Source organism: Barbus barbus, assembly GCF_936440315.1.
Source record: "Barbus barbus genome assembly, chromosome: 15".
Lineage (NCBI taxonomy): Eukaryota > Metazoa > Chordata > Actinopteri > Cypriniformes > Cyprinidae > Barbus > Barbus barbus.
Genome location: NC_136743.1, coordinates 25,733,793 through 25,842,908, shown reverse-complemented (window position 1 = coordinate 25,842,908; position 109,116 = coordinate 25,733,793). Strand labels below are relative to the sequence as shown.

The window sequence follows — 109,116 nt, the reverse complement described above, 5'->3', positions numbered from 1 at the left end:
CAGTATTACATGGTTACTTGGTTATGGCTGTCAGTGAAAAAAGTTTTTTTTTTTGCTAGCACAATCATGTAGTTACAGCATCTTCAAGCAGGGCTTAAGGTCATATATATATAGCTGCAAAACCACCAATCATACTTTTCAATGTTTATAATACAAATAAATCTACCATGTCTTCATTATTCCATTATATTATCATTCCTTTGTAATATGTCATAGAAATTTGTTACACATATTTCTAAGGAAATATCCCCAGGATTTCCTTTTTCAGAATGTCAGGCCTGTTTGTTTAGGGGAAGATCAGTTGGAAATTGGGCTGAGTTTTACTAGAAATCCTCAAGGGCTGCGTCAGTGATCCCATCTCTTCCGGAGCCTGTGGACACAGACAGTGCTTCCCTGAGATCCGTTGGGTAACTCCCCCTAGGGGAAAACCATTCTTTACCCATTTTCAAACAGCCTAAGGCTCCCAGTTCTTCGTTCTGAGACCTCCTCCATGTTTACTCTGGCACAGGGTGGACTTTCAACTCCACCCCAGAGAGGAGAGGGTGACACTGACCCTTTTACTCACTGTCCAAATACAGATTCAGTGCTGGACATCAGAGGCGGTGGAACTAAAGCAAAACTCAGTGTTAATTTAAAAGGAAACGTGTGTGTGTTAGAATTATATTTTGCACACCTGCAGTGAAAATTGGTTGATTTAAAGTGCAATAGACAATGTAATTTTCAGCTTTGAATGAAGTTTAAATTGGATTGCCCAGATGAAGCTCTGCAAGATCAGATGAAAAGATGAATGTCTCTTAAAGCATTGACCACATATTTTTAGTCAGTTCCTTATCCTTCTGAATAAGTATGACTGATTACAGTCTCAGTTGTGTGTTTTGTGTCTTTTTTATTAACGCTAGTGTATGTATTTTTAGGAATACAGTGTGTCTTGTCCCAAACTTAAACAAACCAGTAGACAAGTTCACAGACAAAGAAATATTCAGAGCATGTTTGTGAAGATCTTGTCCTCCGCTGTGGGTTGAAATAAAAAATATTCTTTGGTGTTGACATATTGAAAGCCATATTTACAATAAAAACAGTAGCTGTGGGTGCTAGAATTTTACAGTAAAAAAAATTTGAGCAACATTTTATGTTGTAAAAATGTACAGTAATAAAAAAATTTATACTTCTTTGTGGAAATAATGTTAAAATAAAAAATTACTAAAATGCATTTTTACCTTTATAATGATAAAACCTTAAAAACACAGGTGGTAGTGAAAACGCAATGTGATGAATCCACAAGATGAGGATAAATACCAATATATAGAAGATGCATATGGTCATACACATAAATACAAAACACCATCATGGTAACACACATGACACTGATATAATGCATTAAACATGAATTTAACAACAAGATGTAATATAAATCCTTAATGTGCATAACTGATAAATAAAAACTAAGCTAATATAGTTATTTTAAAACCATCATGTCAATTAAAAGTTTTCTTTTTCTGTTTCAAAAAAACTGTATTTAGTGCTATTTAACCTCTGTATTTACTGAAAATTCCATGAAATGTCCAATTAGATCTATATAGTTCATCGTCCAATATTAAGGGAGCTTACTATTAACCAATTAACATTTTTACTGTACACTGGAAAAAAAGATATTTTAAATTTGTAAATAAAACAAAGATTATTGCAACATATTTTACAAGAAAATCATCTTTCAGTCTTTCTACTTCAAAATTTCACATTTAATTCAACGTCTTGCCATTTCTTTGCAATTATTTGTAAAATGTACAACGCATTTTTTTTTTAAGTCTAGGATTTTTATAGTCTTTTAAAGCTAAAATCATGATCTTTTTTTTTCACAGTGAACAAAATTCAAATTTTTACCAATACAGAAATCTTTAGCCTAGACTTAAACTGCTGGTTTTGTCTGGCCAGAGGAGATGACACTATTTCAACAAACTTTCTCCGTCTAAATACTGTAAAGCTGATATAAAGCCGATGTAAAGCTGCTTTGACACAATTTGCATTGTTAAAAGCACTATACAAATAATACTGACTTGACTTGACAAATACCATATCAGGACAATCCCCAGATTATTTCTCTAATTATATTAAAAAAAAAAAAAATTAAGTATATAACACTCTCTCGCTCAAGAATGAATCAACTGTAAATAAATAACCCCACTAAATGTCTCAAGCGTCATCCCATGGCTAAAAAAAAATTGAGCACTGGACTGCAAAAAACCAGTAAATATATCTAAAAATATTCAAAACATGTTCAATTTACTTGAGAAGTAGCGTTGCTTTTTACATTAGTTTTTATAATGCATTTTTACTGTTTGTTTTGTCTATCTACTACCTGTTTTTACTTGTTTACACATAAAACAAGTAAATAAAAATCTTCCAGCAAGACAAAATATAGCTTTGTATTAGATGTTTCTGAAAACAGGTCTTTAGCAATGTTTCTTCTCCACTAAATGTCTCTTTTTAGATATTTACATTTGACACTTTAGATAAAAATGGACAAAAATTGAGACATACACTGTCATATGCTCACTGAGGCAAAATACTCATAGGATTTGTTTTGCAGTGCGTTGTCCTGGTTTTGCAGATCCTACACCTACAAGTAGTCGGATATGCAATACCAATTTGTACCTCTAGAACCGCGCTTGCGTGGAGCGTCTTGGCACAGATTGCCACTCCCAGCCCACAATCACAAAGAGAAGAATTTACTGAAATCCTTCACAGATCCCAACCCCCAATAAACCTTGCAGCAATCTGTCATACACCCTGGGCAGATAACCAGAATGCATAAAAATAAATCTTAATCAACGCTGGAGCAGTAGGTGACTGGAGAGGGGAGCTGGAATGTAATGTGACGTTAGTGCAGTCTAAGTGAATTCTGTCGGGCTGTGCCAAAGCTGTTATTAATGGAGTGTGTTTCTGAGTTATTGAGCTTTATGTTGTGGCTGGTACTTCTCTCTGAAGCAAAGAGGGCAAATGTAGTTCAAAAGGGCAGCAGGGAGCAACTTTTGCTCTGTGGAAATACTAGTCTGGCCTGGTGTTACGGTGTTGCAACCAACAAACAGACAAAGGGATTTACGATTCTAGACAAAACCGAAACATTAGTATAATTTGAAACAATGTAAAGAAAGATTTGAAACAAATGGGATGAGCATTTATACTGGATGTACTGCACAAAAAAGAGCTTATGACAAAGAAACAATACAACTGGGTCTCTGTTCTTTCCGCATAGATTCCTTTCAGTGGTCGCGAGCAAAAGAAATGTTGCCAGCATGGTGTACCAGTGCATCAAAGCATGCTGTGTCTATTGGTTTGATTCACCAGAATCACAAACAGCACAAGAAATGACATCAGAGAGCTGCAATCTATTGGAGCCGAGACGTCATCAGTCAGTCGTAAATCAAAGTGCAACCCTGAGGCAAAGATCAGCACATTCAAATGTCAAGAGTTCACATAAACCAATAACTCATTTGGGCTGGGCTTTGGCTTAAGAAGTCTTCAGATGCACTAGAAACATGTCACGCAATATTTCATTTTAACATTGATAATGTTCATTACTGACCCAAATTCAAATCTGGCCATTTTAGGTCAATATTGCGATAATGTGTAGGCTATCATTCATGAACTAAACTAATGTGATTATAATAAAAGAAACAAAAGAAATAAAATATGTATATATCTGAAAAGGGACTATTATTGAAATACAAATTTCAAGTTTTTAATTTGCGTCAATGTACCAACAAAAAACCAACAATCTGATCCATGAGCAAACAGCTGGGCCATGAGTGGTAAAACATGACTTGAAAATCAAATTAACAATATTGATTTATACTTGATTAAAATAAAACAACTTGAATACAACAAAAATAACGGATGGGAAAAACAACCGCTGTAGTCATGGCTCTTATTTATTGTTCCAGTGTTAATGAACTAATCTGATAAAAAAAAAAAAAAAAAAATCCAACAATGACATCCTTCTTAATACTCTGTTCACTGGAAAACAATCGGGAGAGTCAATGGTTTTAGAACATTTTTACCATAAAAATGTGCTTCATGACTGGTGATGACTATGAAAACAGAAAATCATTTTGATTAAATTATCATAAGTATAAATTATGTGGTTCCAGTGGTTAATGTAATGAATACGAAGAACCTTTCACAAGAAATGAAAGGTTTGAACCTTAAAATCTACAAAAAGAAGGAAAACACACTTTGCAATTCAACATATAATTTGAATCATTTCCAGACAAAACCATAACAAATAAATCTGTTAAACCCAGATGCAATAACTGAAATAATTTGGAACTGAAATTATGCCAAAAAAAAAAAACACAACCGTAAAATACAAATACATTAATTCAAATAAAATAAACAAATACCTCTAACAAACACACTACATTGCAGAAATAAATAATTCTAGATGTTATAAGGGTGGAGAATCACAATGATAGCAAAATGTTTCTTGTGTTGTTCACACATTGTCTCTGTGACACAAAAAGCTTGTCCAAAAATGTTATGGAATTACTCTGCTGCTCTAAGGAGTAATCGTTTGAAGAAGGCTCTTCTGGTGCTCCTTTAATCCTCAGTTTCAAAGCCATAAGATGAAACTTGTAGTTGGGTAACTGTTTAACAGATCAGAGGCAGTAAATCATGGACACCAGAACCTCTTGAGACTGACTCTACTCTTTAGATAGCTCATTAATTACTGTCATTGTGCATTATGTTTGTGCTTTAGATAGTAACTCACAAGAAACTTTCCCTACTGATTGATTCTGGCACACATTACTCTCTCTAAAACATTCAACACATTGTGAAAGCGAGATCCAGATTTAACATTGTCCCTTCATCAGCTAAAGAATTGTATCACTCTGAAAGTAAAAAAACTCAAATAAACAGCAATATGCATTGATATTCACACATCAATGTCATACGTTAGGTAGTATTACATCCAAAATCATTTCAGCGAAACTTTTTTGCAGTTTTATATTGTAACAAAAAATGCATCAGAAAAGAAATCCTGAGCGCCGTTTGTTCTTACAGAGATATAAAGGTCATTTTATTTATGCTTTATGCTTTGCTTATGATTTAGTCCAGCTGGATATCTCCACATAGGTTGGAAAAAACTAATTTTCTTTACTATGAATTTTGATTGGACCATTTTCATTTGATAGTGATCTCTAGGAAAATGTGTAATCGAATAAAACACTACAAGTCTCATGTGAGTTCCTGTGATCTTTGATACCCTGTGTTAAACCATCACAAAACAGCTCAGTCTTCTAAAGAGCTTTTTTTCCTCATTTTCTTCAGATTAAAGAAGATGTGCAGATTAGTGAGCAACATCCACTGCAACAACGTCATGCTTGAAACGAAAGATATCAAAGGAAGGCGTCAGTCCTACTCTATTTGGCATTCTCTTTATTGACAAATATATGCATTATTTGAACAACCGTAGCTTCATAAATATGTTTGCATTCATTAATAAGAACACCTTGACACTTTATCTTCAATTCCAGTTTCAGACAGATCAACCATTTTCTCTTCAGATCACCACAATCCAATCAACAACCTCGTCTTTCCAGATAGGCGAAGTATCCGTCAGAATTAATATGTACAACTCTACTTTGAAAAAAAAATCATTTTTGATCCACTCACTCCTCCGAGCAACATTCACGGTGCAGGGTGTCACTGAAAGTACCAAAGGCGTGTTAAAGCAGATGCTCTCAAGCGTCGTCCTCTAGTGCAGAGAGATAATCTCCATCGTGGATGTCCAGTATTCCACGGGTCAAACAAAAACTGGAGTATTTGGAACAGATTGAGCCTCTGCTCAAGATCACTAACACAGACCAAAAATAGATGACACCCCACACCCTGCCAGATTTTACGGGACGTTCTGGAGAGCTGAAGGACAGCAAATGGCTTCCAGCCTATAATGCCAGGGTTTAAGCCAAGGCCATGGGGCACCAAGTGTCCCCTCTCACGGAGGTTGCCACGTCAGCTGTGGACGTCAGGCCTACATTCGTGTACAGACTCTCCTGGCCGGGGTATTTCACCATGGAGCCCGTCGTGCCTGGAACATCGACTTGGCCCACCAGCGTCGAAGAGTTGACCTGGATCAAACCAGAGAATGTGAGTATGACAAATAAAAAGCAAATCAGTTGATGTAATGAAATGGTCTATTTGTAAGATGCCTTAAAATTACAAAGTGTTGCAAGTTTCATGAGTAATGCAGAAAAATTATTTATCAAGCACTAGCAACTTTTTTAGCTGTACGCTGTTGATTAATTTTAATGAAGCAAAAAAATAAGGGTATATAAACTTACTGATGTGACAGGCACCTGCGTTGATGAAGGACTATTCTTTGTGCACTCCTCTGAATTAGAAGAAGATGAAGAAGTTGGAGTCATGGGGACAGAACTACTTCCTGTGAATAATTTGAACCAGTTAGTTAACTCGCAGTTAACCTTGGTGGGATTATTACTGAAAGATTTTAACTTGTCTGATTGAGTTTTATTGTTATTATTATTTAACATACCAGATGATCCCTTTGTTTTGTTCAAGGTTTTTGGTTTTCTTTTCCTTGTCTGAATACCTTCTTTCTTCATGGCAAGGGGTCTGGGCACCTAAAAAACATGAAATCAGATTCTAAAATACTGTAATGACACCTGTGGCTTTCCTCCGTTTATTTTAATTGTAGCCTATACATTTTTTTTGTTCGTTTTTTTCAGTTGTATCAAATCTTGTTTTCATGAAACATGTAATATAACCTACCCCGTGTAATTTTGTGTAAAGTCCACACGCGTTGCACACGGGTTCTCCATCTGCGTTTCTGCGCCACAATGTTGTAGTGCTGGTCTGGCAGTTCGCGCATGACAGGCCAATCCGCCTTGAAGACGACTGGAGACAAAAGCAATTAACATTGTCATTAATTAATCATGATAATGCTAAAGTTTCTTATAGTCATGAATCTAACGTGGTAGAATTAAATGTGGGCAGATTAAATATATGTTTAATTAATTTATTTTTTACTTGTTTAAAGCAAAGTGAATTTCATAATCATAAACAATAAAATTAAAAGGGGCTTCGATTTCACATTTTTTTTTTTTTTTTTTGCATAAAAAAATTATCAAATATATGCATGCACTGTCTTTTTTTTTTTTTTTTTTTTTACCGTAACAATTAATGTTCAATGCATGCAAACTTGTCTCGCCAATAAAAATAGCGTTTATTATGGGAGTAGACCTATGAAGATGTTCCCAGATAACCTCTGGCTATTGTTTGAAATAAATAGGCAGGAAATTGAGTGGTTAAGTAGCTCATCGAGTCGGTGCTCACCATACGCTTCTGAGGTTTAATTAATGGTCGGCTGAGTCCATTCATTTTGCTGTACAGACCGCAGGCGTTACAGAGAAAGTGACCCGTGCCGTCGCGTCTCCACAGCGGGGTGGAAATGGAGCCGCAGTTGACGCACTCGCGGCTCTCCATCATGTCCTCCAGCAAATCTGAGACACAGACAGTTCCCCGTCAGTCAACATCACATTCACCATCAACTTCAATGTGCGCCAAATGAATTGCGCAGACATGACACATTGTAACAGACTAATAGCATTAATGACAGATGTGATTACTGGTTTTCTCTGCAACACTTTTCTCTTAATTAAATTTACACTGAAATATCCACTTTGTCATTTTGTGTACTGTTATTTGCAGCTCTTAATTACCAAGCCAACCTATTTTTATTTTAATCGCAATTAATTATATAAACATGTAGCCTAATGCATATAGGCAATAATCAGAAACTTTAGCTATAGCATAGTAAAAGATATAATTGGCTGCAACAGGACTTCGTTGATAGCCTCAGATTTATGTTTTGTTCAAATAATTTCAAACTTGTAAATAGGGCTATCATTACACAGCTGTCTGTCACTGTTGTTGTAAAAAAAAATCTTTGTGATTTGAATTTTGAACTTTAGTTTGAAACGATAGAATTAATTAAATTAATTCCTTTTAATTTCTTAAAAATGGCTAAATAGATAACACAGCAATATATTTAGCTGTTATTTTTTCATAAAAGGTCCCACCTGTTGTTTCTGTAACGATGCAAGTTAGGCCAAGTAAAAAAAAAAATTAATAAAAAAAAAATTGTCCGCTGCATGCTGCATGCTAACAGAAATCATATACCGAAGAAGGTCAACATAACAATTTCTGGCGGTACATTAGGCCTATAAGACATTTGTATTAAAAATAAATCACACAACTTTAATGTCTTGTTTTACAAAACTTTCTGACATTGTTCTGTGTGTGAGAATGGCGCCATATTAAAACGATTGCACCCCGAAAATTACCTGTGCCTTAACATTTAATCATTTAGCAGCCATTTAACAATCAAACAAATAGGCTACATACATAGATGTATTACAAATGTATTATAAATATAGGCTAATAATAATAATAGCCTGATAATAATTGAATTATTCACACGCTGTCCAAAATGTGAGAGAAACATGGGCTTTGAAATTCCCAGTCAAAAAAGACTTTTAACATGATGAATAGCCGTGGCTTACCTCCGTTTGGTCCCCTGATAGACAGCGGTGCGCTTCTGGACTGCAGGGAATGCAGCATGGAGTTCTCGAAGGGCCCCGCGGGCCACGCCGCCGGTAACTGCGATAACTGCGGTGCAACATACGGAGGATACGGGCTTGTGTAAGATCCACTTATCGGCCGTGAAAGGTACTGGTCTCGACTGTTTACATTCAGAGGATTAGTATAGCTGGCATCCCTCGATGTGCCGTTATTCATAGGCGGACTGGGGGAGTAGTGGAAACGGTTGGAGGTATGTGGGCTTCCGGTGCTGTAGGATGGGCTCTCTGGGGCGGACTGTGACCAGACCGAGTGACCGCTGACCGCATGGCTCGGCTGCGATGACACGGTGGGCTGTAGGTACGATAAACTCGGTATCATCGTTCCAACGCGAGACGTCGGCACATAAACGGGAGAATTAGGGTTGGAGTGCATGTAACCGGCCGATGGCGTGTCATTATAACCGGCCTGACTCTGGGCCGCGGCGATGGCCAGGGTCTGATACATGTCGGTAGGGTCCACAATTAAGCCTCCCTTATGTGTCTCCCTGGTGTGCCCACCTGAGATGATGAGTTTGTTGCCCTGGTCTAAATCCGTGAATAGTGTAACGTCGTCAGAATTGGGCAGGGCGTTGTTGGGATGCCCAAAGTGGACGTAGGAGTGTAGGGGCCTGCCCTCGGCACGACGCGTTCCCACCGCGTCCAGGTGCGTCGGCGCCGGTGATCTCAGCCGGTCCCTGCGGTCAGTGTTCAGGTAGCTCTGCTCAGCCGGAGACCCTGGGCTGCTGCTGGACACTTCGCGCTTGACCATGGACCAGCTGTTATCACCCAGGTCCATCCAGGATCCCTTTTATTTCTCACAGTATGTGGAAAATACAGAGGCAGAGCGCACTGAAAATGAGAACATAAAAATATGAGAAACGTTGGGGAGAAGAGAATAATAAATGTGAAGAAAAAAAAGAAACGAGAGAACGACACTATTTTACTTTTAGACACTAAATGTCATAAGATCTCAAATCATTAAGCAAATAAAACAAGTTTCTCTGAATGCTTACTGAGTTTTAAAATTTGCGTAAATATCCATTGAAACATGGTCACTTTTTCTTTTATAGCAGAGGAACAGTTTCAATTCAGAAAGAGCGCAAGAGTCGAATAAAAACTTACTCAAATAATTCATAATTGTTGTGCCATTTGTAATATTCTAAATTTGACAGACGAGCTTCATGACGTGACTGACTGAACACAAGTGCACATACACACCCCATACAGGGCTTTACACTGAAGATCTGAATCCATCCGTGTCATGAGTCCTCCCTCTTGATGTAGCCTCATCATAATTACCAAAAAAACTCACACAACGTAACAGATAGGAAACAAAACGTAATATGTCTTTGCAGAAAAGAGATAACCACTTGATAAGACCCACAAAAGATAAGAGAGAGAGAGGCAGGGTAAAGAAGAAAAAAAAACAATACCCGAAATGATTTAGGCTTTCCTCAGCTGGCACCGAACCCAGCACCAAGACAAGAAGTTTGACAAAAGCTGTAGAAGACATTTATAATCAAGACAAGAGCATGCGAGAAGAAAAAACTCTTCACTGACCTATTGGTGGTTTGCCATAAGTTGGTGTTCGCAGGATCCAGCGGTTATGTGGTTTCAGGACTTGGAGAACTATTAGGAATGAAAGTTCTCTGTTCACTCGTGACGAGGTTTAAGAGAGGAGGTGCCTCCTGTGCTCCGAGCCTCTGATTGGATTCCAGCTTGAGCAAACACATCTGCTCGATAGGGGTGCTGCTCTTCGCCTTCCACCTTACTTAGTTTTGATGTCCTTGACGTCGAATGGAAAATGCGAGTCTTATTTATGAATCTAACTATATTTTCTCAAAGGGACGGAACAAATTTATTTGCTTTATAGCCTATATATTTTTCTCTGAAGGACAAGTGCAAGTTGGTTGAAATTGTAAATTAAAGCAATAATTAATAAGCCGTTCATAAGTGGTGCCAGGCTAATTTGCCGGCATAAAATGTCGGTTTAATTTATAGCAGTTCTTAAAAAAAATAAAAAAATAGCCTACTGCCAAAAATAGGTATGCCTACATGTTACAGTTTGAAAAATTAAGCGAGAAAAAAAAGTCTTTTCGATGACTAATCTCCAAATATGAAAGATATTAAGCTCTTAATAATATTTCATATTGCATTTTTAATTGTGTAAAATTGTTTAATGTGAGGATAATCACGAAAACAGAATAATGAAATCACTTACTCTTATATTTGTTTTGATGTTGAACTTTGTCTGTGCTATGCAAATTAGGGTCGTTGCTAATTAGTTCATCTAAGACGATGGGGCATCGTTTAGGATTGCAAGAGATTACTGAGTGCTTCGCTTTGAACAGCAGATAATTAATTCAAGCAGAATATACATTGTATTGTGATTAAGTATTGGAGGTTGCCAATTAGATTAATTATTTGAAAGCCGTGAGGGTCTGTGACTCTTTTGTTGTTCAGTTTATTCGATAACACTGAATTATTGTATTATTTGAGTTGTTATTGCACAATTGAGCTAAACACCCATGCTTGTCATAATTTAAAAAATATCATATTTATGTATATGTTATAGCCTATTATTAACGATAGTTATAATAATACATTGATAAATAATTTCAGAACAGTTTGTGTCAAAAACAGGTATCTGAAGCCATTGTAAAAAGACAGTATGCAAAGGGGGGTATTATTTAAATAAATATCTCTCTTGTCACTATATGAGAAAAAAATTACTGTGCAATATGAAACGATAAATATAAAGCTTTTTTTTATTTTTTATTTTTTTCATAGTCACTTGCAACTGGAGTATTTTTCAGTAGTTTAGTTCGGGCAGTTTCGGAGAACCGGGGGTCAGTCTGCTGTCTGTCCTGCAGTTATCTGACAGATGAGTGTGTCTCATATTAATAATCAAAGACGCAGTGAAATAAAATCGTTTAGAGAAATCAAATAACAATTTATTTTTAGGACGAAAACGGAACTTGTTTAGAATTAAAATACATTTATATAAAATAAATATGCATCTGTGGTAATTAGGAACTAATCGCACTAATTCCACTAATTAAAACTGTTAAAACAAATACAATAAACAAGTCGCATTGTTGTTAATAAATAAATAGCGTGTAGGCATTATCATCATCATCGTCGTCATCATCAACAATAACGATAATGTTTTTTTGTTTTGTTTTTTAAAGTAAGACGCAAAATCACATAAAAGGCCAGAAGCCCTAAAGTGGACTAAAGCGAGATCATAAAGCCTCTCTTTGCTTATATGAAATATTGCGAGCGATATGTATTTCAGTGTGTTGAGCATGTTGTCACACACATTAGGCATATATCACTATCACTGCTGTTCATTGAAATAAGGAAAGAAAATTTAAATAAACAGGTGAAAAAAAAAAAAAACTGTACATACATATCGAAACCACAGCCTTACAATTAATTACGGGAATAAATACTTTCCTACAGTATATTTGAAATATCTTATACTAGCCTATTTATTGCATGCAGGCCACTACAAAGAGAGTCTTTATCAGGCTGCCTCCGTGTACTTTGACCCCACAGCGTAAAACGAATTCAACGAACACAATAGGGACACAATGTCTGTGCAAATGTGGTCTCATAAGCCAACAGCAGTGATAAATGATTTTAGCGACAGAATTATCATTTTAATTACATAATTATTATTATAATTATTATAATTATTATTTTTATTCCTTTGTGTTTTGTTGTTGGTGTTCCTGTTCCTGTTGTTGGTTTTCTTGCATTTTTATTTAAAAAATAATAATAAGAGTTGACATACCCATATATTATTGGATAATTACAACTACAGAATAATTTAACTGGGTTGCTCTCTATCTAAAAAAAAGCTCAGAATTCAATGGTGCCATCAGATTATCTCTATTTGATTAGACAGCTTCAGCAGAGTGAAGGAAAAATGTGTGCCATTGGTCGTTTTAGATATTTGCTCAAGGCTCATCAGGTTGCTTCCAATCATTGCTAGATTCATTTGCTTTGTGTTGTACATAACTAAAGTTGTTGCAGCATGAATGATGATGAAGTGATCAAATACTCATTACCTTTGGTGACATATTGTAAGGCAGGGTGTTGGCCGTTCCCCGGAAGACCAGTCATTGTGAACATTAAGTCACCAGAGTGCTTACATTTTTAAAAAAAATATTAATCTCCCAATCAATTTATGTTCTTATGTAGGCTATGAATTACATATTAAAAGCTAGTTGGTTTTAAATAAAATTTCTTTTTTTCCCCACTACAAAACAGAACACTTTTGTTGCATCTTACATTTGTGTAATTCACTCTCCTTCCCATTATATTAAAACATGACCTTACGGTTTACAATAAATGTTATGGTTTTATGCCTGGCACTGTCTTCTCCAGTTGAACTAAAAGTCAGAGACTGTCATCTATTGCGAGGGACAGTCAGAGGCATATATGTTGCTGTTTGCAATAGTAGATGATTAAACGAGAAGGTGTAAAAGCAACCTTTGTGTGTGTGTGTGTGTGTGAGTTTATATATGGGGGCGAGTGGGAGAGGCCTTGATAGTAAACGTATTAACAACCTTCTCACAGATCTTCGGTCACACCCTGCTGGAGTCATGCAATCCACTACTGTCTGGGACAACTGCATTTCTCTTGCTCTCAAAATGAGAGTAATTCAGTAGAAATGCAGAAGCATTGTGGGGGAAGTTCAAAAGAACAATGTTGTATGTCTTTTTTTTTAGTATACAGTAATAGTGGATGTAAATCATTTTAAATCGCATTCAATTATTTTAAATGATTGTAATATAATTTTCTGTTTTATAAAAAAAAAAATTTACACACCCACATGGTTTTTAAATCGTATTGCTACTATGTCTAATATGCTATAAAAATGAAACGGTTGTCACATTATTTTGTTGCTACATTGTATGAAAATGTAGTTATTAACCAGGCAAATTTACAGGCTCTCTGTGAGATGCGTCACTCCTTTAAAACATAAATAATAATAATAATAACAAACATTGTATGTAAATAATGTAAGAGCATAGTTACAGTAGATATACAAAATTAATGATTAACAGTAGCACAGAGAGAGAGAGAGAGAGAGAGAATCAGAATCCAAACAGTTTCACATGGGCTGTTAGGCAGTGAAGAGCCAAGAGCAGTCAAGCACAATAGATGACCTATGAAAGATGAGCTAGGATTACAGATAAGAGTCCCGGTCATTAGTCGTTTGATTCAAGTGTTTAAGAAACTATTAGAGCTGCACGTGATAGTTGATAGAGCCTGTCTATTCTCTATATACACCAGATTTAATGATGACTGTTTTCAGAACGAGGTCTGCTGATTAATTAAAAATAAACGACCAATTCTACTAATAGAATTTAACATAATAAAATATTATTAAGAGAAGTACCCTACATGCATTTTATAAGGACCAGCAATAAAATATAGAAATATTATTGCATATTGTTAATAATATCAATAGTAGCATCCCCAGCATCCTCACAAGCCATTTGTAGAATGGATGAATGGATAGAGCTGCGCAGGTCTATTATAAACACCAGATTTAATGGTGACTGTTTTGGTAGAGGTCTACTGTTTAAAGTTTCAAATTAATTTCGAATTAATAAAGATAATAATAATAATAAAATCATATTTAAATTATGAATATAGTAATAAATCCAATTAAAAAGGCTAATCAAATATTATGTAAAAGAAAAAATAAATAAATAAAATAAAAATATCGGGAATCATAACAAACACTATTAAACAATAAAATAAAATAAACAATAAAATAATTGGTGTTGAATGCATGAATATCACAATAATGACAAAAAATAGATACGTTTTTTTATTAAAAAAATTTGACACTGGTACAATATCAGTTATTTACATAAATATTCAAGTTTAGTGTCACGGCAAACACTGACATTATTAAGTTTATTGCGGTATTGCTTTTGATTCTAGGCTTTGAAAACTGATTACTTGGATTCACTTGAAACCAAACTGACGGGTTCGGGGGCATCTTGCCCATTTGTATGAACAGTATGAGCAAGATGTTCTCACACTACCCTGTGCTACATTTCAGTGTGTGCTTGACCATTGAACTCTTCAAGAGGACCTCAGAGTGAAATCGATATCTTTCAGCCAATGTGTGTCTGTGTGTCTATACCCACTACTACCGCTGCCCTCCAAAAATAAAACGCGATGAAGCTAATGTTCTTTGGGCCATGTTGTTTTTTTCATACACCTTCCAATCAGCCTCCATCCTGTTGGGCTGTGGCTGTGTTTTGTCTAAGGGGGAAGGTCAGCTTTGTGGTACAGACTGTGGCTTTCCCTGAATCAGCTGTTTTAGTGGCAGTGTCTATTCTGCCTTGTGCTACATCCCTTGGGCCTGAGATCTGGGCAGTGAAGCCTGTTTGTGTGACTGAGTGACGGCAATGAGATGTAACTTCATTATGTTCTCACACACTTCACTTTCATTTTAATATCATTAAAGGAATAGTTCCTTCAGAATCCAAACCCATGTAGTTTTATCTGCATAAAGCAAAAAGATCAATTTTGAATAATGACCTACCGGTTACTCTTTTCCATGCAATCCAAAAATGGACACTTTAAATATGACAAAAATCACCATAGAAGGATCTAAAAAATAAAAAAAGAAAGAAAAAGGTCCATATATCTTATGCATCCTATTTAAATTCCTCTGAAGCTTTTTTTGATGGAAAGACCCAAATTATATTTATTATTCATAGATAATCTACCTAGACTGATCAATTAATGAATCATTCAAAGCATGTTAGTGAACTGAATCAATAATTTACCGCAAATACTATTTTTTTTTTTTCAGTCATTGCATACCTGCAAAAGATTGCCCACCGATATTTTCAGGGAAATATCTACTTTTTCTTTGTCACCTAGAGCTAGAAGAGTTTGAATATAGCACTTTTGTATGTTTATTTTTTATGCAAAATGTTCTGTTGCACTGAAGAAAGCAAGTCATAGGTTAGAAATGATAATGATGACATGATAATGAATTAATAAATGATAATAGAATAGGAGCTAACCCTTCAATAACTTGTTAAAGAGAATTGCTTTGCCCTTCACCTCTACACTGTAAAAATGTGGTAACCTGCAAGGCTATTTATATCTGATTTAGCCAATAAAAATGTTTTTTTGTTGGTATAAATGAACATATTTGGGTTGATTCAACAACACTGAATAATATTTTTTATATTTGAATGAAACCAGTTCATTTCGATTTTTTCAGTGTACATGGGAAAATGTTGTCACGCCTCAGACAGACCTCTTTCCATTTCTTTGTCTGGCAAACAAAGCTGTGCACTTTAGTTACGATAAGATCTTCCTCTGCTCCAATGGAGTGAGGTCCCGAGAAACATGGCCACCATGATATGGCACGGTTTCTCCTGTACAAATTCATCTTGTCCTCATGACCTCCATGCACACACAATCCTGGTGTTGTCGAGCCGTCAACTTAAACATGCTCCTCGTGCTTGAAAACGTACACACAATACATTTGTTGAGCCTAGTTTCTTTGGTATGACCAGGGTTTGTTTAGGCAGAAAATACATAAGCATCCTACATTCTCAATTATGCTTTTATCAGGGCATCAAACAGTCAAATGGAGATTATTCTTTCAGAATCAACGTCTGGATCTGCTTCGGAAAAACTGAAAGAGAGAATGAAAGATGTAATACTCTATAACACTAAAAATGATGTGTCACTCCCTCTCATATCTCCCAGACTGATTGTTTTTTTTCCCCTCAGCTCTTTTTGTGCCCTATTTAAAAAAGTGCCCAGGCTGCGGTGCTGCTGGGTTTTGTTGTGCTTGTTTTTGCAAAGGAATCCAAGGTCTTGAAGAAGCGGAACTTCAGAAAGGGAGTTGTATCAGGCAGATCTGCTGTGTATAATGCTAACATTGTGAAGTGGTTTTGAGAGGCGTGGGAGATCAGAGTTCTGTGCTGCAGACAGATATACAGCACTTCCATGTAATGTCTCCACAGCACGTATGCAGACTGTAAGAACTCACACTTTAAAACACTTTAAATACCTTGATTTTAGCACGTACACAGCCTGAAGAAGGGGAGAATATAAAAGTGAAAACATTTTCACACAACACAAAAGGAAAAGTTGAACAGAACGTTCTTTTCCACACAATGCATGCAGTTACCTTGGGCTGCTAAAGTTCTTAAATGCAGAACAAAAGTAAAACTTGTCCATATCAGTTGTGCACAGTGTTGGGGAGTACATGTAACGGAATTACGTAATTTAATTACAAAATAAAAGTAATTGTAATCAGTTACAGTTACTAAGAAAATGTTAATGATTACAAAGGGGGTTACATCTGATTTTTTAAAGTAAGTCTGATTTTGTGGTGGCTATGCTTCAAAGGGGACATCGGATGCCCATTTTCCACAACTTGGTATGATTTTTTAGGGTATTCTTGAAATGGTCTCAGTGGTCTTGTAAAACAACACTCTTTTTACCTTGTCAAAAACAGCTCTGTTCACAGCGTCTTGTTTCGGTGCATATCTCTTTACATGCTAATGAGCTCTGCTCACCCCGCCCCTCTCTTCTGTGGAAGAGCAAATGCGATTTGCAAATAATCATCAAAAATAAAAAGTGAGACTTGCTTCTTCTGGAGGAGCAGCTGGATCATGAACAATGGGGTGCTGATCCATCCTTGAGTTTGAACTTTTTAACAAAACCTGCCTTGAATTGTGCTTCATTCAGAAAGCATGATTTGCGCAGCCAGACATAAACGAATTTAGTGAGAGTGACATGAAGTGACGTGTGGCCAAGTATGTTGACCCATACTCAGAATTTGTGCTCTGTATTTCACCCATCCAAGTGCACACACACAGCAGTGAACACACACCCGGAGCAGTGGGCAGTCATATTGCATATACCCAGGGAACAGTTGGGAGTTTGATGAGTTTGGTGCCTTGCTCAAGGATCTCACCTCAGTCATGGTATTGAAGGTGGAAGAGAGTGCTGGTATAAAACCAGAATGGCTTGATAATTGAGAAAAAAAAGGAGTGAATTTTTCTCCTTGTAGGGTGGTTGTGTCCACACACTGCTAAGACACATTTATATGCAAATGAAGATATTTAGCATCCAATGGCTCCTTTAAAATTCAAATATTATAATCTTAATTCAAGTGATGAAGGAATTCAAAGTCTGAAAGTAATTAGTGTTGAGCACTACTGTAAGGTTAACCCTGCCTGGTTAGCATGTTTGAAAATGATTAACAGTTGAAAACATTACAAATTTAGAAGTTAATCAAACATTAATTAAGCATCTCGTTTTGTTGGGGAATTGTTAGGAAAAATCTGGGGCTCCAAGTTCATGGACGTGAACATGTTTTGATGTTAAGTTCTTCATTCATCTAAACATTGCTCCCAGTAACATAAGCGGCGTTGGGTGTGTTCACCAACAGAATACCATTGCTCAGGTGTTTACCCCTGAACAAAGAACTGCAGGAGTCTTGAATAATTCCCATATAGTAGTACAACTATTAATCATTAAATTAAAATTCCAATGTTTCAGGAAAAAATATTTCTTATAATAATACTAATTATATTTTGTACAGCAGTGGTGACTTTCCTATATGATCAGCATCATGATAGCTGTCAGTCAAAGTCTCTAAAGAGTGCGGAAGAGTTAACGAGGAACCAGCATGATCTACTCCTCCCACCCCATCAATGACCCCCTGATGCCCTAAACCTCCTCTCTCCAGCCTCTAAACTCTCTCCATTACTCCCCCTCGTCAGCCTTTGAGGCCTATTTGTTTTGATAGGCTGAGGCCTGGTCCCATTGGAGATTCATGTTTGGGGAGAACAACAAGATGCAGACTGAATAAGAAGTCTGAAGAAAGAAGCAGGGGTTCTCTAAACCTCAGATAAGGAGATTTCAAAAACAAGATATGCACTGAGAAAATAGGAGACGGCTATAGGTGTCTTATCTGCTTTGTAGTGACCTACTCTGGCCTTGATCATTCAAACTGAGATGCTTAGATGATGTATGATGTATTAGATTGGACGTTCTCATACGTCATCTTTGACACTATCTAATCATAAGTGGAAATGCTCTGATATGACTTTTACTTTTTAAATGAGGATACAATAAGGCACACTGGGCAAAGCCACTGTGCTAAGCAACAGCTCCAGCATATTTAACAGTTCTATATTTGCATGCATGCACAATCTTTGGTATGAACCATAGTTAAGAATTCTTTCAAAGTTTTGTCATAGGAACCAAAATGAAACATGAATTGGAACTCTAATTTCACAATGTTTCCATGTCTCCATGTTTTCTCATTCTTTATAAGATGGATCATATTATCCTGTTCTCCCTTACCTTTAGAAGTTGATAGAGAGATCCTGAGCTGTTGACAAAAAACAGCATTGACCAGACATTCTCACCTTGCTCACTTCAAACACCATCTCTAGGAATACAATTGGCCTGCTTGTAGTGAGCAGCAGTTCCGCGTACCTGTGTTTACCTTTGGTCTGCAAGCCAAGCCAACAGTGGAATTCAAGGGGCACGAGCTGTAGAGTGCTCACTCTCCCTGTTACCATTGTGTAAAGCACCCCCCCCCCCCCAACACCATTAAAAGACAAAGGGCTCACTGGATAAGCAAATGTAACGTTCACCCCAAGCAACCTGAGAAAACAATATGTGATGCTGCCATAGCCTTTCAGTACATATGTTGAAACCAGTCCTATTTGAAAGATCATCAGTCAAATACATTTATGGAATTGGAACACAAATCTCTTAGTTAGTATCACTATTACTTATGCTCATTTTTTGGTGAGAGGCTTATACCCTAAACTTATTAAAAAATGTTAAATGTAATTTTTCTAAAATACTGTCAAACTTAACGTGTGTGTGTCTGTGTGTAAAAACACAAATTACCTTATTATTTATGGTGATAAGCAGTAAATGGACATTCCCAGAAATCCTTGTGTGACATTACATATGATTATATTTTATATAGTATATTTATTCTCAGTTTTGTTATCAGTAATGAAATTTGGGGTGTGTTGTTTGACATTATTTAATGAATGTTTATTATTTATGAGATATCATGTGGTTTTCTATTTTACCTCCTGCATTTTTATGGTGATTATCGTTTAAGGTAAAAAGCAGATTTTGATCTATTAACATTAATAAATTATATGGTTTTACAATATAAAATATACAGGCAGTCTGTAATACCTGAAATATTGTCAACATATTTTTATGATGAAATTCTGACAACCACAGCAATTTTTTTATGTATATATATATATATATATATATATATATATATATATATATATATATATATATATATTATAATATACAGTATATTTTTTTTTTTTTTTTTTTTTTTTTTTTATTTTGGCCTGTCAGTAACACAGATAACACATGACAGTACGTATGTGTAGTTATGCTATCATCATTCACAGCCTTTTTATTTTTTTTTTTATATAATTGTTTTTTTTTATTAATTAATTAATTAAATTTTATATACCCTTTTATTTAACCATACTATGACCGACAAGACCAGGGGACAGAGAAAACAAGAGAGAGAAAAAAAATAAAAAAAAAAATAATAATAATAATAATAATAATAAAAAAATAATAATTATAATTATAATGATAATAATAAAAATAATAATAATAATAAAAAAAAAAAAAAATGGTGGATAAAGTCAACAGAGAAGGGGGGGAGAGAGAGAGAGGAAAAAAAAAGAGAATGGGGGATAGAGAGAGAGAGGAAAAAAACAAAACAAAAAAGAAAACAGACAATTTGCTTCGATACCTGCTGACAAAAAGAGAAAACAACAGAAGACACAACAGAAGACACAACATCAGAGAAACTGCAGCAACAACCAACATCTGTATGAATCACAATAAATTCTAAATGTTAAATGTTATTGAGCAACACGCATAACTAATATTACAAAATAAGTTTTGAAGCAACAGCAGATCAGAACAATGTGTGTCTGTGAGCACCCGTTCTTACACCAATGTGAATGCTTGAGTGTACACCTGTGTGTGTGAGCGCGCTTGTGTTCATAAGGTTCCTCCATGTAAATGTTTAATAGTGTGTGTGTGGGGAACAACAGCCCCATCCCGCAAGGCATGAAGCAGGCATGGAAGAGACCCAGGCCCCAAACATCCGGAGGCCCCCCAGGGCACGGGACCCCCAGGGGAACCACCGCAGGGACAACTGCGGCCCCCACCCAGAAAAGGGCAGAGGAGAGCCCGAAGGTGGGACATCCGACAGCCACAGTGTAGACACCCCAGGGTGCCGTGGCGGCAAGCCCGCAGGCTCCGCCGGCAGCCGACCACACCAGGGCAGACCGAGCCCTGGGCCCGGAGATCCAAGGGCCCCCCACCCCCCAACCGGGGCCCAGCAAGGCCAGTAGGGCCAGGCCCCGCCAAGCGACCGCCGAGAGTGGGCCAGCGCTCACCCGAGCATCCTGCCCCGGCGCGAGAAACCACCAATGCACCGGCGGCATCCTCCACCGGCAGGGCATGGTGGTGGGGTGGGGGTCGACTGAGATGATGAGTGAGGTGGAGTCTAAGGCCCGACCTGACACATAGACGTAGACGAACAAGCACACATATACACAAGCATACGTTCCCACCCTCATGCACGCAACGAATATTCTCACCCTCGCCCCACATGTAGACACACAAAAATGGACATGGTACCCACACTCACACTCCCTATATGCACTCTATACTCCTAGATCCAGGCACCACCACCCCCAGAGGGGTAATCAGCGCCCGATCCCGGAGCTGAACCCCCTTCGCTCTGGCGTGGGGACAGGAAGACCACCCCGGTCCCCGCAGCAGCAGAGAAGACCACCAGCCCAGACCCCGACCGGGCGGCCAGCTCATCCTCGCAGCCCCCGGCCCCGGACAGAGAACAGAGAACAGGGGTGTGAGATAAAAAAAAAAAAAAAAAAAAAAAAAAAAAAAAAGAGACCCCATGCTTCACCTCACCCGCTCAAATGTAGTGTTGGTGTGTGTTGTTCTAAGGTGCTTTAAAACAGGGGTGCTTTAAAACAGGGGAGGGGCACCCTCCACAAGCTTGTGTCAGCTCGTCCCCTCCCTAGAGCCCTCAATGTCTATGTGCAACTTAAAATTGAGAAGTGGGCACTGGCACCAGAGGGAAGGCTGAATGAACAGACCGCCCTCCGGATGCCATTCAGTGTGCCCACCCCCAAGGCCCTATATGTATGTGTCATGTGACAGTAAGTAATGAGAATGTCTAAGCTGTAATGTGTGATTGAGATGCAGGTGGCCACGAGGAGACAGAGGAGTACCACCTCCCCCGCATCCCAGCGACACACCCGCACCTCAAAACCCTACCTATGTGTTGGTGTGATGGAGCGGGAGAAGTGAAGCCTTAGGGATGGGGAGGAAAGCATCAGAGGGGGCAAAATACCCCCCCCTTCGGAGCCAGCTCCCCCGCTGACCCCCATAGGCACCCCCGTTACCCCAAATCTGCCCAGGGCGGGGGGCCCAGGCCCATCCAGACCAGGGCCCATGGCAGCCCGGGGCGGCCCACCAGACCCCACAGCAGAGGAAAAACTACCCCACCCCATCACTCATTCAACTCCCAGACTACATAAGACAATAAGACACCCAGGTTAGGCCCGTTTTCCCTGCCTCTATTGGATCCCCCCCGCGGAGGCACCGATGCATCGAAGACCCCCACACCAGGGCCGGGCCCAAGCGCATGCACCAACCCATGCTCCCGGCGGCACACCAACCAGGACCCAAGCCCCCCAGGCCCAGCCGTAACCCCAACCGGGAGGCAGAGCGCCCCCAGAACCCCAAGCCCCCCCCGGACCAACCCTGGAATAGTGCAGCCGCCAGGCCGGCAACCTACGTCCGCCGGCACAGGCATCCCCAGTAGCGCCGCATGCAGCCGCCAGAAAAACAGCACCCAAGAGTCACCAATACCCCATCCAGACCAAGATCGCAGCCCCAGCGCCGAACCCCCCAAGAAATTATATTTTGTTAATATATAATATAACATATGTGTGCATTGTGCTATATTTATTATATATGTACACTCATACAGTATATATTTTGAAAATATTTACATGTATTTTCATGTATAGATTTATATTCATACAAGTTATATTACATATAAATATTTTTATATATAAGCATGTTTTTTAAAATATATATATGAATGTATGTAAATACAGTATATATATATATATAATAAATAGACACAGTACACACACATATATTATGTAAACAAAAACGTATTAATTATTTTTCCATGATTAATCATTAATTAATCATGATTAATCATTTGACAGCACTAGTTTAAATGTCAACATCATATTTATGTTTATGATAAAATGGGTTAAAAAAATTATTCTTTCTCTTAAAAAAAAAAAAAAATCTAAATAGAATCCAATGGCACATTACACTTGTAGTGCAAACGCTTTTTTAGGCCATGAGAGAGAAGCTGTGAAGAGGCTGAGCCAGGTCAGGGGCTTGAAGAAGCTACAATGGATGGCAGTATGTTCTCAAGACATTTGAAAAATTGTCTACGGATAAGACAACACCTGCAGAGGACAAGGCCCAGGTCGCCATGCATCTTTCAAGAACATGAGGTGTCAATAAGTAACGTGGTTATATGGGCTTGTTAATATTTAACCGGACCCCAGATTTGCGGCCCCCTAACAAAGTTGAACTGACACGGGCATGCTGGTGCTGATCGCAGAGTGGTCCATGAGAAACCAAAAAAGTGTATAGGCTACATGAAGGTAAACACATAAACGTCAAGTGAATCTGAGTCTGTTGAGGGTGGGTTGTTTGTCTACGACGCATATGGAATTTTCAGACGGGGAGTGGAGATTTTATTGGTATAAATAAGGCTTTTATGAGCATTCAGGTGCAACTGTTGCTCATTTAGCCAAAAGGTAAGGAGTTATGGCACTCCTGCAACTCCAAAACGCATTCGCTCTCTCAAAACGCTAACACGCCTCCCTTGCCAGGGTCAGGGGAACACGATTAAGGACTATCTATCTCCCCCGCTCCCCCATAATGGCCTTGTGGCTCCAGGCGGAGGGTGAGCAGCACCATCCTTGACAGACACCTTCAGTAAGCTCTTCCACCCCCCCACCAACAGCCCCGTGTCCCGCTACTTGCCTGTCTGCGTGACTCCTGCCTCGGTGCTTTGATAAACACTGCCAGCAGGGCTCAAACATGGGTCAGGATAACCTCCTGATGACCCAAAGGCTCCATCTCCTGTTGTGACACACACACACACACACACACCGCTGACCAGGTCATCTCTACCCGACGAGCCACTTCACTGTTCTTATCAATGTTCGCAATTCAACAGTGGAGCTCTTTGCTTGAATATACTGCTGTGTGATTGTTAATTGGTGGAAGATGACTTCTACTAGCAGTTGATTTGCGGGCTTGACTTAGAACTGGTTTTTAAAGAGATGGTTCACTAAGAAATGAACCTGTTTAACTAGTTTTCTGCTTTGGAGCACATATTTATCCATATTCAACAGCCTCCAAACCAGCACTAAACCCCACTGATTTTCATTTTAGGAATGAACACAGTTGAAAAATTCTTCAAAATATCTTTATCCGTGTTCTGCAGAAGAGAGAAAGTCAAACAGGTTTGGAATGGCACGAGGGTGAGTGAATGATGACAGAATTGACATTTTTGTGTGAACCGCCAAAAGCTGAATATGTACTGAATATGATCCCAATAAGAAAACTGTACAGGATTCTATCAGATTATATGGTCCCACTTTATATTAGGTGGCCTTAACTACTATGTACTTACATAAAAAAATAAGTACAATGTACTTATTGTGGTCATATTGTATTGCAAAACACATTTGCTGCTATTGAGGTGGGATACGGGTAAGGTTATGGACAGGTTTGGTGGTATGGGTAGGTTTAAGGGTGGGTTACGGTGTAAGGGATTGGTCAACAGTGTAAATATAAATGTAATTACAGAAATTAATTACAGATGTAATTACATATAGGTATTTTCAAAAATATAAGTACAATGTAAAAACACGCATGTACACAATAAGTACATAGTAGTTAAGGCCACCTAATATAAAGTGGGACCGATTATATTTTATCATAAAATTGATAACATGTATTTTATCATATTTTGGAGCCATTCCTATAAGATTCCCATTTAGGACTCTCTGTACAAAGGATTTTGTCTTGGCTTCTGTGTTAAAGGCCTAGTCTATATTACTATTCCAAGGGCTTTTTAATGGGATGTATTGTCCAAATAGGAAATTAGATTTTATTCCAAGTGCTGAAATCTTGTAATCTTGTAAAATTAGCATATTTTATACACAGACTTCAAGTGCGAAGGAAGCATCGCCACAATGACAACATGAAGATAAATGGCCCTTTCCATTCTTAAGGTTGCTTTAAATCACTTTGAACTTCCACCGTTCCAAAGTTCAGCCTAAAACTGAGTATATTATAGTATGTGTAAATTGACATTATCCAAAACAGTGTCACAGTTTTGTGAATTGCACAAAGGGCAGAGAAAATATTCAGACCAACTGCAAAAATGTAACAGGTTAAACATTGAGCTCTGATTAAACCTTATTGTGTCTGGAAAACTATGACAAAAGTCTATAAAGTAAAGTACACAATACATAAACTGTAATATAGAATCACAATGCTCCGGTCACTTGGACGTGTCTCAGATGCTGCTTTACAGAGTTGATTCAGTTAAACAGGATGCACAACAGCACTATGCATGAATCCAACTTGTTCAAAATGCTAAACTTCTCAGGGGAAAGGAAAATGAGGGTTTTACGTCTGGTCTTTCTTTCTTTCGGGTTGAAAAGTTGTGTGTGGTGCAACTTGCTCTGCCTCTTTACAGCAAAATAAAAACAAATATATAAGTTTGCAAATATTCACTCTTTTGATTTGCTCTAAATATATGTAGTCTTAAGAAAATTAAGAAATTGGGCTTATAGATTCACAGCACTGAGGTTATTGTGGTGAGTCTGAAGAAGCATATCTTTGTCTACTCTGAGATGTGGTTTTCCTTCACCTTCAGAAGTTGTCTTTGTCCTTTTATGTCACACTGGGTCTCTATTAGGTCACATATAATCGCATTATCTGAGCAGCAGTAGCTTCATTGTCTCCAGAGCTGAAGGACACACACACATACGCAGCCAATGCAGTAGCTTCATTTCCTTATCAGCTACCATGAGCTCAAACACAGTAAGGTCAGGAATTACGGTTACAGTTTCAGCAGTTCATTCAAATTACATATATCTCCCTAACAAATACAATCATTGTTCAGTATTAACATGACGCAGTGTTAATGCAAACTAGTGTAATGCAACACAAGGCTAAATCAACCTAAATATGGTTCGTTTTCTTGCATGGAAAAATGGGGTGCTTTTGAAGGACAGAATTTTAAAAGTAACAGAAAGGAGCAACAGCCGTAGGTGACAGCTCGATTCTCAACTATTTTCCAGTCTAACCATATGAGCTGTGGACCAACAGACAGCACTGAAACCAGAAGCACCGCCGCCAGGTGTTTCATTCCCAGGCAGTGCAATAACCTTGACATTAGTAACGAGTTGCCTAAACTTCTCATGAATCACCAATGAACTACATTTAAAACTACACACTTGCTTAGAAAGAATGCAATAACAGAAAAATAAATCAGTAGCTCGATTTTAAAATAAATGTGCATTTTTAATTAAGTGAAATTACTACGTAATTCCAGATATTTCATTTAATTCAAGTCACATTTATTTATATAGCACTTTATACAATAGAGACTGTGTCAAAGCAGCTTCGCAGTAATGAACAGTATTTAGAATTAATCAAAACAAATTCTATTTAAAGGGGTCATCGGGTGCAAAATTCACTTTACAAGTTGTTTGATCATAAATGTGTGTTGGAAGTGTGTGTACACATCCATCCCATAATGATAAAAATCCACCCAGTGTATTTTAGTTTTTAATCCCTATTTTAAAATCCCCTTTCTCAAATCAGGCTGTTCTGAGAGTCCTGTCAGAATGATGTAGTTCTGTACAGGCCCCTCCCACGATAGTTGATTGACAAGACCGTCTTTCCTTAAAACCGCCCTGAGTGAGCTGAGAGCTGTCCGCCTCCGGTGCAAGGGAAGACTAGATGTCTCAGATTAAGCGATTGAAATGTTTAGTTGTTAGATGTAATAATGAATATAGCAGTCGACATTTACTCCTGACATCTGAGCTGCTGAAGACGCAGAGGATTAACGTTACTTTCATTCTGAAGTGAATGCGCTGATCCCTGATCTACTTAAATGTGTCTATGTTCACCCGAATCATTTGTGATTTAGCTTTATCTACAGAAGAAGTGAGTATAAGGGTTTTTATGAATCTTTGCAAATCGCACTTCCTAATAATTTGCTAGTTAGCCAGTTTTGAGGCTGAAGTTTAGTATGCTCCATAGATAAATATACCTAGATTCCTCATTATTGACTGTTTTTTGGGCTGCGATACGTAAGCCATCCGCCATTTTTGGAACGCATCTTTGAGCGCATTGAATATTCTGTGGGTGCGTCTCAATCAGCTCCCTAGCTCCCGAGCTCGTGAATCAGTAGATCGTGTACACGAATTCGGTCACTGGTAAGTTCCCTGACTCACTGAGAGTGCATCTGTCATGTGTTGCTAGCCAAAGGCCAGCAGCCTTGAAGGGAGTAGACCGGAATGCAGGGGCGCTATCTCGACACAGAAGTAGAAACGCCAAGCCAAGTTTTCTTATTTTCTTTTCTCTTAGAGTGAGAGAATTGGTAGAGTAGAAATCAATATTCCAGAGTCCATCCATTTTTTGCCTCTTCTTTTTTGTGGACCTATGTGAAACTTGCAGAGTGACCCCTGACAGAAGTTAATGGCTAACTGTGTTATCTCTCTTTACAGCCCGGGGGTTGAACCCCAAATCAATAGATGATGCACAAATATTCCAGCATTGTCCGTGCTCTCACCACATTTTAGATTGTAAAATGCTGCAATGTTAAAGAAGTTCTGCTATGTTTATGCTTTCATTACCATTTCACTTGTACTAAATCAAAGTTATTTTTTCCTCTTTAATTTAATACAGAAAAAAATGCATGCATTCAGAGAAAAAATATACATGTAGGAAAAAAATAGGATAAAATGCCTGTGCAAAAATGCAAATTAAATCCTAAAAAAAAAAAAAGACTATTCCAACCCCAAATCCATAATGTATTTATAACAGCGTTTAAGCATTCGCTAGTGTGTGATATATGCTAAATATATCATATTGAGTCACTACTATCAAAGCTTATCACTGTCTAAAGTATCGTCTACGTGATTACAGCATGTCAAAAAAAAAAATGGACAAGAGTTGAGAGGAAGTTTTGATGAATGACATGCTGTTCGGTGAACAAACAAGTATTGTCTCCAATTAAGAAATCAAAAGTACTTCCACCAGTTTACTACCCAGCCAAAGGTTGAGCTCAAGGAGGTTTTATAGAATTATTAAGTAAGCAATTATGATAACCCGGCGTTTTAAAGATAATAGAACGATAAGATTCTGCTGGAGGCGCATTATCGCTCAACCCCTCGCGTCAGAAGTCAATATGTTTTTCGTGTTTTGCTTTTGTTTTCCCCTTTTTCTTCAATCAAATCAGCGAATGTTATGTCTGCTGTGCAAATGTGTCTTTATTTGTGGCGATCATCAGAAGCTCATATGGGCCGCAGTGGAAGTGAGAGAGGGTTAGCATGACCCTGCTAAGCTAGTGGTATTTTTATCAAAGCTCATAAACCTTGAATGACTATATATTGATAAAGACTGTTTAAAGTGTCATTGGAATGATAACATTTGCACTGTAAATGCGGCCCGGATGCTCAAGCTCCAGTCGAGGTCCATTGATAAGCACACTGGCTCGATTCCTCACGGCATCCCCAGCAACAACAATATCCAAACTTCTACTCCAGTTCATTTGCTAAGTTCAGATTCTGCCATTGCTCAAGATGCTCAGTGTGCAAAGGTATTTCCATGATAAAACACTAATACACTCAAATGCTTTATTTGAGATTCCACAGAATTTTTTATTTTTTTTATTTTTTTACAATAAATTACAATCGTTTGCATAAAAACTGCCACCAATATTTTTTGGGGGATGAGAAATGGTAGTGCTTTTATTATTATTATTAATGCTATTATTAATTCCTTTATTTAACCAGGAAAATATCCCATTGAGAGACAACATCTCCTCTTCAGGGAGTCCTGGTCAAAACGGCATCAACAACCTTAACATTTAAACATTAATGTTTACATTTCTCATTTTAAAATGTTATTCATTAAAATATTGCACCAAAATAAAAATTTAACTAAACTAAATAAAATAATACATTTTGTGTGTGTGTATGGTGTGGGAAGTGACCTTCTTTGGCACACAAATACCTAAGAGACAGTGAAAAATTCATATGAAAAATATGAGGCAAATAATTGAGTAGTATTAATTTATAACTATTCGGGTTTTCTTTGTGGTGAGTCATATTCCATAGAAAACAAATATGTATTATACTCCCACTGACCTCAGAAGTGGGCAGAATTTATGAAAGTGCAGGTTGAGTACTTGCAGGTTGCTCACTTCTATTGAATCCATGACAGCAAAACTTCAACCTTTAGATGAAACAGTAACAAAAATGAGGTCAATATAAACAGCTTAAACTTTTACATGAATAATACCAAGCACTTTTACATTCTAGATTTGTTTCATGTGGTAAAATAAAGTGAGCCTTATTTAAACAACTTTTTGAGCAGGTTGAAAAAAATAAAAAAGGTAAAAAAAAAAATATATATATATATATATATATATATTATTTACTTATATAATTACAATAAAAAAAGAAATTGCAGTTTGGCTTTTACCTAAAAAGACACTAAATAGTTATGTAATAAAATATGGTAATATTATGTTGGCATAAACACACACACACACACACACAGAGAGAGAGAGAGAGAGAGAGAGAGAGAAAACCAAATAAAGTACTCGGGTAAAGATAGCAAGCACTGCATGAAAATGCAAAAAGCACAAAAAATAAAAAAATGATAAAAAACCAAGAATGTACTAATGTATTGTGTTGACAAAAACATATAACATCAAACTATAAATGTAAAAATAGCATGCTCTGCATCAAAATGCAATACAATCCAGTATGTTAACACTGTTGAAAAGACACAATTTCAAAGGAATGCTGGACAAATGTAAGAGAAGCGTCCTTCCTGAAACTGGCACGAGTGCATCAGTTAAAGGTGTTTGTGCATGTGGGCACTTGCGAAATCCAGTGATCAAACTGTGAATGGGGAACAGGTCAGCGGTACTACTATACAGCTTGTTTATTCAGCCTATCTTTTTGACTATTTAATCTTTCTGTGCTGCGTGTCTTGAGCAGAGGTGAGGCAAGACACATTTGGCCGACCTGTATCTACACAACAAATCGCAGAATCAGAGACCTGAGGCAGTGAAGGGAGGAGAAAACATGGCCTCTTTATGACTTAAAAGCGAGGGGTTGGGTGGCGTCTCTAGGGTCCGAACTCCAGAGCCCTGTGGCCTACACTCTCAGCACACCAAGAAGAGCCTGTCCAGACCTAACGGCCTTTGCCCGTGCCTGTCATTAACGCCAGGCCATAAATATCCCTCGCTGCCATGAGCGAGGTGACGTGTGAGGACCTTCAGACACAAGGATCAATGTCTTGCAACAAACAGGCACAAAACGCTGTCTGAAGCAGGTGTGGCTCCTGGAACGTGTGTTTCACGTGTTCTCATAGATTCATTTATTGGTAGATGTGAAGTGGTTTGTTCAGTCGAAGGATCTTTTTATCAGCTTTTTATCAGCTTTTATCAGCTTTTTTTTTTTTAGCTTTTTTTTTTGTCTGTCAAGAATGTAATATTTATAAGCATCCAAAAGTGAATAAAAATTAAATAAAATATCCAAAATATCAGATCTTTCCCTGGATAATTTGCCAGAAAGAGAAAAAATAGTCATCTGATGTTTCATCTGAAATGTTGATATGTTTTCAGGAAAGTTAGTTTATTAGTAGCTGATGTATTGGTTCTTTCAGTCCGAACAAGGATATTTTTATAATTTAAAATATTTTTATTAAAATTTTTTGGAAAGAATCCAATGTTTTCTAAAATGTAAAACAAACAAAAAAATAAATAAATGGGTAATTAGTCATATTTCTATAGGCCTATAATATGAACAATTCTCATTTCTATATGCAAAATGCTGCCTGAAGAAGGACAGATTTGTTTATTTATAGCTGATGTATCTTTTTATGATTTATATAATTTATAATTTTTTGTCAACAATTCGACATTTTCAAAAATGTAAAACAAACAAACAAATATATTTTCAGTCACGTATATTAGGAATTATTATAATTTCTGTATATAGGAAATATAATACACCACCATTCAAAATTTTGGAGTCAGCACGATTTTTTATTATGTATATTTTTTTAATTTAAGAAATGACTATTTTTACTATAATGAGGATAATAAAGATGCATTAAATTGATCAAAAGGTCCAGTAAATACATTTATAATGTTACAATTATTCAGTTTAAATAAACACTGCTCGTTCTATTCATCAAATAATTCAGAATTAGAAATAAATATCATATTATCTCATATATAAATGTTAACACTGATAATAAGCAATGCTTCTTGAGCACCAAATCAGCATATTAGGTAGCTGGGACAAAGAATTTCATCTCTAAGTTGAATCAAACCAAATGTTAGACAGTGTGCCAAACTCTTCAAGCAGTGGCTCTAATATGTGGCGAGAGCGGGCACTGCCACCTTGTGGTGGTCTCTGACACTTTCACTTCAGGATCACAATCAATCACTCAGACACCTCTCTCTGTAACAGCTGTCTATAGCAGAGGTGTGATCTCTGTAAAGATAACGCAAGGGGCCCGGTTCCCCCTGAAGCCGTTAGTCATCTCTCTGGCTCTCGTACCCCAGTCTGGTGTCAGTCACTCTCAGCGGGAGACTCCGTCTGTGTCTGGTACCCTAGGAGAGAGTGACGGGCCCCAGCGTCCACTCAGTCACTCTGTCACAAACTGAAGGCCTGGTAACCGCTGAGAAGATAATTGCTTCCTAAATCTAAGTCTAAACCTAAGTCTAACAACAGGTTGGTGGAGTGATCCACACTGCTGGCTAAAAGTTTAGAATAAGTAAGAAAAGTAAAAAAAAAAAAGAATTTGGGAAAAAAAAGTCACTCGTGCTCACTAAAGCTGCATTTATTTGATCAAAAATACAGTAAAAACAGTAATATTGTGAAATATTATTTCAAAGAACATTTGTCTATTTTAATAAAAAAAAGTAATTTATTGCATGAATGCAAAGCTAAATTGTAACCATTATTAGTCCAGTCTTCAGTGTCACACGATCTTCATTTTAATTGTTTTAGAATTTTATATTGCCAATAATGGAAATAGTTTTGGCTGCTTAATATTTTTGTAGTGATGCATTACAAAATCGTGATACATTAATTCAAAAGTTTAGAGTAAGAACAAAATAGGAAAAATAAATTCATATATATCTACAGTATTTTGGCATTAAGGATGCAGTAAAGACATAATGTTACGAAATATTTCTATTTCCAGAACATGCCGTTTATTGAACTTTCTATTCATCAATGAATCCTGAAAAAAACACACACCAAATATTAATAAGCATTACTATTGACCACCAAATTAGCATATTAGAATGATTTCTGAAAGATACCGGGGTAACAGCAAGAAAAGAAATCTCAAGAAGTCATCAGTCATATTTCATATATGACTAATTTGGAGTAGCCTAATTGCAGAGGTGCTGGTTCGTTCAGTGTAAAAAAAACAAAAACAATGTATAAAGCTCTTATAAAGTTATTTATTTCGATTTTAATGCAGGAATTACGCTACTATTCAAAAGTTCAGGTTTTTTCCCAATTAAACTAATATTTTACTCAGCAAAGACCTAATCAAAAATGAGAGTGAAGACAATTATAATTCTATCACAAATAATTTGCTGTTCCTTTTAACTTAATATTTATAAAGAACCCTGACATTTTTTTTTACTGTAGTTTCCGTAACGTTTAGCAGCATAACAGTTTTCAACATGGATAAGAATAAGAAATGTTTCTTAAGGATCATGTTACATTGAAGACTTGAGTACTGGCTGCTGAAAATTACATTTTAATATATATTTATAATAAAAGAGTTATATTTTACTATTATTTTTTTTACTGTATTTTTTATCAAAAAAGGGAGCATTGGTGAGCATAAGAGATGTAGGCTATTTAAATGGTACTTAATAAATTGTACCGACCATAAACTTTTAAGCAGTATTGTGTATGATAGACGGAAACAAAACAGACCCCTCTCTGTGATGCAATGACCGCAGGCTTGCAGTCCGGATGACAGATGGCCAGCTGAATGTCAGCAGATCCCACCGAGGCCCATTTCTCTAATCAGCCCCATTAAACCCTTTTCTCAGCCCAAAACTTGTTCGCTGACGCAGCGCAGCTCCAAACACACTTGTGCGGTACGGGGGACATTAACAGGAAGATGAGAGCCAAGAATGAAATTTCAGATGTTACAAATCACCATTAATGCACTCTGCCAGAATCAAGGATACACAGGTTTTTTGGAAGAAACATCGGAGCTGGCTGAGTGGTTTATGGATCTTCCCCAGTAAGAGGCCGCTCCATCATCAGAAGAGGAGAAGTCGTGGTTATAAATGAATCGGTCGATACACAGGATGTAAAAGCTCTCGGTAACAATCATGTCAAGGCTCAAGAGATGTGTCGTGCTGCCTTTTTCCATTACATCTTTCTCTATGGATGAGTTGAGTTTAATCTACTAATGTTTTCATGCATGACCACACTGATTGTTTTGTCTAATTGGATTATTTCAAAGACCCCTGACCACCTGCCATTATTCTATTCTGTTCGTCTCAGGGAATTGCAATAATCAAGAAAACCAACATTAAATTCTGGTTTGTTCATTCTGATCATGTGAAGTGACTGAGTCTTGAAAGAAAAGGCAAAAAATGCAACATCTATTGTGAAGTACTCTGCTCCATTTTGTTAGATCTTTATTCGGCAATGCATTTTCAAAGCAAATTGCAATACAGGGCAAAAGGAGTTTCTCCTATGATAAATGTTGTACATCATACATTAAACACTCATTCAACAACAAAAGAAAAAAAATGTTTTCTTGAACCAGTTTTTTTGCTTACTGAAAATAAGGTACAAAACAGGCTGTTTGAGTAATCAATACAAGTCTACCATTAAGGTATATTAGTGCATCTAGTATTTAATGTTAAAATGATCACAAAAAGACTAATACTGGAAAAGAAAGACCATAGGTGTGATACAAATCTTTAAAAGGTAAAGTATGAAACTACTTTTGCTTCCAGTAAAAATGTTTTCTTCGCAGTGTCGAGTTGCACTGAAATAAAACAACTGTAGACGTAACTTTAGACCTCCTCCATGATGGGAACGGGTCACAGAAAAAAAAACAAGCACAGAAAGATGTCAAATTTGACTATTTTGATGAACAATCCTCAACTGCAAATTCTTTTACGTCAGGCGTTCATGTGGCCTAATTAAAGTAAGGCCCCATTTAACAATTACAGCTTACAGGTGATTTTCCACAGTATATTCCAAGTCTTTCGGATTTAGAAGAAAACGGTACAAATACATTAACTAGGAAGGTAAAGATAAACAGCACCTTATTCCCAAAACGTAATGAAATGTTTTTCATGTTTTTGGAACAATAGCATAAGACCAGCAATTTCTATTCAAATCTTTTTTGTATTAAATATCTGGCAAGACAATATGGTGCATAAAGTAGGACTGCTGGAGAACAATCCAATAATGATGGTTGTATAGTAAATGAATATCCTTTTAAAGACAACAAGGATCAGTTTGCATGGAAATATGCGCTTTCCTGCATTGATCAGGCGACGAGCCATGATGTCACAATAATACTCTGTGTATATACTGTAGTACAGCAGCAATTCAAGAGAGGAACATGCAATGTTATACTAACAGTACTGCTAAAAGGTGAATGTTTTATTTCACTGTTTGAGCACGACAAACTTTCTTCCGCCAGTAAATGCAGATGCTTTACATTTACACGACTTTAAACTGAATGCTACGTCACACAGAATGAGACTTTAAAATGAATTTCCAAAGATTCAGTGGGACAGAGTTCAGTCACGTTCTACATTTCACCATGCTGTATCATGACCTAGACAGATACTGTAGATACAATTGTTTGCATCAGGATATAGGAGCATAATACACTGACATTATAAAGATGAAACAGCAGATCCTGACAGTGTCAGTTCATGTCTTATAGGTCTTGCTGAACTGCTCGTGGCAGTAAAAAAGTGGGCACTTGCATGAACACAATGGCAAGATGAAGTAGTTAAGCAAGATTCTTCCTCTTCTTGCTGAACAATCCAAGCAAACAGAAAACTGAAGTTAACTGAACATATATAGAGCCTAAAAGATAAAATTAAGATGATGTAACACTGATGACTCTTAGCTTAGCGTGGACACAGAGAGCCTTGCGGATACAGGAAAGGTGCTTATGAGAGCAGCAGCACGCTCTGTGGCTGGAAAACGGGGATGTTGCTATGGCCCGGCGCTCTAGTAAAGTAGGATGCGACGTTCGATGGCCTTGCGGCAGATGGGGCACTCGCTCATTCTGTCTCCACAGAGCTGACAAGTGCCATGACCGCACATGAAGATCATATTCTTTAGGCGATCCAGACACACGGGGCACATAGTCTGAGTGGAAGGAAAACACATTAAATGAGCAATTACTGCATAAAACTGCATATGCAGAAAACTATTAGAATTAGGGGTTAGAATCTTTGGTAAGAATGAATCGATTTGATTCTTGATTCATAGGTTTTCTATTCAATTCAAGAACAATTTGAGCAAAGTCAGTCTAGTAGTAGTATTGAAATAAGTGATACTATGGAAATAAAACATTGAATTGCCTTCACTGTAATCAATTAAACTACCACTGATTCTTATTAAAGAGCAATTGATTGTCTTTTGTTGTTTGATTCATGTTAAGAGCATACAGTAGGCAGTAGCAGGTATATTAGGCTGCTGTCACTTTAAGACCTAATGCACATTTATGTTCTAACCGACTGTTAACATGAATACTTGTCAACACAGTAATTTTGAATTGTGCAAATGACGCTCGTCTCTATTAATTTGAGCATGTTACTAATGTTCAAATATTTGAACAAAACATTACAAAAATGTGATTCATTCCTTTTTAGCATTTTTAATAATTGCTGACCAAAAATGTAATTCACTTAAAATTCACATTTCAATATCGATGCAAACGCATCGACCGAATTTGTAATCGATGCATTGAGTAAACCAGTGATTCATTACACCCCTACTATAAACTGCAATGCTCACTTGCTCTTTGATATCCTGCAGCTGCTGTTGTAACTTCTGTACATCTGCGTTGACATTAGTGTTGTCTTTGTCCCTCTGCAAGGCTGGGATATTTCCGCTGGCTGAAAGGCAAAGCAGAGACCACTGAGAAAAGTATCACCAGTTCAATAGCCGATCATGCAGGTGGTGAACTTGGAGCCCTGGGCCTCAGCATTTGCAGATCCCAGAGCCTAACTTGTCTACTATTTACAGAGGAATTACTTGATTCTAAAAATTCTGTGCCTGTTCTTACACTTTACATGGTTTATATGGGGTACCCTGGTGCGGAATCAACCCGCAGCACTGAATCGCAGCAGGCCGCAAGCAGGCCTATGGTCCCACTTGACGGCCTCTCCTATTCGTGTAGTGCAGGCCAGAGAGAATGACGTATGCTGGGGTGGAGATATGGACTGTGAGCCCGAAGGAGTTGTGGCAGGAAGAACTTGGGGTGAGGAATAGAATACTTACACCAACTTAGTGCCAGATTGTTGGGCTGGAGAAGATCCTGCGACCCCCCTGCCATTGAGTTAGAGCCCCCTGCTGAGAAGCAACCAGTCACAGTGTTACGTAATGCATGCACCCCTGCTGTTGGCTCGGGGGCAAATCCAGCCTGTGGCATATTCTAGTTATAAATATTCTTTAGAGGGAGCAAAGGGAAGAGCAAGTTACTGTAAGTTTTTGACACAGCTGTTGTGGAAGGGAGGCCTTGTTCATCAAGGTATCCATCATTTACGGCTGCAGAAGTGACGACAGTCACTATTATAAAAGGAAAGATTTTAAGAAGGGATGCACTGATATTAAAATTCTGTCTGATATTAATAAGCCCACAAATGTGTATCTATTACCACCCAATACAATTATACAATTATGAAATTTAAACATCTCAAATAACAGCCAATAAGCAATGTGTTATCAATATATCGTGCATCCCTAATGTTAGGGTTTTCATTCTGTAAAAAAAAAAACATTTACACCAAAATAGTTTTAGAGGCCGCAAGTGTTGAGAGGCCTGAAATGGACATTTTTTTATGATGGATTAGTATGAAAGAAGACAGACTGGTTCATTTTAAGCCCGACAAGTTGGGGGAAAAATTTGACGGATATTCACTAAGGGGGATATTTATGGAGGCATAGTGAGAGACATTTCTTGGCTTCAGGGGTCGGCTAACAAGACTGGATCATTTCCACTAGGTCATTTAACAGTCCCCCAATCTTATTTTCCAAAAATGATGTAGAATCTGTCTGACAGCATCATTAGCGGATGTTTCCTGTGTTCATATTCAAGTTCTCGGTGGAAATTAAGTTTTAGGCCCACAGCCTTCAGATGCCAGTTTATCACGTCCTCTTTTAGAGTGAGGAGCCTCTTGTATGTGGGGACTAAAGTGCTCTAGTCTTTAAACTGACTGAAGCAGAAGAGAATCCCATCTATGGTGGCATTTCTCTCTCATTGCGCTGTCTACATGGGGAAAAGAGGGGGTGTGTGTTAGGTCTATACGGGATGCTGCTTTGGTTTTGTGTGTGTGGAAAAGTGGCGCCTTACAACAAACAGAGCTCAGGCACTAAAGACAGACCGAGATAAGAGCTAAAGGCTACATTCCTCTGTTGACTGGACTGTGTGTGTGTGTGTGTGTGCGTGCGTGCTTGTGTGGATCAGCATGTCTGTAGGTCAGCAGAGATGTCAGCGTGGATGGATGTGTTAGACATCTAAGCGAGGCTAAAAAGAAACAGATCCTCCTCTCTATAAATAAACACTGTAAAAAAAGTGAACTTACACCAGTATCCCTTTGAACTCAAACTAAACCAACATAAAGAACATGGGCAGTGTCATGATCACATACAAAAGGAATGATGTTGTAACAAAGAGTGGTGAAGCACAACTCAAAAATAAGATGGGACTAAAATAAATCTTGAATAGCCCCTTTGACGTGTGTCCAATTATAGAAATATTCGATGTGTTCTGTGAAAAATGAATTCGGGGGATTCATTTTCACTCGTCTGCGTGAAGTGACTTCCTAAAAATCCTTATAACTTGTAGTGCGCATGTTACGAAGACATTCCAGAGCAGTTACAAAGCTCATTCCAGGGTGTTGATATTATGCATTAAGAGGAGGGGCTACACCTCTGATTTGAGTCATGAAAACACATTTGGGAAATAACAGATTAGTCATAACAATGGGGAGAGATAAGTGCGTGGGCAATTGAAACAGAGAAGCACCAACTAAAGCCAACATAAATATTAAACATGAGAGACATGAGAACCAAGGCAGAGAGAGGAAAGAGAAATAAAAAAACGGGAACGTGTGGAAGTTCACTCACTAAGGTCCTCATCATCAGTGGCATCCTCCATACCTTTCCCTCCACAGCACAAAACGAAGGGAGTGCGGCGCTCCACCACGGCCCGACACTGTACACACTTTTTCATCAGGCTGGCACAGTCTGCAGGAACACACACAAAGTACAGGGTTAGCTTCTAATCATATATCTCTCTCATATATATATATATATATATATAGTTTTGATCATGTAGAAAATGTAGAGGCCTTTGAATCAAATATAGCATAGTGTGTGCGTATATACAGTATACAGGTCCTTTTCAAAAAATTAGCATATTGTGATAAAGTTCATTATTTTCTGTAATGTACTGATAAACATTAGACTTTCATATATTTTAGATTCATTACAACACAACTGAAGTAGTTCAAGCCTTTTATTGTTTTAATATTGATGATTTTGGCATACAGCTCATGAAAATCTCAAAAAATTAGCATATTTCATCCGACCAATAAAAGAAAAGTGTTTTTAATACAAAAAAAAAGTAAACCTTCAAATAATTATGTTCAGTTATGCACTCAATACTTGGTCGGGAATCCTTTTGCAGAAATGACTGCTTCAATGCGGCGTGGCATGGAGGCAATCAGCCTGTGGCACTGCTGAGGTGTTATGGAGGCCCAGGATGCTTCGATAGCGGCCTTAAGCTCATCCAGAGTGTTGGGTCTTGCGTCTCTCAACTTTCTCTTCACAATATCCCACAGATTCTCTATGGGGTTCAGGTCAGGAGAGTTGGCAGGCCAATTGAGCACAGTAATACCATGGTCAGTAAACCATTTACCAGTGGTTTTGGCACTGTGAGCAGGTGCCAGGTCGTGCTGAAAAATGAAATCTTCATCTCCATAAAGCTTTTCAGCAGATGGAAGCATGAAGTGCTCCAAAATCTCCTGATAGCTAGCTGCATTGACCCTGCCCTTGATAAAACACAGTGGACCAACACCAGCATCACTGACTGTGGGTACTTGACACTGGACTTCAGGCATTTTGGCATTTCCCTCTCCCCAGTCTTCCTCCAGACTCTGGCACCTTGATTTCAGAATGACATGCAAAATTTGCTTTCATCCGAAAAAAGTACTTTGGACCACTGAGCAACAGTCCAGTGCTGCTTCTCTGTAGCCCAGGTCAGGCGCTTCTGCCGCTGTTTCTGGTTCAAAAGTGGCTTGACCTGGGGAATGCGGCACCTGTAGCCCATTTCCTGCACACGCCTGTACACGGTGGCTCTGGATGTTTCTACTCCAGACTCAGTCCACTGCTTCCGCAGGTCCCCCAAGGTCTGGAATCGGTCCTTCTCCACAATCTTCCTCAGGGTCCGGTCACCTCTTCTCGTTGTGCTGCGTTTTCTACCACACTTTTTCCTTCCCACAGACTTCCCACTGAGGTGCCTTGATACAGCACTCTGGGAACAGCCTATTCGTCCAGAAATTTCTTTCTGTGTCTTACCCTCTTGCTTGAGGGTGTCAATGATGGCCTTCTGGACAGCAGTCAGGTCGGCAGTCTTACCCATGATTGCGGTTTTGAGTAATGAACCAGGCTGGGAGTTTTTAAAAGCCTCAGGAATCTTTTGCAGGTGTTTAGAGTTAATTAGTTGATTCAGATGATTAGGTTAATAGCTCGTTTAGAGAACCTTTTCATGATATGCTAATTTTTTGAGATAGGAATTTTGGGTTTTCATGAGCTGTATGCCAAAATCATCAATATTAAAACAATAAAAGGCTTGAACTACTTCAGTTGTGTTGTAATGAATCTAAAATATATGAAAGTCTAATGTTTATCAGTACATTACAGAAAATAATGAATTTTATCACAATATGCTAATTTTTTGAAAAGGACCTGTATATACACACACACACACAATACTATATTTGATTCAAAGGCCTCTACATTTTCAACGATCAAAACTTTGAAATGCCCGTTGCACACAATCTACGACATGCCTTCTGTAATCTGAGGTATTTTTAACCTCAAATATGACCTCCATATTTGCCTATATTTTAGTATACGAGCTGCAAAAGCCATTATACTCAAAATTACACTCAACAAATGCACGTAAACTTTTTAGAAAATATTTAAAAGCTCAATAGTTTACTGGTTCAATTACCAGTTCCATTTTCAAATAAATACATATTTTTCTGACTATTATTTCATATGCTAGACGTTATAGGGTTAAGTTAGCTTGTTAAATAGTCAGAAAATGCAAATACCCATAGAACAGGAGGTTGCGGTTTGAGGTTAAGGCAGAAAAATGGCAATAAAACCAAACTGGAAGGGAGGGTCTTGCTGACATGTGATAAATGGTAAAATAGAGAGAATAAAACTCAGGGGATCTCGTAGGAGGAATGTTAGCTGAGAGCAAACAATTCACTTAGCTTCAACCTAACCTCTAAGACATTTTCATCACTGTGATGTGCTTCATTTTCTGTTGGATTTTCCCAAGGTAGAGTTTGTTTGTTTATAGTTTAACACCATGCCAGCTACCACAGCTCTATTTGTGGTGAGAAAAATAAATAAAGATAGACAATTAAAGAGGTTTTTAAAATTGACCTTTGATAAAAAAAACAAAAAAAACAATGCTAACCCAAGGTAAAAGTGAATCTCAAATTTGTAAAGCACTTGTCCAGGTCCTAATTCGCTCCAAAACCAATAGGACAAAAATAACACAAGATATTATATTTTGTATACCGAAAAAGTATACTTTTTTTTTTTTTTAATTTTGCATGACAAGTGCATTTTAACCCCACCCAGTCAATAATGGGGAAGTCGTGGCCTAATGGTTAAAGAGTCGGACTCGTTATCCAAAGGTTGCGGGTTCGAGTCTCGGGCCGGCAGGGATTGTAGGTGGGGGGAGTGAATGTCCAGCGCTCTCTCCACCCTCAATACCACGACTGAGGTGCCCTTGCGCAAGGCACCGAACCCCCAACTGCTCCCCGGGCGCCGCAGCATAAATGGCTGCCCACTGCTCCGGGTGTGTGTTCACGGTGTGTGTGTGTGTGTGTGTGTGTTCACTGCTGTGTGTGTGCACGTTGAATGGGTTAAATGCAGAGCACGAATTCCGAGTATGGGTCACCATACTTGGCCGTATGTGTCACTTCACTTCCTGTAATGCATTGACACTTTCCTTAAAAATGACTAAAATACAATAATAATAAAAAAAAAAACAACAAAGGCAGTACAACAAATACTACCATCATTTATGAATATATCTTAAGTATTTTAAATATTAATTTTAAGTAATAAAAATTAGACGCTGCATTACAACAATTATAACTGTGGAGGAAATGGAGTTTGAGTGTCAAAAAAAATATTTTCGCAATTAATAAAATGGTCCCTTGGTCCTACAGAGTAAAATAAGAACAGGGCTAGATAAGTTTTGAGAGATTCATCCATATTTTATACTCATCCAGTATGTGAACACCTAGATGTCAGTATCTGTCTCACAGTCATGTGATGTGTGATATTCATACAAGCTAGATGACAGAAAAAGCTTTTTTGTCTGGATGAGAGACAATCACATGGGGCGATGAGAGAAGAGGTGTGGAGTGGGAGAAGCAAGCAAGCTGACTTACTCTCACAGGCACACATGTGACCACAGGGTTGGAAAAGCACAGCTGCCTTTTTATCAGAACAAACCACACACTCCTCAATCTGTGGGTAAGAAAAAGAGAAGGGTTAACTATGGGAATATATGCATGCACAATGAAACTAGTGAGGTTTCTGTACCTTGGTTCTAGACTGGACCTGTTCCTTACAAATGAGACACTTCTTGACACGAGGCGAGCAGAGAGAGCAGGTAGCAATATGACCGCAGGGGCCAAAAAGCGTGTCTCTCTTCATATCCGAGCACACCATGCATTCCTCAAGAGTCTCGTTATTACTGTGTAAAGACGGGCTACGGGAGCCAACCTGCCCACTGAGGACAAGAGAGGAAGAGAGGACAAAAACATTGATTGAGATATACAGTGCAGATGGATTAAAGGATGAATAGCAAAATTAATAATTAATGAATAGCAGGAAAGTTAATTTCAAATGTCTGTAGTGCAAGCTTCAATAGATGCCCTACTGTTTGGGCAGATGTTCATACCTAGTCTTCTCTTTGTGGCATTTAGCAAGGGCCTTGCAGAGACTAGGGTCGGGGCACAGGTCCAGAGGAGACTGGCCCTTCTTGTTACGGATGGTGAGGTCAGCTCCATTGGCCGCCAGGAAGCAAGCAATAGAAGCTGCACTCTTCTTCTCAGCCCCCTGAGTGCCCAGTCCCATAATTAACTGTGAAGATTAACCACAAACAGAGTCAAATACAGCAGATTAATACAGTTTATCTATTAAAGTCATAAACTACAAACTAACTTACTTAACTATACATAGGGCTAGTTAAAATAGCTCCTATGAGCAGACCACTACTGCTTCTAGTGAAAGCGTTTGATTTCTACTTAACACACTGTTTTCCTTTCATCACGGAATGAAATATTTTGATCGAATCCTCAGAGATGTATGCCCCTCCACTGAAAGCCTACGCAACCAAAACTTTGATGCTTCGAAATGCTGAAGACATAGTAAACATAATCTGTATGAATTGAGCGGTTTAATCCAAGTATTCTGAAGAGACATGATTGCTTTATATGATGAACGGATTTCATTTAGGCCTTTATTCACATAAAAACACCGAATAATGCACATACATAGAGCTCATCAAATATGGTACTACATGCTTTACGTGCAACAACAAATCTACTTGGTTGCGAGACATGAGAGGACAAACCTTATTGGTTCCCATGAGCTCAAAAGCAATCATGTCTCTTCAGAAGAGTCATATGATTCCGTTTACTATATCTTAAGTTTTGGTTACCTGGATTTTCAACGGAGGGACAGAAATCTCACTTGTTTGTGAATCTTCATATGCGTTGAAGATGAATGAAAGTCTTATGGGTTTAGAACAACCCAATAAAGTAGTGATGTATGAAGCACTGCTCACGCATAAGTCCCTTTCAAAGGTGCTTTCTGTTGGTCAGCATGGCGAATTTGCGGGACAAACTTGAACACCAGCAAAATCTGCACAGGGAACTATTTAGCCTTGGTAGGAAACTACCGATTGCACAAATTCCTAAATTTCTAATTCCATGTTCAATGTTTTAAAATGAACCCACTTAACCGAAATCACTGTTAACCGATATAAGCAACATTAACAGTGATGCGTGTCTTAATAAACATGACTAAAATAATAATTCATTGACTTCTGCATAAAGAAACACAAGAGCTCCATTCATGTCCATGATGCAATGTTGGATAAACAGATTAATCTGGAGTGATGAAATGCTATAGACCATATTGAGCTAATGAAAGTGGGCAGATCTCAGCATACTGATTACTTCAGTGGAGTGTTTTAAATGGATGGCCCGACTCTCCATCTGCTGAATATGGTAAATGTGATGGCTTGAAAGGGAGAGAGATTTGTCACACTGTTTGTGTTAATAAATGGCTGACTGCTGGCCTGGAAGCAGCCTCCTGTCACACAACGCTTGATTTACAACAGTCGTGGAGAGGCGATGATGTGAACTGGCAGGACTGGGGTCAGGCGTAAGAGGAGCTACAAAGGCTGTAAAAGACAGGGTGCACGGGACCGGCATCGTCAGTCTGTCTGGTGTCAGACGTTATGGTGAGAATTTCTGACAGTTGATCCAGAGTATATTGATAGCATAATGTGTTAATGAAGATAAAGAAAGGCTGTGGGGATGGGAGGTCACAGATAAGTGCTGCGAAACACCTAAGAAACAATGGCACTGATGGAAAAATTCAAGTAAAACAGCAGCAGCAGCGCAGAAAAAAACCTGCATATCAGTTGTTCTGATGTGATATATTAACTTTACCCTGTTTGAAGGGTTTACATATATACCCTCATCTTTATGATCTTTTTACAAGGGGTGTCCCCGACTAAGGATTTTCATAGTCGAATCGGGATTTTCGAATCTTGCCGATAGTCGAATCATATGTTTGCACAAAATACCAAGGGTCATAAATACTGAAGTTAACACACAGAAAAAGGCCTACCGGACGCCTCGCAGATACAAACTGGGTAAATATAGTTTTATGTTTTGATTTAAAGGTAGTTAACATTAAACGTCTAAGAATTCACAACATTTTTTACAATAGTGCTCTCATTATAACATTACGTAGATATGACAGTAGCTTAATGTTCTGCATTTCTGTTTTCAAAAAAAAAAAAAAAAAAGGCATTCTCGTAGCGTCGCAAAACTGAAGTTGAGCCACTGAGTAGGCTGCTGTCTGCCAAAGCGGTCTTCTTTCTGCTTTCTCTCCTCCCACTCAATTTTCCACAAATATATGCAATCCCAAGAAAGGCGATGGGATAATCAGTGGAGAATGTCTCACCTGAAGGATTGTGTAGTATATAGGACACTGAACTGCAGTGGAACTGTGGCTCATTGGGCCGGTTACTCATGTGACAGCAGGGAAATGGCTCTTATAGCAGAGTACGATCTATCATTGTTAACACAGGGACAAGCCTGAGAAAAGCACTTACAATTGCAGAGTATATCTACACTGTCTCAGTGTTTTACTACTTGTTACTTAGAGCTCTTTTTTGGGATCTGTGTCATTTTTTGACATGAACGTTCAGTTGTTTGGGTGGCGTGAAAGCGGTTTTGCAAACTCAGGAAGTTGCAATCAAGTTCGCTTGAAAAGGTGGTTTGGAATATGGTTAATGCTCCTGATGACACTTACGTCTCTGAGTAAATCATGTTTCATAAAACTATAACGTTCATCTCATGGAACAGTAGTTGGATGTTTCCTTTAGGATGCTTAAACCACAGAGATGCACAGAACAAGACAACAAAATGTATCTGTAGGGTCTTATGATTTCCGTGATGCAAAAAATCTGGAGAGAATCGCAGCATTACATCATTTTGCTTTACAGTATAACATGGAATGACAAAATTTGGCAAATTTTGAAAGAATAAATCAAAAGTAGGGCAGCACACATTCGTGATTTGGACTAGTGTCTTGTGAATATTAAAATGCAGAAAGAGTATTTAAATATGACGTCTGCATGGTTTGTGTGTCACAGGGCTCTAAAAACATGATTTCTGGTAAACTTCTAATAAATTGTTAAATTTTATAAGTTGTATTTCATTTAATCAGACCTACCATAGACATTACTGAAATTAAATTTAAACATTAAAACGGAATCCAGAAAACATAATCTAAATGGAAAACAATGGAATTGGAGAAAAATCAAACTTGAACTTGCAAAAATAAACAGAATACATAGGGCGCTATATCTGTAATATTTTGTCTTGTATGCTTTTTTAATAAATTAATAACCGATTTAAACTAGCAAACAACTTTCAGTATTTGCGATTTGATCCCGCCACTTCTAATCAAATACTGAAAGTGTTTACTACATGACATTGTTAACCTAAAGCTTTTATTGAGAACACTTGTACCGTTTATATATTTCTCTGTACATACTGTGTTTTTGGAGGGCTCCCAGGGCTCCACTTTGCTGACGTCCTGCATGTCCTGAAGTTGGCGCAGCTGGGACAGAGTGTGGTGACGCAGGGCCTCGTGCAGTGGCGTGTCTCCGTCCTTGTCTTGCACATCCAACTTTGCCTCAGCTCGCACCAAGAGCTGGACACAAACAGAGGATGGAATTTAACCAGTGTGTTCTCAGCAGTGGAGGACTTCATCATGTTCACCGATGCAAATGAACAAGCTAACAATGACATCTAAAACGTGTCAAATTTCATCATGTATTTATATGACAAAAAATAAGATAAGATGTAAGGTGTTAGACACAATAAGCACATGTTTGTTTGGTTATTACTTCAGAATCCTTCTCAATAGACTATGCCAATACAGATACTTTGAAAAGAGGAGAGTTGCATTGCTCTTATATAACCACAAGATGGTGCTTTAGCTCCCATTGATTCCCCTTTTCCACCCCCTTCCCATACCTCTCCTGGCGTAGTCCAGATTGCTCAGGACTAAATGAATTCAATTGGAGGGGATAAATCTGCAGAACTCCATGCATTTAAATCTTTAGCTGCAGCACTTAGCTACATTGCTTCATCAATGCGTTTGTTTTGAGTAGGAAGCCAAAACACTAGGTGAGGGGTGTAGATGTCAAACATTGAAAGAAAAAAAAAAAAAAAATCACTTACTCGCACTATCTGGGTGTGCTGACGTTCTACAGCAAGGTGCAGTGCCGTCTGCTGGTTGACATTCTGTACGTCCAAATTGGCACTTCCCTATGGACAGACCAACACAGAGAAAGAATAAATGCTTTCAGCTTTAGCCACTGTGATATTTACATTTTTATAGATACATGATATAATGCCTTAAAAAGGAACACAAAGTGATAGTGGGTATTTATTTACATACCAAAACAAACATTTTTTCACCGAAGTTTAGTTAAGTCAGTGCCAGCGTCGCTTCTCAACTCCTAAAGATAAATCGCTGCTCATGAGCATGCCTTCTAGTTCCCTAGGTTGTGTTAGGAAATGTGAGCTAATGCTGATTTGTATTCAGATATTCCCTGACTGAAACCCCATAGCATCATCTCTCTGCACTACTGCAGTGCAGCTCTACTGTGGTTCGCAGGCTGAGGCTTAAGTCGCTGGTGTGAACCTTTTCTTTGTCTCTCCCTCTCTTCCATCATGGCAGGTAGTTGAAAAGGGCTGAACTGAGCCAGCGCAGCATTCTCATAACGCTGCTGGAATGTTGCAATAACATTGTTACTGTGCCATGCTGTACTGTGGTGTGTGAATGTGAGGTGCTGAACCAGTTTGGCAAAATTCGCACTTGCAGAACAGAAGAATCCTGCATGTTTAAAACAGTTCAGCTCGAGACCACTGGGTTCTTGCAGTGCATTGCATCCTATTTGCATTGAATTAAACTAGCCCCACCCAACAGGCAGTAAAGTGGAATGACAGGAAATGCAACTGATGTCTACTTCCTAAAATACAAATGTGAATAAAAATTCAAAAGGCATTCTTAAATTCAGTTTTCAATGATACAAAGCTCTGCTATTAACATTATACATAATATTTTGTTTTAAAGAGTTATCTACATGAAATATCCTCAAAAAACATTCTATTCTCTACCTTAAGAATCACTGTGACTGTAAAGTGCACCTAGTATAATGAGAGCTAGGTTACTTTCTCAGCTCTTCTGGATGCCTAATGACATAAATTGCATCAATTATCCACCAGAATTATTATCTGCACAGACACTTGATTCTTTCACCCTTCTAGTGGACTGAATAACCTGCTGGAGTACAGGGTCTCCAGGACGGGGCCCTTCTGTGGCGTAATGTGTGTGTGTTAGAATTGCTGACCTGGTGGACTAGGAGCTCTGCCACCTCCACGTGGTTGTTGAGGGCAGCCAGGTGAAGCGCGGTGTAACCATCATCCTTTTTCTCATCCACTATCCATGGTCGTGGCAGTTTGGATAGCAGCACACGCATGGCACTGCAAAACAAAGATGAGAATACAAATTTCAGCAACAGAAAATATGAACTAATAAACATTTAACAAGTGAGCAGGCTTTTATAAATTTGGTGAGGCTATGAAAGTCAAATGAAGGGCACTGAACTCTGCAAATCAAGGAAGTAACAGAAGCACTAGAGTACTAAAGGGTAACAAGAGGAAATAGAGCAATAAAGGGTAAAAGAGCAGATTAACTTCGGTGGACGTAAAAAATGGTGTGTATTGACGTCTTTCCACGGTTGAAAAAATGTCATGTTCATTCATGTTTATTTTGTGCTTTAAGTAAATATGAAAAGATGATTGGTTCACGTGTGCCGCTTGAACTGAGGCAATACAGTGATTACAACACATTAAAGAGCCACAAAACGGTATTTAATGATTGAATTTCTTTAAAAAAAGAAAATTTTAAAGCTGAGATCTTGTGTGTAGTGAGAAAGTGGCATGGCTTGTCGGACATAGCAACATAACTAAGGAGGGTGGGTTTTTGCGAAGGGTCAATTGTAAATGGTGATACTTAATGTAAATAGTTGAAACAGGCACAAGTACTTGGGAACAATTACACAAGTGTCAGTACTGATCCATCATGAAATCAAGAGAGCATGGCTATTAAAAACATTTGATCTACAAAGTTGAATGCTGACTTAATGTCTACAAAAAAAATGCAGTACATTCATCAATCTGCTACATACTGGCTGCTTTATCTGTCCAGTACTTGAGCAGCCAAAATTAACATTTAAGTAAATGCATATGAATGTAAACACATGTATAAAGCAGATAAAATGAAGACCACAGAGCCCTACTGACATCAAAAGGGCCTTTGGAACAGCCACTACAGAGGCCATGCCACCCATTCAAACCCCCGGAAAATTGACAAACCCAAGCAATCTCATCCAGGTCATGACGAATCAAGGAAATATCACTTTATGCAGTGCTCATCTGGATATTCACTGTGCTCAAGAAGAAATGCAGGGTTAGTATTCTCAAATGTCTTTGAGTGTTAAGGTTGTTAAAGTATCATTGGTAGAATGAGCAGAAATAAATGAGGATGCATCTAAAGGATGAGAAAAAAAAAAGAAACTGATGAATGTAATTTCAGAGATGAGGTGGATTTGTGGATGCCTCTGAAGTGCTGCTTTTTGCTGAAGGGTGGATTCTGGTAAACCCAAAGCCAGTCTCTAGTTACTTAGGTAGTGCGGAGAGAGAGCATCAGCTCAGTACACATTTGGAGCGCTGTGCAGCAAAGCAGCTGTATGTACTGCAGTGCACACGGCATGTACACACGCACAGCCCAGTTACATCTTTACACCTGCAATGCTCATGGAGGCTTGGAGTTTGTGGATATGCCCCTTAAATTATATACAACTGATGCATAAGTTTAAGAATATGTGATCATCAATAGAGTGAAGAAATTGAAAATGATCACACAAAGAATACCAAGGTGAGCTTCTGAGCTTCATTTTGGACTGCACTGGCACAGACATCCCACTCAGGGTAGTAGCAGCCAATATAGAAAATGGTCTGCCACTGGTGCATTCTTGTATTGGCAAGAACGCGACTGATCAGTGGCAGTAAGGCGCTGGCATTGTGAGTGGCAAGCCCTTCTAGATGAGGCAGAGATTGACAGGCTGCCTGCCACGGTGGTGGAAATGGGCAGGCATTAATATTAATGCAGCTCGCTGGCACTACTGCATTGCAGTCAACTTTTTTTTGTTGAGGAGGAGTTCAAAGAACACTAACAATCTGCAGTCTGTGGCACAAACCCCTTGCAATTCCTTCCTGGAAATGATTTGTTCCACTGTGAGCAAAGGGAAACGGAGATGATGAATGGTTTGCTATTGGTAGCAAATCTTTATAGGGTCTCGATAATCGACTTGACGTAGCTAATGGTCTCCATGTAAGAGGTGAAGCACAAGGCTCAGAAGCAGCAATGAGGCTGAAGTAGCCGTATGAACATGAGGGCAAATGTAAAAGTGAAAGAGAGGAAAAGGCAGACGAGCGAGGTAAGGTGAAGGAGAAGCACGATGGAACTGGGTCACCCTGTGAGATACAAAGATCCCTCAGGAGCAAGCAGACGAGGCCTGTTGTCCCTGGTAGCCACATGGTAATTTGTCATAGGCCTGAAGCTCACTGTTACTAGGAAGGAAAAGACGAACATTACCTTACAGTAGCACAAGAGGAGTAGAGTTAAGAGCTCCAATCTTTTCAGTGTAGCAAAGAGTGAAGAAACTATATGATAAGCCTGGATAAGATGAACCAGTAAACTCTGGGAACACTGGAATAGGCACCACCTTGTACCATCAAGACTTCAAGACTGTAAAGTTGTGAAGTTAGATAGCACTGTATTCTTGGCATATACAATGGGTGAGAAAACTGACACACTAAGCTCATAAAAATGAGCACTCCAGACACATAAAAATGGAGTGTGGCTGTACAAGCGGAGTGGTACCTTTTTTCCTTATCTTTATGTAAGCCATACCAAACATGATTATAATTAATAGCCCAATGAGTATAATAATGCCAACAGACCTTGCTTGTAAGAATAAACAGAACAAACAATGGCTGAAATGAGACTGAGTAATTGGGTCCCACTTTATATTAAGTGGCCTTAACTACTTGCATTTAAATTAATGATTTGGTACAATACACTTATTGTGTACATACATGTTTTTACATTGTTCTTATATTTAAAAAACTACCTGCATGTAATTACATCTGTAAGTAGTTTATGCAATTACATTCATAATTACTGTTGCCCCATCCCTTACACCTTAACCCACCCATACCACCAAACCTGTCCCTAACCTTACCCCTATCCCACCTCAATAGCAGAAAGTGTTTTGCAATACAATATGAACACAATAGGTAGATTTTACTTATTTTTTGATGTCAGTACATAGTAGTTAAGGCCATCTAATATAAAGTGGGACCAGTAATTGAAACAATTAAGAACAATCAAGACAAAGTGGATCTGCATTCCAGAGTGAAGAAGTGTTTGTTATTAAGTTCAGCTTGCATAATGCTTTCTTTAAAGTGACTTCCGGGCAACTTTGTCTTTATTGGACATATGGTTGTGAACTTGTGAAAAAATCCATTAGCATTAAAAGTGTGGTCAACTACTGAATTTTTATATTGGTTGTAACTGAAGAGTCTGATTATAGTAAAAGATTTTGTGAAAATGTGAGGAAGAAGGTATTGCAGAACAAATTACAAACTTTCATTCGCTTAATTTTACAAGTATGTCTGTCTCATGCAAATTATCTGCGTCAACGAAGGATCCATCGGCACAGTAATATCCGTGACCTAATTATCTGTTTCTAGAGGCATATTGATATAAAAAAAAAAAACTTCCAAATCCAAAATATTGCTGCACTCACATGGCAACAAATAAAGTGATTTGCATGCTACAGGAATAAAAACAAAAGAAACATGGTATTTCGAATGCAAAATCCATATTTCACTTAGACTATGCATGATATACTGTACATGTACACTGTACTTGCAGATTTGCATTATACAATATTAAGAAGATCAGGCCCTTTCTCTCGTAACATGCAACACAACTCCTTGTTCAGGCTGTTGTTCTGTCCAGACTTGACTATTGCAATGCTCTCTTGGCAGGTCTTCCAGCCAATTCTATTAAACCTTTACAATTAATCCAAAATGCTGCTGCAAGATTAATCTTTAATGAGCCGAAAAGAACGCACGTCACGCCTCTGTTCATCAATTTGCACTGGCTACCAATAGCTGCTCGCATTAAATTCAAGGCATTAATGTTTGCCTATAGAACCACCACTGGCTCTGCAACCCTTTATTTTACTTCTTTCATTAATTTAGACTTATGTGCCCTCTAGAAGCTTGCGTTCTTCAAGTGAATGATACATTGTGCCATCCCAAAGACGCACAAAAACGCTTTCACAGACTTTTTCATTAACTGTTCCCATCTGGTGGAATGACCTCCCCAACTCTATCCGAGCAGCCGAATCCTTACCCATCTTCAAGAAACGGCTAAAAACTCATCTGTTCCATCTTTACTTAACCCTCTAACTCTAGCACTCTCTATTCTAATTGAATTTTATCTATAGAAAAAATTATAAATAAAAAAATAATAATCTGTACTGCGTTAGTCTAACCAAGACTTGTAATAGCACTTGCACGTTGTTGCTCTTTTGTTGGTTTTGATTGCTACTTATGTCCTCATTTGTAAGTCGCTTTGGATAAAAGCGTCTGCTAAATGACTAAATAAATAAATGTGTTCTGTATCAAAAAACATGAAATGGAAATACCTCCAGGGATCTAAAAAGCATAAATACAAACTCGTGGAGGGAAAATGACATTTGACTGAGTTAACACTGAAAATTTTCTTCTTCGTGTAGAGAAGGATAATTCTTCGATTGGTAGCTGACTCACTTAGGGGAGTGGTACACATCACTGCTATAAATATTAGGCTTTAAATCACTCCAACCCCAAACTGTTTACTCGAGGTGGGTAAATTCAATCCACCAAAGTAGCTCAGCTGGTGTCTAAACTCTTCAGAAACAAGCAGCAAAGAAACACTAAACTAACAAGCCAGCAGACAGATGTCTTAAAGTTGGGTGTACTTGAAGTTACGCATGCGCTGATTTGTGACTGCGTGTTTTGAGTTTGATTTGAGCTCCATCAAGTTGATTCTTTATCGTCTATTTTCCATCTTAAAATTCAAGGGGGGCGCAAGCATCAATTAATTCAGAGACATTGCCTTGAAGATTTATGAATACGCGCTTTCAAATCTTCAGCCATTCGCTAGGGGGCAATCTGACTTTAAAAATCTTTACTTTAAAAAATATTCAAAAGTGACTCCTTGCCCCAATTTACAACATTTAAGTTTAGGTCTAATTTTGGCCTTTTGGATTTTATTGGATATGACAGTGAGGGAGTGGAAAAGAAACAAAGTAGGAGAGAGAAAGGGAGACACGATCAACAAGGACCATGAACAAGATTCGAACTTCGGTTGGATGAAGCGCAGCCATACTTTCAGAGTAGTGCCATTGAGGCTAATGGCTCAGACAAACAGATTTTTATTTATTTTTTGATGTTTCTTAAATTTTACCCTAAAAATCTTACCTTTCTAATACGAAAAAAACCCCCCACTGGTATAGGACTGTTGTGCAATATACTCAGGTCTTCCAAGTATTCACCAATTAGAATCGCCAATTAAAATATTTACATCTATGCCTTCAATTTTAAATAAAAATGGCTTCCAAACCAGTGAGCTGGATCCAATGCTGCTCATATTGTTGGGTGTCTCTACCGTTGGGTATTACAGTACGCGTGTAGGGGGGTTGGGAGCTGAGGTGAGAGATCAGAGTGGAGCAGTGGTACAGCCGCAGTGGGGCTGAGTGGAACAATGGCTAAGAGCTGAGAGACCGGCTGCCACAGGCTTCCCCCGACAGCACTCAGTTCGGCCCTTCATAAATCACTTTTATGCCGTCTGCCGCTCAGCAGTTTTACCCGCTCCATGATGGAATGCTTAAAGGGCTGAGGATCAGGGGGGAGAGAAATAGACCAAGAAAAAAACAGGGTGGAGGATCTAGTGTTATAATCAAGTACACTGAATATGGAGGGTGTGTTTATGGTGTTTTTCATTCTGAAAGAACAAAAGCAAATGTCTTGATTCATCCACCCACCTTAAAGTTGCTGTACAACGCCAATTAAGAAATCAAATCTCACTCTCTAGACAGATCTGTTGTATGTAATCAATCCCATCTAGACTTAAAAGCTGTGGCAAAACTAATCAGACAAATAACATTAAAAAAGTAATTTGTCTTTTTGCGCAGACCCCAAGGCCCATAGTAATTAAAACCCCTGCTTAACTCAATACTTATTACCATTCCATCAGTCAGGTACTGGTGTGATTGATGAGCTCTCCTGATACAGGGGTACCTAAACTCAGCACTTCCGGGACAGCTTTCAAAACTACAGAGAATTACCCACGGGCGGTGCACCCGGTCAAAGCACTAACTGTCAGAGTGAAGCAGAGTCAAAGTTCTCAGATCATGGCTGGAAATCTTAGCTGTGCAACATTTGCAGTGAACTGTAGCAAAATGTTACACATTTCAGTATGGCTTTATATATATATATATATAAAAAAAGAGCTAAACGTCCATGTGAGATCTTCTAACATATAAAAAAAAAAAAAAAAATTTTGCAACTTAAACATTGACCTAGGAGGTTGAACAGGGATCTCTGTGATGGACACAGCTTTAATAGCTTTTTTTCCAAACTTGTTTTAAACTGCAGAAGAGAAGTAAAATACAACAGAGTCATTCATTATTGGCCCAGCTTTCTCTGATCAATATCGGGCTCAACTAAACGTTCACAATTTATGACCTAAAGGAGGAAATGAGATGGTGCATTTTTATGGTATATGCATGGTATGCTTCCTCTATAGTAGAGTGAGTGGAATTTAACTCAAGAGACCACTGACATGAAAAAAAGGGCTGACCTGACCAATAGATCCCCCTCACTGATGGAGACCTTAAAGGGGGTCCATTGCTGATTCATGCATGTTGAGTTATTTACACTGTTAAAGAGTTGGATTCTCGTGCTAAACATGACCAAAGTTAAAACAAAAAAAAACAATTTGGACGTATAAGAGTATTTCTGTGCCAAAACACACTTCCGGGTTTCTTACAAGTCTCTGAAAGTTTTTTTTTCGATCATGGCTCTTCATGATGTAATGAAGGTGGAACTCCTTATATGGGCATTTCTACCGGAAGAGCACGCCGTGCACACATTGACCAGGGCGAGCGCATCAACACGCTTCATTCGGCTGCACTGCACAGGACTCGCTCGGGAATAACGTCTCTAAAGTGTGTTTTTGGTTATAAGTGAAGTGAAGTGAAGTTACATACCGCCAAGTATGGTGACTCAAACTCGGAATTCGTGCTCTGCATTTAACCCATCCATCGTGCACACACACACACCGTGAACACACACCCGGAGCAGTGGGCAGCCATTTATGCTGCGGCGCCCGGGGAGCAGTTGGGGGTTCGGTGCCTTGCTCAAGGGCACCTCAGTCGTGGTATTGAGGGTGGAGAGAGCGCTGGACATTCACTCCCCCCACCTACAATCCCTGCCGGCCCGAGACTCAAACCCGCAACCTTTGGATAACGAGTCCGACTCTCTAACCATTAGGCCACGACTTCGGGAAGATGAACAAGGGAAAGATAACCTTGTTCATCTTCCCGAAGAACCCAGCGTTATGTAAACAGTGGATGCATTTTGTTTTTCCGGGGCAGCAATGGAGTTTTGCAAGTGTGTTTGTTGATGAACGTTTTATAAACAAGGCCCAGTTCGACGCTGGATTTGCGCATCGTTTGACAATGAAAGATGGAGCAGTCCCAGGTATAAAAGATCCCGATCATGATTCGGAACTGCAGATGGTAAGTGAAACGGCATCAAATGTCTGTTTTGTTTTCAATCAGTGCTCAAGTGCTCGTCACTCCTCCAAGAGCTTGGCTGTTATCGGAAAGAATCGTAAAGCTGTCTCTTTCTTTTATAAATATGATAAAACTAAAGACTTTTTGGAGATATGAAGGATGCAGTACTGCTCCGGTACTCAAGATTAACAGGAGATTGGGTGAAACTGTTTGTTATGCCCCCTTAAGCCCAGGTATTCATCCTGATGAGAGCTTCCATTCACATCACACGCATCAAAATAATAACGGTCACTGCAAAGCAAACTGCAAAAACACCCATTTCTCATTTTGATGAGGGGTGGCTTTCTCTGAAGATTAATTTTATAAGGTCTCAGGTATGGGGTGATGCTTTTAAATTTCCTTGAATGAGTGGTTCACTGACTGCTAGAATTTGCAGCCCCATGAACTTTAAAATGTGTCTTTTTTAATGGTGCTGTTTGGCTAAGGGTTGAGCCTCAAGCTGATGCATTACTTAGAGTGCATTACACCTGGCAAATAGTCAATTTTCGTAATGCCCATAAATACAGAGAGCATTTGAACGCCAATATGTTAGAATGTGGACACATTAATTGAATTCTACTATAATTCTACACAATAATAAAAGATTCTTGCAAGCATTACACAATCTTAAGGATTTTTTACATCTTTTCAAGAGATGTTTTTTTTTAGTAATCTAATGCAAGTTAGAAACCTATTTTTGTAATCCTCAAAGGTTTGCCCAGCACTGCCTCGAGCTATAAAAGGTGGGAGAGGAGAAGCCTCCAGACAATTACCAACTAGAGATTTACATTATTTAACAGAGACATTACACTAAACGATGTGAAAACATTACTTTGAGAGATTAGATAGTGCCTTGAGTGCTGTAATTATCTCCGTGTGGGGGTGGGCGGACTGCAGAGGTAGCATTGTTACTGCAGGTAGAGAGATGCAGCAGTGGAGGACAAAGCTGTGAGATGACAGAGGACATTACTGGCTAAAACCAGCTCTCCACACTGAATGATTGGACCTCCAAATTAAACAATTCTGCTCAAGAGGGAAGAACAAATCTTGAAACCCCTGGGGAAATCCTGGCGTGTCCCAGAACCAAGATAAATCATATGCTAAATACGAGTTCGACAGTTGCAAAGAGATAGCTAAGCTAGTCCTTTGAAATATCCTAACAGGTTTGATCCAAATTGTACTCTAGTACTCTATAGATTTTTCATAAACCTTCAAGCACTATTCGCCCCCCCCCCCCCTTCTCTCACACCTAACTGCGTATGTTACTAAGTATAGTGACAAGGAGAGGCAAGATCTACCATATGCAGCATGTTCCGGCACTATTTAAAAGAGAACTGAGAGCAGGATGGGGGCTGTTTAGATGGAGAGTTCGAGTAGGGGGTGGAGAGGTTGGGTGTTAGAAAAGCAGGGGAGGGGAAACGAGTGAGGGAAATAAAAGTGGAACCAAGAGAGACCACTTTATTTGGCGCTACTAAAAATAACACAGCGAATAGCAGGCCGGTAAGCTGGTGCTGCGCTAACACAGGCTAGCTACTTGCCTTGCTGGACGCACAATCAATAGGTGGAACGCTGGATGGGAGACTTCCCAGAGCTTGTAGGGGGACAGCTGCCTTGGTGCAAGGGGGGGGGGGGGTTATTTTTTTACTGGTTGACTAAATATGGTCACAGGGAGGTGAGCTAGATACAGAAGAGGAGCTGGTTCTAAAATGCTTCCCCTGCTAAAAAGTTCTAATGATTTAGATTTTTGAGGTGCAACAGCTGGCTCCTTTTGTGGCTAGTGGCTTTTCATTCCCTTTCAAGAACACTGATGGTGGGTCTCTGAAATCAGATGGGGCGATAAACGATAAGAGTCACCTCCAGTCACCTTAGGGTTTACCAAGAAAGGGTAAAACTGTTGACAAAGTTATCTGCAAGCTTCAAATAAGCAACAATCTGCATACTTGACAGGCTGTTGATGCACTTTTGTTTTCAAATTAAAATGGCTATTTATAAATTTGCTTATGAAGCACAAAAAAAATTGTATTTCAGAAGGCAGCGGCTTGAGGGATAAAACTGCGGTTTTCAAATGATGTCGATCAGAAATAAACTAGCCAAGCACTAAAGCGCTAGAGAGATCTCGAGCAGTCATGCACATCTTCACTGAGAATGCACATGCTAGAGATGGGAGGGAGGAGGGGGTGAAAGTGCTGCAGTTTTTTCTGCCCGTTTTTAGAGCAGCAGCGACAGCTCCTCGTGTCAGCATGATGTCTATCCCTGCCTAAATGTAAGCCGTGAGTATGCTTTCTTCACCCGGCTCCACCCCTCCTGCTTTACCACTCTTGTTCCTTCTCCACAATACTCGTGCACTATCCCCCCACCCACACCCCCCTCTTCGTCAGAGAAGCTGAATCAGCGAGTCAGGCATGCGATGGCTGCAGCAGCTGGAGAACTCCGGAGGTCATTATGGCTCTTCACACACAGGAGAGAAGAAAGAGGGAGGAGCAGAGAGCGGAGGAAACTGAGCTGACAGGTAATATATGCTCCCTGTGCCTTCCTCTCTCCGGACGGGAGTTTGCCCCCCATGCTGGTTGGTCCGCACTGACGTCTCGGCTTTTTTCTTCTCCGTTCCGGATGCACTGGGGGTTAAGCGTGTGGCCGGTCAGCCGCGGTGTGCTGTGTGGACGCTTAGAGGGAGTGGAATTTACAGCTCTGCAGCAGCATGATGAGAAAAACTACTTCTCTGGGAACACCTTGTGAAATAATGTAAGTGCTTCCCCCCGCAAGGAAAACACCAGGAATGTGTGAAACAGTCGGACAGACAGGTGTAGGTGGAAAAGGGGAAAGTTGCTGTCATCTGTATGGATTTGCTTGCTTGCTTGCTAGAATACTGTTTCCACTTTGCTCACTCTTGTGCCCTACCTCACTCTCTCTGTCTCTCTTGCTTTTCCAGTGCTGGTCAGGCAGCAGGCTGCTGCAGCACAGCACTCTCTGGTTCATTACCTCCTCGTGGCTGCAGCACCATAGACATCTAAAAGACGGATTCAGAAACGTGCAGCTTTTATCTTGGATCTTTCACTCTGAGGCACTTTCAGACGGAATACAACTCTATCAGGATGGTTACACACTTTGCCAACACTCAGTTTTCCAGTGGCCAGCCGTAATTACTGGAACCATGTTTGGTGTTTCAAGACAGCGGGTGGGACAGGTGTATGCTAGCCATGAAGGGACATTGGTGTCACAGTGGGACGCAAGTTTCAGGCCGGGTGGGGGATGAATCGGATTGATGGAAAAACAGATGTGCTGGCATATTAAATCTCCAGGGAGGGCGGTTCGGTGGCTGCTGGATGTGTGTCAGTGAGTGAACCCACAACACCCAGGGTAGTAACCCAGTTTCTCTCTGTCTCTCTGCATGCTTTCCAATCACTAGGCAGGGCTGTAGTGCTGCAGTGCCATCTCCCCCTCTCAACACACTCATCCCTAAATCTTTACTAACACTGTGGCGCCACAAGAGTCCAGCCATACCTCGCCATCATATCTAACCCCGTCAAGCACCACAAACTCATCCAGGATTTCCACCCCTGCCCAGAATAGCCTGTCTAAGTGTCCTTCTGTTATGTTTCCACCCCTACACCTCTCCTTTTGGCCTGGTATTGGATAGGCTCCTGAGAGGAGGGGGATGAGACAGGGCGGTGTTGACTTGTGGAATGTGTGAAGCTAGAGCAAAGATTCATTAGAGAGCTACTGAACATTTCATGCTGCCATGCAAACAGTTATTGAGCTCTAGCACACAGCATTCGAGTTCTAGAGAAGCTTCTAGAATAAACACACCCAGGTCAACTCTGGGTGAAAAAAAGGGAATATGGGGAGTTCGCAGAAAAAAAAGAAGGGGTTTAAAAAAAGAAGAAAAAAGAAATAGGAGAGGAGAATCAGCACACTCGTTACAAATCACTATTGCTGAGTGGGCATTAGCTTTTGCATGTGACCTCTGGCCTGGTCTGTGGCTAAAGCCCAAATCCTGCTCACAATAGCTTCCTGTTCCACTTGGATCAACCTCATTTTTGGACCTCAGCAACCAGTCTGACATACAACTGAGAATGTAGTTAAACAACGGACAAGCAGATGGAAAACGGGTGGAAAGGAGATGCATAGCATGTACAGGACACTTACATTAGAATGAATCTCTTTTTTTTTTTTCCTAAGGAGTCCTTTAAACTTTCATGGACAACAAGAAATCCAGGCAACAAGGACAACACAGGAACAACCTTCTTTATTTTTCAACAACGTATTTTTACAGATTTCAGAAAGAGACTAACTTTTTGCCAAAAAAACCTATATGGCACTGTTCTTTTCCAGATTCCCTGCGGATACCCCGCATTCTCTCAAGGACAGCCAAGGTCAACAGAAGATATAGAACTGAGTGAACCCCAATATGTGTAATATGTCCTGGGAACACTGTGTTGGGATAACGCAAAAGAAAAAAAAGTGACCTAAAGAATCTGTGAAAGTCACCTTATGTATAATCCACTGCATTCTGCAGGATGGTTTAAAAAAAAAAAAAAAAAAAAAAAACCTGATCTACTGACGTGATTAAATGCGTTTGGTTTAAATAAGGGCCGTGTTAACCAAACATCATATCAGAGAAGGTAAGGAAATTCAGCTGTGTCTGGGGCTGCCTACTTGGTGTACATACTTCTTTATGTGCCCATATGAACATATGAAAGCTATGGAATGTAAAGAAGTATGTATTCTTGGTCAGGTGCTGATCCTCAGTTTATAAAATGTGCCATGATTCTCTGCATCACTGAATATGGATACACGGAAACAGTGTGATGGATTGTGTAACTGGGGTGCAGAAACTTACTGCAGCAGTGGATTCTGAGAGAAGTTGCTGCTCTTTCTGTGACTTCACCAGCAGTCCACACCGCCTCTCTCTAACTCAGCAATTGCCATGTTAGATAGTTCATTCTGATAAATTGTCATGCTATAGTTCTGCAGGTAGACTAACATTAAAATAACAGTTTGTAGTGCCCCACTTTCTTGGTGACAGAATGATTTCTGTCACTGCTACCTAAAAGATCCAATAACGGCCCGAGACATCGCCATAGGAACAGGAGCTCCTTTCATTATTGGAGAGTTTGCTGCATTCTAAGCTTTGAATTGTGGCCAGCTGCAACTAAGATCCTGTTTCTGCAGGAGCGGCATGCGCCAGAACCATTAATACCTTAATCTTTTTAAACTTGCCTAGAGAGGGTAAGTTTAGGACAATTTCACTTTTTTGTCTTAAAAGTTAGATCTTGCTACAGGGAAGCTGCTGAGGTAACAGTTCCAGAAAGGTGAGCAGAGCTTGGCTATTAAAAAGGAAAATTCTCTCACATTGTGGGGTAGTACCGTTGTCTGTTTCACCCTGCCACCCGTTTCTGCCCCCATTGTTCATGTTTGCTAAGCTTGCCAAATGCTTTGCTGGACCACAGGGTAGTCAGATTAGAGCATGGAAAAGTGACAATGCAGGATAAGAGTTGGGTCTGCCTGTCAGCTGATTCCAATTGTCCTCTACAAAAGGTAAATGGGGGCCTTCAGAAGAGGACCTCTTTTTCAGTTTTGGTCAAGTGGTGTGCAGCAAGAATCACTGTGAAAACAGTAGAATGAATACATGAGTACAACAAATGTATTATAGAATGCTGACCTTTTAAGCTGATCAACAGGTGTAGAAAACGGTCCTGTGAGTGGATAAGGTAATAGAGGACAGTTCGGGAATTTGAATGCTTACCTACGCCAGGTGTTTGGCGGCACACCGCGTCATATATCGACTGAGGTAATATTTGATTTATGGTGATGACTAAGGTCAGAGGATCGCTGCAATCCTCGTTCACTCGTGCTACCAACCAAGAAAATTGTAAAGTACGCATTGTGTGCAAAGATACAGTAAGGGTTTCTGGTCATGACTGGAGCCTGGGAGAGCTTGTGGCCCATTTTTCTGAATGTCAGACACTCCCGTCTGTCCTCTGTAGGGCTGTGCTCTTTCCATTTTTGTGCACCGCTTTCTGTATGGTTCGCTCCTGTCAGTCATGTGGCTGTGCTCCCTCTTTCTCACCCTCAACCCCAGACTGAGTGACACCCACAGCAGATGCTGACATTATCAAATGTTCAGCTGCTGTCCCTGGCTTTTGCCCTCTTATGGCCAGTGTATTTGGGGGCCGAACTTTGTCCAGAATGCCGCAAGTGAGTGTGTGTAGCACAGGGCGGGTGATCTGCGGTGTAAATAGCACTTTACTGACCCTTCCTTAATAAGCGCCATATTGAGCAGCAATGACCGCTTGCTTACACTCTCAGCTGGCCACCTGCTAAGGAGCTAAAGAGGCCTTTTGGTTCCATCTAAGCTGATTGACAGTCGACTGCGTCTTACAAAACAACACGTGCTCACTGTGCGTCACCGAATTGTTTTGTGGAGTTGCTTCTGCCTCGGACTGTGACTGACATGTAGTTCAAATATCTTTATTAGTCATTTCAAAATTACCACATGAGCAGTCTCGGAGGAGCTTCCACCACACTCCCTTATTGGATTAAGTGGGCAAATTAACCCTACAATTTAGCCGAGTATGACTGAATCTTTTCAAAATTGAGAAAGTGACAACTACAAACAGCAGCACATGCTGACATCCTGATCGCCCAAGCGACACACTGCCCTCGGCAGGCTTAATCCATCAGCTGCTGTAATTGCTACAAGACTTGTGGACACTTGACTCGAGTGGACCACGATGGATTATTATCTTTTTCGCTGAGGACATTTCTCGTTTTTAACAAAAGAGAAAGAAAATCTTTGGACCGCAACGAAACATTTTTTGATAGTTAGAGAGAATCTGAAATGAGCCCATGCGACATTTCATGTCATGTTTCAAAGTTTTACTGCTTAAACAGGGTCAAATAAGCTGTTTCTTATCAGTCTCATTAACAGCAAACCACAATGCTTTGCTAAAGCTGGTAAAATGGAACCAAATCACCTCTTCAATGGATTTGGTCCCCTTCAACCAGCTGTAGCTATGCTTTGATGACAACATGAATGGTTTCTATCTTGCTTTTTTTTGCTTTCGCAGGAACTGAGATTATATCTTCGTTAATTGACATGTTTTTTAAATAAATGTTATTTCAAAGCATTGTGATTGCCTTTTCTACAAGCTGAAAATATAACTTAACAGAAAACGTGGGTTAAGATATAAATGCATTAGTCACCATTTGAAAGCAGGCAAGGACACAAAGTTCTGAAAAGAAGGTAATTAAATGTTAAATTGGGCTAAAACGGGTGACTGACAGCCACAACTGAATATCTGAGTACACATGGAAACGGAGAGCAAAAGTTGAGGGAGAGGGGAGGAGTGCAGTTGCAGCACAAGCTCACTGCGACATGCGGGAACGGTAGCCTGCGTGCCTCTCGGTAACCGTTCCCTGCCTGCATACAGGGGAGTGGAGATAAAAACCAGATGCTTCTAAGTGTGGGGGGTTGTACACACAAATCATACACAGAAAGAGCCCACCAATTATGGCCCCCTGGCACACTGACGCAGCGCAGGCATGCGGTGTGAACCTCCCTCTCCTCTGCATCAGAGCAGCATCCTTCCTTCAGTCACATGGATCGCAATGCTGCATCATAATTTCACCCATAATTACGCTGATCTGCCACCATGTCTTGCTGAACCTGTGCTGCACCTCCATCCATATCATCTATCAGTTATACACAGAGATAGCTGACATATCACATCCATATAATCTTTTTTTCACATCAAGATTTTAGTTCAAATGTATAGGTTATGGTTTATGTTTTAACTGCTGTAACTATTTCTATTATTATTATCAGAGTTTAAAATATATATATATTTTAGCCTCTATTTAATGATTGTCCTGTGTGTAACAAATGAAATGAGCTTGTAAAACGGTCAATGACAAATAAGTATATACAATAAGAAAAGCTGAATAAAATCTAGTTTAAAATGTACAATTCTTGTTTATTTTGGTTATGTTTTTTTAAAACTGTTCTACCATTTTAAATAAAATGTTAAATTTAATGGTTCAATTTATTAAATTCTAAAACAATAATATTCTTCTTTCACCTATGGTATTCTTTGAATACTTGTGAGTGTCATTTTTTTAACAAATATAATGATTGATTAATTTATATAAAATAATTCAAATCACACTTTTTATAAAGTGATCCAAGTCATACCTGCAATGGTAAAATATTTTCATATATATATATATATATATATTTCTGCAGTCACACCATATAACATAAGAAAAAAAAGTATGTAGTGGAGCAGTTAATTTTTCCACAAAGAAATAATAGTACAATATTAAGCCTTAAACTACTTGGTTTCTTTGCAAGAATTTCATTTTCAGGCCTGTGATCAGCTAAGAACTAAAAAGGAAGGAAAACATTAACCGAACAACATCAGTAAAACTACAATTCTAATGTTTATGGCCTAATTTATTTTTATATTGGTGGAAAACTGCAGGGAGACCTTAAAGCTTCTCTTTTGCTGACAACATTTATAAATGAGTGTCATTAAAAATTAGATGGTTGCAGGAAGTTGCATTTTCAAATGAATTTTATAAGTGACCTAAACTCACAGCAACTGCACAAATGGAAAGATGCAGCATGTTAAACTGCATATTCATATAACTAAACTGCAGCCTGCATACACAGTTAGAATTCATTAAGAAAAATACTGGCTAATTGGTGAGTAACTAGCATTTATCTAACAGCTGTGTTATCCTTAGCATCTTAGCCAGGGTCAGAGCGCCAAACACCAAATAAAAATCAGTGTTGGCAAGTATTCATTATTCATTTTGGACTGGCTGGGATGCTAAGGGTATCCCCCACTCACTCCAGCTGCTAAATGGTGCCACTACCTCATGCAGTACCTTCAGAATGCAATGCATAAAAAATATTCGCAAACACAGCATTTTGACGTTTGCTTAGTAATAAAGGCCATTTCAAAATTTAAATCTTTCTTACAGTCCCCCACCTCATGTAAAATATATATCATTCCTGATTCTTTAAATAATGATGTTTGTGCTCAATGTGATAAGATTGAAACATCACCGTACCATTTTTGACTTGCGCACCTCCTAAAAATTTCAAAAGGATTTAAATTCAGAATTAAGACATGCTCATGTGTATTCAAGTCATTGTATGCCATTTTAATGGATTTTAAAGTAATTAGGGGTGTTCAGCAACCACGATTGTTGAATAAGCGAAAAGACCGAATAAATTGTACCGAACAATGACGATCAAATACGATTAGTAAATAAACAATGTTATGTTTTCAAATACACACACAAATTGCATGTATTCAAACTCTGAGCGCCAGGGTTCAAAGCCCAAAGCGTGAGAAAAATATGCGCTAAAACACTGTTACTCGTAATTTGCTCAGTAACATTTTTTTTTTTTTTTGTTTTTAAAAGACATGTGACAACGTGATACATGCGACAAACATCTTCACAAATTAGTAATGATGAGAATCATTTAAATATCTGCATGCTGTTGTCAACAAAAAGAAGCACCATGATCTTCCTGCGGGTCTCTGCCAAAATAAAATCTAAGAAAAAGCCTCCAACATTCATGTTAGTATTGTAATTTTTCTGTAGTTGTCAAATAAAATAAAAAATAAGACAATAATAATGATAATAATAATTACCCTACAGTAGCTCTATACATTTATTATAACATTCACACATAGTGTTCAAACTGGGATCTGCAATCTATTCTAATATTTTAAAAAGTCTCTTCTGCTCAGCAAGGCTGCATTTATTTGTACAGTAAATAATACATGCCTGATTCAAGAAGGGGGTCTCAAAAATGGCAAAAAAAATTTTTTAGTAACTTATTCATTTTAAGCTTTGTTGGTATGTCAGATAGAATGGCAAAAAATGTTCAGTGTTAAGTAAATATTTTTAAATTGTTGTTTTGGAATTGTATTTTTTTATTTGAAAAGCAGGACAAAACTGTAAAAAGCACATTTTGGCTATTTAATTTATGCAGTGGTGAAAAAAAAAAGGCAAAATAGGCCTACATGGGGGACCGTGAAAAATATAAACCGTGTTCGGCATTCGGCCTTCGGCCCAGTCTTTCATTTTCTTTGGCTTCGGCCAAGAATTCATTTTGGTGCATCCCTAAAATTAATATTTTCAGATTAAAGACCAACTAATCTATGGCCCAGGTTAATTTTTAACTTTTCAGGCAACTCACCTGACAATACAGCAGAGGCACAAACAGCCCATAATAATCTGGGCTGATTATTTGCTTTCATATCACATTATAATGGTTTCTCTATAAACATAAAACACCTCATTGACCAATCATCTTCATTAGTGCCAAGATCTGTTCCTATGATACCGTTTCCACTAGCAGCATTGACTGCTGGCTAAGGCTTGAACTAAGCAGCTGTAGAGCAGCACACAGCAGTGCACCTGAGGGAGAGAGTCCAGGGCTCGCAAAATCGCTAGCCCGACGTCCCGGGGCTATTGTGTTTTCCAGTCGGGCTACCAAAATATATCACTGCCCTGCCCGACGGGCTACCTTAAATACAGGGCTCCCATGCAATGTTCCTTCTAAGCGGTGCGCGCTCTTCTTCCACCGCGGCCGCGCAGAAGAAATAATGTGCCTCGCGCAAACAAAAATGAGTTGGGAAGCCATTTGATTGAATGCCGCCAGTAAAAGGGAAAGAATTGCAATGCTCGGGCAAACCGCTATAGAGCTGATGTCACGACAGAGTTAGAACCGATGAATGATTAAGAGCTGGAAATAACGGAGGATGGGTAACAAAACTCTGAAACATGTACAGTCACACACAAGAGTATTGTACAAACGGTACTTCATAACGATGTTTAGACAGCTATAGAATAATTCATATGTTCACGTTTTTTTAAATATTTAACTTGACCTTGTTTTTGAGTCTTTGACTTGAGTCTCTTGCTCATCAAGGCTGTATTAATTTCAAAAATACAGAAAAAACTGAGATATAGTGAAATATTATTGCAATTTCTAATATTGGTTTCCTATTTTAATACCTATACTTTAAAATAGTATTTATTCCTGTGATCAAAGCAGAATTTTCAGCATCATTACTCCAGTCTTCAGCGTCACATGATCCTTCAGAAATCATTCTAATATGCTGATTTATTATTAGTGTTGAAACTGTTGTGCTGCTTCATATCTATTTTGGAACCTGTTACTTTTTTCTTTGATTTAATAAAAAGGTTAAAAGAACAGCATATATTCAAAATATAAATATTTTCTAAGAATAGAAGTCTTTACTATCAATTTTATCCATTTAACACATCCTTGCTGAATAAAGTTTTTAACTTGAATTTTTTTTAAGTATCTTTAAAAAACAAAGAAGAAATTTTCTGACCCCAAACTTTTGAATAGTTTATATTGTAACACAAAATCTCTATTTTGACTACACACTGTTCTTTTTAACTTTATTTTTTTTTTAAATATCACAGGTCCCCAAAAAAAAAAAAAAAAACACATAAAAAAGCAGTACAACTGTTTCCAACATTGATTAAAAATCAGCATATTAGAATGATTTCTGAAGGATCATGTGACGCTGAAAATACTGCTTTGCTTCACAGGAATTAATTACATTTTAAAGTATATTAAAACAGAAAACGTTTATTTTAAATTGCAATAATAAGTGTCTTATAAGAAGTTTCTTATGCTCATCAAGTCTGTGTCTATTTGATAAAAATACTGAATATTATTTCACAATATAATTGTGAAATAATATTCAGTATTTTTTATCAAATAGATACAGCCTTGATGAGCATAAGCAAACTTTATTGATCCAAACTTTTGAACTGCAGTGTATTGTACAGTAAAAATGTTTTGTCAGGTAACCTAAAATGTACATCCTTTAGTTACATCAAGGGTCAAATCAAATATAAATGGCACATTAAAGTTAAAAGTTACACACTTTTTTGTGTGCATGCTGTCAGGTCTGGTATAAAGAATGTTTTTGCTCAGGTGCCAGAAATGTCTGACCAATAGAGAAAAGTTTTGCTCAGCAAGAAAAAAAATAAGAGGGAACATTGCTCCCACGGGTCCTTAAATTTGATACAACTAAACTGAAGAGTTTTTAAGGCCTTAGACAGTTTTAAATATGTTAAATGGTATAAGAAATAATTTTTCAAATTGCCTTAAATAGATTAAGAATTCTGCAGATACCTTGTAAATGGTAAAATAAAACTCTTTCCTTGATATTCGTTGATATTTGTGTATTGAAAATGTTTTTGATTGACATTTATGGTCTTTATTTTATTTGGGCTAGTTAAATTTTCGTGCTACCAAAATCTGAAGAGTACCTGCCCGAAGGGCTGCCAGGGATTTTGAAATTTTGCGAGCCCTGGAGTCCATGTGGCGGTTAAACAAGTTGGCCCATTTGTACAGTAGTAATAGGGGCTGTGCAGCGGCAGCCTCTGCAGGGCCTGTTTGTGGACTCTGTTATGAGTCATGGGCTATTAATCGTACTGTTTACAGTGCTGGAGCACAAATGCCTTCCAGCAGCCATCCAGAGAGCCACTGAGAGGAGCCAGTCCTGCTCTCAGCCTGGGACTGTCATAAACACACAGGAAGAATAAAAAAACAAAACAACTTATGAACACTTTCAACATTCCCAAGACGCAAATTTGCAATGTATAGATAAACATGGGGAATGTTAAATAAAATCTTTCAACTAAATAGACAGAAAAAGACAGAATGCATAAGTCTTTTTTCAGATGAACATCTTTCAAGGAGTTAAAAAAAAAAAAACAACATTTAAAAGAATAAAGTGCATATGCATACCAAGGATGTATTCTGACAGTCCAAAAGGTTTGTTTGATTTGTCTGGCTGCTTAAAATTCTTGTGTAAGGTTACAACTGTACTTACAACAGCCATCAATGAAGAACACCAGTTGAGACACACATCAATGTGTTAATGACTTTAGGAAAACAAAACTGTTTTCCCTGCTGTATGATGTTTCCGTGATAAAATCTAACTGGTTAAAATGGTGCAAGTGAAGTTAGGCTACTACCTACTGGTTTTACGTCCAAAAAGTAAGACTGATTGCGATTTGGTTAACTGCTAGTTAACTCAATCATGTTCTTAAGAAACAGACACAGTGACTATGTTTATGAAACTGACCCCTGAGATGTGCGGCATGTGGATTCAACAGGAAATTAAATATTTTAAAGCAGCCAATCAACAAGTTTTTCACGACCTAACCACATACTGAAAAAATAGCCAACAAGGACACAAGCTTAACATAAGCCTTCAGACCCAGTAAATGCATACTCAAGTCTGCGCAACAGGACTGGACTGAAAAGCTTCAGCACAGGAAAGAAAGAGTGCTGTGCAGAGAAGACTGCAGTGGTGGGAACTCATGCGAGAAATACAAGTAAATGGTGAGTTGGAGGAGAGCTATATATCTTTAGGACTTTCTGATGGTGAAGGGACAGGTTCTGCTCCCAAGCAAGGCACCACAGTACAAGCGAGCCATAAATAAAAACCCGGGGCAGTTCTTCATCCACATATTCAATAAAAAGGATCCCCATGTTGCCATTGGGGGATTGATCATTTCACTGAGGCATTTGTAAATTACACAGCAATTTTCGATGACACAAAGGTGCACTAATAATAAAAATCAATTCATTTTATTTGCAATGAATAAATAAATAGGTATGGTTACAGTTAAAGCGGCTCTATTATGCTTTTTCACTTTTTGAATATTAGTCAGTGTGGATGTTTGGGCATAAAAAGATCTACAAAGTTACAAATCTCAAAGTCCACTCTAAAGGGAGATATTTTGTTTAAAAAAAATCCCTTTTCAAGAACTACAACGAACGGCTAGTTTGGACTACAGAATTTTATTCCTTTATTTGTGATATCATTTAAATAAACTTCAAGTACCTCGGTGTAAACATCTCTGAGAACCTGACTTGGACTACACACTTCCAAACACGGGTTAAGAAAGCCAGGCAAAGACTGTACCATCTGTGTCAGCTGAGGAAATTCAGGGTCTCACCAGCAATCCTGAAAACTTTCTATTCAGGGACCATAGAAAGTGTATTGACTCAGTGCATCTCAGTGTGGTATGGAAACGGCTCCAATCAGGACAGCAAAGCACTACAGAGAGTTGTGCGCTTAGCTGAGCGCATCTCAGGGTCTGCTCTCCCCTCTCTGCAGGACATCTACCTCAAACACTGCAAAAGTAGAGCTGTCAAAATCATCAAGGACTCAAATCACCCTGGTAACCGACTATTCACTTTGCTTCCATCTGGTAAGCGCTTCCGTAGCCTGATGGCAAAAACTGAGAGACTAAGGAGGAGCTTCTTCCCCCAGGCCATCAGGCTCCTAAACTCTAACTCCGTGTCATAACATCAATTGACTCCATGTAAATATCACCATATCAATAAGTTATTCATAATTTTTTCATATGCTGCTATTTAAATACCCTGTACAACTTTTTTGCACATTCTTTAGCACATTCCTGTTATATTACTATGTATGTCAACAACATACTGACCTGCACATTTATATTTTTTCTCTTATTTTTTTCTACATTTATTTTTTCTTAATATTTGTCTATACAATTGCACTGTCCTTGGAGCGGACCTGACTTACATTTCACTGCTGCTCTGTATAATTGTGTATGTGACGAATATAAATCTTGAATCTTGAATATACAACTCCAACAGCGCCTCATGCTGGCAGAGAGTTAATTTGCATATATATGCCAAGTAAATTCAACTGTATAACAGTTTCACTGCAATTCATATTATAATGTTAGAATTAAACACCGTCTAATCTGTTCGCCAATCACAACGCACTGGGACAGCTAACCGATCACAACACATTTAGTTTATCGGAAGGTGGTTCTTCATCAAACCCGGAACTAATCGAGCCGTTTGTGCCAGCCTGGATAGAAAGGTGTTGTAATAATGTAAATTATGTGAAAAATAATGCATTTTTTGAACCACCAAGCATGAGAGCATGTTCTAGTACACCCCCAAAACAAAATCAAGACTTTGTAAAAGAGCATAATAGGACCCCTTTAACACATTAAAGGGATAGTTCACCTACTCTATGATTTCCTCACCCTCAAGGCATCTTAGATGTATTTGACTTTCTTCTTTCAGACCAATACCATCGGAGTTATTAAAAATGTCCTGGCTCTTCCAAGCTTTATAATGGCAGTGAACAGGTGCTGAGATTCTGTTGTCCAAAAAAGTGCATTCATTCATCATAAAAAATGGGTCAAAGCTCAACAAGTTTGAAATATATATTAAGGGTAACAGCTACTAGCAGAGGAAAACTGAACATAAGGATGCAATTTGGGCTGCATGATTAATCAAATTAATCATATCTTTCACATTTTTGTGTTGTTTAAGTGTGAGAGCGCCCTCTGGACTTCGGATGGAGATTTACTACTGATCACAGAACTGTGCTTCACTGAAAGATACGCATGACAATCGCAGCTTTTGCCTAATCGCGATTGAGATTTACTATCGTTTAATCGCGCAGCCCTAGATGCAATCAGAGTGCCTATTGTAGTTTAAGTTTGCATGTAAGTGGGGCATCATCATTTATGAAGCAACAATGGTAAATGTCCCGCAGTAAAGAAAAAATAACATTTTGAATTTAGGAGCCTCAAAGTTGTTCTGCACAGGCCCCAAAGATGAAATGAAGCCATTCAATAAATTCAGAGATGCATAATTCTCATTAATCAAGCTTAATTCAACCCAAATTATGACACATGCAAATTGAACGTAGCCATACCTGGGGTTCCCTCGCAGAGCTGCATGGTGAAGTGCGTTGAATCCGTTATTGTTGGTAATTGTGACATCTGCACCTGCTTCCAGGAGCACAGAGAGCATGTCATCCCTCTTCTTGCTGATGGCATCATGCAGAGGTGTATCTCCCTCTGAGTCCTGCAGGGGGCAGCATTAAGTTACTCTTTAGTAAGTGCTGCTTTGCTAATTAATACAACGCAGCTTTATACAAATCTGTTCACAGCGACACAAAAAAAATGCCTAGTTTTTCACTTTACTGAGGGTGTGATGTGACTTGATGCACTGTTACCACAGAACAGGCTGAAATATGCTAAACTATACAAATGCTTAGTAAGTATAATAAATGCTGGCATTCCATGGCAATGTTTCATGTGATGGCATTTGCTTTTGAAAAGCAGCCAACCAATCTGTGCTGATTCATGGTAAAACTGCACTAGATTGTTCACTGCCGAATAGAAGAGAAAATTATAAAGTGCTGCAGGATGTCAGTCACCTGGGAAAACACCATCCCTTTATCATCTATTCATCTAGTTTGCAGTATAAACAGCATATTAATCCAATAATCCTTTCAAAAATGTGCTAATAGCATATGCAAAAAAAAAAAAAAAAGTCACATTTTTACTGGAAGCTAAAAATGAAATGCAAGACTAGACTGCAGTTAGTTCTGGACTCGGGAATCAAGAGACTGCAAAGCTGAAGAACCTTACTTAATGTGTCTTTTACATTACATAAAATAAAATAAATCATAAATACATACACATTATTATTATTATTAAAAACAGTCACAGTACCTGCAAATAACTGGCTGATATTTTACAAATAGTGAGATTATCAGCATCTGCCAACTATAACGATGCCAAATTAGTGTCCAAGATCTGCCAACGGTCATATCAATAATCTATACAAATAATCTTGTTGTAAATATTTATGAGCAACTTGGAACAAATCTGGTCTGTGTAACGGTGTATAATAACATTGACTAATTCAACTAAACTCAATTAACCACTTATTTTCCATTTTATATATTCAATCTACATATTTTCTGGGAAATCTTTTGATGTCGTCTTGTTTCTTTTCATTTATTTTGAATCCAAATCACAGTAAAAACCGTAACATTGCAAACTACTATAATCTAAAATAACTTTTTTTCTATTTTTACACATTTTAAAATTTTACTTATCCGTTACATCAAAACAATTTTTTTAGCAACTATTACTTCAGTCTTCAGTGTCACACGATCCTTCAGAAATTATTTGAATATGTTGACTTCCTGCTCACGAAACATTTCTCATTATCATTGATGCTGAAAGTTGTTGCTGCTTAATATTCTTGTGGAAACCGTGATACAAAGAAGAATCCGGAAAAATACATCATGGTTACCACTAAAATATTAAGCAGCAAAAAATTCTCTCAACATTGATAATAAGAACTATTAATAATATCTGAGCAAAAACAATATTAATTAGTAATGAACCAAATCATCATATTAGAATGATTTCTGAAGGATCATGTGACACTGAAGACTGGAGTTGGCTAATTTTGTAAACAAAATGTGGCTTTGCATAACAGGAATAAATGGCATTAAAAAAAAATAGAAATAGAAATGTTATTTTAATGTAATGATATTTCACAATATTAATATCTGACTGGAATGTTTTTATATCAAATAAATGCAGCCTTAAAGCATTAGTTCACTTTTAAAAAAAACTTTTGCTGATAATTTACTCACCCCCATGTCATCCAAGATGTCCTTGTCTTTCTTTCTTCAGTCGAAAAGAAATTAAGGTTTTTGATGAAAACATTTCTCCATATAATGGACTTCAATGGGACCCAAACGGTTCAAGGTCCAAATGACAGTTTCAGCGCAGCTTCAAATGGCTTTAACACTTTAACCTTCAACCCCATTTAGGGCCTCGCAGGTGAAAATAACCTACCTGAATTAAAATGGTAACAGTTTGTGACAAAGTGTGCTTACACAAACAAATTAGGTATCTTTGGAAAGAAGAGACTCTGGGCTTTACTATCTATCATCCAGAGTTGAGAATGCTCAAAAAGATAAAAAGTTATAGACACTGACGTGCCTTGAAAAATATTTTTCCACACTGAATGTTTTTTTATTTCATATACAAATACATGAAATAAGTCCTGGAGCAATCCAGAAAAGTAATGGATCGAAAGCCATGTGTCTCATCAGTTCATATTTCAAATTTGAAGAAGATACCATGAAAAATGAGATTCCTGCAATATTTTTTCTGAAACTATTTATAGTGCCCCCCACCCCCCTGTTTGAGGAAAAATAACCACCAAATGGATTGCAGAATTATACAAGCTATTTTAGTCATTATACATGTTCCTGCATAGTTTTTCAATTATAAAATAATAGACAGATTTATTTGAGCACTAAAAAATACAAAAATAATTATTTGAGTAATAAAAAAGGAAAAAAAATAGAAAAAAATGCTTTGTATATAGTATGTATACTGAAGTATTCTTCGTTATTCGTTATTACAATGATAAATATCACTGCCAGACGTGAAGTGATATTGCCAGACATGGTCATAGAGTCAGTAAACACACGCTGATGTGCTTCCATTCAGATTATAATCAAACAGATGGGCCATATAATCAATAATAGCTGATCAATGAATCACAATGATAGCCGTCATAGAGTCGCTAATAAACACGCTGATGTGCGTCCATACAGATTATAATCATGCAGACACGGCCACATTCCCCACACAATACACACACACACATATAAAAAATGTAGAAGAAAAAAAAAACAGTTTTTTATGGATAAAGCAGATCGCTAAGTTATGCCCCGCTCAGATGACAGCGTGCGTCACAGAAGCGTCACTGCCGGCAGGAGGGAGCGCCAAATTCAAATAATCTATATTCCGCTTTTCTGAGACTTTTTTTTCCGTAGACGGTCTCATTATGTTTGTAAGACCGTATTCTACAAAATCGTTTTGTTTTTTTACCACCAAGACGCTGTTTTTGAGCGTAATTTATTCCATAACGGACGCGAACAATAACTCTCTGAAGAAATGAAACGTAAACAAAGGAATATTCATCCTTATTACAACGTTATTGTTTCGCTGGACTAAAAGTGCTCGCTGGGATGTTTTTCTGTGGACCCTTACCTCTCTAACTAAACTGGGATTTCAGCAGTGGACGCGTTTGTGGCTCGTTATTACAATGATAAAGGTACGTACGGCTTTTTTACTCTGCGTGTTTGGATGTGTACTGCTTACACAAATGTAGCAAATTTGTGCCACTCATTCCTTATAAGCTTTCCATCGAAAAACAGCGATCTGTCGTCGATGCTTGAGGCTTAGACCCTCAGAATGATATAGAGTTTGACAAGATTAACTTTGTCCCGTTTCATTTATTCTATTAGAAAACAATGACACATGCAAACAAAGAGCGTTCAGTGCGAGGTCGCTCTGGTGCAGGCTAACAGGTTAAACGATACCAGACGATGAATAAGGGTCTTATCTAGCGAAACGATCGGTCATTTCAAAAATAAATAAAAAAAGTTTATAAGCACAAATGCTCGCCTTGCTCTGCTCTGTGATGCGCGTTCGTGACGTCACGTAATACGCAATGACGTGGAAAAGGTCACGGTTGAGGTAGGCGGAAGTACAGAGTCAGTAGGCTTTTTAATATTAAAACACCCAGGATACGCACACGAAATGGGCATTTTAAACGATAAACTGACACAAAGACATTTGAATATGTGTATATGGTCCTCCTTCCGCACATTTGTAAACACTGACTCGGTACTTCCACCTAAGTCAACCGTGACCTTTTCAACGTCATTGCGTATTACGTGACGTCATTAACGCGCATCACAGAACAGAGCAAGGCGAGCATTTGTGCTTATAAAACTTAAACTTTTTTATTTATTTTTGAAATGACCGATCGTTTCGCTAGATAAGACCCTTATTCATCGTCTGGTATCGTTTAAAGCCCTTTGAAGCTGCACTGAAACTGTCATTTGGACCTTGAACCGTTTGGGTCCCATTGAAGTCCATTATATGGAAAAATGTTTTCATCAAAAACCTTAATTTCTTTTCGACTGAAGAAAGAAAGACATGGACATCTTGGATGACATGGGGGTGAGTAAATTATCAGCAAAAGTTTTTTTAAAAGTGAACTAATCCTTTAAGGAGGATAAGAGACTCAAAAACATAAACAAACAGTAGTATAAAACTACAAGAAGCTACTCACTAACTACCATCTTTAGGTTAGAACAGGGTTCCTCAATAGGCGGCTAATTTCAAATTATGTGTCATGAAAATTCAAACGCAGCATCAGAAAGCGACATTAACTTTACATCGTGTCTACACCGGACGCGAGCAGCGCGACAACAAAATACAACAGAACTTCTTATAATCAGTGATGCTGTCTACACAGTAGACTGCTGACTCGTTCTATTTATGACGTACTGACACAACGTTCAAATGATTTGCAGTGCTTTGTCGCATTCAGTGAAGATACTGTGAGACAGCAAAAACATGGCAAGTGTGAAGTAAAGAAAAGTGGACACGGAAAATAGATGATTCAAATGTGAATGAACAGTTTTGAGTGAGTGCGAGAGACCATCTTTGTTATGGATGTTGGTTCGCAGTTTTAACGCAAGTTTACTTTAATTTATTTTCAAGATCTGAGGTAAAATATCTATTGTTGCTTTCACTATGGCTATAAACCTCACGCAAAATAATATTCAAACTCACATTAGACACTTTTAACGCTGAATAAAGCACATAATCATTACCTGAGTCCTGAGATTATCACGTCATATTTTGTATGTTGTTCCTGCCGCGTCGTCGCAGAAAATAAAAAACATTTCTGAAACAGATTTCCGTGTCGCTTATTGTCACGTGTTGCTGTCGCGGGTGGTTAGGACAAAAATGACATGGAAAAGATACTTTTTATCGTGTCGTGTCTAGTCGGGACACACAGTGTTACAGTTTGATCCTCCCAAAAAATGTGTAAAAATATATTAATGCTGACAGATCTAATAATTGAATCTGCAATTATGGAAAGTGGAGAGAAGAGATCCAGTGTGGAGAGGAGCAGGAACAGTTGATTTGCATGGCAGACATGGTGATCAAGATTTTTTGTTTGTTCATTTGTTTTTAAATTCAACAGGCAAAGTTCTTCCGTATCTAAATGCAAAAATGTTCATAATTGTTTGAATAAAAGGGGAAAAATCAGAACATTTATCTTGTGACCATCTTGTGACTATTTTAACAAAAGCAACAATATCATAATTGTAATAATAAGAATAATCTATATGTCAGTGGCCCTTGGCTTGGTATTGTTGGCAGAATTCGGCCCTCGGCGAAAACTAATTGAGCTGGCTTAGACTGTATGACCAAAAGTGTCAATAAAAAGCAAGGAAGAGAGTTTTCATTATAAACTGCGAGGTACTGAGACACCAGGAACTGAAACACTTAGTTCACCTGCAGACTGGGGTGGCAGCCAAAGTCAAGCAAAGTCTTCACCACCTGTAGGTGGCCCTTGTTGACAGCGATGTGCAGAGGCGTCTGTCTGCGTTTGTTTCTGGCATTCAGGTCAGCCCCACCTCGATGCAGCACCTCGATGACAGAACCTTCGTCCCCGAAGGCTGCGTGATGGACAGCTCGGTCTCCATCCTTATCCTGAAAGAGTCACATTTTTTGACACAGTGATTACTGAAGCAACTGCCTTATAACGATGTAAATCTTCTGGTTAATTAGTCAGAGGTTAAAAGTGATTCACAACCACAAATTAGACTTCGCCTAATAATTTATCCATTCCTCTGGCTGACAGTGGCAAGACATCCAGTCCCTTTTTCTCCACTGGACCACAATATTTCATTAAGGATTTCAATATGTGAAAACAACAGAAAACAAACATCCTTTAAACCATAAGACGTCCTACAACCTGTAAAAGTTCAAATCAGCATTGTTATTGTTAACTAGATCTAAAAATATAAAAAAATTAAATAAGGTAATTATTTATAAACATAAGATAAAAAACTTCATGTTTCCTTAGTCCTTAGCAACCTGAGGAAAGAAAGAAATTAATTTAAATATAATACTGAAACTTACTAAAAAATTACTGACCTACTCAAAAGAACAAATGAAAAGCACATCAAATTACTAAACTTATAAGCTAAAATGAAAATGAAGAAAACTGAAAATAATATCTGGCTATATAAATATTACATATCACATGTGACTATTTTCACCTTCCTGATACTCTGTGAACAATTACTTATGCTGTCACTCGCAATCCACAACAGACAACCAAACAAAACCGATTAAGAAGGACACAAGTGATTTTCAAAAGTCCGCAATCAAAGTTAACATCATTGACAACAGCATATATGATCCTTTCCACTGCAACAAGCTCTTTCCTGGCCCTGAAACATCAGACACAAGGACATAAATATTTGTGCTTGATTGTGAGTGGAGAACCGTTCACGTGGCTGGAATAACAATGCCAGCGTTTCCAGAATCCTGGTTTTTGTTTTGTCGCTCCCTGCACATAAGCAAACAGTAGATGTGCTGACTGCTTGCCAACATTAATTTATCCCCATAATCTGGGAATTAGAGGGTTCAGTTAACGTTACCTCAATATGCCTATGAAGCACCTTAAGCCTTTTCTTTACAAACATATTTCACTTAGCATTCCTATCACAACAATGTGGGTCTAAAACTTTGATTATAATTTTATTAGTGCAAGTTACTTGGAAGATCACTCCCATTGGTTAATCCGCTCCTTAACCTAAATATCTCTCTCTATATATTATATTTCTCTTAATATTATGCTGGGATATTATACTGTCACAACAGTATTTAATGTTACAGGGATGCAAACTCATCATGGACGAAGAAGGTAACAAAAATGCAGGGGTCCGGGGCAATATTATTATTATTATGTATTTTATTAAATTGTTATCATTATAATTATTTAAAATAAATATTTTATTAAATTATAACTATTCATTAAAATCAATAATATTACTATAAAACTAATAATAAAAAACTTGAGTATTTAATAATTACATTTGAGTAAAATAGTCCATCTTTATTTCTTTGCGTTCAATAATTTAACCAAAGAGCTTTTATTTATTTTTGAAAAGAAAAAATAATAATAATAATAATACATTTTCAGATCTTGACGTTTCTAAGTTTCCCTTTTATTGACAATCCAACCAGTTTCAAAAAATCTAATTATTATTAATATTATTTCATTAAATCAAAATATTCATTTAAATTATAACAAACTAATTAAAGAAATGTTACTTTTGTTCTAATACCATAATGTAAAAAAAATTACAGTATTTAATAATAGTACATTTATTTTACAGAAAAAGAGTAAAAACAGGCCATCTTAATTTCTTTGCTTTCAAACATTAAATCAAAGAGCTTTTATTTTGAGGGAAAATCACAAATAGAGCTTAAACCTAGGAGTGTGTGATGTATATCGTCTGCAATAATATCATAAATGTTGTTTTCACGATGTGCAATTTGACAATATCGAGTATTTTGCAAAAACCAAACAAATCACCTTTGGAGTGCACACATACAGTGGGGCAAATAAGTATTTGATACACTGCCGATTTTTCCAGTTTTCCCACTTACAAAGAATGGAGACATCTGTCATTTTCATCGTAGGTACACCTCAACTGTGAGAGACAGAATATTTTTTTTTAAATCCAGAAAATCACATTGTATGATTTTTAAATAATTAACTTCCATTTTATTGCATGAAATAAGTATTTGATCACCTACTAACCAGCAAGAGTTCTGTCTCTCACAGACCTGTTAGTTTGTCTTTAAGAAGCTCTCCTATCCTCCACTGATTACCTGTATTAATTGCACCTGTTTGAACTTGTTACCTGTATAAAAGACACTTGTTCACACACTCAATCAATCAGACTCCAACCTCTCCACTATGGGCAAGACCAAAGAGCTGTCTAAGGACACTAGGGACAAAATTGTAGACCTGCACAAGGCTGGGATGGGCTACAGGACAATAGGCAAACAGCTTGGTAAGGAGGAAACAACTGTTGGCGCAATTATTAGAAAATGGAAGAAATTCATGATGACTGTCAATCTCCCTCGGACTGGGGCTCCATGCAAGATCTCGCCTCGTGGAGTATAAATGATCCTGAGAAAGGTGAGGGATCAGCCTAGAACTACACGGGAGGACCTGGTCAATGACCTGAAGAGAGCTGGGACCACAGTCTCAACGGTTACCATTAGTAACACACTACACCGTCATGGATTAAAATCCTGCAGCGCGCGCAAGGTCCAGCACATGTCCAGGCCCGTCTGCCAAAGACCATCTGGATGATCCAGAGGAGGCATGGGAGAAGGTCATGTGGTCAGATGAGACCAAAATATAACTTTTTGGTATAAACTCCCCTCGCCGTGTTTGGAGGAAGAAGGATGAGTACAATCCCAAGAACACCATCCCAACCGTGAAGCATGGTGGTGGAAACATCATGCTTTGGGGGTGCTTTTCTGCAAAGGGGACAGGACGACTGCACCGTATTGAGGGGAGGATGGATGGGGCCATGTAGCGCAAGATTTTGGGCAACAACCTCCTTCCCTCAATAAGAGCATTGAAGATGGGTCGTGGCTGGGTCTTCCAGCATGACAATGACCCCAACCACACAGCAAGGGCAACTAAGGAGTGGCTCCGTAAGAGGCATTTCCAGGTCCTGGAGTGGCCTAGCCAGTCTCCAGACCTGAACCCAATAGAAAATCTATGGAGGGAGCTGAAAATCCGTGTTGCCCAGCGACAGCCCCAAAACCTGAAAGATCTGGAGAAGACCTGTATGGAGGAGTGGGCCAAAATCCCTGCTTCAGTGTGTGCAAACCTGGTCAAGAACTACAGGAAACGTCTGACCTCTGTAATTGTAAACAAAGGTTTCTGTACCAAATATTAAGTTCTATTTTTCTATTGTATCAAATACTTATTTCATGCAATAAAATGGAAATTAATTATTCAAAAATCCTACAATGTGATTTTCTGGACTTTTTTTTATATTCTGTCTGTCACAGTTGAGGTGTACCTACGATGAAAATTACAGATCTCTCCATTCTTTGTAAGTGGGAAAACTTGAAAAATCGACAATGTATCAAATACTTATTTGCCCCACTGTACATTAGCCTACGTGGTGATGAATCGGGTTAAACAGTGCACGTGCGCATTTAGGGTGCGTTCTTTCACTGCATGATTCAGCCTATTAAAATGCATTAAGAATGATCGCAAAATTCAAAATATGGGGGCAGAAAATTATTTTATATTTATATTTACGTTTCATATAGTTAAAATCACACGAAGAGTGCCGTTTTTTCTTCAAAAATAAGCATGATTACAAATGTGATATTGATTTCATACAACACTTCAGTAAATAATAAGTTAATATTAAGAGACTTACGTTTTAGACACCATATTGCCTGTTTTTGCTCCATTTCGCTGATAAAAAATTATTCCAAACAGCTACAGCACTGTTTTGCGTCTCTGAGCAACAAGCAGTGCTTCGTTCCTGAATGAATCAACCATTAGATGATTCGGTTCAGTCGCAATGACTTTCTGCCACCTAACTGATGGTTTTAATTTCACATTTAAAGTCTATTTTCATTTTTAAATAAACTTAAATATCAGTATTCAGTGTTTTATGTTTAAAATGTTTTATGTTTAAAATGTAAAAATATATATATATATTGGATTAGATATAGTGATTTTCGCCCCAAAAATGACAAGTTTGCATCCCTGATCCTAGTGCATTAAAAATACACAAGGAAACATTTCACTCAATTCAATAAGCTAACTAGCTTCATGAGGTCTCTCTTACAACAAAAACTTCTGCTTGAGGTGTCTGAACTACAAACAAACAAGATCTAAGTAGCTTAAGGTCAGCAGTTAATCCACAGCATATTATTGTGTGCCCTGTTCCTAACGCAATAAACTTTAGAGGGAAAAAACAGCCAAAAGTGACGAGAGGTGGTTTAGGAGCAGGATACAAGACATACCTCAGCCTCCAGGTCCACATTATGTTTCAGAAGCAGTTTGAGGACGTCCACATGACCATTTTGGCTGGCTGCCTGCATGGCAGTGTGTCCTGCACACTGCCCGTTCACCTGGAAACAAAAAGACAGGGATGATCACATCATGCTATTTACATCTCAGATTCCATGTTTGTGTCATTCTTTAAAATGTGTTTGTGCGCATGTGTATAAGTGTATACACAAGTGTCTATTTGTGATCTGCAGCACTGCGGTAAGTTAAACCAGTGTGCAAAGGCATGAATATTAATGCTGGAGCCCCTGGTGTATTTGCAGGACATGTCTTGTCCTGCCGAGCATATCATTTGGCAAGTCACCCAAGCCAATTTGACTTCCCTTCCCCTCTCTCTATGCTACAAGCAATTACTTCAGTGAGGGGCAGCAGGGAACGAGGCCAGTCCTGGCACAAACACAAACCGAAAAAAGTGGGGGAAAAGAATTCTTAAACTGATCAAATTTATTGAAGTAAAGTCTTTATCAGATAAACTGACAAGTGAATCTAATGCAAATCCAGGCATTTCTATTCATTCATGATAACTAGGCTTTTTAAAAATCATGAGATTATAAATACAATTTCTCTATGATAAAACTTTACGTATAAAATTATAATAATAATAATACAACATAAGTTAGACAAAAAAAAATATAAAGATTGTTTAAAAACAATTAAGGGGTCCCAAAACACGCAAGTCACAATTTAAAAATTCCCTGACATTTTCAGGTCTTCCGTCACTGTGTGAATAATGCTAATACCAAATATCATACGTTCATTGTGCACTGCATTCCAGTCTAGTCTCTCTATTCCAAACAAAACTTGGATCAACTTCCTTCTCATTTCCTGTTAATCAACATGTTGTGCAATCATTGGCGTAATCGAACAGTTTCCCAGTTATTGTGGTGAGACCATCGAGAGCTTTGAGATCCAGTGATGTTCATTATGAAATTTACAAAAACAATGTTCTTGAAACCCCTCTCAAAATACTTAAATGAAACAATTGTTTTAGCAGCATGTACAGATGACTGACAGATTAAACCTTTCTGATTAAACCTGCTTGATTGTTTTGTTGGGTCTCATTTAAAACGATTTACATGCCCATGTCTTCATAAGAATGACTGTTGAATATTTTCAGTATGTTAGAGACTAGACTGAGGCAGTTCCATATTCCATAAACTGAGAGTTTCAGGCTCGTAGGAGTTAAAAAAAAAAGAGCAAAGGAAGTCTCATGCATATAAGAGCAGCCATCATTCTTTGATTGTGCGTTTGATCTGATCTGTGAGATTCCAGTTAGAACCAAAAGGTGCAGCAGTTCAAAGTGCTCTTGCTACAAATTAGAACCAGTATGTTGCTTGATCAAAGTACTACTTGCATAAGTTTCTTCTTTCTGACTTGCACTTTCTTAAATGTAAGAACTGCTACCCATTTGATCAGATCAAATAGTGTCTTGTAACAAGGACTTTTTAAATGTTTAACTGTTCTTTAATTTGGAGTTTGACTGTGGGGAAAAAAAATAAAAAAATTATATAACTCATATTGACAGAAAATAAACATTAGCCAAAATATTAATTTATATTGACAATTAAAAACATTAACATTGACCAAAATATTAAATAAATATGTAGGGGATGTGTAGAATTTTATGAATAATGAGTTTTCAAATTCTATGGAAATCTGCTGAGGTTTTTGTGGATGTGCACATATGGTACAGTGTGTGTGTGTGTGTGTTATGATTAGGGTGTCAAGATGTCCCGTTTTTCCCGGGACAGTCCCGTATTTCAGCTCTATTTTTAGTGTCCCGACTTATTTGGAAAGAATCATGTTTTGTCCCGTATTTCAAAATTTCTTTACGACTGGGCGATCAGAGCGAGTTAGTAGTAGTGTTGTGTCACTCGAGAACAGCCTAATCAAAGGTAACCAAGCTTGTCGTAGAACAAAATTACCATCCAATCACAATTAGTTATCGATTAACTTGCAGTTAGTGAAGACGGGACATGCAGAATCACGTTGAATGACACACAACAGAAACGCTCTCTCGGCCACACGCCCAAGTGATCCCAGTTCTGCGATCAGTTCTCCTTGTGCCTGAATTGTCAAATACACACACAGATGTCAAAATGTCCATCGTGTGGAGCATCTCACGTAAGTACAGTCGGTTATGGCTTAAGTGAAAGTAAACAGGTGGGTGAAAACCGGATGTGTGTCAGTATATTACATTCATTCGATCTTAAAGAGACAGCTGCCTAATTAAATACTCAATGTTAAGATGTTAAATAAATGTATGCATGTTAAATAAACCTACTGTATTAGAATATCATGTTTGTATCTATCGTATTTGTCTTATGCTTTGTAATTTGCTTCTTTATTCTGTAGAATATCAGAGACTGAATCAGACAAATTTAAGATGCATCAGAACATTGAAACCTGAGGAGCTGGAATTCAGAGTGGCCCCAAGGAAACATGACACCGTAAATCAGATTCCTGGCTCCAACTAGTCTGAAGCAAACAAACTAACCAGCAAGCCTCTTTCACAAAACAGCTTACAACCTTGAGACAAAAGAACACTTATTGATAATTCCAATTCAGGAAGGAGACCGTCAAATTTGGGGCAAATAATCAAGACTGATGGCCAAAGAGATGGCCATCACATGTTCCACGATTGAATTCATGAGCTTCCTTAGACTGACTTCTCCCCCACATAGAAGACAGAACAAACCAAAATTCCTTTGTCTAAAGAATATGCCTTCGTTCTCCATAGAACGATACACAGACTTTTTCATATGCACATAAAATCATCCTAAAAGGACATTTCTATGCAGAACCCCATATTATGTTTGTAACCCACATATTAGACTATCGTGTTTTAATCAAATATTATGTATGTCTTTTTAATCATTATTGAATAGATGAAGGATTCAGATGTGTGTTTGCTATGTATGAATGTGAAAACCATGCTTTAAATGTTTCTTCCAATCAATTCTGTGTCAAATGTATCATTCTGGTTATAGAAATCACATCCAAAATTATACTTTGCAAGAGTGTGTAAAATTCGGACCAGGTGACTGATAACATGCTGATTTATGATGGAAGGAACACCCCTAGCTAAGATAATAGCCTAATTGGTCAAGACACCAGAGGGGATGTGTCCAGAAGCCGAGTTTAAAAACTCAGGACTCTATCAAACTCTCTTAGTCACCCTTCTCCTCCTCTTCTCTTTTGCCATCGCGTTTTGACGCTGCTCTTTGAGCGTGCTCTGGCCCACGTGCCAGCTGCTACCACAATGAAAAGAAAACCTAGTCAACCTAGTCTCGTTACATCCTTTTATTTTTTTACTTTAATTTATTTTATTTTCCGTTGTGAGTTTGCCGCCACGCCTCGTCTCCGAGTTCAACTCAACTCTGTGACTGCCTCAAAACTTCTACCAGCCACAACTCCATCGGCTTCCCAAGACGTCACTTCAACGACTACTGAACTCTCAACCAATCAGCCACTTCGGGGAACCCCTTTCCTGCCATGATGAGGACAAAAGGGATTCCCTTTGCAAAGCAAGCAAGTACCTCCAGATTCTAACTGAAGCGGTGCAGTTAATATAAATTTTAGCCTCATAGAGAAACTCAAAGCGAGGGTTAAATAAGTGATTGATGTTCAGGTCTATGCAATTGAACATATTGCTGTAAACTTGGGATATCACATTTTCATTCTCTTAAACTCATCCTTTCCTTACTATATTTTGGATTTAATAGCCAGTGCAGAGTTTGTTATACGGCTCGTTCAGTGAATCGCCGTAACACTGATTCTGCTCAAATCCCTATAAAATCATAAATGATTCCCTTTGAGCTAAATTAAACTATTTCTTTAAATTACATATTAATATTACGTTACAATTTTTATATAACAAAATAACTATGCAAGCATGTGTGTTAGACATCATGAAATAAAATTTCTCATATCGTGGTCATATAGCGCCACCCACCCCCCGTCCCGTCCCGTATTGATCTATGAGAAATCTGGTCACCCTAGTTATGATAGAACTCTTACGTCTACATCAGGTCTCTTCAGGATGTCCTCTACTTTGGCTAGGTCACCATTGGCTGCGGCCTTCACCAGCTCTTCATTAATGTCTCCAGACTCCTGTGTCTCAAAAAGCTTCTTGAGTAGCTGAGACAGGCGCTCTGCAGGCATAGAAGGACTCTCTGTCAACACTGCTAAAGTGTCGCACAGAGTACACAATGACTAATGAGAAATGGATTCATGCTCGTCTGTGGTTGACTGTGAGCACTACTGAAATATAGCACATTTTCTCCTTCTGGTAAATCAATTAATGCCACAATATGTTGAAATCAGGGCTGTGAGATATAATGAAATAGAATTGAAATCAGAGGCACTCCCCTACAAAATCACCCCGAATACTTAAATTAGAATTATTTCCAAATAGAGCTTAAGTCTTCTAGTGAAAATCCCAGAAAATCGCAAAATTACAGAAAAACAAAACATCACAATGTCAGTCTTTTACAATATTATGCAGCCCTAAAATGTCCATGTGCACGACCACTCTGTTTAGACACATACTTATTCCTTATTATTACAATTTTCACATTTTATAAGTCTAAAACTATAAAATATCACAAATGGTGCGCCTAAATACAGTTTGTACAGTATAAAAAACATTACGCTATCCCCATAAACCACATATACCTGTGTGTATGTGTATTACCTCCAGAAGCATTAGTAACCGCAGATCCAGCAGGAGCCACTTTAGTGACAGCGGCTGGATTGTATGTCCAGGATGTCCCGCAAACCTCGACTTTGAGGTCACTGTCAGAGTAAATCTGCTGCACTCTTCCCACCTTTCCAAGGGTCTGCACAAGAGAAAACATGAGCATATGAGTGTGTGACTGTCCTAAAACAAGCTCTATTGCATTTAATCCATTTTCCTTTCCTCTAAGCTCTGAAACTGCTGGAATGCTAGACAAGTTTGTGTGCAAATTGCATATTACACACAGGTACATCCTAAGTACTGTGGAGGGAGAGAGAGATGTGGTGGTCCGAGGAGAAAAATCGATAAGTGTAAGGTCTGGCTTTTAAAATTGAGATCATTTAAAAAGAGAATACCCAAAGGCTCGTAGACTTGCAGGACCATATCTCTTCTATACTGCTCATAAATGAAGCTATTGGAATTCTGTTAAGATTTGTCCATTGAGGACATCAAAAAGAGGGAGATCCCAGAAATATAAACCAATCACACAGGCTCAATTCCACTCTTAGAATCTCATCCACTGCTTTAGGAGGCAGAGCTGCTGGACACAGCCTGTAGATAAAATAAAACAACTGTGCTATTGGTAATTGGTTGTAAGTGAATTCTCATCAGCCTCTTTAAACTCAAGCACACTGGGTCTTTATAACAAAGATGGGGTCTCATTAAGACCTGGTTTTATTGATCATTTTATTTGGAGCCAGAACAGAGAAATTTAACACGTTTTGAAAAAGCAAATGTCTTTTTACTCTGGAAGTCTCTCCTGCATATTCAGACAAACTGTTGATTAGTCTAGATTTTCTTGTGCAGGCTAGAGCCAGATGTCTTAGTATGGAAAAAGCAATTATTTGATTAGATAAATCCATTACACTGTACTATAAAATAACAAAATCATTACAGAGCTCTGGCCTAGTGCTTAGTGTCGCAATGGTAACCATATGTGCGAAACCGCATTAAATCCAGCAACATTTTCTGATCCTGTTCCCTCTCTCTTATTTTTCAGTCTGCTCTCTTACAAAATAAAATAAATTAAAAATACCCATGTTGGTATAACAGCCAAAGTGTAATATTCATCTAATCATTCACAGAAACGGTGTCATGTAATCATTAAAGGGATAGTTCAGCCAAAAATTTGAATTGTCATAATTTATTTAACCACACATCGATCCAAAATATGTACTACTTTCTTCAGCAGAACAGTCTAAAAATATATTTTGAAGAATGTTGGTAACCAAATAGTTTTGGGAACTGTTGACCTCTAATATAAAGACATACTTGGTAACACTTTACTTTGACAGTCCACTTTAGACATTCTAATAACTAGCAACTTTGAAACTACGTACATGTCAACTAGCAGTCCTTAGTATTAGCAGACTGTCTGCTTAATATATGCTAACACTTTATTTTGATGGTGCCCAGCAGAAATTATACCCTAAACTAACAGTCTACTGATACTCTGAGAATTAGTTCATGTGGAGTTGCAAAGTTACTTATAGTTAGTAGAATGAATGTCTAGAAAGTCTAGAAGTGGACTACTGAAATAAAGTGTAGCCACATAGATTTGAACCGCATGAGGGCAAGTAAATGGCAACAGAATTTTTATTTTTTGGATGAACTATCCTTTTAAGGATGAGGTAGGTGATGCTCACTGGCAGCATAGCTTCAGCCCACTCTCCATGTCCTCTCTGGAGTAGTTTGATGCGGTCAATGTCATAGCAGATCTGGACCAAGTCTCCCACCATGAACTGAGAACTGCCTCCCTCAGCACCAGCCGCCACCTCTCCACTACGTACAACGTTTGCCTTTGTGAGCACCGCTGGGTTAAATGTCCACCTAGGATGCACAGAAAAATTCTGTGTTCATTTCAGTACAAAGGTTAAGTGACTCACAGACCTTCAACAACAGTAGTTAAAATTGCTACATTTCAAGAAATTTGATTTTCCAGACTATTATTTCAAATCAGGCTTTACAGGGTTAATATCGTAAATACTGCTTGCTTCGTGATTTTGTTTAAGCAGTTTCATGCTTCTAAGAAGACTAATGGGAATGTTATGGTCTTATTTAGGTCTTTATACACTTATTTACCAATTCACAAACACAGCTTTTTTTGGATTTGTAGACTGTTTATATCCAAAGTTGAGATTTTAATGTACATTCTATTAATCAACATTAATAATTAATATTTATTATGATTTGTCATAATTGTGAAACTAAGCCAAAAAAAACATTTATGATAATATATAAAGTGTGACTGACCTGTTTCCACTAGGATACTGCACAACAATGTCATGGTCTTCGTCAATGCCGCACACAGTGCCTGTGGTGGTGAGCGTTTCAAACATGCCATCAGTCCAGCCTCCGTGACCATGCTGCAGCGACTGAACGATCTCCAGGTCCAAATCAATGTTGACCAAGTCTCCAATCTGCAGGCCTCCTGGGTTCCTGTTTCCATTCTGCTCACCTACAGAAAGTCACAGGTTAAAAATTGAGATGATCTAGAGAGCAATAGAATGACTCCTCATGATTATCATCATCTTGAGAACAACATATTCTATTGCGCTAACCATTTTTAAATGCAAACACTCAGTAATAAAATAAGAACAAACAAACAAGCAATGGCGCAAGACGACAAGAACGAACTCAATTTGGTGTTCACGTGTTGTGCGAGTACCAAACTCAATTTTCTTTCTGGTTCTTTTTGGACTTGAATGGTTGAACATTGCTGGATTGTTTAAACTGACAAGACTTAAAAACAAGTCCTTACTGTCAGGCCTGGTTTCATATGTTTGCCTTGGAAACATTAAGCATTTTTCAAGAACCTCTTCATAAACACAACCAAGGGTTCTCCAGTACTTAAATTTGAAAAACCTTGTAAATATACATTTATATTGTATATATTTATATCATACACCAACCCTCTCAATATGCTTGACTTACGCATCGTATGCATTTGTCTGCATTACAGTGCATTTCAAATGACTTTTGTTAGAGTTAAGTGAACATCAACAGATAGCACTTGCTCAGAGAGTATGGCGCAGTAAACACTGCGTAGGGACTCTCAAAATTGTATAGTACAAGACGTTGTGCTTTGTGGGACCATTTCTTAAGGTTTCAAGAGTAATTAATTTAAGTTGACCATTCTTGTACAGAACCTAACGGTATCGGCTTGGATAGCAAGGAGTCAATTATGGACTGGGGCCAAAAGAGCTTTTAAACAGGAATGTGTCACTGTAGCTATGCATATTTGAAGATCAGCCTCACCATACCATCTAGTGCTGACACCTAGTGGAAGCATCTCATACAATACACTCATACAATTAAGATACAATAGAGGACTTCACTTGACCTACGAGGCTTAAACCCCTTTAGAACTCCAATATATTCATGTTAAATATTATAAGCCTACTAATATGACACATCTGAAAAGCTTACCCAACACTGGACAGTGGTCTCTGTAAAAAGTGCCTCCTTTGGCATCTTGCACACACTTCAAATCAGACTAAAAAAAGAAAAAAAGACAATTCATTATAACAGATGTGTTAAAAAAACGTTTTGGAATCCCTAACCACAAAAGTCTAAACATTGTAACAGTCTCTGATACAGTTGTCTGCATTTCCTCCTCTTTATCCAAATCTAATTAATAATTCCAGTGGCAGATGGCTGCGCACACCCTCTGGGTATATTGCAATCACAGACAAAAGCCGGTGCCCAACCACAAAATGACTGGCTGAAATTCAGACGTCGCAGAAAGTCAAACAGCCAATGAATGGGCGGCCTAGCACTTCAATAACTGAGGCACGCTTTCTACAAACCACACCCCCTGCTCTCTTTGCCTTTGGTCTTCATGTTGAAGCTAGCTCTCTTGTGAAGACAGAGAGGGAACAGATTTCTTTTATCATGCAGATAGCTCATCCAGCTGCCCCTCACAATGGCTGCCCTGCACATGGCTCTTATAAAGAAGGCCAGCTTATGGGATGACTTGTCTGTGTGTGGTGCAGTGCGTATAGAAGGGGGGTGGGTTGCAACACAAAGGCCAGTTAACTGAAGTCTTTTGTGTATGTGCATAGTGATGGGGGTGGCTCACCATGCCCTCGAATCCCACTCGGTAGAGGTTCTTGGCCCCGTTGTCCCAGAGGACGTAGGCTGCGCTGTGGGGGCTGGCAGCACTCCAGTCCTGGATCTCCGTCACCTGAAACATAGGAGGATGGTGAGGGAGGGCAAAGAGAAGAGGAACTGATCCAGACAAGACAAGAAATTTAAAAACTTAATGAATGTCTTTCACTTTAGGTCACTTAAATAAAGCACTCAACGGTCTGATTAACTCCGCTAACAAACAAAATATTCAAGGCCACAAAAGCTTAGGGACCACAGACATCCCAATAAACCTTGTACTATAAAAACTGTAATTAACATCTTTAAGGTCAGTCCTTTGCTAAATAAATGTATAAATAAAGTTTGCCACTGAATGATGCTTACATAGTTATTTGGAGTGGCTTGTCTTGGACTAGACTTTAAATTCTAGATGAAACGGTAGTAACAGATAGCAAAAGTGGAGGCAGGTGAATGTAAGCTTGGAAGGTTTAAGTTGACTAAATGACTGGACAAGTCTTGCATACATCACCAGAGTCTGTTCAATCATTTTGACCCATGCAATGTATTTTTGGTTATTGCTACAAATATACCCCAGCGACCTAAGACTGCTTTTGTGGTCCAGGGTCACATATGCACAGATTGTTTTCATTAACATCTATAAGCTGCATTTACAAAATGAATTTAGATTAATTAAAAGAGAATTTTCATTTCAAGCCAACTTTAAGCTTTCAGCTTGAAACCGTGTTAATAATCCAGTGTCAAACATGTTAAGATTTCCTCTACAACAATGTACCATACGTAATTTCAGTCATACAATAAACAAGATTAGCACTTTGTAAAGTTAAAAACACTGAACAAGCAGCAAGCGCACTGAGAGTCCCAAGAGAGTGAATGTTTTCCCCACCAGACACGCCAATCAACATGCCAATCGGAGTGGCTGAATGCTGCTTTGATTAATGGTGGATTTAGCGGTCAAACTCAATGTTTAGGTTGAAGTAGGCACTCTCTCTGAAAAAATACACATACACTTAACCAGAGTGGCCTGAAATATCAGATAGCTCAAAGACCAAAAGAATAGTTGACTTGTAAAGTACCCTCTGGCATTACGATTTGCTCAAATCATGGCATTAAATATAAGTGTTGAATTTATGGGAAAGATTAGAGAGCAGCAAACTGCCTTAAAGTATACAAATATAGTTTCTTAGTAGGACAACATTTACATATATTTAAAAAATGCTGTTCCCTATTTGGTTTTGCAGGTAAGTCAATAAGCAAAAGAGAAGCAGTGATTTATTTTTCCTCAGTAATAGAGCACTGCATAAATCTATTTGGTTTAAGGCTAAATATGAACAGTGATTAGCCTAATCCAACCCTAGAATACAATAGGCATTTAGGTCTATTCAGATATCACTGAACATACCCAAAAAACAGGGACTACAGGTAGGGTAAACACTTTTTAAATAGTTTGTAAACTGCACAAGAAGTGTGTCAATAACTGGCAACTCATTTTAATTTATTTGAATGTCGCATAATTAATCTGCATCAAAAGTGTAAAAACTGGAATCAAACCAGCAGTCTGCACTTGTGGTGTAGGCCCTATTTTAAATTATAATGCTTCATTTACTATATTTTTAACAATACCAGTTTATAATGTATCTTTAAAAGGTTTATATATAATGTGGTTACAAGGACACTTTCACAGTTACTTTTCTGTGCCATTCTGCAACTTTGTTTCACAGCACTTTTTAAGTTACTGCTTAGATGAAGTTGAATGCAAGTTAAATAAATACATGTAAAATAATAATTCCTTGGCGCCATCTAGGCGTCATAAGCAAACATGAAAGAGCATGACATAGCTGTATCTACGTGATACAGGGAGTGTTTTTCATCTAATAAATGATGATTAAAGAAAAGCGAGCATAACCAAACATGTTGAGGCATTACCTTCCCTCTTCTTCCATTCCCGCCATCCTGATCCTCCCACTGCCAATCCACTCCTCGCACCACCCGTCCTCCTGCAAAGATGCCGCGGGCGGTGATCTTCTTTGACTTGCGTCGAGATTCCAAAAGAACTCTGTGCAAACAAATAAGAGTATGTTACAAATCCAAAAGCAATTTCAGATGACATGCTTTGGAATATAAAAGTGCAAGCTTTTCAAAAAGAAAAAGTCATATTAAAAAAATGATTGCTAAATATTAGAGGTGGAGAAGTAACTTCCTGAAAGGCTATAGCTAACAAACAAGATCCCACTGTAGGCTTGTCATAATTTATATCGTTTAGCTCCATTTTCTTCGAAACTCGAAGGTTACGCAAAACCGGCAGAATAAAAAGGATAATCCTTATTGTTTGTTTCTAGAGGAGAAGCTTGTCTCCCATCTGGAAGCTGCTCCATGCTGAACCACAGCAGTTAGTTTCTGATCCTCCAGCGTTGCTGACATGTGTTCATTTTTCTTCTCTGTGTGCCCCCAACTAACTGCTTATGTCAATACAAAACATGACATTCCCAAAACATATTTAGGTTATGCAGGCTGTGTTTGAGATTGCAAACTTCTATTGATCTTTAAAGCTTTAAAATACTAAAGAGAAGTGCAAACAAATAAAAATAAAATTATTGTGCATAAAATGATCATGTGTACCCTAAAGCAGCTGGAAACCACAGCAGGAGACAGCAGCTGCCAAGGGGAACACTCAGCAAAAAAGGCCTGACTTCACTGTTTTGGTGTGTTGTACTTCACTAACCATTCTCACTAGGGAAATAGAGTCACAGTTAGTTGAAAGGAGACCAGCTGTTGAGCTGACCTATTGTTTCTTTGAGCTCATGTTGAGGGCAGTAATGGGTGGCTGCCACGAGAGACGTCTAAACAACTTCTTAATAGCCTTACCATATGGAGACAGTGAAGGAGACGTTACGCAAGCCAGTAAAAAAAAAGGGAACAGAACAACTCTAAAACCAAAACAGCAGCTCTATTTCCATATTCCGTACAAGAAAGGTAAACAAGAGCAGCTGTATTACCAATTCATGTATTTGTTATAGAATATACTAAAACATCTGTCTGGCAACTAGTAAACAAGTCTAATATATTTTGGTCAGACCCACATTAACCACAGATCATACTAAGCAGAAATAGAAGAGCACATATTTCCTGTTTTACGATCACAACAGACTTTCAACCTATAGACAATTCAATGAAGCTTGGTGTATCTTCGCATCTACTTTGGTGAAAGACACAGGCTATTTTATATCATGACCACTAGGGATGGGCGATATGGGCTTAAAAGTATTATCACGATATTTCTGGTATTTATTGCAATAACGATATCAATGACGATAATTCAGGGAATCCTGTTTCTTTAGAGAAAAGTATCATGTTTCCTATTTTTACCAAAAATAGGGTGTTGTGAGCATTTCTGAGTACACACATAATGCATTGAGTGGTTAATTCATACTGGAAGCCGGAGGGCACCCTTGCGCAGAAACTCAACATATGCATCGCAGAAGTAATGCTACTGATGACGCTCCAGGAAATCCCTAATATGGACAAAGGTATCAAGTTATGGCTGAATTAAAGAGATGTTTATTGAAGACAATAAACATACGATTGCACAAAATACATGGTTTATCTGTGTTCTTCAAGCAATCTTGGGTATTTTTTATAAGAAAAGTATATTTATAATGCAATGCTAATCGACATAGCCTTTATCACTGTATATAATACTATCATTGTGTAATATGAAACCACGTCTGGTCACAAAAAGACGTCAACTCAAACACTCAACTATGTTAAGTTAATTTGGAGAAAAAGCATGTCAATATATGATATCTTTGTAGGACAACAGGTTTGTAAACAGGCTCATACACATGCAAAACTGTATCACGCACATGCTACTGTAGTACATTTATTCAGAACGATTTGTTTTCAGTTCCAGACTGTAGAAGGAGCTCCTCATCAAGGTTATTAAAGTTTAGAATTTTTAAAATTGTTTTCTTTTAATATCGTTTTCAAATGTGCTATGAAATTCAGTTTAGTTTTTATTAGTTTCATTAATATTTTTGTTAGTTTTTGTTTAGTTTTTATTTTGTGAACACATTTTTATTTAGTTTTATATAGTTTAATTTCAGTTTTAATTAAAGTTTAGCAGAATCAACAGATCACTTCCAGAGCCATGGCCAAAGAAAGACGTAGGCATAATTTAACCATAGTGAGGCAAACATTTAGTGACAAAATTAGCCCATGCTGAGATTGATAGATGGTAAAAATATACAAATATACACCAAAGGAAGCAAGCCTTTTTACAAAATAAATCTACATAAGTTGCGCTTAATGTCATATCTAATGGTGTGTTGATATATTTAATATGAAAATAAACATGTCTTTTTTCTTATTTAACCATAATCATGATATTGTAACCGTCGTGTCTTGCGCACTTTTCCATGAACATCCGCGCATAAATCATAACTGGGACTAATGAAATTCAATAATAACAGCAATCGTAGGCCTATTTAAAGGCTCACATTTGAATATGTTATTTTCTTTATTTATGAAGAATTATAAGCATGTGTATGATGTGATTTAGCCTATGCATATTTATTTGTTCGAAAGTTTGGCAGTGATCACAAGATGCTAGGGCAAGTTTTGTATTGTTTACAGAAAGGTGCGTTCTCATCTTTTTTTTCAGTTAATTATCATGTTGCGTGTCTGTTTTTCTTCAAAGTGCCAACTTGCCTAATGTTGGTTTGATTGCTTGTGTTACATGAGAAAATTAATAAGTTTGCCTACCTGATTTTGTAGATTAATGCGGGTCCGGTTCGGGTCGCGACTCTCAGCCTTTATGTCAAACGGTTCTGGTCTGGTAGGCTACAGAAATAAATTACAGCTGCTGTCGGATAACGGGTCGGGTGTTCTGTTAAGTACTGATGGTGCACGTTTACCATACAGGACCCGTGCAGGACTCAGCTTTAAACTGCTTTGCGTCTCTCCGTCAGCGTTGCGCCATTCCCTAAACAGCCACACAGCTCATATATTTTTCAGCGAAGGGGTGAGAACGTAATGATTACGAAAGCGATTATTTTTGTTAATTATTTGATTTCAGTTCATTTTTCAATAACTGTTGTTAGTTTCGTTTCGTTTTAGGTTAATTTTTATTTTATTTCAGTTTACGAAATTGTTTTTTCATCAATCGTTTTAGTCTTAGTTTAGTTTTCGTTTACGAAAATAACCTTGCTCCTCATTTAGCGATAAACTCCTCCTCAATTTCACGTCCACCTTCAACAACTACGTCAACAACTAGACTTTATCGTTATCATCGCGGGAAGACACATTTTTATCGTGGGGAGAATTTTTACCAGTATATCGCAAACAATAAAATATCGCCCATCCCTAATGACCACAGCCAAGCCAATATTCAGAACAGCACAAATGACCTTACATCAACGATGAGCTACTGTACCACGCCCACTGCATTTCAAGAGCTGGAACTCTTATGTCGTAAAACAAACCATTGTCACAAACTCGGCTCGCTGATGTAGCATCGCACAACAGGAAGCACATTTTTGTATCAGGTTATTTAAGAAAATAGTGAAATTACAAGGAAATATCTACCCAAGTATCAAGAAGTCAGACAGTTAAAATATAATGAATATTGACAAATAAGGGAAAAATAACTGACAGCAAGGAAAATGTGTAATTGACGTTGGGTCTTTAAATAAAAGTTAACTTTGGCCACATATATGCAGTCTCTATATTTAATAGAGAAAACTAAACACAGAAGTGTGTCAATGTCAAAAGGAACAAGCACTATTTTAAACAATTATTCCCCTTTCTAAAAACCTCCACCATACTGCAGCATTTACTATTCCTTTTCTTTGAGCAAACAGGGATTTTGCTTCTGGATGATTATTCAAAATTTCCAAGTTTATTTGCTCATGTGGTCTACCGCAGAGTCTGAACCAACGCTTGCATTATTCAAGATTACTGGCTTGTTTCAGGAACAAAACTCCATTCACTAGCCTCCCTGCCTTAACACGTTTTTTTAGTTAACAAGTTTGATGAACAAAACTGTGGATAACAACAAGGTTTATCAGGGCATCAATTTGACTGGCTATTTGGGCTGTCAGTCATTTATCAGCCATAAGGTCAATTGCTAATTATATTGCTATACAACGTAGCCTACGCAGAGACGCACAGGCCTGCTCCGTAACCTACGCTGTACCTGACGTGCACCTCTCCAAATCTAACAGCGCCGCAAGTGCTGTGATTGGTACAACCCCTCCCTCCATATGTACTTGAGTTTTGTGTGCGTTTATGAGCATTGTAATATAGCTTAATCTTACAACTTATTTAAAATAAAACAAAACAAAGAACAAGAGTCTTATTTATTATACTACATAGCATTATACATCAGTAGTTGTCCGCGACAAACAATGTTGATCTGCTGTGGTACACGTCCTTGTGGAGATTAAAAGAATGCCATCTTTTTTTTTTTGTTAAATAATGATTTAACGTAATGATTTGATATTTATTTGCCACCGGCATGGCTATAATGCTTCTCCAACGAGCCGCTCTTCTTCGGCTTTTGCCGTGGTACTGCAGGTTACACCAGCAACATGCCTGTGGACACTGCAGACTAGCGGTCCGCATGTGTACTGCACATCGACGCGGACGACGACGCAGAAGTATAAATGAAAACCAACGCACAGCTTACGGCGTAGAGGCTACGGCGTAGGTCCGATGCAGAAGTATAAATTGGTCTTAAATCAGACCACTCACATCATTAGGATCGAGTCAGTTAGAAATACCAAGGGTTCACACAAAACAAGGAGAGTCCGCTTTTAGCTATTATGCCGCCCACAGTTGGAACCAGCTCCAGAAGAGATCAGATGTGCTAAAACATTAGCCACATTTAAATCCAGACTCAAAACTCATCTGTTTAGCTGTGCATTTGTTGAAAGAGCACTGTGCTACGTCCGACCTGACTGCACTGTATTTTATGTATAATCATTTTCTATTCTTAACTGTTTTAAATTCATTTTAAATCACTTTCTATATAATTTTAAAATTCCTTGTTTTTATTATTTTTAATTCCTTTTTTTTTTTTGCTGTGATTATTATTAATGACTATTTCATTATTTTATGTAAAGCACTTTGAATTACCACTGTGTATGGAATGTGCTATATAAATAAACTTGCCTTGCCTTAAATATTATAGAGTAACTTGTACATCACACAAAAAGGGGCCAGTTAGTTCATATACATCATCTTCACCAAACAAGTTGTATCACTGATAAATTCAACTGACTGGAGCAAGAGGAAACAAGAACATGCTAAAAAATCAATAAAGCATGTAAGAAACTTGGGTCCTGTTGTTCAAAAGAAATTTGACCAGATTTCATTTGCATCATACACTTCCATTACAGGCATAAGATACTATAGAAAAAGTAGGCTATCCATTAAGCCTAAAGTACAGAACAGAAATAAATAACCAATGTTGCTTTGAGAAACAAAAAACAGAACAAAAGTAAGACCATCATGGATGGCCAAATTCAAATTAATTTTTTTTGTACAATATCCCTAAATTTAAAAACCAAATAAAACAAGACCAGTAGGCCAGATTTAAAGTCATGCACTATGCAATTCAAATCTAAAGTAGCTTGTATTTACACACAGACATAAATTGCCCACATTAATGGACATGGTGATCAACGATGCAAACTGCTCTGTACTATTAAAGGCTGGTATTCCCACTAAACTCAAGGCAGCGGAGGAGTGGTCTACCTGTCGCCAGACAACAACAGCCTATAACTGAAGGATATGTTGCATGATGGGTCTGAAACTGGCCAGAGAACTACCATACCCACAGAGGGAATAATGTCAAGGAGTGAAGACCACAGGGAGAGCGCTCACCTCTCGCTACCAGGAGTGGTGATGCGGTAGAACCTGTGGCGCAGGTGGTGCTTATCACCATGGTAACAGGTGGTGCAGAGGTCATAGTTGGTGCACTCCGCACATTTCCATCGGATCCCAATGATGGGCTGCTGCCGACAGGTGTCACACATGGTGCCGTCATGCTTGATTCCTGTAACATGGTAATTACACGCATATATATATTTATATAATAGACAAATAGATATTTGCAGATAGATGCACACACTACCGGTCGAAAGTATTAGAACAGTAAGATTTTTAATGTTTTTTTTAAAGGGGTTAAGTCTCTTCTGCTCACCAAGCCTACATTTATTTGATCCGAAGTACAATAAAATAACCGTTTTGTATTTGAATACATTTTAAAATGTAATTTATTCCTGTACTTTCAAAGCTGAATTTTTAGCATCACTACTCCAGTCACATGATCCTTCGGAAATCATTCTAATATTCTGATTTGCTTTGAAACGTTTCTTTGATGAATAGAAAGATCCAAAGATCAGCATTTAATTGAAATAAAAAGCTTTTGTAACATTATACACTACACCATTCAAAAGCTCCGGACTCATTATCTTTTTTTTTTTAATTATAGAAATTAATACTTTTATTGCGCAAGGATGCATTAAATTGATCAAACGTGATGATAAAGACATTTATAATGTCACAAAAGATTTATGTTTCAGATAAATGCTGTTCTTCTGAACTTTCTATTCATCAAAGAAACCTTAAATATTCTACTGTACTTCGGATCAAATAAATGCAGGCTTGGTGAGCAGAAGAGACTTATTTAAAAATCGTACTGGTCTAAAACTTTTGACCGGTAGTGTAGATACATGGATATACTCATACACATATGTGACCCTGGACCACAAAACCAGTCATAAGTAGCACGGGTATATTTGTAACAATAGCCATGGGTCAAAATTATAAATTTTTCTTTTATGCCAGAATTCAAGATCATGTTCCATGAAGAAATTTTGTAAATTCCCTACCATAAATATATCAAACTTTAATTTTTGATTAGTAATAAGCATTGCTAAGAACTTCATTTGGACAACTTTAATTAAAGGCGATTTTCTCAATACTTTTTTATTTTTTTTTGCACCCTCAGATTGCAGCTTTTCAAATAGTTGTATTATTTGTCCTATACTAACAAGCCATACATCAATGGAAATCTTATTAATTCAGCTTTCAGATGATGTATAAATCTCAATTTCGAAAAATTGACACTTATGACTGTTTTTGTGGTCCAGGGTCACACATACATACAGATATATTAAACTTTCGTGACCTGAACGTTTTTATTTTAAGAAATGAAGCAAAAGATAAAGTTCATCAATTAACGCTATTCTACAGTATGTTTGACCTAAACAAGCTCGGTCTTGTTTAGATCAGGTGACAGATGCACTGATATGAGTCTCACCTGTGGGCGCACTGTCTAAAATCCTGACATCATAAGCTCCGGAGCAGCGGTAATTGGCGGCGGTGCCGTTATCCCACACTACCACCACCTCCTCTGGGCTCTCAAAACTCCTGACGGTGCCGACGTGCCCTTCTCCTCCGTCCTGTTTACCCCACTTCCAGTCAGGCCCGCGGATAACTCGAGCACCAACTCCTTCCATCATGACTCTGTTATTCCTACCGGTGGTCATTTACGAGCAAATGTTGCAACAAAATATACTTTTAGCTAGCCGTCAAGCCAGCTCAGAAAAACGTGAGGTTTTAAATGAACCGATGCGTCTTGTCTTACATCTGGGTCAAGCGAAGGAGGTCAGTTTAGCTGTATGGACAAGTTAAAGGATGACCTAGTTTTCTTAAGTTATACAATTAACCTGTCTATTGATATCCTGACGACAGAATTAAACTTAAGTATTAAGAACTGTGAAAGTTAGCAACAAATAAATGTAACGTTAAGTCGTTTTCGTGAAATATCTCTTTCGGAGAAGAGTTAGCAAATTTAGGTTGTAGCTCAACTATCATTTATTCTGGACACAGTTTTGTGGTAAATTTGTCAAACGTTACATTCAGTCTCTAACGGCTGGTTTTTAGCAAAGGCCAGTTAGCAAGTCTAGGCTAACCAGCTATAGCTAGCCTTCCTAAAGTTGTAAGCTGTTATTTGACGTTAGCAAAATAGCAACAAAAACTTTCGATGTAGAAAAAACAACCGTCGTTTTTATCGCGAGATGTAAAAATTGTAAAAAACTTTGCTGCGCGTTCAACAGATGCTCCAACTTCTCGTGAATATCTGCGAGCTGTTGTCCGAGAAAAGCTTCTGCAAAAAAGCAGCTCAGCTTGAAGTGCAACTAAGCCAGTTTCAGCAAAGCGTCCCGGTTTTTAATAAATGGCAGTGTAATACATGAATGAATGGCTGCAGATGAAGTAATCGCAGTTCTTCGTGCCCGCACGGGTCTGTAAACAGCGGCCACGGATGCGGAGACCTTTGTTAGTGCTTTCCCAAGAATCCCACCAGCAGGACTTAATATTTCCTTGCCAAACGAGATTCGGAGATGATTTCTGAAATATATCCTTAAAGCCGACCTTTAAGACCAGGTAATATCAAATAATTGTTGAAAATGCGGTCTTGAGAAATGTTTCATTGAGGTGCAACTCAAGACGAACGCGTCGCCATTATTGTCAATCAGAGCTGGAGCCAGTGGAGGTTTGGGATCCAAGCAGTTCCCGTGGCGTAAAATGACGTCACGCCAGGATTTAAAGTGAGCAGAGCCCAGACAGCCCAGAGAATCTGGCTGCATTAGCATCTGATCGTATCACTCTTATTCTTTTCTATGTATCTCAATATTTGTCATTAATTATATACATATATATTACATACACATACTCAAAAAAAATTATTTACATTTACATTTAATCATTTAGTAGAAGCTTTTATCCAAATGAGGAGAATAATAAAAGCAATCAGACCAAGAGAGCAACAGTATACAAGTGCTGCCTGTGAAAAGTCTTGGTTAGTCTAGCACAGTAAAGATAATAACGTTGTTTTAAATTAATACATAGAATAGAATAGGTGAGTGCTAGGTCAGGTTTTATGTTCTGTATGGAACTTACAAGTAATTATTAATAATGATATATAAAGATTCAATCAAAAAAATTTGTTGTATATTTATTTATTTATGTTTAATGTCTGAAGGCTTGGACCTCCAATTCTTCTCAAATTAATAAAAGTAGTGAAAAGGTTCTGCAGCACCGAGAGGACTATTAAGAACTCAATGATGTAGTCTGTCTTTTTTTTTTCTTTTTTCTTTTTTTTTTATCCACCTTATTTTTCTCTTTCTGGGTCTGGGCTGCTTCTACGCTGAGATGGACTGTTGTCATTGAGCATGAGTCTTGCCTCACTGCGCTCGCGGATTGCTTTCCTTCAAGAAAGCCTCACCCCTCGCTCCTATTTCTTTCCTCCTAGGAGACAAAGCAGGGTCGGAGTCAGAGGACTGAGCAGACGGGTCCGAGTGAGTTCACACCAGCACACATCCCACATGCCTCACTCTTCCCCACAGTGAGAGGATTCCCTAGTTCTCTTCTCCCATGAAGATCAGTGCCCCTCATCAGGAGCGAGAAGTCTGGTCTCTTTTGGAGGATCCAAGGAGGATGTTTCTGATGGCGTCTGATGTGGAGGAATGGTTGTGCTCCTTGCAGGACCCTGGCCTCTTCTGCCAAGAGAACCAGGTGATGTCAGGCCCAGTGTGGACAGCGAGCTCAACCACATCCTCTCAAAGTCCTTTGAAGATCTTGGCTTAGAATGGTCAGTCCCATAAGAGCCTGCCCGCAGCTGCCTCAATGAATGGTTCCTGCAAGGGAACTGCCAGCTACCCAGGTAGCCAGTGGAATCGGGCCAATTGCGGCTGAGTGTCGGCACACTCGGCTGTGTGCTGGCAGTGGCTCGCCAGAAGTGAGCCAGCTCTGGCCCAGTAATGGTTGCCAGATTCGGCTAGGCTTTGGTTTTGTGGATCTGGTCCGATTGTGATTATGAAACGGTGCATTAGGTACACTCAGTCTCGACCCAGCTATGGGCCATATAAGTGTTGGCCTCATTTCAGGGGAGATATTTGCCAATACACACCTGGCTTTATTTTTTTGAGAGTGGATCAGGGTCTGGGACTTTTTCGAGTGGGCATGGGGCAAGCTGATCTGCATTTGTTATGAAATTACTTAAAGGTAATATTTTTTTAACATATCATAACATATATTACGAAATTGAAATTGCTAAATTATTTAGGCCTATTGTTTAAAAAGTGTACTTGCCCTTTCCCCATTAATATTGTTTTCTTTATTGCATTACTTTTTTAATTACTATATTAAATAATTAAATAAAATAAAGTAAAACTTAAATAATTACCAAATTCCATTAATTTTAATGCATTAAACAAACAAACAAAAAAGAAGAAAGAAATTACTACCAAAGTCAATATACAGCTTGTATAGCTAGAGGCTATAGCTATATAGCTTTGCTTTCACATTCTCTTTTTTGTTTGTTTGTTTAATGCATTATAATTAACTGAATTTGGTATTTAATGAATTTTTTAAATCATATATTCAGTAAGAGAACAGTGTTTGTTTTTTTGTTTTTTAGGGGTGACACACCTCCAGTGGCTTGCTTTGGGTGGGCTTCAGTCGGCAGTCCACTTGTTCAATAATAATAATAAAAATAATAATGTTGCTAATAAAATTGTAACTGAAACTAATTGTAAACTATACATTTTTCTGATCTTTTGTACTGTAATAAAATATAGCCTAAATATTTTTTTGTGTAATTTTATTGCTCGTTTATATTCTACATTTAGCAAAAATATAAACCAAAAAACGTATAATGTCTATCACTAGTGGCGTAAAAAGTAATAACAAGGAACTTATAGGGGTAGGCTCTAGGATCTAATAATATGGGAGACCAGGGAAACACAAATTTTATATTATTTCCACCAATATTGAAATAATAATAATAATAAATACTATAAATAATACAATTGGAATGACATGCATTTTGGTCCACTGTTATCCCTGAAATTGTTTTAACCCAAATTAAGTAAGTACACTGAACATAAAAATTACAATTTGTTATGTAGTACTGAATTTTTTGAGTTAAGTGTATGATTTACACGAGTTTCCTCACTCTATTGAATGTTTTACGTTGAATCAACTCGACTAAGCTTATTTGAGTCTGTTGCCAAATGCAACGAAATGACGAACGCGACACGAAGAAGCTGATTGGTCTGAGCTGCTGTTTGAACTGACTCCTCGAGGGGGCGCATTTCTGTCAGTGTTTGCTGGTGAGTTGAAACTCTTTCTTTATTTACCTTTTTTTTTTACTTTACTTTTGCAATTAATGTTTTACTCAAACAAGCTTATATTGAAAAACTTTGTGCATGTGCCGGAAATTAGCCCAAGAAATGCAATCTCTCATCCACATAGTGTTAGTTAGTTAGCTACATTTAATTTAATACCAAGTCTTTTCTACCATGTAATGCCGGATAACTTTACTGCAATGTTTAGAAGCAGTTTATGGATAACTCAACAGGTCACATCTTAATGACATTTGCTTTATCAGCTTGTTAAAAAAAAGTCTAATGTGCATTGTTGTCACTCTACAGATTCCAAGAAGTGCGGTGCTGAGCTAAAAAAAAAGATGATCTGGAAATGTAAGTGCTTGTGGCAAAAGGGGATACTTGTTAAAACATACTAGACTAAACATTTGATTTATGTTAAGGCTATGGATTACAGGTAATGATGTCAATGTACAGTCAATGTGCTCATTGTTTTGCTTTGTAAGATATGAGTATATCGTCAAGAGCCAGGGGTATTAATTTTGTGTTTTCTGTATCTGCTTTTTTTTTTGACTCTCAAAGAGATGGAACCCCTTCACTTCCATTTTATGAATCACCAAGGACCATGGATTCAATCATCTACATTTTAAATGGCTTGAGGGTGAGTAAATTAACAGCAAATTTTCATTTTGGGTGAACCTTTCCTGTAATACAGAAAAAAGCATTAACTGATGGAAATGTGATTTTCATTTTTCATTGATACAATGTTGTCTCTTCCACCTCTGACCTCTGACCTCACTGACATGAAGTGTGGCAATAAGAGGGATTCCTGTAATACCTGATCACCCTTCTTTGGAGAACTTCATGAAGTTCTTCAAAGCATGCTTTGTAAGTATTGTTGATTTTTCTTTCTTTTATAAATGATGTAAAATAAAGGGGTCATAACAGTTTTTAGCTAAATTTTTAAAATTTTAATTTCCTTCATGTCCAGGCTTCTGATGATGAGGAGTCACACCAAAACGTTCCAGTTGGAATCCACAAAAGCGAAGATGTTGCACAACATCCCCTGTCTCTCTCCTCCATCTAGCCCCTGTAAGGAATCGTGTCAGAGGATAATCTTGGGAAGGACGGTTTAGAGAACCTCCCTCAAGCCATTCTTGTTTTAGGATTGACTAATGCCTTGCATCTTGATTAATGAGCAATAACTTTAGTGAAATTTAATGTTTTGAGTTACCTTAACTGGTAAATTTTAGTTATTGTAACAGATAGTTAGTTCAATGTTCAACACTTTCCAATGTAAAGAACTTGAAATGTCTTGTTTGTTCAACAAGACAAAATCAACTTTTTAGGGCAACGAGTTTCCATAATTTTTTTAAGTTCAATCAACTTGTACGGGCTTACAGTACACTCTTCAGCACAGCTAATTACCATTATATCCCTCTGACGTCATTTGAGCCATAGGCTATATGGAGCAGATCTACTAGAATTGAGAAAACCTATTTCGTTTTAGATTTATGTTGGTCAAGGAAGGCAACGTTAGTTTAAAAAAATATATTTTACAATTATTATTAATATTTTTACTTCGAGGCAGCGTTATCTCACAGATTCGTCTGCGAGAAGCGCGTGAATCCCTCTCACAGCGCGAGTGAGAGACAGATTCATAAGCCTGTGTAGCCTAAGTTTAATAATAATAATGCGCGTTTAATATAACAAAAATAAATAAATAATAATACAGACAAGGTAAAACATTTAGGCATGTATACAACCAGAAAATAATGAATCTTATTTGAGTAAAATTATAATTCTTTTCAATAATGAAAATATTATTTTGTGACATAATATGCCTTATTGTTATTATTTGTACATTTTCAGATATTCTTGTATAGTCATAAGTCACAACTTTAATTGTATTGTTTATACCGTGAAAATAATTATTTTAAGTAAGTTAGCCATTAGTAATAATTAATCATTATTAATAATAATTTAATAATTAATCTGATATAAAAGTAATTTATTTTGTAGTTTGTTAATGAACTTTAATTATGTAATTACAAAGTATATTACGTGAATGAAGTGTAAAGTGCCCCCCCTTCTTTCATGTTTTTGTGATTTTGTTTATCTTTTTGTCATCTAGATTTGTCAAAGATCATCTGGAAAGTGTTCATCTGTGCCATGTAAGTAACTGAATCTTACACTTTACTATAGAGTATATATATGAGTAAATATATGGTTTCTTTTAGGGTACTGAAATCAGATGGGCTGGGACATATCTTAAGATGAGTTTTTTTGCACTGTTTGAGTGGTCAAGTAGAGCCAGTAGTACTCTAAGGAGTGATAAAACATTGAAAACCAATGTAGCAGCACTGCCTGTATTAGGGCTAAAAATAACAATTATATTCATTATTAATTTTAGGTTATTTCAGGATCTGAATTTCAGTGTGAATATTCAGTGCGCATAATTTTAACAATTCCTGCATCTTCCAATCTTATAATCACTATAGTATGTAGGATAAATAAGTAAACTAATCCACACAAATGTGGATCAATTTACTGCGAAAAAGCAAAAATCTTGAAAAACGTCTGCACACTCCCAAACATCATAAGTAAAAATCATAAGCAAGATGGAAGCAAAACGAGCAAGTTACTAAATAAATTTATTTCAAAAACTATGACACAGTTGTTAACATGATGGCATTCTTCTTCGATTGAGAGAGTTTGGCATCACAACTTTGTTTCTAGGCGGACCATTAAATAATACACACACACACACACACACACACAAAGTTTCCAGTTTTGTGTGCCTTGAGCATCAGATTTTCTGAGCGTGACGTTTGTGATTGAGACTAGCTCCAACTATTTCAAATGTATTTAGTTACCACTTGTAGTGCACTTGAACACATCTTTTATACACTAGTACACTCAAGTCTATAAACACATGTTTAATACAGAGATAGTAAAAGCACATTTTAGTTCATATTCAAGGTGTCTCAATAGCACATTTGAGTACATTTAGATGTTCTCAAAATTATCTTAAGACATACTAAAGAATATTTTTAGTATATTAAGTACAAAATTAGTTTGTGAAAATAGAGCACTTTAAAGTGCACTTTTTCCAACCTGGGTAGGTCTGTCACAATAATTACGTTTTGGAGGACAATTAATTGTTCTAGAAGTAATTGTGATCAATGGCATTATCTTTATAAGAGTTCAGGTGTCCAATTATGGCCAGTTTTAGGGTTAGTCCAAGGATTTTCCTTGAAAGAAAAACCTTGCTTGATTGTTTTGGATGGTCAAAACCACATCCTCTGGGAGACCACTTAAGAGATCTAGTGACGGAGATAAAAAAACTTAGCAGCTGGATTTGCATTTAAAGGCAAAACAATGTTCATAAAAATAACATCAGTAATGTGTGATACTCCTGCACGAGCATACATAAAAGCCATAAAATCCCACACGGGTTATGCAGGTTGTGACAAGTGCACATCATACGGGGTTCATTTAATGGTTGGATGACTTTTCCAGACAGCAAATGCCCTGCTAGAACAGATGAGAGCTTTAGACTTCAGAAAAGATGAGGAACATCACAGAGACATCTCCCCACTTGTTGAGACAGACATTGGAATGGTTTCCATGTTTCCACATGATTATATGCATCTTGTTTGCCTTGGAGTCACAAGGAAGCTCATAGAGCTGTGGGCAGGTACCAGTAGCAGACTTAGGTGCCGTTTGCCTTCCAATAAAGTAGCTCAGCTGTCAGAAACACTTTTGTCTTTCAAGTGTCACATTCCCAGTGAATTTGCTAGAAAGCCCAGATCTGTTGCAGAGAGGCATAGATGGAAGGCAACTGAATATAGACAATTTTTGTTGTATACTGGGCCAGTTGCACTACTTGATGTTCTTGCATTACCAGTTTACAGCAACTTCATGTTGCTCTATGTGGCCATATCCATACTGGCATGCCCAAATCTCTGTGTGACATTCTGTGACTTTGCAAAAACCTTGCTTGTGTCTTTTGTAGAGCACTTTGGACAGCTTTTTGGCAGGGAAAATCTTGTGTACAAGCCTTATACATCTCAGTGACAATGTACAAGAACACGGTCAGTGTCTAGACAACATTTCTGGGTTTCCTTATGAGAACTATCTCGGGCAAATAAAGAAAATGATCCGCAGCCCTCAGTTCCCAGTTGCACAAGTTATGAGGCGAATGTCAGAGATCTGTCAGAAAATGCAGAATGCAGCACAGATGAACAAAATAAAACCAAACTCAAAAAGTCACACAATGAGGGTCCTCTACCATCTTGCATCACATGTCCAGTCATGCAGTACAAAGAAGCTAGTCTCCCACACTTTTGTGTAAAGATATCCACGGGAGATAACTGCATCTATCATAATGGTGTAGTAGGCATAGTCCGGAATATCATTGAGGTTGATGGAGTTCCGCATTTGGTGTATAATGAGTTTAATATCATTCAAGCTTCTTTGACTACCCGATAAATTCATCAGCTGGGGGTGTTCCTTCTCGCAGACTTGTCCAAGGAACTCAAATGCATTAAGATGGATGAGACTGTGAAAAAGTATGTACTCCTTCCATATAGGAATACATTTGTAGGTATGCCATTTCTTCATTCGTCATAACAGATGAATGTGGAAGCATGCTGAAGGTAGTGAACCCAATTTGGTCCAAACATATACGGCAACAAAGTATCAAATGTAAATACTTGTATAGTACCAAATTTAATCCATCTAGTATAGATATTAGTTAAACAAAAGTCATCTGAAAATGTCACTTTGGATTTGCATTTTATTATTTATCATTAATTACTTGACATTTTATGCACCAATAATTATTTGACGAATTAAAAAGCATGTTCATTTGTATTCAACTAAATAGAGTGTGAACTGCAAAATATATTTAGGTGCACATTTGCGAATGGTACTGATGCTCAACTAATTCTCACAGTTTCAAAGCAGTTCATAATCAATTAATAAAGCGCATTAATGCAAAGTGACTATTGGAACTGTTAACAATGACAATGTTTACTTATGTTGTGTTGAAAAAAAAACTGACCCCAAACTTTTGAATGGTATGGTGTTGTAATTGTGGTGTTGTTTCTTTTTCAGCTAAATACTGTTTAAAGCATTATATAACAGTACACAAATATGACGGTTTGGTATGTACCATGGTTTTAACGTCACGGTTTGGTATGATTTTGGTACAGCAGGGGGACAAACAACTTCTTTTTTTATTTTTTTTAATAAACAGTGGTTTACTGAACAAGTTGCTCTTTCTATATAAAAGGAAATGTATATAGTATTTAAAATTTTCTTAGTGATAAAAATCTACCTCAGCTTATGCTTAAAACTATAGGGAGCCCTTTTACATTATAAGTTTACAGTTAGGCCTAACAACTTAACCCAAACTTAAATTTAATTACTGTTTATTTTTAAATAGATAGTCAACACTCACCTTTTTTTAAAATTCATAGACAATGTATCACATTGTCGACTTTGTGGACACGGGAGACACAGGTTGTTCTAGCCTCGTGGGTTAAGGATGGTCGAAGCTTCTAGCCTCCATATAAAGTAAGGGAGAAATGCAACAGGGCAGTGATGGGAGGGGAACCTCCTGATGAATCCTGGGCTAGTTACAGCATAAGGATCAGGGCAACGATCTGATCCAGATACAGATCCAGATTTCCAGATACATTTAGTGAGGCTTGGCTGTTGCTCCCTAGAGCACTACAGACA

General features: G+C 38.0%; 2 protein-coding genes across 6 annotated transcripts; both read right to left on the bottom strand.

Moving 5' to 3' along the window:
• Window positions 1-3,156: 3,156 nt before the first annotated feature.
• On the bottom strand, window positions 3,157-10,296 carry LOC306881342 (transcription factor GATA-6-like). 4 transcript variants are annotated; one of them, XM_079435394.1, is made up of 7 exons: window positions 10,200-10,296; window positions 8,583-9,488; window positions 7,354-7,520; window positions 6,790-6,915; window positions 6,554-6,641; window positions 6,342-6,442; window positions 3,157-6,128 (listed from the first exon to the last, which is right to left on the bottom strand). In XM_079435394.1, exons 2-7 carry the CDS (start codon window positions 9,433-9,435, stop codon window positions 5,961-5,963), a joined length of 1,503 nt encoding a protein of 500 aa, XP_079291520.1. In that variant the 5' UTR covers window positions 9,436-9,488; window positions 10,200-10,296; the 3' UTR covers window positions 3,157-5,960. The 4 variants fall into 4 exon arrangements, with proteins under 4 accessions (XP_079291520.1, XP_079291523.1, XP_079291521.1 ...); XM_079435397.1 differs by having other exon boundaries at window positions 3,373-6,128; window positions 9,858-10,217; XM_079435395.1 differs by lacking the exon at window positions 10,200-10,296 and adding an exon at window positions 9,762-9,988 and having other exon boundaries at window positions 3,373-6,128.
• A 23,469-nt stretch (window positions 10,297-33,765) lies between these two features.
• Window positions 33,766-100,756, bottom strand: LOC306881348 (E3 ubiquitin-protein ligase mib1). 2 transcript variants are annotated; one of them, XM_079435403.1, is made up of 23 exons: window positions 99,519-100,756; window positions 98,078-98,249; window positions 92,120-92,249; window positions 90,168-90,272; window positions 89,516-89,582; window positions 88,340-88,544; window positions 87,733-87,916; window positions 86,045-86,189; window positions 85,369-85,502; window positions 81,303-81,410; window positions 76,731-76,928; window positions 71,246-71,397; window positions 47,847-47,979; window positions 46,672-46,758; window positions 45,980-46,138; window positions 42,582-42,763; window positions 42,221-42,410; window positions 42,067-42,145; window positions 38,492-38,611; window positions 36,845-36,931; window positions 36,644-36,715; window positions 36,158-36,258; window positions 33,770-35,506 (listed from the first exon to the last, which is right to left on the bottom strand). In XM_079435403.1, exons 1-23 carry the CDS (start codon window positions 99,745-99,747, stop codon window positions 35,366-35,368), a joined length of 3,180 nt encoding a protein of 1,059 aa, XP_079291529.1. In that variant the 5' UTR covers window positions 99,748-100,756; the 3' UTR covers window positions 33,770-35,365. The 2 variants fall into 2 exon arrangements, with proteins under 2 accessions (XP_079291530.1, XP_079291529.1); XM_079435404.1 differs by lacking the exon at window positions 36,845-36,931 and having other exon boundaries at window positions 33,766-35,506.
• Between the last annotated feature and the right edge of the window lie 8,360 nt (window positions 100,757-109,116).

Coding starts and splice junctions, on each gene's coding strand:
- LOC306881342 (XM_079435394.1), bottom strand. CDS start 9,435: ATGGACCTGGGTGATAACAGCTGGTCCATGGTCAAGCGCGAAGTGTCC. Junction 7,521..8,582: donor TATCAGGGGACCAAACGGAG/GTAAGCCACGGC, acceptor TCTGTGTCTCAG/ATTTGCTGGAGGACATGATG. Junction 6,916..7,353: donor TTAAACCTCAGAAGCGTATG/GTGAGCACCGAC, acceptor TTTTGTCTCCAG/TCGTCTTCAAGGCGGATTGG.
- LOC306881348 (XM_079435403.1), bottom strand. CDS start 99,747: ATGACCACCGGTAGGAATAACAGAGTCATGATGGAAGGAGTTGGTGCT. Junction 98,250..99,518: donor TTTAGACAGTGCGCCCACAG/GTGAGACTCATA, acceptor ACCATGTTACAG/GAATCAAGCATGACGGCACC. Junction 71,398..76,730: donor GCTGCCACCCCAGTCTGCAG/GTGAACTAAGTG, acceptor TGCCCCCTGCAG/GACTCAGAGGGAGATACACC.